Below are 144,179 nucleotides of genomic sequence, written 5' to 3' on the forward strand. Positions count from 1 at the left end.
ATAACTAGTGCCTTGGAGAACCCCTGGACAATTGAGAATTTAGGGCTTTGTAGAGCATACTATTATGGAAAACTGAAAAAAAAAGGGGGGTATATTATTCCATCATTTTCTTAAATCTTGAGGAATAGTATTCTAAAAACAAAAACATTATTAATAAAATCATAGGTCTATTCCAAGATTTCTTAATATCTTCTGTAACATTCCACTAGGAAGGTAGAAAACCACCAATAGTTTTCTCTAAGGAAGGATGCAAATGGAATGCAATATTGCATTACTGCACGTACTGAATACAAACTGGAAGGACAAGGAAACAAACCACAGCCGCCTCCCCATAACTTTTGCTGAAGAACTGCTCACTTGACATTGTAGCATTGTAGGAACTATCTTGCTGAGATCTGTCACTACGATCTAGAAGCAAGGGACCTTCTCTGGTTAGCATACTGAATGCGACATTGCCTACATCCATCCTGTGGGATAGCTAGAAGGACAAACCCTAGGCATCATGCATCTATTAGAAAAATCATACACATAATTTTCCTGCCAAGATCATCCAATTTAATAATTTTTAAATAGCTAAAATATAATCAAGGTCACATGGGCACCATACCTGTAACTATACACATACATACCCTGTTCACAAATGGTTAGCTTTATAGCAACAACACTCTGGGACAGTCAAGGGTACAATCACAGTTTTAAAAATTAAGAGTCAAAAGTAAACACAACAGGACATTTGCACAATAGCAGAGAATCCTGTTCTTGGCAGTGAACAGGAAATGACTGGCTAAAGAAATAAGAATAGGCATAATCTAGAATCTAAGTATTATAATCAGAGGAGTTATAGCTATACATATTCTAACAGCCTAATATTTTACCTTAGTAGCTTCTTATACAAAAGTTAAAAAAAAAAAAAACCTGCCAAAAACCAACCCAAATTATTCTTTTTCCTTAACCATTTTACTCCAAGTTGGTGAAGTCATGAGACTGTCTAGCTTAATGGCCTAGAAAAAGTTTTCTAGTTGCAAGATGTTCTTAGTCATTAATTAATAAGCTTAAACACTGAGTTGGATATAGAAATTGGAAACAGGATATATTTCCTAAAATTTGCAAAATAGGAGATGTAAGGCAGATGGTAACACCAAAAGCCACTTAAATTATATTAAAATGGCACCCTGAAATTATTCATAGCAAAACATAGTTTCCTATTAGTTTTCATCATACAGGTCAAGTTATTCAGTCAATAAAGAATTTATGGAAGAGTGGCATAGTTATGCTGTACCTCTGAGGTACCCACACAAGGAAAATGACTTTTGGTGCCATGTCACTTCTACTTATCACCAGCCAGGAAGTCTAGTCCCCTGGACCCATTGTGTACCTGGGAGAAGATTGTAAAAATACTTCTGTAAGAGGTAAAGACTAATAATAATCTATAAGTGCACTCTAGAAAGATGTGAAAATGTCATGGAGAAGGAGCACCATATGCTGATTTTAACAGCTTTTTTACTGGAGAAATTTATTTGTCATGTATACACCATAGGAAAATTATCCCCCCTCCCCTCAAAAAAGGTCATGCAGAAAAACTGGATTCATTCAAAGTATATACATTATACATTCAAAGTAGACAAAAATATGGTAGATGTTTTTAAAAAGAAAATATGCAAAATAATTTCACTATGGAATGCCTTGATTGGCATGTGACTTAGCACTTATTTCCTATTATCCAGATCCAATTGTTCTGATAAACCTCTATTATATATCTGTTTTAGAATATCTAGAATATCTATTTTAAAAATACATCTATTTTTAAGACAGAACATAAAACCTGTATTTGTGCATCCATGTATAAGCTATCTTGTCTGATATCTTCATGGATCCAAGATGCTAAAAGATTAATAAAATAATTTTTCAAAAACCTCAAGTCACAGATTAACAAATAATAGATTTCTTCAAGTTTTCTGAATTACACTACTAATAACTAGTAAGTCGTATTTATTAATGTGCTCTGGATTTTCAGATATAAATGCCAGTCAGTGGTTGGCTGGCTATTAAACTGTAAGTAAAATTATTCTTAGAACTGGGTCTTAATACATGGAATGCCTTAACTTTTCTTAGTTCAAAACCTGTATTTGACCCTAAAATACATAATCATGCCCTTTTCTATGCTTTAAGTTGACATACTGACAGTACAATCTATACTTTGTAAGACAGCAGGTAACTCTAGCACAGATGAAACTATATAATGTGGCATGGGGGAGGACTTCAGTGGCATTATTCCATTTTTATTTATCCAGACTGTTGCTTTCAGCCCTGCATTGAGGCCTCCTTGTATATCGGTTTCTAGTGTGTCACCAACCATCACACAGTCCCCAGGCTGTAGTCCAAGGAGATCACAGCAATGATAAAATATGGAAGGTGCTGGTTTCTCTTCTTTCTGCTCTCCACCTATAACGATAGCATCAAAATAGGACTGGCAGGCACAAGCCTCAATCTTCTCCCTCTGGGTCTGTCGGTCTCCATTTGTTAATAAAAGTAGGCGGACTTCTTTCCGAAGTTCAGTGAGCATGGCTTTGACATCTTCTGCTAGTATCATATGCTGTAAACGTGTAGATTTCCACAGGAAATAACATTCTTCAGCCAATTTCCTATTGGCTGTACCACCCTTCGTTTCAAGGATTGCTTCCTCCCAGTGTAAAGTCCTTAGGTCAGTAATGCATGTACTGGAAGGATGAAAACATTCCTTGCTGAGTTTAACTTGAACTTTGTCACAGATGGTTTTAGCCTCTTCTTTGTAGTGGTATTTTGATTGTAAAAGCTTTATCACCTAAATAAAGGAAAACAACTCCATTAACACACTTTGGGTGACTATAAGTATAGTCATGTCCTGAGAAGCTATTTTCCTATAATCCCAAAGTAGAGATTCCAACTCCATGTGTCTGCCCTAAAGCAGCTTTATTACCACACCATTTCTGGTGGGAATTGGTCTTGTGTTTAAATTTTAAAGAATACCAGAGGGAAGATCTCCCAATCATGTTATACAACTCATATATATATATATTTAATATTTTATTTTTATTTATTTATTCATGAGAGACACAGAGAGAGAGGCAGAGACACAGGCAGAGGGAGAAGCAGGCTCCATGCAGAAAGCCCAATGTGGGACTTGATCCCAGGACCTCATGATCAAGCCCTGGGCCCAAGGCAGAGCTAAACCACTGAGCAACCCAGGCTGCCCCATATTTTTTTTTTTTAAGATTTTATTTATTTATTCATGACAGACACACACAGAGAGGCAGAGACACAGGCAGAGGGAGAAGCAGGCTCCCTGCAGGGAGCCTGATGTGGGACTTGATCTTGGGACTCTGGGATCATGCCCTGAGCCAAAGGCAGATGCTCCATATTTGAGCCACCCAGACATCCCTCATTCATATTTTTGACCAGTTTCTATTCTAAGAAGTGTCTTCAGATATAGTTCATAAAACTTTCATTTGGCAGTCCACCACCTTTTATTCTGGTTATGAAGAAACAGAAACAAAACAGGTTTAAATTTAGTAAAACATTTTAAATTCCTCACAACCATCATTTAGGGTCTTCTCAGAAATAATGCTGGTTCATCCAACCTTTTCTTATCTTTTTGTATTATGAAGGCCTAAACTCATTACCATATAAAATGGGACTAATTCTGTACTTTTAAAAACATGTGGGCAGCCCTGGTGGCTCAGCAGTATAGCACTGACTTCAGCCCTGGGAGTGATCCTAGAGACCCCGGATTGAGTCCCACGTCGGGCTCCCTGCATGGAGCCTGCTTCTCCCTCTGCCTGTGTCTCTGCCTTTCTCTCTGACTTCTCTCTCTCTGTCTCTCATGAATAAATAAATAATCTTAAAAGGGGGGGAGGGGCAAGATGGCGGAAGAGTAGGGATCCCAAGTCACCTGTCCCCACCAAATTACCTAGATAACCTTCAAATCATCCTGAAAATCTACGAATTCGGCCTGAGATGTAAAGAGAGACCAGCTGGAATGCTGCAGGGAGAAGAGCCCGCGCTTCTATCAAGGTAGGAAGATGGGGAAAAAGAAATAAAGGAACAAAAGGCCTCCGAGGGGGAGGGGCCACGCGAGGAGCCGGGCTGAGGCCGGGGCGAGTGTCCCCAGGACAGGAGAGCCCCGTCCCGGAGGAGCAGGAGCTGCACCAACCTTCCCGGGCGGAAAGGGGCTCGCAGGGAGTTGGAGCAGGACCCAGGAGGGCGGGGATGCCCTCGGGCTCCCGGGGACACTCACAGGCACCTGCGCCCCGGGAGAGTGCGCCGAGCTCCCTAAGGGCTGCAGCGCGCACGGCAGGGCCGGAGCAGCTCGGAGGGGCTCGGGCGGCGGCTCCGCGGAGGGGGCTGCGGGGCGGGAGCGCGAATCCACCAGCGCAGGCCCCGGAGCACAGGGCGCCGGGACACAGCCCAGGATCCGGCCTCCCCCGGGACAGGCAGAGGCCGGGAGGGCCCAGGACAGCGAGGACGCTCCTGCCCCGAGCTGGGCAGATCAGCGGCCCCGCCCCGGAGCCTCCAGGCCCTGCAGACAGAGAGCTCTGGAGTTACTGCGGGAGCTGACTTCAGGGCTGCAGAGCTGGCCCCGCCACTCGGGTTGTTCCTCCTGGGGCCTCACGAGGTAAACAACCCCCACTGAGCCCTGCACCAGGCAGGCGCAGAGCAGCTCCCCCAAGTGCTCACACCTGAAAATCAGCACAACAGGCCCCTCCCCCAGAAGACCAGCTAGAAGGACGAGTTCCAGGGGAAGTCAAGGGACTTACAGTATACAGAATCAGAAGATACTCCCCTGTGTTTTCTTTTTTTGTTTTTGTTTTATTTTGTTTTTTTGCTTTTTGATTTCTGTTTGCTTCCCCCACCCTTTTTTCCTTTCTTTATTTTTCTTTCTCTTCTTCTTTTTTTTCTTTGTTTCTTCCTTTTTTCTTTTTCTTTTTCTCTTTTCTTTCCTTCTTTCTCTCCTCTCTTTTTCTCCTTTTCCCAATACAACTTGTTTTTGGCCACTCTGCACTGAGCAAAATGACTAGAAGGAAAACCTTACCTCAAAAGAAAGAATCAGAAACAGTCCTCTCTCCCACACAGTTACAAAATCTGGATTACAATTCAATGTCAGAAAGCCAATTCAGAAGCACTATTATACAGCTACTGGTGGCTCTAGAAAAAAGCATAAAGGACTCAAGAGACTTCATGACTGCAGAATTTAGATCTAATCAGGCAGAAATTAAAAATCAATTGAATGAGATGCAATCCAAACTAGAAGTCCTAATGACGAGGGTTAACGAGGTGGAAGAACGAGTGAGTGACATAGAAGACAAGTTGATGGCAAAGAGGGAAACTGAGGTTAAAAAGAGACAAACAATTAAAAGACCATGAAGATAGATTAAGGGAAATAAACGACAGCCTGAGGAAGAAAAACCTATGTTTAATTGGGGTTCCCGAGGGCGTCAAAAGGGCCAGAGGGCCAGAATATGTATTTGAACAAATCATAGCTGAAAACTTTCCTAATCTGGGAAGGGAAACAGGCATTCAGATCCAGGAAATAGAGATCACCCCGTAAAATCAATAAAAACCGTTTAACACCTCGACATTTAATAGTTAAGCTTGCAAATTCCAAAGATAAAGAGAAGATCCTTAAAGCAGCAAGAGACTAGAAATCCCTGACTTTTATGGGGAGGAGTATTAGGGTAACAGCAGACCTCTCCACTCTGGAGCCCAGAAAGGGCTGGCAGGATATATTCAGGGTCCTAAATAAGAACATGCAACCAAGAATACTTTATCCAGCAAGGCTCTCATTCAAAATGGAAGGAGAGATAAAGAGCTTCCAAGACAGGCAGGAACTGAAAGAATATGTGACCTCCAAACCAGCTCTGCAAGAAATTTTAAGGGGGACTCTTAAAATTCCCCTTTGAGAAGAAGTCCAGTGGAACAATCCACAAAAACAAGGATTGAATAGATATCATGGTGACACTAAACTCATACTTTTCAACACTAACTCTGAACATGAACGGGCTTAAAGACCCCATCAAAAGGCACAGGGTTTCAGACTGGATAAAAAAGGACTCATCTATTTGCTGTCTACAAGAGACTCATTTTAGACAGAAGGACACCTACAGCCTGAAAATAAAAGGTTGGAGAACCATTTACCATTCAAATGGTCCTCAAAAGAAAGCAGGGGTAACCATCCTTATATCAGATAAACTAAAATTTACCCCAAAGACTGTAGTGAGAGAGGAAGAGGGACACTATATCATACTTAAAGGATCTATCCAACAAGAGGACTTAACAATCCTCAATATATATGCCCCGAATGTGGGAGCTGCCAAATGTATCAATCAATTAATAAGCAAAGTGAAGAAATACTTAGATAATAATACACTTATACTTGGTGACTTCAATCTAGCGCTTTCTACCCTCGATAGGTCTTCTAAACACAACATCTCCAAAGAAACGAGAGCTTTAAATGATACACTGGACCAGATGGATTTCACAGATATCTACAGAACTTTACATCCAAACTCAACTGAATACACATTCTTCTCAAGTGCACATGGAACTTTCTCCAGAATAGACCACATACTGGGTCACAAATCGGGTCTGAACTGATACCAAAAGATTGGGATCGTCCCCTGCATATTCTCAGACCATAATGCCTTGAAATTAGAACTAAATCACAACAAGAAGTTTGGAAGGACTTCAAACACGTGGAGGTTAAGGACCATCCTGCTAAAAGATGAAAAGGTCAACCAGGAAATTAAGGAAGAATTAAATAGATTCATGGAAACTAATGAGAATGAAGATACAATCGTTCAAAATCTTTGGGATGCAGCAAAAGCAGTCCTAAGGGGGAAATACATCACAATACAAGCATCCATTCAAAAACTGGAAAGAACTCAAATACAAAAGCTAACCTTACACCTAAAGGAGTTAGAGAAAAAACAGCAAATAGATCCTACAGCCAGCAGAAGAAGAGAGTTAATAAAGATTCGAGCAGAACTCAATGAAATAGAGACCAGAAGAACTGTGGAACACATCAACAAAACCAAGAGTTGGTTCTTTGAAAGAATTAATAAGATAGATAAACCATTAGCCAGCCTTATTAAAAAGAAAAGAGAGAAGACTCAAATTAAAAAAATCATGAATGAGAAAGGAGAGATCACTACCAACACCAAGGAAATACAAACGATTTTATTTTATTTTATTTTTTTTACAAACGATTTTAAAAACATATTATGAACAGCTATACGCCAATAAATTAGGCAATCTAGAAGAAATGGATGCATTTCTGGAAAGCCACAACTACCAAAACTGGAACAGAAAGAAATAGAAAACCTGAACAGGCCAATAACCAGGGAGGAAATTGAAGCAGTCATCAAAAACCAACCAAGACACAAAAGTCCAGGGCCAGATGGCTTCCCAGGGGAATTCTATCAAACGTTTAAAGAAGAAACCATACCTATTCTACTAAAGCTGTTTGGAAAGATAGAAAGAGATGGAGGACTTCCAAATTCGTTATATGAGGCCAGCATCACCTTAATTCCAAAACCAGACAAAGACCCCACCAAAAAGGAGAATTACAGACCAATATCCCTGATGAACATGGATGCAAAAATTCTCAACAAGATACTAGCCAATAGGATCCAACAACACATTAAGAAAATTATTCACCATGACCAAGTAGGATTTATCCCTGGGACACAAGGCTGGTTCAACACTGGTAAAACAATCAATGTGATTCATCATATCAGCAAGAGAAAAACCAAGAACCATATGATCCTCTCATTAGATGCAGAGAAAGCATTTGACAAAATACAGCATCCATTCCTGATCAAAACTCTTCAGAGTGTAGGGATAGAGGGAACATTCCTCAACATCTTAAAAGCCATCTACGAAAAGCCCACAGCAAATATCATTCTCAATGGGGAAGCACTGGGAGCCTTTCCCCTAAGATCAGGAACAAGACAGGGATGTCCACTCTCACCACTGCTATTCAACATAGTATTGGAAGTCCTAGCCTCAGCAATCAGACAACAAAAAGACATTAAAGGCATTCAAATTGGCAAAGAAGAAGTCAAACTCTCCCTCTTTGCCGATGACATGATACTCTACATAGAAAACCCAAAAGCCTCCACCCCAAGATTGCTAGAAGTCATACAGCAATTTCGTAGCGTGGCAGGATACAAAATCAATGCCCGAAATCAATGGCATTTCTATACACTAACAATGAGACTGAAGAAAGAGAAATTAAGGAGTCAATCCCATTTACAATTGCACCCAAAAGCATAAGATACCTAGGAATAAACCTAACCAACGAGGTAAAGGATCTATACCCTAAAAACTATAGAACACTTCTGAAAGAAATTGAGGAAGACACAAAGAGATGGAAAAATATTCCATGCTCATGGATTGGAAGAATTAATATTGTGAAAATGTCAATGCTACCCAGGGCAATGTACACGTTTCATGCAATCCCTATCAAAATACCATGGACTTTCTTCAGAGAGTTAGAACAAATTATTTTAAGATTTGTGTGGAATCAGAAAAGACCCCGAATAGCCAGGGGAATTTTAAAAAGAAAACCATAGCTGGGGGCATCACAATGCCAGATTTCAGGTTGTACTACAAAGCTGTGGTCATCAAGACAGTGTGGTACTGGCACAAAAACAGACAATAGATCAATGGAACAGAATAGCGAACCCAGAAGTGAACCCTGAACTTTATGGTCAACTAATATTCGATAAAGGAGGAAAGACTATCCATTGGAAGAAAGACAGTCTCTTCAATAAATGGTGCTGGGAAAATTGGACATCCACATGCAGAAGAATGAAACTAGACCAGTCTCTTGCACCAGACACAAAGATAAACTCAAAATGGATGAAAGATCTAAATGTGAGACAAGATTCCATCAAAATCCTAGAGGAGAACACAGGCAACACCCTTTTTGAACTCAGCCACAGTAACTTCTTGCAAGATACATCCAAGAAGGCAAAAGAAACAAAAGCAAAAATGAACTATTGGGACTTCATCAAGATAAGAAGCTTTTGCACAGCAAAGGATACAGTCAACAGAACTAAAAGACAATCTACAGAATGGGAGAAGATATTTGCAAATGATGTATCAGATAAAGGGCTAGTTTCCAAGATCTATAAAGAACTTTTTAAACTCAACACCAAAGAAACAAACAATCCAATCATGAAATGGGCAAAAGACATGAACAGAAATCTCACAGAGGAAGACATAGGCACGGCCAACACTCACATGAGAAAATGCTCTGCATCACTTGCCATCAGGGAAATACAAATCAAAACCACAGTGAGATACCACCTCACACCAGTGAGAATGGGGAAAATTAACAAGGCACAAATGTTGGAGAGGATGCGGAGAAAGGGGAACCCTCTTACACTGTTGGTGGGAATGTGAACTGGTGCAGCCACTCTGGAAAACTGCGTGGAGATTCCTCAAAGAGTTAAAAATAGACCTGCCCTATGACCCAGCAATTGCACTGCTGGGGATTTATCCCAAAGATACAGATGCAATGAAACGCCGGGACACCTGTACCCCGATGTTTATAGCAGCAATGTCCATAATAGCTAAACTGTGGAAGGAGCCTCGGTGTCCATAGAAAGATGAATGGATAAAGAAGATGTGGTCTATGTATACAATGGAATATTACTCAGCCATTAGAAACGACAAATACCCACCATTTGCTTCAATGTGGATGAAACTGGAGGGTATTATGCTGAGTGAAGTAAGTCAATCGGAGAAGGACAAACATTATATGTTCTCATTCATTTGGGGAATATAAATAATAGTGAAAGAGAATAGAAGGGAAGGGAGAAGAAATGTGTGGGAAATATCAGAAAGGGAGACAGAACATAAAGACTCCTAACTCTGGGAAACGAACTAGGGATGGTGGAAGGGGAGGAGGGCGGGGGGTGGGGTGAATGGGTGACGGGCACTGAGGGGGGCACTTGATGGGATGAGCACTGGGTGTTATTCTGTATGTTGGTAAATTGAACACCAATAAAAAATAAATTTATTTAAAAAAAAAAAACACATGTATTCAGTTCTAATAGAATCCAATATGTTCCGTGATTTCAGCAGTTTAACAACCCAGTGCTTCTTCCAAACCTAATTTTCCAGATGAAAAACTTCAAGGAGTTCTGAGTCATCCTTTGTTACACTGGTTCTGAATCCCTCATCAGATTACATGCTCCCTCTCATATTCCCACAATTTTTTATCTTGGCTTTTATTACATTAGGTTCTTTTCCATTTGGCCTGTCTTCTAACATCTGCGACCCTAATGTGGTGATCATTGTGCCTAATGCTCACATATATTATATCTAACCTTTCCATGACTCTGCAAGGGACTTATCTGCCTTTTTGAGATGAGGAAATGGAAAAAAAGAACTGTTAAGTAACTTGCCTGAGCTGGAATTTAAATCCACACTTGCCTACTTCCAAAGCACACATGCTTGCCTTTACGCTATTGTATTAGGCAACGGAGGCTGGGTTTGTTGCCCTCATAAGATTTAGTGGGGAAAATAAGCAGGTGTGCAACCACCATAAATGCTGGTGGTTATGACAGTCATGTCAACAACAGCGGAAAGAAAATGTAAAAAGCAAGTCATTCCACAGGGTACCAGATTAAGACTTGGCAGAGAATGTAACACTTAAACCAAAGTGTTACCAAGCCTATAATGTGGGTATGGGAGGAGGATGTAATCATTCTAGATAGAAGGAATAGCATGAACAAAGATATAGAGCTTAGAATTTTGAGACCTGGGAAAGGTGACTTCCCAGTGAGAAGCTGAGTTCAAGCTGAAATGTAAGACATGTGAGGGAGGATCCTAAAAGAGGATCCTATTAGATGAGGCTGGAGAGCCTGTTTGCAACTGGTTAGTAAAGGGCCTTCAATCCCAGGCTGCTACAGATGCTACCCAAATCCCCTTGGCATACACTATTTCCACACATGCCAATGGCTTCATACTGTTAAGTAAGTCATTGCGCTTCTCAGTCTAAGGGCTTTATTTGACCATAGGAGCACCCATGCACACAAATGGGTGAAGTAGTGCCCTGGTAGCAGGCCTCAACCAACAAGGGGCAGAAATTGGTAGCTTAATATACCAGCTTTCTTTTCTTTTCTCTTTCTTTCTTTCTTTCAATTTATTTGTTTGAGAGGAAGAGAGAGAGAGACAGAGAGAGAACAATGCAGGTAGAGAGGCAGAGGGAGAGAGAGAAACAGACTCACTGCTGAGCAGGGAGCCCAACATGGGGCTCAATCCCAGAACCCTGGGATCATGACCTGAGCCCAAGGCAGACACTTAACTGACTGAGCCACCGAGGTGACCCAATATCCCAGCTTTCTTATCCCTTGGGAGGGAAAGCTGAAGCATGCTCTGCGTGCTATCTACCAGAGTTCCCCAATTGTTCACTCCAGCAACCTGCTCATTTATTAGATTCTCTACCTTCCTCATATGAGTCCACCACTATTCTATAGCACTTCCAAGGATCACCTCCCAAATGGACTACCTGCATTTGAAGTCCCTGTTTTAGGGACATCTGGGAAAGTTGACAATGCCAAGACAGATCTTGGATCTTTGGATGATGAGTGCAGTGCGCATAGCTGGGACTAAAAACTGCTGAGGTCCAACGAGTTAAAACGTGTTTTAAACTATATAGGGAACAATGCTACTCATACCAGACCCTCAATTTACCTACTGAAGAGAAGAAAGAGATTAAAAGACACATTTTTCTTCCTTTAAAATAGAAGAATCACATAAGAAGTAAAAGAAATATTGTTTAGGTTATTTGTGCTCATAAAAAAATGCAATAGTTAAGAAAAGTCTTATTAATTCAAGAAAAATATAATATCCCTAAGAATTTTAGAGAAAGGCAAAGTTAAATTTCAATTAACAAACCAGGTTTTTACAGCCTTCATGCTAATGTCACCATCTTTTCTAACAATGTCAGTTGAATTTCTTGAGCTATGATAGAAGGGTGACTGTAAAGTTTTAGCAAACGTATTGCTATGCAATAAAACAACACAGGCCTCTCTAGAAGTCCACAGTGCTTAAGCTTAAATAGGTGCTAGCTCATAGTTAGCAGAGAGCGCTCAATAAATGTTCAAATTCCTATTACTACAATTAGCAATTCATTTTACATGTCCTTAGGGCTCTGAAAAAACAAAATCAGTTCACCTTTCAGGGGCGTTTGTAAATCTATAGCATACCACTGTCAAGTTTTGAAATTTCTTCCCATTATGTCCTCTGAAATAACTTTCCCATTTTTTTCACATAGCAACTGATTATAAATTCATTTGGGGCCACACATAATATTTAACTTTAACATATTTTGGGAAAGGGACACCTGAGTGGCTCAGCAGTTGAGCATCTGCCTTCAGCTTAGGGCATGACCCCAGAGTCCTGAGATCGAGTCCCACATTGGGCTCCTTGCATAGAGTCTGCTTCTCCCTCTGCCTATGTCTCTGGTTCTCTCTCTCTCTATGTCTGGTCTCTCTCTCTCTCTCTCATGAATAAGTAAATAAAATATTAAAAAAATATTTTTGGAAAAAGCTTACCAGTCATTTACATATTATTAAAACAGAAATAACACCTATTCAATCACTATGTTGTACACCTGAAACTAGTGTAACATTATTGTGTGTCAACTATACTTCAATAGAAACAAAAAACACCTAAGTAGAATTAGTTTGTATTATTACTAGTATAAACACTGCATTGAGAAAATGGGAGTTTTGATTGAATTGGGGGTGGAGGAAAATGATCTCTAACTTGGAGGCGTGATGACATTTTGTGCAAGGGATAAGGCAGGCTTGAAAAGGATTCTGAATACAATTAAGCCCACCAAGGACCTAGAGGTCTGAAGAAAGGGGCCCTAAGAAAGTAAAGGCAGGGGGGTGGGGGTGGGCAGCCCGGGTGGCTTCGCGGTTTAGAGCCGCCTTCAGGCCGGAGTGTGATCTGGGATTGAGTCCCATGTCAGGCTCCTTGCATGGAAGCCTGCTTCTCCTTCTGTCTATGTCTCCGCCTCTCTGTCTCTTATGAATAAATAAAATCTATAACAAAAAAAAGTGAAAGGGACAGGGGGTATCAATTTGTAGACATAAGAGAAACTCAAGCTTCTGCTTCAAAACTCTAAGTCTCAAAAAAAAAAAAAAAAAACTCTAAGTCTCATCTTAACCCATACAAAAAAAGGAAACTGTAGCCTTCTAACCTGCTCTCTGGACCCTATCATCAGAACTTAAAACCCTTTTGAAGGCTAGTATGGGAACTATATAATACAATAACACTATGACATGATATCAAGTGGCTGAATTCCAAATAAACCTGAGTTAACAATACATGTTCACAGGGGCACATGGGTGGCTCAGTCGGTTGGGCACCTGACTTTTGATTTAGGCTCAGCTCGTGATCTTGGGGTCCTGGGATCAAGCCCCACATTGGGCTCTGCACTTGGTCTCAGGTCTGCCTGGGATTCCCTCTCTCTGCCAATCCCCCTGCTTGTGCTCACTCTAAATTAAAATAAAATCTTAAAAAAAATACATGCTCACAAAATATGATTGCCTCCATACATACAGCCTAACAATTCAAACAGCCCTCCTGTTAGTTTTAGTCCAAGTCTTTCTTCAAACATCATCTACTCTATGTGACCTACCTGACCAACCTATTTAAAATAAATTGCAATTCATTCTCCTCTCTTTTCCGAACATACTTACAAATAATAATACATTTGATGTATTATGTTCCCAGTCAACCAGCACTAGAAAGTAAACTCAGAAATGCAGAAATCTTTTCTGCTCTGTTCACTGAGAAACTCCAAATTTGTGTGGACAGCTTCCTCTTGGGTAGTGACAATGAAAGAAAGGCCTGAAGAGGGTAGAAAGAAATAAGTTTCCCAGAAGATTAAAAAAACTAAACAGATGTATACAGTCAGTATATGGCTCCTTCTTCCCAAGCCCAAGGCAATGTCTAGACCTTTCTTCCCTTTCTCCTTTCATAAATCAGAGTATATATGAAAGCTGGTATGTTACTTTTGAATATTCCAACATTTACGGATGGCGTTGTATTCTTATGTGACAAAGCACTCCTTGTAGAGTCAAAAGCACACAACTCAATTCTGCTCATTTAATAGGATGTTTATAAAGAGGTGGCAACAGAACCAAGTCTGAAGACCTGGATTTTTATCCATCTGTACATTCATTATTCATTCAATATTTACCATGGATCAGATGAATATGACTAACATAGTTTATTTCTTCTTAAGAAGCTATTAAGTTGCAGGCATCTGAGTTGCAGAAATTAATTGTAGTATCTTTTGATATTGTATCTTGAACAAAATACAGTGTTGGTGTAAATTAGGGAGAAATACAATCTGACCTTTTTCCAGGAATGTGGAAGATGAACTGGACAGAGTGGGCTTGGAGACACTATCAGAGCAATAGTCTAGGAGACAGACAAGTCCACCTTTAAGAGGGGGGCAGGGGAATATGCAGGAGAGGACACACTGGGTGACAGTGTGGATAGTACAATTCATCATGTATACATTTGGATGCTATATACTTCCTATGCATTAAACTAAGTCTGATAAGGACACTGAGGACTAATATCACCTTTCAAATTTTTAAATAAGGTTAAGATTTCCAGTGGTTAAGTAACTGTTCAGGCACTTTCAGCTGTGATTCAAACTCAAATGCCTGATTTTAAAGCATGAACTCTTAGCCTACAGTATGATTTGGCCTAAACCAAGAATTTAATTGCAATATTGTGCAAGAACACACAAGTAAATATATACTATTGGCAGCTAGAGACACTGGAGGAAATATAGCACAGGGTGGTGACCCTCATGTCAAGGGTATGAAAATGAAAGGGACAGTCCATAGTATGGAATGCCACAGCAAAGTCATTAGAACAGACTTAAAATGTCCATTGATTCTGGCAATTCGGGAAGTGCCTAATGACCTGGCAAGACAATTTCGTTAAGTAGCACGAAGAGATGTTATATGTCAAGGGATAAAAGAATAAATAAAAGTAGAGATGTGGAGATAATGTATATAGATTTCTTTTGAAAAACATGACTGTCAATACAAAGACAGATGTATAGATCAATAGAATAGAACAGAGAATCCAAAAATGGACCCTCAACTCTATGGTTAATTAATCTTCCACAGAGCAGGAAAGAATGTCCAATGGAAAAAAGACATCTCTTCAACAAACAGTGTTGGGAAAATTGGACAGCCACATGCAGAAGAATGAAACTGGACCATTCTCTTACACCATACACAAAAATATACTCAAAATGAACGAAAGACTTATGTTAGACAGGAATCCATCAAAGTCCTGGAGAAAGGGCAGCCCAGGTGGCTCAGTGGTTTGGCGCCACCTTCAGCCAGGGGTGTGATCCTGGAGACCCGGGATCAAGTCCCACGTTGGGCTCCCTGCGTGCAGCCTGCTTCTCCCTCTGCCTGTGTCTGTGCCTCTCTCTCTCTCTCTCTCTCTCTCTCTCTGTGTGTGTGTGTGTGTGTCTCTTGTGAATAAGTAAAATCTTAAAAAAAAAATCCTAGAGAAGAACACAGCCAGTAACCTCTTTGACCCTGGCCTCTTTGACTTCTTGCTAGACGTGTCTCCAGAGGCAAGGGAAACAAAAGCAAAAATGAACAACTGGGATTTCATCAAAATAAAAACCTTCTGCACAGCAAAAGAAACAGATAACAAAACTAAAATGTAACCTATGGAATGGGAGAAGACATGTGCAAATGACATATCAGATAAAGGGCTAGTATCCAAGATTTATAAAGAACTTATCAAACTCAACATCCAAGAAACAAACAATCCAGTCAAGAAACGGGCAGAAAACATAAACAGACTCCTCTCCAAAGAAAATGGTCAACAGACCCATGAAGAAATGCTCCACATCACTTGGCATCAGAGAAATACAAATCAAAACCACAATGAGATACCACTTTACACCAGTGAGAATGGCTAAAACTAACAACTCAGGGAACAAGAGATGTTGGTGAGGACGTGGAGAAAGGGGAATTCTCTGACAGTGTTGGTGGGGATGCAAACGGGTGCAGCCACTCTGGAAAACAGAGGTTCCTCAAGAAGTTAAAAACAGAGCTACCCTAAGACCCAGCAATTGCATTACTCGGTATTTATCCAAATAATTCAAACAGAGTGATTTGAAGGGGCACATACACCCCAATGTTCAGAGCAGCAATGTGCACAGTACCCAAAATATGGAAGGAGCCCAGCTGTCCATTGACAGATGAATGATACTTACCTGGCAGGGGAGATACCATGATCACGACAGATGAATGAATAAAGAAGATGTGGTATATATGTACAATGGAGTATTACTCAGTCATCAAAAAATGGTATCTTGACATTTGCAATGACGCAGATGGAGCTAGAAGGTATTCTGCTAAGCAAAATAAGTCAGAGAAAGACAAATACTACATGATTTCACTCATTTATGGAATTTAAGAAACAAAACAGATGAACATAGGGGAAGTGAAGGAAAATAAGATTAAAAAAAAAAGTGTGGGAGGCAAACCATAAGAGACGTAACTCTAGAGAGCAACCTGAGGGATCCTGGAGGGGAGGTGGGTTGGAAAATGGGGTAATGAGTAATGGGCATGAAGGAGGACATTTGATGTAATAAGCACTGGGTAGTGGGCAGCCTGGGTGGCTCAGCGGTTTAGTGCTGCCTTCAGTCCAGGGCATGATCCTGGAGAACTGGGATCAAGTCCTGTGTCAGGCTCCCTGCATGGAGCCTGCTTCTTCCTTTGCCTGTGTCTCTACCTCTCTGTCTGTTTCTCATGAATAAATAAATAAAATCTTTAAAAAAAAATAAGCACTGGGTATTATATGCAACTGATGAATCACTAAATTCTACCCCTGAAACTAATAAAACATTATATACTAAGTAACTTGAATTTAAATTAAAAACAAAAAAATAAGGCCGGCAGAGAAATAGATATCATCTAGTGAAGGAAGAAGGGCTCAAGGGCGGCATTCTTTTTTTTTTTTAAAGATTTATTTATTTATTCATTCATGATAGACAGAGAGAGAGAGAGAGAGAGAGGCAGAAGACACAGGCAGAGAGAAAAGCAGGCTCCATGCCAGGAGCCTGACATGGGACTCGATCCCAGGACTCCAGGATCGAGCCCTGGGCCAAAAGCAGGCGCTAAACCGCTGAGCCACCCAGGGATCCCCTGAGGCATTCTTTTTTATTTTTTAAATGTGGGACAGACCTGAATATGCAGGAGTGGAAGGTATCAAGACAGAGGATTGAAGGTGCAGGGAGTCAAAACCTGAGGCACCAGCATGGCTCAGTAAGGTAAGCATCAAGCCTCTTGACATGGGCTTAGGTCTTGATCTCACCATCCTGAGGTTGAGCCACAGTCCAGCCCCACCTTTAGGGCTTTTTTTTTTTTCCTTTAGGGCTTTAAAAAAAAAAAAGATCCAGGGAGTCAAAACCTAATTAATGAAGCAGGAAGTGGTTGGGACTCCCAGAGTTCAAGTATAAGCTTCTGAAACGGTGTTTTTCCCATTTGATAATCCTTGGTTTTCTCCCTAGAGCTGAAGGCAGAAGCAAGCCAGCAGGGGTGGATTTGGGGCTGGACGAGATCTGAGGCAGCATTTGTGGGTGTATAAAGAAGAGAATGCTGCTGAACAATGCTGCATGAAAGAGATGCTCTTGGCAAGTGCGGACTAAGAATGTCAGTCACTTAGGAAACCTAGGGTCACACTTAGAGCAGGGTGACTGAATTTCTGCAGAGAAAATTCTCTTAAGTCAACTAAGTGGGATCCCTGGGTGGCGCAGCGGTTTGGCGCCTGCCTTTGGCCCAGGGCGCGATCCTGGAGACCCGGGATCAAGTCCCACGTCGGGCTCCCGGTGCATGGAGCCTGCTTCTCCCTCCTCCTGTGTCTCTGCCTCTCTCTCTCTGACTATCATAAATAAAAATTAAAAAAAAAAAAAGTTAACTAAGTGCAGGCTTGCTGCAGACGGCTGTGTAACTTCTGGGGTTTCCTCCACGATGAACCCAAGACCACCGAGCGTGGGGACTACCATCCCCGGGGGTCAAGTGCAGAGAGCCTGGCGTTGTCTGTGGGCAGTATGAACAACAGCGTCCCCGGTCCCATAGCCTGGCCACAACTTCCAGACCCCGCTCTCAGAGCCCGGGGAGCCCCAGGGCCTTAGGGAAGGCGGCAGCCGCAGCGGGCACCACCGCCTGCACCCCGGCCCACCTGTCCTTCTGCCACCCCGATCGCCACCCCGGCCCACCTGTCCTTCCAGCACCCCGGGCACCACCCCCGGGCGCCACCCTGGCCCACCTGTCCTTCTGGCACCCCGGCGGCCACTCCGGCCCACCTGCCCTTCCGTCACCCTGGCGGCCACTCCGGCCCACCTGTCCTTCCGGTACCCCGGCGGCCACCCCGGCCCACCTGTCCTTCCGGTACCCCGGCGGCCACCCCGGCCCACCTGTCCTTCCGTCACCCCGGCGGCCACCCCGGCCCACCTGTCCTTCCGGTTCCCCGGCGGCCACCCCGGCCCACCTGTCCTTCCGGTACCCCGGCGGCCACCCCAGCCCACCTGTCCTTCTGTCACCCCAGCGGCCACCGCGGCCCACCTGTCCTTCCGGTACCCCGGCGGCCACCCCGGCCCACCTGTCCTTCCGGTACCCCGGCGGCCACCCCAGCCCACCTGTCCTTCTGTCACCCCAGCGGCCACCGCGGCCCACCTGTCCTTCCGGTACCCCGGCGGCCACCCCGGCCCACCTGTCCTTCCGTCACCCCAGCGGCCACCGCGGCCCACCTGTCCTTCCGGTACCCCGGCGGCCACCCTGGCCCACCTGTCCTTCCGTCACCCCAGCGGCCACCGCGGCCCACCTGTCCTTCCGTCACCCCGGTCGCCACCGCGGCCCACCTGTCCTTCCGTCACCCCGGCGGCCACCCCGGCCCACCTGTCCTTCCGTCACCCCAGCGGCCACCGCGGCCCACCTGTCCTTCCGTCACCCCGGCGGCCACCCCGGCCCACCTGTCCTTCCGTCACCCCAGCGGCCACCGCGGCCCACCTGTCCTTCCGTCACCCCGGCGGCCACCCCGGCCCACCTGTCCTCCCGGTACCCCGGCGGCCACCCCGGCCCACCTGTCCTTCCGTCACCCCGACCCACCTGTCCTCCCGGCACCGGATGCCTCTCCAAGGACAGAAGGCAGTGCCTCCGGGGCCACCTGGCAGTGGAAAGGTCGGGGTGGGAGGCCACGGAGGGTCAGGAAAGCGCGGATGCGGGGCGGGCGCGGACCCTGCCGGGAGGAGGACCGCGGGAGTCGGGAAGTTACCTCCAGCATGCCTCTTCTGCTTGCCCCGGCCGTGTCGATGAGCGTGTTATCCAGGTCGAAGAAAACGGCTCGCACCCGGTTCAGCACCATTCCGCCAGCCGAAGGCTCAGGGCGCCAACTTGCCGCAGCCCGCGCCGCCCCCGCCGCCCGCCGCCCGCGCCTGCGTGAGGAGGTCCCCGCGGCCTGGAAGACGTGGGCGGAGCCGCGAAGTCACCTGACCCTCCGGCGCTGCGGGGGGACTCCCGCGAGATGTCTTACTATTGGAGCGTCTGACAGTAGCGAGATGTCGCGAGACTCCGGGATCCAAGTCTATCCGGGGCGACCAAGTAGTCTCTGCGGCTGTGGGCGAGTGGTTGGTTATCTTGGCGGTTCGGAGGTGGACGGTGAGTAGTAGCGCTGCTTCCCTTGGTATGCTCTTTCTGCTTATCTCTCTTTTCCTGGCGCGAGGAGCGTGCTTGGGCGAGGTTTTCTGTGTGCTCTGGCGCCTGGGAAGGAGGCTGAGAACCAGTTGGCTGCCCGGGTCAGGCTGTGGGTTTTCGGGGGCGGGGGGGGGGGGTGCGCTGAGGGCCGCCCCCCCCCGGGCGTGAGTGTGCGTGTCCAGGGCCCTGCGTCCGCGCTGTGAAGTCCTGTCAGCCTCAGGGATGCCGGTGCAGTGCGGAGGGGCGATACTGACCTGATGCTTTGAGTTGCTGCGTTACAACTGGAGCTCTCGCCACTAGCCTGCATTCCTGAAGACCCGTGTTTCACGGCTGTGCCTGCAAAACCGAGGGCTTTGTAGGATCTGCTGATGTTTTGTCCACTTAGATTGCTCTTCCTGAAGGTTTGGGTTTCCAGGTTTTAGGAGACCTCACAAATGGGTGGTTTTCAAGTATAGCAAGGGGCTGGAGGACCTAATCTGTTAATCTCCAGAAATGGCAGTAACAACTGCTTTCTAATCTTAGCAGAACAAAAATGTTGACATTAACCTCTAAGCTTCTAAATTGTCTCTATTGGGTAACTTTACTGAAATGTAGATATGTGGTCATCTTCAGTGACCAGAAATTGTTTATCATATAGGATGGGGCTGCAGGCCAAATCTACCACAAGAATTTGGTTGGCTCTGTGATCAAAGAGTGGTTTACATTTTTACAAGTGATTGGAGGAAGTCATCAGGGAACTATAAATTGAAACACCAGTAAGAATGGCTAAAATTTAACAACTCAGGGAATAAGAGATGTTGGCGAGGTTGCAGAGAGAATGTAACCCTCTTCCGTTGTTGATGGGGGTGCAAACTGGTGTAGCCACTCTGGAAAACAGTCTGGAGGATCCTCAAGAAGTTAAAAACAGAGCTGCCCTAGGACCCAGCAATTGCACTACTGGGGATTTATTCAAAGAATACAAATAGAGTGATTTGAAGGGGCACATACACCCCAATGTTTAGACCAGCAATGCCCTCAGTAGCCAAAATATGGAAGGAGCCATGGAAGGAGTCCATTGAAAGACGAATGGATGAAGATGTGGTATATATGTACAATGGAGTATTACTCAGTCATCAAAAATGAAATCTTGCCATATGCAAGGACACAGATGGAGCTAGAGGGTATTATGCTAAGCGAAATAAGTCAATCAGAGAAAGACAAATACCATGTGATTTCACTCGTGGAATTTAAGAAACAAAACAGATGAACATAGGGGAAGTGAAGGAAAATAAGATATAAACAGAGAGGAAGGCAAACCGTAACTCTTAACTCTGGAGAACAAACTGAGGGATGCTGGAGGGGTGGTGGATGGGGCAAGGGGTAATGAGCAATAGACATGAAGGAGGGCACTGGATGTAATGAGCCCTGGGTATTATATGCAACTAGTGAATCACTAAATTCTACCTCTGAAACGAATAATACAGTATATGTTAACTAAATTGAATTAAAATAATTTTTTAAAGGAAAAAAAGTGAAAGAAATCAAAGGATGGGTTCATGACATGTGAGAATTACATGAATTGTAAATTTTAGTGTCCATAATTTTTTTTTTAAAGTAAACTCCACACCCAGCATGGAGCCCAAAGCAGGGGCTTGAATAAAAATAATTTTATTGGGACATTCATTTATATATTGTCTTGCTGCTTTTGCCCTACAAGCAAAGTTGAGTGGTTATACGTGAGACCATATGGTCTCCACAGCCTAAGATATTTACTATCTGGGACTTTATAGATAAAATTTAACCACCCCTGAGGTACATGAGTAAGAATAGGGCTTCTGGTGTTCAGTAGAATTAGATCAGTTGTCTTATCTTTATATTAATAGTTTTTTTCCTGCAGTGGCAAACTATAATTTCTGTATGTTTAGCAACAGAATTTTATATTTAACCTCTTTTTGCTGCTGTGGAAAAATAATTTTATTTATTCCTCAAAAACATGACTCTAGTTACTCTGTTGATGTGCAGGCCAGTCTGACGGTTTCGGTCATTTAAATTAGCATTCAGCTAAAATTATGAATGCATTAATTGGAGTTAACCTTTTTTAGTTGCCTGAGATGTCAGAATAAAATAAGCATAAAACTACTTATAAGTACATGAAGCTTAGAGGATTAAGCAGTACCCCCCCCCCCGCCATGTGCATATAGTTTATTGACAGTCACAGATCCAAATCCAAACTCAGAGGAGGTATAGTAGTCTGTATATTCCTTTTATTTTTTTTATTTTTTTATTTATTTATGATAGTCACACACACACACACACACACACACACAGAGAGAGAGAGAGAGAGAGAGAGAGAGAGAGAGAGAGAGGCAGAGACATAGGCAGAGGGAGAAGCAGGCTTCATGCACTGGGAGCCTGATGTGGGATTCGATCCCGGGTCTCCAGGATCACGCCCTGGGCCAAAGGCACGCGCCAAACCGCTGCGCCACCCAGGGATCCCCTGTATATTCCTTTTAATGGGTTGGGGTGTTTGACAGTTTCCTTTTCCTGACAAGTAGTCTAAAGGCCTTCCATGACCTGTCCAACTTTGCTACTTACAGGTGATAGCCAGAAACTGTATATCCTAACAACTGCAATTCCTTCTAATTACATGTCTCAGGCTTTAGGATGTTGCAGTTAAAATTCATGAACCATTCAGTTCTCTTATAGCACTTTGAGATAGATGTACAGGCTCCTCATCGGTGGGCCTCAGGTACAGTACTTATAGTTGGTCAGCTCGACAGATTTAGCACTAATAGCTGGAGGAGGTCTTCATATTTGCAGAATGCAAGGTCTAAGTAAAAGGTTGGTAATTGTGAGACTTGATGTGGTAACAAAGTGGAAACTAAGCTAACATTGCTTTTGCATTCTGCACTGTGCATAATGGCATCATTGTGCCACTGCTTCTGACCAACATTACTTCTGGCCTTTCTTTCTGTCAGGCTCTTACCCCCCACCTCTCATGTACAAGTTCATTACAACTCCATGACCTCAGAGAGGAGTTTGCCTTCTGGCTTAAATTTTTTTTCAGAACAGGGCATTTCTATGTTGATAGGAGTAAAATAGAAACAACCAGAAGAGAATCACAGACTCCCGCTACATCTACCCAGCTATCATCAGTTGTGTCCATCTATGCTGCCTGTTAACTAGATGGACTATCTCTGTTGCCTTCTGTGACTAGCCTGTTTGGTTGTTTTCTATATCCCCTTCCCTACCTAGGGAAATCTTTTTAGCAATTCTTTCCTCTTGTACATCATCAAATTTTTTCCATCTGTTGAATCCACTCCAGTTAGCCTCTCAATCACAGTACTGCACTGAAACTACTATCGCCAAGTCACCAGTGACCTTCACCTTATTAAATCTAATAGCCATTCTCTGCCCTCATTGTACCTGCCTTATTAGCAGAGGGCACATTCCAGTTGATAACTGTTCACCAACAGTGCTACCACAGTATTGTAATACCGATAGCTATCATCCAGGTGCGTGCACTTGCGTGCATGCTCTCTACACACACACATTCCAGGGTTTACATATATTTGGAATTCCACAATCCTGTACTTCTGTGCTAAGTCACTCAGGAGACAGTGACAGAAGTCTAAGACAGAATTGTTGTCTTAACACCTTGGAGTTTCAGTACTGAAACTGCTATTCATTTTATTCTTTAGGTTGATTTTATTGATAGATTCTTCTGTTAATTTCAATTCCGTATATTTTCTTAATCATTAAAATTGATTATTGAAGGATACATTATATCCTTAACGTGTGTTTTCATTTACTAGACTTTCCTCTTCTTTTGTTACTGTTGGTTGGTTGGATCTTTTTTTTTTTTTTTTTTGTAGATTTTATTTGTTTTATCATGAGAGACACACAGAGAGAGAAAGAGAGAGGTAGAGACACAGGCAGAGGGAGAAGCAGGCCCCAACGCAGGGAACCTGAGGTGGGACTCAATCCCGGGACTCCAGGATCACGCCCTAGGCCAAAGGCAGGCACTAAACCGCTGAGCCACCCAGGGATCCCCATGGTTGGTTGGATCTAAGTCAAACATTTATTTGTTTGATTGTGAAAAACAGAATTTGGATTCTCCTACCTCTGTGGTCAAAATCCTGTGCAGAGTAAAATGCTAATGTGTCCCAGAGACCAGCAAGGTTTGTTATTCTTCATTTGGAGGGATTGATAGCCTTGATAACAGAGGAGGTTCCACTGCCTGTGATAAGCTAGGTCCTGCATTTCTGCAGCCTCATTCCCTTCCCTCCCTCAGCCCACCAAGGCTGTCCTGGCCTGTCATTCAGAGGTCTCCATGTGCTGCACACAACTCCTTCTGGTGAGCAGTTTGTATTAGTTTCTCAAGTACAGTGCCTGTCCTAGGATCCCACATTCTATTCCCCTACTAGGAGGAAGTAGCACCTTTTTTGCAGTTAAAATAACAATAGTTTCTCCTTATCCATGTTCTAAGACCCCCCCAATACCCCATGCCTGAACTGTGGACAGTACTGAACCATATATATACTATGTTTTTTCCTACACATACATATCTATGATAAAGTTTAATTTATAAATCAGGCGCAGTATGAAGTTAACAACAATAATTAATAATAAAACATGGGATCCCTGGGTGGCGCAGCGGTTTTGCGCCTGCCTTTGGCCCAGGGCGCGATCCTGGAGACCCGGGATCGAATCCCACGTCGGGCTCCCAGTGCATGGAGCCTGCTTCTCCCTCTGCCTGTGTCTCTGCCTCTCTCTCTCTCTGTAACTATCATAAATAAATAAATTAAAAAAAATTATTAAAAAAATAATAAAACAATAATTATAACAATGTACTATAATAAAAGTTACATGAATGCATAGTCTCTCTCAAGATCTCTTATTGTTTTATACTCACCCTTGTTGTGATGATAGGAGATGATAAAAATAACCATGGGATAAATTGAAATGACGTGAGTGATGTAGGCATTGTGATGTACAGTTAGGCTACTATTGACCTGACAGTGCATCAGAAGGAGGATCATCTGCTTCCAGACTGTGGTTGACCTTAGGTAAACCAAAGAAAGTGAAAATGGGGATGTTCGCAACTATAGACACAGAGGGTGATCTATGATTCTGTTTCTCTCCCACTGTACTGTCAACCCTATAGGGTTCGAGACCTGGGTCAGTTTACTCACCATTGTATCCTCAGAGCACTCTACAAAGAACATGGTAGGTCCTCAATAAGTATATATATTTAACTGAGTGGCAGCTTCATCAGCTCCCCTCAATCCAGACCAGGATCTGACTGGATCCATTTCATCTCTTCACCTTAACTGCTGAGGACAGAGATGAGCAAAGTGGAGAGTACATAGGGGGAGGGGTTAAAAATGGAGTTGGGAAAAGCTAAACTTTCAGAAGCTACAGAGGGGAGAAGAGTCTCAGAGACATATATAAGAACAATGCCCTCCTGTGCCAGACCACTGTGATTTAGAACTTAGCTCTGAAGCTTTGTATTAAAATTCCAGTATGTGTGGGTGTGTTTATCCATCTTCTTCCCCATCTAGACTGCAAACATGCTGCTAAAAACTCAGTGATGATGTGACCTAAACCCGGACCCGACTTAAAATATTTTATGCTTCTACTCAGTTCATCATGTCTAGTGGGCATGTCTAGTGGGGGCAAGTCCCCCCACTTGCCAGCCCTTGAATCTGCAGCCACTCGGACTTTCTCTGCACCCCAGTACTTCATATTCCTGTCTCCTGCACACAGTTGATACCCACCGCTAGGTATACTCCCTCACTGTAGTCCCTCCTCCAGTTGACTACTTCCCTCTCCTTCAAATCTGAACCTAGACTCCAGCAGTTGTGGGATTTTTTTTTTTTCCCTGACTGCTCCTCATAAGCACAGAAACACACCCAGGCTGCAGGTTATGTGGCCCCCTCTTTCCCTGACAGCATTTAGCACCCTGTAATTTATCTACTTGTTTACTTGTTCCATGACTGAAGAGCTCCACCTTTACTGAATCCCCAGGGCTCAGTCTAGGAGCTCAAAAAACATTTATTGAGTAAGATGAAAATTTTGAATTAACATATATAACAAAACTTGCCATTTTATTTTTAAGAGTGTAGTTCTGTGGTATTAAGTATATTCACATTGTTCTACGACCATTCCCTCTAACCAACTCCAAAACTTTTTGATCTTTCCTAACTGAAACTCAATAAACAGTAACTTCCCATTCCTTCTTCCCACCAGCCCCAGGCAACCATTATTCTACTTTTTGTCTCATGAATTTGACTAGATACCTCATAGAAGTGGAATCATCCAGTATTTGACCTTTTGTGGCTGGTTTATTTAATATTCTCAAGGTTAATCCATGTTATATTGTAGAATGAATCAAAATTTCCTTTTTAAAGCTGAATGTGTATGTATACCATGTTTTATCAATTCATGTATCCATCAATGGACATTTGGGTTACTTACAACTTTTGTCTGTAGTGAATAATGCTGATATAGACATAGGTGTAAAAATAACTCATTTAGGCCCTGCTTTCAATTTTTTTATGTATATATCCAAAGGTGGCATTGCTGGATCATCTGGTAATTCTGTGTTCAGAATTACTTCACATCAACTGTCCTCTACATCAGCTGCATGAATTCTATTTTCCACCACCAAAACACAAGATTCCAATTTCTCCACATCCTCACCAACATTTATTTTTTGCACATTTCCCTATTATTTATTTTTAATTCCTTATTTATTTCTAAAATATTATTTATTCTTGAAAGACACACAGAGAGAGGCAGAGACATAGGCAGAGAGAGAAGCAGGCTCCATGTAGGGAGCATGATGTGGGGACTCGACCTGGGACTCCAGGATCATACCCTGGGCCGAAGGCAGACGCTCAACCGCTGAGCCACCCAGGCGTCCCTTAATTTCTTATTTAAATTCAATTTTTTTAATTTCAATTTTTTTGAGGTTTTGTTTATTTATTTATTTTTATAATAAATTTATTTTTTATTGGTGTTCAATTTGCCAACATACAGAATAACACCCAGTGCTCATCCCCTCAAGTGCCCCCCTCAGTGCCCGTTACCCATTCACCCCCACCCCCCGCCCTCCTCACCTTCCACCACCCCTAGTTCGTTTCCCAGAGTTAGGAGTCTCTATGTTCTGTCTCCCTTTCTGATATTTCCCACACATTTCTTCTCCCTTCCCTTATATTCCCTTTCACTATTATTTATATTCCCCAAATGAATGAGAACATACACTGTTTGTCCTCCGATTGACTTACTTCACTCAGCATAATACCCTCCAGTTTCATCCACGTTGAAGCAAATGGTGGGTATTTGTCGTTTCTAATGGCTGAGGAATATTCCATTGTATACATAGACCACATCTTCTTTATCCATTCATCTTTTGATGGACACCGAGGCTCCTTTCACAGTTTGGTTATTGTGGACATTGCTGCTAGAAACATCGGGGTGCAGGTGTCCCGGCGTTTCATTGCATCTGCATCTTTGGGGTAAATCTTTGATGTGGATGGAACTGCAGGGTATTATGCTGAGTGAAATAAGTCCAGGAGAGAAGCACAATGATCATATGGTTTCACGGGGAATATAAGAAATAGTGAAAGGGATTATAAGTGAAAGGAGGGACTGCAGTGCAACAGTGCAATTGCTGGGTCGTAGGGCAGGTCTATTTTTAACTCTTTGAGGAACCTCCACGCAGTTTTCCAGAGTGGCTGCACCAGTTCACATTCCCACCAACAGTGTAAGAGGGTTCCCTTTTCTCCGCATCCTCTCCAACATTTGTGGTTTCCTGCCTTGTTAATGTTCCCCATTCTCACTGGTGTGAAGTGGTATCTCATTGTGGTTTTGATTTGTATTTCCCTGATGGCAAGTGATGCAGAGCATTTTCTCATGTGCGTGTTGGCCATGTCTATCTATGCCTTCCTCTGTGAGATTTCTGTTCATGTCTTTTGCCCATTTCATGATTGGATTGTTTGTTTCTTTAGTGTTGAGTTTAATAAGTTCTTTATAGATCTTGGAAACTAGCCCTTTATCTGATACGTCATTTGCAAAAATCTTCTCCCATTCTGTAGGTTGTCTTTTAGTTTTGTTGACTGTATCCTTTACTGTGCAAAAGCTTCTTATCTTGATGAAGTCCCAATAGTTCATTTTTGCTTTTGTTTCTTTTTCCTTCTTGGATGTATCTTGCAAGAAGTTACTGTGGCTGAGCAAAAGAAACTCAGCCACAGTAATTTCAATTTTTTAAATTAAATTTGCCAACAAATAGTATAATACCCAATGCTCATCCCATCAAATGCCCTCCTCAGTGCCCGTCACCCAGCTACCCCATCCCCCTACCCACCTCCCCTTCTGCAACCCTTTGTTTCCCAGAGTTAGGAGTCACTCATGGCTGTCTCCCTCTCTAATTCCCCCCCCCTCAGTTTCCCTCCTTTTTCTTTCTCTTTTTCGGAGACTTCTGTGATACAAATAGTATTATGCTTTAAGGAGTTGCTCAGTTCCCTAGGTGTACATTTACAATCCAGTATTTTATTTTCCTCCTTTTTTTCAGCTTCATTGTTTTTTTTTTTTCAGCTTCATTGTTTTCTTTTTTTTTTTTAATTTTATTTATTTATGATAGTCACAGAGAGAGAGAGAGAGAGAGAGAGAGAGGCAGAGACATAGGCAGAGGGAGAGGGAGAAGCAGGCTCCATGCACCGGGAAGCAGGCTCCATGCACCGGGAGCCCGACGTGGGACTCCAGGATCGCGCCCTGGGCCAAAGGCAGGCGCCAAACCGCTGCGCCAACCGCTGATCCCAACTTCATTGTTTTCCATAATTTTAACTTCTATATCAGTGAGTCATTCCTCTGATTCATCCATCCTCATTGTCTTGGCATCCATTCAGGTTTGAGTTAGTTATAGCATTTACATTTTGGCCTGACTAGTTTTTTAGTTCTTTTATCTCTGCAATAAGGGATTCTCTAGTGTTTTCTTTGTTTTTCTCAAGCCCAGCTAGTATCCTTATAATTAATTGCTTTAAAATCTAGTTTAGGGGGATCCCTGGGTGGCGCAGCGGTTTGGCACCTGCCTTTGGCCCAGGGCGCGATCCTGGAGACCCGGGATCGAATCCCACATCGGGCTCCCGGTGCATGGAGCCTGCTTCTCCCTCTGCCTGTGTTTCTGCCTCTCTCTCTCTCTCTCCCTGTGTGACTATCATAAAAAAAAATTTTTTTTTAAATAAAATATAGTTTAGATATGTTACTTATAACTGTATTGATTAAATCCCTAGCCATTACTTCTTCCTGTTCTGTTTTTTGGGGTGAATTCCTCTAAATTACCATTTTGTCTGGGTTATTGTGTTTTGTTTTGTTTGTTTGTTTTTGATGGTAAAGCCTGTTTTATTCCTGCTCCTGAGAGTAATGACTGTATTGAGACTTGTCAAAGGGAAAAAAGGCAGCTAGAGCCTAGGCATATTTTGGTGTGCTTGTCAAAACAAGCTAGATCATAAAATTAAAAAAATAAATAAATAAAATAAAATAAAATAATAAAAAGTAAGCTTGATCCTACTTCCTCTAGAAATGAAACTTGGTGAGTGTGAGAAATTTGTACTGGTCTTCTGGGGGTGAGGCCTTCTTGCTGATTCTCAGGTGAACTATCCCTAGTGTAGAAGTATCTGCAGGGGCCCAGGGGGCAGGGCTTGGTGTATGCTGCTTAGGCCAGCACTGGGTGGTGCTATTTTTCATACTGAAGTCAGTGAGTGCTGATATATGGGGGGTGGACTTGGGGAAGAGGTGTAGAAATGGTGTGCCAGGCTCTCAGGTCCTCAGAGCAGGAAGTTCATGTCCACCACTCTTCAGGAAGCTCTCACAGGAGAGCAAACAATCACTCCTTTAGTGTTCCTGGCTTCACCCAATCCCTGCCTTCAGTCTGCCTGTGTCAGAGCTCTCTGCCTGTCACGTGGCAGGGTACTCCTGTGTTTTATCTCAGGGGCATGGCAGAGTTTCAAGACTCTAAATTTTAGAGATGCACCTGACATGGCTGTGTGCTGAACCTCTGGGGGACTGTGTTGACATGCTTTTGCCATTTGCCAATTTGTCTCAGAAATCAGTCATGCAACCATGCATCATTTCAGAGTTTATGGTTTGTAGGAACTTATCCATTTCTCCTAGGTTGCCCAATTTGTTGGTGTACAATTTTTCATAATATTCTCTTATAATCCTTTGTATTTCTGTGGTGTGAGTTATTTCTCCTCCTTCATTTCTGATTTATTTATACATCCTCTCTTTTTCTATTCATGATGAGTCCAGCCAAAGTTTTTATCAATGTTGTTTATTTAAAAAAAAAAAAAACCTCCTGGTTTCATTAATCTGTTGTATTGTTATTTGAGTCTCTATTTCATTTATTTCTGCTGTAATTTTATTATTTCCTTCTACTGGATTGGGCTTTGTTCTTCTTTTTCTTGCTTGTTTAAGTGGAAGGTTAGCTTCTGTATTTCCAATTTCTCTCACGTCTTGTGGCAGACTATCCTGCTATAAACTCTTCTTTTACAACAGCTTTGGCTGAATTCCCCAAATTTTGGATCATTGTGTTTTCATTTTCATTTTCCTCAATGTATTTTTAAAAATTTCCTCTTTGATTTTCTTGGTTGACCCATTCATTGTTTAATAAATAATGTGTTGTTTAGCCTCCCCATATTCTCTCCAGGTTTTTTCTTACGATTGATTTCTAGTTTCATATTTTTGTGGTCAGAAAAGATGCATGAAGTGATTTCTATTTTTAAAAAATTTACTGAGACTTGTTTTGGAGAATGTTCTATGTGCACATTAAAAGAATGCATATTGTGCTGTTTTAAGATGGAATGTTCTGTATATATGTGTCAGGTCCATCTGGTCTATTGTGTTATAGAAATCCACTGTTTCCTTGTTGATTTTCTGTCTGGATATTCTATCTATGGATATATGTGGGGTGTTAAATTTCTCCACTATGATTGTGTTACTATCATTGTCTTCCATTATGTCTGTTAATGGCTGCTTTATGTATTTAGGTGTTCCCAGGTTGGGTGCATAAACATGTACAATTGTTATAAACTTTAATTGGATAAACTTTATCATTATGTAATGTCCTTTTTGTCCCTTGTTGCACATCACCTTTGTGCTGTTTTATTCAATATAAGTATTTCTATCCTAGCTTTCTTTTCAACTCCACTTGTATGGTAAAGGTTTTTCCGTCCATTCATTTTCAATCTGCATGCGTCTTTAGGTCTGAAATGAGTCTCTTATAGAGAGCATAGAGCTGGGTCTTGATTTTTATCCATTCAGTAACCCCGTGTCTTTTGATTGGAGCATTTAATTCATTTACTTTTAAGGCAATTATTGACACATGTACTTATTGTCATTTTGTTACTTGTGTTACAGTTGTTTTTGTAGTTCTTCTCTGTTCCTTTAGTCTCTTGCTCTTTTCACTTATGGTTTGATGGAATTCTTTACTGCTATACTTTGATTCCTTTTCTTTATTTTCTGTGTCCATTATAGGTATTTGATTTGTGGTTACCTGTAAGTTCATATATAACATCTGTCTGTATATGTACAGCTGTCTATAGTGTTAACAGTCACTTAAGATTGAATTCATTCTAGAAGCACTACATTTTTATTCTCCCTCCCACATTTTCTGTATATTATGTCCTACTTTACAGCCTTTTATTTTGTGTATCCACTGACTGATTTTTGTAGATATAACTGATTGTTACTGCTTTTGTGCTTTAACTGGTCCATATTGGTTGTATAAGTGATTGATCTACTACTTTTATTATATATTTGCATTGACTTGTGAAATGTTTTTCCCTTTCATCAATTTCTTCCTCCTAATATGGTATTTTCTTTTAACTTCAACAATTTCCTTTGACATTTCTTATCAGGCTGGTTTAGTGGTGATGAATGCCTTTAACTTCTGTTCATCTGGGATATTCTTTATTTCTCCTTCTATTCTGAATAGTAGCCTTGCAGGATAGAGTATTCTTGGTTACAGTATCTTAAATGTATCCTACTACTTTCTTTTGGCCTGAAGAATTTTTTTTCTTTTTTTTTTTAAAAAGATTTTATTTATTTATTCATGAGAGACACACAGAGAGAGAGGAAGAGACACAGGCAGAGGGAGAAGCAGGCTCCATGCAGGGAGCCAGATGTGGGACTCTATCCCGGGTCTCCAGGATCAGGCCCCTGGCTGAAGGAGGCGCTAAACCGCTAAGCCACCCGGGCTGCCCCTGGCCTGAAGAATTTCTGCTGAAAACTCATCTGATAACCTTATGGCTTTGCCCTTGTGTATATCTGTTTCCTTTTTCCTTGGTGCTTTTAAAATACTCTCTTTATCTTGATGAAGTCCCAATAGTTCATTTTTGCTTTTGTTTCTTTTGCCTTCTTGGATGTATCTTGCAAGAAGTTACTGTGGCCGAGTTCAAAAAGGGTGTTGCCTGTGTTCTCCTCTAGGATTTTGATGGAATCTTGTCTCACATTTAGATCTTTCATCCATTTTGAGTTTATCTTTGTGTCTGGTGCAAGAGAGTGGTCTAGTTTCATTCTTCTGCATGTGGATGTCCAATTTTCCCAGCACCATTTATTGAAAAGACTGTCTTTCTTCCAGTGGATAGTCTTTCCTCCTTTATCGAATATTAATTGACCATAAAATTGAGGGTCCACTTCTGGATTCTCTATTCTGTTCCATTGATCTATGTGTCTGTTTTTGTGCCAGTACCATACTGTCTTGATGATCACAGCTTTGTAATATAGCTTGCCTTTCAGAATTGTGAGGCCACAAGCTTTGTTTTCTTTTTCAACTTTCCTTTGGCTATTTGGGGTCTTCTGGTTCCATACAAGTTTTAGGATGATTTGTTCCAGCTCTGGGAAAAATATTAATGTCTTTCAGCCTTCTTATTGGAGTACCTTCTCATTGCCTCCTAGGTTAACCCCAGGAGATATTACTACAATGAAAGCTTCAGCAAGTTGTCCTTCTGACCTCCTTCATCTCCATCTGGGACAGTGCTCCCAGACTACTAGGTGTCCCCAATTCAAGCTTACCTGGAGGACATTCACCTAAGCCTACTGTGTGCCAGGCCTGTTCGAGACACGAGGGCAAAACAGGGGTGAAGCAGCAGGGAGGTCCTCATTCTCATATGGCTGACAGAATAGTAAAAATTAAGTTAAACATACACAAAGTCAGGTATTGATATGTACTATGAGGAACAATAAAGTCAGGAAGGAAGTGTGAGCAAATTGCTGAATGCATTTAGGGAGCAGACAAGTACAGTGGAAAGATACTTCAGTCTGGAAGAACAAGTGCAAAGGCCCTGTTGATAGTCTTATTTTATGGTTTGGTTTCTTAGCTTTACCTGGAGTCATATTTTGCTTTTATGCGTAATGCTAGGTTTCACTTCTGAGGTAATTAAGCTGAACCTGGTCATCAATTTGTTAATTTCAGCAAATTCTACAAGAGTAATTCAAAGTAGAAACAGAAGTGATTTGGGACTAGTCAGCACATGTTTATTGAAGGGCCTCCCTGGTCTCAGCATTGTTAGGAATGAGAAGGCTGTGAATGAACATGATGGGTCTCTATCTTGATGATTCCTGTCAATGAACTTCTTCCACATCCTCAGTCCCCTTCCACTCTCAGGTGGGTTATGACCTCTGACCTTGATGGTCTTGGTTCCCTGTGTTCATCTCCTTCCAGCCTTCTCTGTCTCTGTTTATCCCAAACTTCTCAAAGTCTGGGTCCCACACTGACCTACTCCCTTGCATCATCTCTTGCTGAAGTCCCTCTCTTTGAGGGAAGCCCCTAATAGCCCCACCAACATGCCCTGAGAAAGCCTCTTCTACATATCCTCCAATGTATCCCCTGCCATGATTCCATTTCTGAAGGACCCCCTGTCATTCTCTCCTTCCCTGCCCCCGCCACCAAGCTGTGCCTCAACCTACCCCCGAAGGCTCCTTGAGGGTTGCACAGTTACACTTGGGGACACTGAGGGCACACAGGCATTGTTGCTGAAAATGACAAGCAGTACCCCAGAGCAGAAGACAAACAATCACTCCCTGAGCAGCTGGAACTCATGCTGTTGTGGCTATAAGATGCCAGTAAAGAAGGTGAGACCAACATTGGGCTGCAGTCCCTTCCCACCTGTCCCTCAGTGTGCCCCTGTCTTCATGCCTCAGCCTGGGTATACTGTTCCTCTTCCTAATATGTTAGAGATACAACCATTCATTCACTTACTTGCTCATTCATTTGTCTTGTATTTGGCTACTGTTGAGTGCCAGGCTTTGGGTAGATGGTCACTCATTCTGGAACTTCTAGGTTAGATGTCACCCCTTCCTTGAAGTACTTCTCGAACCCCACACTTTCTCCCTGCACCCTCACATCTGTGAGCTCCAAGTGTTGTGTTCACACTTCAATGACCTCTCCAGCCTGTGAACTCTGTGAAGACCCTTGGCCATTGCAGAAAGGGGCTCAGAACAATGCAAAGATGGTTTAATGATGAATAAGTGAAAGGATTAAACACAGACAGGTCAAGTTCACCAAAGATAGGATTCTTCTCCCACCCTCCCTCTCTTCCTCCAAGATCAGGTGCCCCAGGGTTCTGTTCTAATCCTCACCTCTCTGGAAACTTTAATCTTTGTTTACACTTTGAAGACAGCTTAGGCCTGTATCCTTCAGTAGTATGAAACCTAATTACCACTTGAAGGGCAGCCATTCCTCTGTTGTGTCTGAGGCAACACAAGACAACATGGAAGCTCAGTTTATTGGCAGGAAGATATCTCAGTGGCTGGGCCATGGGGCAGCAGGAAGTGGGGAAACAGGACCAGGACGCTGAGCTCACCACCTCCTCTCTCCTGACCACATCCTTTTATATTTAACCAAATAGACTGTAACTATCTGAGGATCAACCTGTCTCCTAGATAGGAGATCTATTCTTCAGGGACAGCTTTAGGAGCCCCACACCTAAGGTTTCGACTCTGTGTGTGAATTAGGACAAATCACTGGTGCCTTTGGAACTCCTGTTCCTAACCCTAAGTGAATCAGGCAGTGATGCTCTGCTAGAGCGGCTGCTGGAGGTGGAGCTTGAGCAGGTGCCTGGCACTGGTCACTGTAAGACATTGCAGTTCCTGTGATACCCTGTTACTGCTGTCCCTGAGATCCCGCCTACTCCATAGCCATGTGTGTTGAATGCCTGGGTGGAGAGATGCCAGAGTGAGTAAGAGAAGGGCAGGTGCTTCCAGGGTAACATTGAAATACAGGGGACTTGACTTTCCTCCCTCATGACATCCAGCTGTACCAGGATCTGATGCCACTGGCCACACACTCTGAGCTTGCACAGTCTCCTGGGAACTCTGATGACAGTTTATTGGCTTGGACCACAGAATGATGGAGGTTATGTCAATAGCAGCTTAGCAACAGAGGTCAGGAGACCCCAGGGCTTTTCGAAGCACGTTGGTGATTGGAGCCTGACATGGCAGAGCATTGACTGTTGGGGTGCCCAGCCTTGGATGCTCACATCCATGGTCATCCCATCCTGAAGGCACCCAATTGCTTCTGATCTCTCAAGCTAAGTAGGCTGGACATGGTTGGTCCTCGGTTCAGAGTAGACTAGGAATATCAGTTGCTGTGGGCTTTAGCAGTCTGTTTCTTCTCTCATCCCTTTCTCCACATGCCATTGCCACAACACTTCCCTTACTCCCCAGCCATCAGGGGGTCTGTCCATTGCTGGAGCCCTGGTAGGGGTGGGTGGCTTCAGGAGTTCTGAAAAAGTACACATGGCTGACTGGTGCCTTCTGGGTTTGCTGAGAGTTGAAGGTTGCTAGGGCAAGTTAGACTTGGCTGGAAGGCAGTGCTCAATGCCATGGAAATGTATCATGAAAAGGTTGTGAGGGAAAATTTTATAGATTTGTAGAAAATAAATTATGATGTGAAGTGTAAAAAAGCCAAACCTAAATGTCCACGAATCATAAAATTCTTTTTTCTTGAAATATACTAAATAGGCAACTCCATAGAGACACAAAGCACACTGGTCATCACCAAAGAATGGGGAGAGTGGAATGGAAAGTGACTACTAAAGGGGTTAGTGGGTTTCTTTCTGAGGTGAAGTGTTCTGGATTGGGGACAGATGATGCCTGCACAACTTTGTGAAGACATAAATCACTGAATTGTATCCTTTTCAAAGGGTGAATTTTATGGTATGTGAATTATATCTTAGCTGTAAACACTGTGGTTAATCAGTAAAAAATCTCTTTAGAGCTTTAACAGGAGCAATGCTTTTTATCCTGAGTAATTTTTGCTTCCCATTCTACTAACCTCTGTAGACTTCAACAAAGACCTCCAAATGAGAAAGAGCACTGTGTATTCAGAGACAACTGTATGCAGCAAGTGAGTCCGCTATCATATTTGCTTTGGCAGACTCAGAGACAGGAGGAGGAGCAGGAAAGCTTTGTGGTACAGGAAAAGGAAAGCATGCCTTCATCCCAGGTAGTGGTGTGCTATGAGGAAGCTGGAGATGGGTTGACTATAAGCATCCTAGCTGATTGCTTAGGGGAACATATTTGACTTTCCCCGTTTGGTTCTTAGTTGAAAGAAGGATTAAAAATGAGGAAGATAAAAAAAAAATGAGGAAGATATCAGACATTGACCAAGTCCTGAGAGGTTGGGATCTGGATTTCTGGGCTGGTTGCTTCAGATTTTGTGTGAGACCATATGTGTGGGCTGCAGGGAGAAGATCCTTGGCCTTCAGGGGATTCAAACTCTGCATACCCAAACCCCTACTTCATCATCTTTAATCAGTCAAATTCTGTGGAATGAAAAACTTGATTCATATTTCCGTCATTGACGGCGAACAATATTACCATTAAAATAATGAAGAGTAAGTATAACAATGGTAATTTGTATTGCCACAAACAAACCTCAGGAATTTCTACCTTCCTAATGTCTATCATATACTGGATTTCAGTGACAGGCAAACAATTGTTAAATCATTCTATTTTCTATTCAACCCCATGACCATCTGGTGGACCTTCTGGGAATAGGCAACAGGTGACAGCCAGCTGTTGAGAAGGTCACTAGTTAGGATCCCAGGACACCACCAGGATGACATCACTCATGCAGATGGCCTCCCTAAGTAGCCCTCTAGCAGCAAGTCCAGATATGCTCTCATGAACATTTCCCAGTGAGGTCCAGAGAAAACTATAAACAGCTGACAGGTAACCCATCACTTCTCATGAAAATGGCACTCAGATGGCTCTAGGACCCAAGGTGATGAGAGTGGAACACCAGGTGACTGGACCAAGGACTTCAAACCCTCATTGATGGTAATACAGGGAAGCTTCTCACATCAGCCATTTGGAGAGGGTCCCCAGCTACTTAGTGGGGACTTTTAATAATTGTGACATTCTAATGAGTATATATGGGAGGATCCACTGTATTTGGGAGGCCTCCTGGTGCCCTCCATGCACATCCATGAGAGATCCCCACTACCAAGCAATGTTTGGAAAAATTAGAAAAGGAAAAACCACCACTGGGGTGCACAAAGAAGTACATAGGACATGAACACTGTCTCCTCTTTGGTGCCCAGCACTCCCACTAGTCCCCATGGGCAAAGGGGCACTGGAGCACACCAGTTGATCTTTTCTTGTCACTTCAGTGACTCTGGAGCACAGTGCTGGCCCGTACCCTTCTCCAGAGCCACTCCTGGGGAAGTGGATGGTGTGCCAACACTCTGGCACCCCAGCAATGATCCTGGTAGTGCACAGGGCTCCTGGAGTACTGTTTCCCTTTCTGCACTGAAATCCTATCTATTGCCCATTTCCCTGGAGTTCTGGAGGAAGAAGATATATAAGTGTCCACCAGCTATCCCTGACACCTGAACAGTCATCAGCTGAAAAGACATGGATCATTTCTGCTTGAGCCTTGGATCTCCAACCTGGGCCCATGAGAGGTGTTTTGCATCCAGTGTGGCCATGGGTGCCTCTGCTATGAGCCTCTTGGCCTGCAGGGCAGATCCTGGCAGAAGGAAACAGACTTGGAACAGTTTATCAGCAGGGCCTAGGAACTATCATTTACTGGAGTGATGGCTATTGAGAAGGGTAGAACTTCCTCACAGAATTCTCATGGCTACGGGGTCTGCTTCCAAGCTCCGGAGGAATATGAAAATTTTCCTGGTGCTGTGGAGAGGACAGCCCTTCACAGTGTTCTCACAGTAAGAGTAGAGTTCCCAGGCTCCCAGTGGCCTTGTGAAATATGTAGGGGTGTGGGCAGGCATGGACTGTAAAATTGGAACCACGAATCATATTTAGTCCATAATTCCAGCCTGCACATCTCTCTTACATTCTTAAAAACCTCCTAGAAGGGCAGCCCCGGTGGCGCAGCGGTTTAGCTCCACCTGCAGCCTGGGGTGTGATCCTGGAGACTCGGGATCGAGTCCCACGTCAGGCTTCCTGTATGGAGCCTGCTTCTCCCTCTGCCTGTGTCTCTGCCCCTCTCTCTCTGTCTCTATGAATAAATAAAATCTTAAAGAAATAAAAATAAAAACTTCCTAGAAGCCACAAAGGAAAGATCAATAAACTTGACCACATAGAGTGTAAGCAAGTTGATCTTTACATGTCCAACAAGAAAAGTCAATACCAATAACGAATGTGGGATCATTTGCAAATACATATACAATAAAAACAGTAATATCAGCATCACATGTTATAATAATAGAACATGTGTTTTTTATTTAAATTCAATTAATTAACATATAATGCATTATTAGTTTCAGAGGTAAAGTTCAGTGACTCATCACTTGTGTATATAACACCCAGTTCTTGTTACATCACGTGTCCTTCTTCCTGCCTATCACCCAGTTACCCCATCCCTCCACATCTCCCCTCCAGCCGCCCTCAGTTTGTTTCCCATAGTTAAGAGACTCTCATGGTTCGTCTCCCTCTCTGATTGCATCTTGTTTTATTTTTCCCTCTCTTCCTCTATGTTCCTCTGGTTTGTTTCTTCATTTCCACATATGAGTGAAATCATATGGTAATTGTCTTTCTCTGACGGACTTATTTGGCTTAGCACAATATCCTCTAGTTCCATCCATATCATTGCTAATGGCAATATTTCATTTTTCATGGCTGAATAATATTTCATTGTAAATACATACCACATCTTCTTTATCCATTCATCTGTCAATGGACATCTGGGCTCTTTCCATAGTCTGGCTATTGTGGAAATTGCTGCTATAAACATTGGGGTACAGGGGCCCCCTCAGACCCCACAGTTGTATGTTTGGGATATATACCTAAGACTGCAATTTCTGGGTCCTAAGGTAGCTCTATTTTTAACTTTTTGAGGGACCTCCATACTATTTTCCAGAGTGTCTGTACCAGCTTGCATTCCCACCAGCAGTGTAGTAGGATTCCCCTTTCTCCTCATCCTAGTCAACATTGATTTTTTGCTGACTTGTTCATTTTAACCATTCTGATTGGTGTGAGATGGTATCTCATTGTGGTTTTGATTTGTATTTCCCTGAGCTGAGTGGTATGAAGCATTTTTTCTTGTGTTTTTTGGCCATTTGTATGTCTTCTTTGGAGGAATGTCTGTTCATGTCTTCTGCCCATTTCTTGACTGGATTATTTGTTCTTTGGGTGTTGAGTTTGAAATATTCTTTATAGATTTTGGATACTAACCCTTTATCAAAACAGAACATTTGTAAAAAAAAAAAAAATAGTCATGAAGAGGGACCAGGTAAGTAAATTCTAGCATATCAACACAATGCAGTGCTATCCATTTGTGTTGTGGTTTGTTTATATTATTATAGGATACATTTATAGCTTTTTTTTTTAAGATTTTAAAAATCTATTTATGACAGACACACAGAGAGAGGCAGGCTCCATGCTGGGAGCCTGATGTGGGACTCAATCCCGGGACTCCAGAATCATGCCTTGAGCCAAAGGCAGATACTCAACCCCTGAGCCACATTTATAGATTTATAGATTCTGACAGAGAAAGATGTTGATAATAAACTTTTAAAGGAAAACAGCAAGTGGCAGAAATCCAAGATGTAAAAAGAAAAGAAAAGTACATGGAAGTTTTTAAACTTATGCAGAAAGGCAAGGAATTGGAATAACTCAAACGATTGTGAAAAACAAGAATAAAGTCTTCCCCGTATCCTGGTGTCAGTAGCCACAAAGGAGATTATCTTCAGAGACATTTATGAGCCACACCTCCTGCTTTCTGCTGTCTCCTGCTATATTCTCCTGGCAGGTAGCTAGCATGCCAGCCCCTCTCTGCTCCTCTGAGACCCTAGCCAAACTGGGAGCCAGTAGGACCCTGACTTTATAGGCCAAGCTTCCTATGTCCTCAGCCTTTCCCCTCATAGCCTTTCCCCCTAGCAATTCACTTACCTGCCCCAATCCTTCCAGCCTGGGGCTGCTTTTCCAGACCTACCCCAGTGCAGTCCTTCACCCCAAGAACTTTGGGCTGTGTTCCCAAAGAAAGTTGAATCCTTTGTAGAAGAGGGAGGAAGCAAGAATCAATGACTCATTGCACCTGGACCCACTGCACACACTTTGTGGCCATTCAACAACTAAAAACACAAGACCGACAGGCATCTCTAGTTTGCATGGTCATAACCATTACTCTCTGGAAACATGGGGGCACAGTCACAACTCTAGGGGTGCCAGGAAGAGAGGGGAAAGATACACATACACACACCCATCCTGGGGGCTAATTGGTACTCTTGCCAGGACAGGCAGGGGTGAGAGAAGAAAAGAGACCCTTGATGCCACTTGTTGGGTCCCAGCTGGATCAGACAGATTGTGGCTGTCTTACTGGTGTGACTTTGGGGAGCTGGAGCCTGTAGCTTCCTCGTCTGTCATTTTCTGACCAACACCCTGCATCCTGTTCTGTCTGCCCTAGTCCTCCTCAGCACGGAGTTCCAAATTAAGAAAATAATACTCTGCATACATGGTGTTTGATTTTCAAAATTAAATAAAAGTTAACACAGTGGGAGATTGAGGTGTTGTGAATAAGTTTGGTAAGGGGATATTGTTTATCCTTTTTGAAGCTATCAAGATGTTCAAGTATAGAGTATATAAAAACATTTGAATGTTTAACATTAGGGAAAATAAATGACTCCTCATTGCTCTCTCTTGCTCAGTCCCACAGTCCTCCCAGCGCCATAACCTGGACTCACCTGATGAAACACCTACCTTTGCACTGGTCTAGATACTTCTCTCACTTATCTCTGCCTTTTCTTTTCACCACATGCCTAAGGCCCCTGCACTCCCTAAATGATACGAAGGACTTGTTTGTCCCCTGAACCCAAGGACTGGAGAAACAAAAGAAATAAAAGAGAAGAGAAAAGAGAAAAGAAGAGAACCTTTCCCATTTGTTCCGTGAAGTCACTCTACTCATGGAAGCTGGAACAGTGAGTGTAAATGTAGGCAGGAGATTCTTTCCACAGCAGACCTGACCTGCACCTAAAATGGTGAATATAACTAGCATCAGTATTTCCTGAGTGCACTTTTAACACCCAAGCCAAAAGGAGAAACCTGGCTATTTGGCCAAGATGGCTCAGTTCAGCAACAAAGTCAAGTCCCTACTTATCTGTTATTTCATTGTCAGGAACTCAGCCACCACCTCTCCTATGTATTCTCATCCAGGAACAGTTTGAAAACCGGGCTGATAAAACTGGGGAAAGAAAAAGAAGCCACGAGAATCCAGAATTTGGAAGCATCACTGGACACACCAGGCAGGAATCCCCCACCAATCACCTGGGGATGATGCTCTCTCGGCCCAACCCACAGGGGTGCACTGACAGGGTGAGCCCCCACATCTCCTGGGGTCCAAAGGAAGGGAGTTGCTCTGCACTTTAAGGAGATATTATCCTAATCTCATAGATGACAATATGAAAATCATGCGGTTTTATACTTGAAGTAGACTTTCTGCTCACAGTTATTATTTCATTAGTTTTAATTTTCAGGATGAAACATAAAGTCCGAGGAAACCCTCAGCATAATCACTTGGGGACTCATGTCTCCACAGCAAAGACACTAGTCCTGAACTTCTCCTTTCAGAATTCTTGGGTAACTGCACCAGCATTTGTTCTCCGGCATGCATGTCAGCACTTTAGAGCTCGAAACCTCCCTGTTGTGCCCTGTTCCCACTCTCTGGATGCACCTGCCATCTGTTAGCATGGCTCCTCTGTATGTGGGATTCAAGCAATACCAGAGCTTCTACCCTCGCTCTGCTTTCCATCACCCTGGACATGTGCCAGTCCTCTTTAGATCTGTTTAATGGCTGGTAGAAAAACCCAAGAACTCATGTCATGCTGGAGGGTCCGTGACTCTCATCACATGAGGCCGGCTATGACAACTCCTTGCACAGGACCGAAGCTGGAGTTCAGTCTTTATGAGTCCAATGTTGGTACCACAATCCCCATAGGGTAAATAGAGTCACCAAATACAGACTAAAGTTTAAATTGCAGGGAAACTGGGTGATGTTCACATAGCCTCCTAGTACAGTGGTAACTGGAGGTCTGTCCCTCATTACCAGAATCATTCTTCACTCCATGATTGATGTGTAGGAAAGTACTTGTATACTGTGAAAAACTACCCAAATCAATGGTCATGATTAACTGCACTGCACAAATACTGATAATGTATTAGGAAGATGATGAATCACATTTCTGTGATCTTGAGATCTGTAAAAGAGAAAACATTTCAGGCATGATAGAGAATCTGCGACTTGGATTTACACGTATGCATTTATTGAATCCTCACATAAGCCTGCTACTTATGGAGTACTTAGCATTTAACAAGAGACAAGAGCTAGGGCCAGTAAGCTTTATTTAAAGGATAGTATGAGGTGTCTAGAAAATGGCAGAGCTACAACTTAAGTAGCTCTGCCTGTCTCTGAACCTCCAACCCCTAGCCATGCTGATTTTTTTTTATAAGAGTGGTTCATTTTTTTAAATTTTATTTTTATTCATGAGAAAGAGAGAGAGAGAGAGAGAGGCAGAGACACAGGCAGAGCGAAAAGCAGGCTCCATGCAGGGAGCCCCAAGTGGGACTCTATCCCGGGTATCCAGGATCGCCCTGGGCTGAAGGCGGCGCTAAACCGCTGAGCCACCCGGGCTGCTCGCCATACGCTGATCTTGAGGGCTAGATGTCAGACCCAGATTTTTCCTGAATGTGTCACCTCTCAGGTCACACCCAGAGACTCCTGGCCTCTTATCACACCCTCCTCTCCAACCTCTTCACAGCTGACCCCCACATGCAGTTTCTCCCAACCCAGGGGACTCTCTGGGGGAACTGACCCAACCCTGTAAGTCAGCTGTACCTCTCCTCAGTTCCGAGATCAGTCTCCTCCATGAGGATAACCCTCAGCCTTTCTGACTTCTAAGCACCTCCATCCCAGACAAGAATATCTCCCCTGCCTATGGCTGCAGCTTCATATCCTTACTGTGTTTTATAAATATCTGGCAACCCCATAGGCCTTGATAGTTAATCATTCTTCCTGCTTTGTAACATTTTGGACATTCCTCTTGTCTTTTGAATCTAGGAAATTCTCACCTATCTCCTTACCTCAGAAGGGCTCCTGTCCTATCTCACACTTGAAGAAGTACATCTGAAGCAAGGCTGCAGCTCCCTGCCATGGTGCTACATATTCCTGCATCTCTCTTCACTAGTGACTACTTTCCTGTTTAAATTCAAAGTCAGTGGGGTGCCTAGGGGGCTCAGTGGTTGAGTGCCTGCCTTCAACTCAGGATATGATCCTGTGCTCCTAGGATCTAGTCCCGCATCGGGCTCCCTGCAAGGAGCCCGCTTCTCCCTCTATGTCTCTGCCTCTCTCTGTGTGTCTCATGAATAAATAAAATCTTAAAAAAAAATTCAAAGTAAGTCTATGCCTGGATTAAGTTCAGGTTCTCAAAGGTATCCCCTTCTTTCCTGCTCTCTAGAAAACTAATTATTGATTATTTAGTAACTGCCAAACTGCATCGTATTTTTTAAAATTTTAATCTTTATTGAACAATTTTCCAGAGGGAGGGGCAAGATGGCGGAAGAGTAGGGATCCCAAGTCACCTGTCCCCACCAAATTACCTAGATAACCTTCAAATCATCCTGAAAATCTACGAATTTGGCCTGAGATTTAAAGAGAGACCAGCTGGAATGCTGCAGGGAGAAGAGTTCGCGCTTCTATCAAGGTAGGAAGACGGGGAAAAAGAAATAAAGAAACAAAAGGCCTCCGAGGGGGAGGGGCCCCGCGAGGAGCCGGGCTGAGGCCGGGGCGAGTGTCCCCAGGACAGGAGAGCCCCGTCCCGGAGGAGCAGGAGCTGCACCAACCTTCCCGGGCGGAAAGGGGCCCGCAGGGAGTTGGAGCAGGACCCAGGAGGGCGGGGATGCCCTCGGGCTCCCGGGGACACTAACAGACACCTGCGCCCCGGGAGAGTGCGCCGAGCTCCCTAAGGGCTGCAGCGCGCACGGCGGGGCCGGAGAAGCTCGGAGGGGCTCGGGCGGCGGCTCGCGGAGGGGGCTGCGGGGCGGGAGCGCGAATCCAACAGCGCAGGCCCCGGAGCACAGGGCGCCGGGACAGGCAGAGGCCGGGAGGGCCCAGGACAGCGAGGACGCTCCTGCCCCGAGCTGAGCAGATCAGCGGCCCCGCCCCGGAGCCTCCAGGCCCTGCAGACGGAGAGCTCCGGAGCTACTGCGGGGGCTGACTCCAGGGCTGCAGAGCTGGCCCCGCCACTGGGGTTGTTCCTCCTGGGCCTCACGGGGTAAACAGCCCCCACTGAGCCTCACAGTGGCCTCACCCGATAAACAGCTTAAATGTCTTTCACCGAGCCCTGCACCAGGCAGGGGGCTGAGCAGCTCCCCCAAGTGCTCACACCTGAAAATCAGCACAGTAGGCCCCTCCCCCAGAAGACTAGATAGAGGGACAGGGGAAAAACAAATTATTGACCAAGCAGCACTGGAAAGTTCCAGGGGAAGTCAAGGGACTTACAGTATACAGAACCAGAGGATACTCCCCCTTGTTTTTTTTTTTTTTTTTTTTTTTTTTTTTGCTTTTTGATTTCCGTTTGCTTCCCCCCCTTTTTTTTCTCTTTTTCTTCTCTTCTTTTTTTTTCTCTTTTTTTCTTCCTTTTTTCTTTTTCTTTCCTTCTTTCTCTCCTCTCTTTTTATCCTTTTCCCAATACAACTTGTTTTTGGCCACTCTGCACTGAGCAAAATGACTAGAAGGAAAACCTCACCTCAAAAGAAAGAATCAGAAACAGCCCTCTCTCCCACAGAGTTACAAAATCTGGATTACAATTCAATGTCAGAAAGCCAATTCAGAAGCACTATTATACAGCTACTGGTGGCTCTAGAAAAAAGCATAAAGGACTCAAGAGACTTCATGACTGCAGAATTTAGATCTAATCAGGCAGAAATTAAAAATCAATTGAATGAACAATTTTCCAATTCTTTTGACAGAGGAAATTGAAAAAAAAATGAATCTTTGATGACAGAGGCTCAGTCAACTTATGTAGGGTTAGTGGCATGTCCAATAGCCTATCATATAGAACCTAGCAGGATTCTGAGATTGTATACATTACCTTAAGAGATACAATACCAGATTGAATCTAAATCCACCAAAATTGATTGTAGAATCAAACTGATCAAATGTTGTTTTATCGGAGGCCTACCATGAGCACTCCATTTAAAGTAGCAGCCCCCACTCCATTCCCCAAATCTCTTGTCACCTGCTTTAGTTTAATTCATAGCTCTTATCATCACTTGACATATTTTTATATATTCTACACATTGTTCTTCTCTCTCCACTAGAGTATAATGCCTATAAGAGCTGAGACTCAGTATTGAATCCTCAGCACCTACAATGTAGGAACTCAATACATATTTATTAATTGAATAAATAGAAATTAGCTTTCTTGTAACTTTATTCTTTCTTCTAAGAACTAAAAACAGAAGCCCTGTTCAATATAACTAAGATCTAAAAAAAAAAAAAAAATTAAGATCTAGCTACTCAACACCAACACTGCCCCAATAGGACAAAGAACACAGGGACGAAAGGGCCAAAGGGCATGGGGACCAGAACAGACCCCAAACATAACTGAGGCAATCCATTGTCTCTTCACAAATAGAAGAACAAATTCCAGTGATGGGCAACACCATGAAGCCAATACCTACTGTCACATCCTTAGCAGAGCTCAGTGAAAGAGCAAATAACAACTATAATGCAATGTGGGAAAATCTATACAATTCTAGAATATCTTCAAGTAACCTCCTTTATTTAGAAACTCCAGGCTTTCTCCCAATCCAGGCATATAATCCCCTTCAGTCTCCATTCTAGAAATACAACCCACTTACCTCCTCCTCAACTGGTAAATCACAAGAAATTTCAGTGTCTGGGTGACAAGGTCCAAATCCAGGTGTACTCTGTGAGCATTTTGAAACAGCCCTCCAGGGATCCCTGGGTGGCGCAGCGGTTTGGCGCCTGCCTTTGGCCCAGGGCGCGATCCTGGAGACCCGGGGTCGAATCCCGCGTCGGGCTCCCAGTGCATGGAGCCTGCTTCTCCCTCTGCCTATGTCTCTGCCTCTCTCTCTCTCTCATTCTGTGTGACTATCATAAATAAATAAAAATTAAAAAAAAAAAATGAAACAGCCCTCCAGCCCCACCACCACCAAATTCCAGACTTGTCCTTGGATGGTCTCCACCAGTATCAGCAGACTGTAGTCCAATGGCCAAGAAGAGCTATTTCATATATTTTTTCCAGTTTCCAGGTGTTTGTGGTGAGGATAAGCCCTACACCAGTTACTGCTTCATGGAGGGTTTTAGAATGATCTGTTTATGTATCTGATTCCCATTCTGGACTATGAGCTCCCAAAGACATATAGGCCATGTTGGGCCCTGTGCCCAGTGCCAGATTGATTGTAATATTCATCATGAAATCTTTATGTTGACTCAGCACCAAAGACCACCACCATGAATTCCTCGTCCTTATACACATGCAATATGCTACTCCTCTCAGAGGTGGGGACTGTGCCTCCATCCTCATGAATACAGGCTGCCTTGTGACTGCTTTGACAGTGACACAAATGACACTGGGCCAGTTCTGGGCTTGCTTTTAAGAAATCTGGCAGCTTCCACTTTCTCTTGTAACTACTGTTCTTGGGCTGCTGTCCATGGAAGCCCAGGCTGTGCTGAGAGAAGGCTGAGCCACATAAAGAAATGATGCTCACACTTTGTTTCACTGACCACCGGAGCTCCCAGGAAACCAGCAGCTTCACCTGCCAGCCTTGTGAGGTAACCTAGTGGAGTCTTCAGTTGATGCAGCCACAGATGTCTTCTGCCTGCAGGAGCATGAGAAACTCTAAGCGAGAACCACCCAACTGAGCCCAGACTACTCATAGAACCATGTGAGATGATAATGTTGTTTGTAATCATGAGTTTGAGGATTACTTCCTCATTATTACATAATAACCCCTTCTGACTATAATAATCTCTTGAAAGAAAAATCTAATTTTAAAAAGGACTGTAAATTCTGTTAACAAATTTCAACTGACTAAATTTTAAAGATGTTGGCTTTATGCAAGGATTCGTGAATTAGGCAGCATCCAGTCTAGCAGATACAAAGGAGCTCAAGTGTCCAGAACCTGGTGGGAGTAGTTAGAACTTGGTGGGACTAGGGTGGTACACAAAGTAAAAAGAGGGTTGATTACTGCAAGGTTATTTTCCATTAGAGGAAGCAGGGTCTATCATGCAAGTTACCTAACTAGTGCTGTTGAGGTAATTCCTGAGTAGCTGGTTAAGATTCCATGTCTAGAACAGCCAAAATGGTAAATAAGTCAATTCTCAGTTTGGTGATGTGGGGCTTAACATAAACAACTCCATTCTGAGCCTGTAGTCTTGTTTTCAACAGTCCCTTGATGTCAATATCTGTGTATGTCATTGTTAGTTCCTTGTGTTTACTGGCACATTTATTCCCCCAAGTGCTTATTGAGTAGGTAGCATGTGCCAGGCCCATGTTGAGGGTAGGGATTCAGCTTCTAAAGTCCCAATCTCTGATGTTCCAGAGGCACAGACAACTTCTATACGTGAAAACACAAACAGGGCCATTTCAAGTAGTGATAAGAGTTGTTCATTCCTTGTTCCTGAGCCCCTATTATGTGGCTGGCACTGACCCAGGCTGCAGGCACATCAATGAGTAAGACACACAAACAGCCCTGCTGCTCCTGTGGAGCTGACACCATGCAGAGGACACTAAAACAAGCATCACCCAGCATGGTGAAAGGGGTCAGTGTCTGGAGACAAAAGCAGGGCTCAGAAAAATCAAGAGGTATAGTGGGAGCTGCTATGGGAGAGAGAGGAGCAGCCATGGGAAAAGAGATATGCAGGGCCTCATAACCACCCAAAGACCTGTCCTCTGCATGAGGGGAGCCACAGCCAGGTTCAGAGAAGGAAGACCAGCCCTGAGTTCTATGAAGGAGGTAACTGCTAGGGAGACTTGGGGCAAACAGGCTGCCTCTGTAGATCACGCAGGCAGGGGAGACTTCTCTGAGGAGGTAGCATATGAGCTGAGCCCTTGTACTGACCATGTATCTAGCTTCCATTAACTTGAGGCCTTACTGTCTGCATACATGCACTTACTGTTCTGGACACACATGTTCTGGAGGATCCTATGTCATGCCCAAAGTTACTGTGGCCTACTGCTTGCCCATTTCTCTCCTGCCAGAAATGCTTCTCAAACACATTCAGTCATCCATATCCCACACTTCCAGGTGCCCACTCTATGGCTCTCACACTCTGGGCCATGTGCCCTCTGGCCTAATCACCCAGGGCCACATACCAGACAGCAGGGGAAACCTCTATGCACCAGAGACCACAGAACCAACTCCAACTAGCCGATCTTGAGACTGCTAACCACGCCTTGCCCAGTTCTAGAGGAAACCACAATAAAGGATCTTGTCCACAAATTATAAGTTTTATCATAATTAACCATTTATATTTCTATAAAGGTGTGTTTTAGGGAATTTAAAACAACCATAGAAAGAGAGCTGGTTTGGTCTCAGTTAAATGAGCATTTGGTAGGAGGAATGAAGCGTGGACAGCAATCACTCAAGTATACACTAGAGACTCCTGGTAAGGAAAATTGAGAACAGAAAGAAGGAATGGTAAAGAGAGATGTCGCAGGTGACATGTGAGTCATATCTTGGTAAGAGAATGACACTGATGTCAGCCTGGAAGGAGGTCTTTGTGAAAGCACAGAGTGTAGGGAGTTTGGGAGCATAGCTAAGGGCTGAGGAGCCCATTTTTTAAAAAGATTTATTTATTTATTTATTTATTTATTTATTTATTTATTTATTTATTTATTTATTTATGATAGACATAGGGGGAGAGAGAGGCAGAGACACAGGAGGAGGGAGAAGCAGGCTCCATGCCCGGAGCCCCACGTGGGACTCAATCCCGGGACTCCAGGATCACGCCCTGGGTCAAAGGCAGGTGCTAAACCACTGAGCCACCCAGGGATCCCTGTGGAGCCCATTTTAACTGGACATTGTGATGTCAGGGATAATGAGCATGAGGTCAATCCTTCACTTTATGTGGATTTCTTTTTTTTTTTTATGTGGATTTCTTGAGTATTGATGATGTACAATGGATTTTCCTAGGGGACCAGCTGTGAAAACCACATAAAAAATCCATCTTGTTTGGTTTTCATTCACATGAAGGGTGGCAGAGGATAAACAAAGGAATCTGCAAATGTTATTGCATTTTAGAAACAGAAAGAGAAGTCAGGAAGGCAAACTGAGAGTAGGGAAGGAGCTACATATTAAAATGGATTAATTTACTAAGAAGGTGACACTCCTCCAGAGACCTTAAGAAGGAATGGATATGACCCAGCCTAGCCCAGCAGAGGAAGATGCTGAAGGAAGAGGAGCAACATACGCGAAGCCTGAGGACAGGGACTTGCCTGGTCGTCCCAGCAGCAGTGGGACGTCCTGAGGCAGAGTGAGGTGAGTGAGAGGAGGGGAACAGGGGTAAAGGCAGATGAAGTGGGGCCCCTCTGTGTAGGGTCACGGAGGCCACTGAGTGAGACACCACCCAGTGGAGCATTCTAAGCAGAAGAGGGACATGATCCACAGTTTATATGAGTGACTCAGGCAGCTCTGTTGAAACCAGGCTTTGTGCATCAAGGCAAGAGGAGATGAAGGGGCCTTGTCACAAGAATGTGGCAATAATTCAGGCTAATCAAGAGGAGGTTTCAGACCAGACTGGTGCAATGGAGTGGTGATAAGAGTTACGACACTGGATATGTTTTGGTGATAGACCTGACAGGGTTTGGCCACAGTTTGGATGTGGGATGTGAAATCATTTGTCACCCCACACTGACTTCAAGGCTCCTGTCCTGTCAGGAAGGATGGACATGCTATTAGCAGAGAGGGTATAAACGAAGGTAGATAGACAGGGGGAGACTTCGCAGAAGAGTTGTTCAGCTTTAGGAATGTTGAGACTGCGCTATTAGACTGCCTTTGGGTACATGCTGAATAAGAATCAGGAGGTCTGCCATAGTGGTACAGGTGGAGATAGGAATTTCAGAGTGGAAATGGGGCCACGATAGACCAGAAGAATCGAAAAACATCACCATAGAGGTTGCCTAAGTGAAAGAGAGGGCAAAGAAGAGATCTGTGATCCCCTGAATCATGATACCTAAGGATCCTAAAATTACTTATTTGCACATTTAGGTTAAAGGTTTGCAGGATGCTGGGGTTGAGTGTGAAGATTTAGGTATTGCTTCTGAGTGCCCCTAACACAGTGCTTTATGCTGCAGAGAAGAGCAGGCAATGACCGCCTGGGAGAAGCAATGCCTGTGTTTTCTCAACCATGGTCCTCCTCCAGCACACCCATGAGGAACACAGCCTAACATGCCCTTATCTTGGAGCCCCTGATGCTCTAAAAACACCCCAGGGCTCCATCTCTTTCAATCAGCTCCTGTCTTTGAGATTCCCAGAGTGCTTGCAGATAGTCTCCTGGGTCTTTATTCATATTATCTACATAATTGTACATGGTGCTGAAGGAAGTGATTACCTCTTATGTAAATACAGATGGAGCTCAGCATAATACTTTATAGTAACATAAGTGCTAATATCACTTTTTTCCCCTCTTCCTAGTCCATCCACTTGACTTCAGGGCTCTTTTCTCAGTCCCTGCAAAAAGGAAAGAGACAGAAGCCTCCTGTTCTCATCCTTCCAGAACCTTCTTTTGTTTGACTTGCTAGCTCCCTTCACTCACTCCCCACACCTGCTCCTGCCTTCACTGTTCTTCTCACCACCCTGGTTCCCTTTCATGCAGATGCTGAACACAATGCTCCCACTGCCATCAGCCCACTCCCTCTCCACCCTCCCATCTCCATATGTGCTCACTGGGGTCACCAAGTCTCTCCTGCTCACACTCTCCAGGGCCACTCTGTACTCTGTGGAACATGCAAATTCTGGAACCTGAGAGGGAATGTTACCCCAGTGTGCTCCCTCCTCCTCTCTCACAAATGAGAAAGGAAATGGGTCCATGTACCCTAAACTACTCAGCATCCCAGCCAGGCCTGCAGCTGCATCCTCAAATCCAAAACATTGGGATTCTTGGGGCAAAGTATATGGAAATCCAAGTCCATTAGAATGTGGGAAGAGTCTAGAGATGCCTGGGTTGCTCAGCAGTTGAATGTTTGCCTTTGGCTCAGGTTGTGATCCCAGGGTTCTGGTATCGAGTCCCACATCAGGCTCCCTGAGAGGAACCTGCTTCTCTCTCTGCCTGTGTCTCTGCCTCTCTCTCTGTGTCTCTCATGAATAAATAAATAAAATCTTGAAAAAATATAGGAAGAGTTTAAATGGGTTCTCCTCAGTTGAATCATGTTTTTTAAAAATTTTATTTATTTATGAGAGAGAGAGAGAGGGAGAGAGAGAGAGAGAGAGAGGCAGAGACACAGGCAGAGGGAGAAGCAGCTTCCTCACAGGGAGCCTGATGTGGCTTGATCCCGAGAGTCCAAGATCACAACCTAAGCCAAAGGTAGACGCTCAACCGTTGAGCCACCCAACGGTTGAGCATTCTCCCTAGTTGAATCATGTTTGCAGCTATTTCCATCATGATGCCAAGTTTAAGAAAAAAGCATTTCTCTGTGAGAGATTTATAAATTCATAATTTATAATTGAAGGAAGGAAGATACATGGGCTTGTGTTTTGAGACAGTGTTGGGCTTCTTCAGCATGATCCATCACCCTTCAGGGGAGCAAAGAGCTGGAAGGAACCAAATAGCTTTGACCTCCTTCACTGCTAAACTTCAAGGCTAAGAGGAAAAGTGATCACCAGGTGCTTTGTACATAATCCATCAGTAGTTACAAGCATGTGCATTGCTTTATGGGAAAAGTGTAAAAGTCTCTAGGGGCATAGAAGTTATGCATCTTAATGTATGAATGGAGGATAAGATTCCTTGATGGAGCAACATTTAAGGTAGACCTTGTGTTTCATTGTTTTATCATCATTCTGTAAGGCCTGCTAAATGTGTTTACTTTCCAGGTAGCACATAGTGCTGGAGGCAGGAGTCCAGCCTATGTTGACCTTGCCCTTGGCCCTGTGTGGAAAGACAGCATGTCCTGTATCACAGACTTTGGAATAGTAATTCTACTAGTGGCAATGTTTTAAACTCATATATGCATGTGGAAATTTCAAAACCTTGCTGCAATTTATTTAGCATTCCTCTCTCATTGTGAAACATGCTTTAAATCAGCAACACTCTCTTCTTTATACTATCATGTTCACTTGTGCTTGGGTTGAAGGCTGGGCACATACCTTCCATGGCAAGTTCTCATGGCCACAGGATCAAAATGGGTGTGATTAGGTGTAGAATTAGGAGCCAGAGCACACATATAATCCGAGTGTTGCTTATCTAAAATATGTTTAGAAAAGCATTGGTTATGTTTTTACCCAGGCCACTGGTGAACATATTCTTTTTTCTTCATTACTTAGAATAATCCATTCTTTCACATGTAGAGAGACAAGGCAAAAATGTTCAGGGAATTCACACAAACCTGTCTGTTGAGGGTTTTAAATGCACACAAACTGGAAAAAAATTTATTTCTTTGCTCTGGAAGTGTCTGGGAGCTCAGTAATAGGAGAATGAGTGGAGATGGTGTTTCAAATCAAGAAGGAATCTTCTTGGGATGCCTGGGTGGCTCAGCAATTGAGTGCCTGCCTTCAGCCCAGGGCATGATCCTGGAGTCCCGGGATCAAGTCCCACATCAGGCTCCCTGCATGGAGCCTGCTTCTCCCTCTGCCTGTGTCTTTGCCTCTCTCTCTCTCTCTCTCTCTCTCTCTCTCTCTCTCTCTCTCTCTCTCTCTCTCTCTTTTATCCTATGCAGATAGAATCTGACAATGCACAATAGCGATGCTATATGCATTTTCCTTGTTTGGGGCCATGTTGAGTGAAAGTCTATAATCAACTGACATTTGAAACAAAAGGTAATAAAAATGACAGCACCAGTTGCAACATGTAGAGTAGCGAGCATTCTCATTCACAGAAACTTTTCTCCCCTGAAAAATAACTTTGTATTTGCTGAATGGACTTGAGAGAACTGCCATGCAATGTCAAGCCTTTTCCATAGGTGTCCTCTTTAATTTGGGGGAATCCAAAGATGAAAAGGAAAAATGACTATTTTAAAATGTTAGAATGTCCATATTTCAAATCTTCCGTATGTGATTTTCTTTAGGATGATTGATTAGTGAACAACTACAATGGGGTATTTGCCTACGATTGATTTCAGTCTCCCTGTACAGTACAAAATCTTACAGAAGATATGATCAGTATGGTAGCAGACCGTGAGCATCCTCGGGGAAGAACTGGTTTTCAATGAAGTGAGTCGAAATTTAGCTGAACCTCAAAGATACAGGAGGGGTCGGGACCCTGTCATTACAACGTAGCATACATTTTAGGGTTTACCCTTTTTTAGACTAATGCTTTCACACTGAATAGGCTTCCCTTGGCAAGAAAGCCAAGGTCCATTTTCTCATTTCTTTGCTCCTCCTCTACTCTGCCTCCCTTTGTCCACCAGGGAGGAAGGCCCAGCGGCAGTTCAGTGCATACTGACTCATCCCATGTGCACACTCCCACAGTGTCTACATCCAGCAAAGCTCCCTGACTAGTTGCTGAGCACCATCACTGGGGCCCTGGCAGTTCCATGTATCCTCCTAGCTCCCACTGAGGACCTGACAGAAGATCTTCTTTGGACAGCAGAGGTAGAAGCCCCAGCCCCCTTCAAGGTAAACTCATTTGTGTGAGACATTTTTTTTCTCCTTCAATAGAATTAAACTATGAAATTATGAGTCTGGACATCTCAGATGATATATAGAATTATCTCAGTGCAGAGAGTTTCAAGTAAGACTGTGTTAATACCTGATACCTGGTACAATAGGGTATTTGATGATGACAAGATCAGTTACAAACTGTACGGTAGTGAGCATTTTCCCCAATGTTTGTCCTTGAAAGTGAATTTTCCCTGATCAAAATGGACTTGCAACATCTTGCGTGAAATGCTTGAGCTTTTTTCATGTCCTCTATGTTTTGTTCTAGGGCCATTGACTCAACCATTGGTTCCCATTTGGCTTCCTAAAGAGAACCAAAGACCTGTGTAAACACTGTATATTGTGATACATTCCTCACATTTATTCTCTAATTGCAGGTGGATGCAGCAAGGAAGGACAATGTTCCTTTTTTTTTTATCATCACCCACTTTCTCAGGGATAATGTAAATAATGAAGAAGGTGAGAAATTGGGTATTGAGATGTAATGAGAGAAACTCTCCTGTAAGAAACTATGACACCTGCACACCAATGTTCACGGCAGCAATGTCCACAATAGCCTAAATGTGGAAGAAGCCACGACGTCCTTCAACAGATAAATGAATAAAGAAGATGTGAGATATATATATATATACACATACATACACACAATGAAATATCACTCAGCCACCATAAAGGTCGAATACCCACCATTTGTTTCAGCATGGCTGGAACTGGAGGGCATTATGCTGAGTGAAACAAGTCAGTCGGGGAAGGAGAATAATCATATGGTTTCACATATGGTTTCTTATATATGAGGAATATAAGAAATAGTGAAAGGGATTATAAGGGAAAGGAGGGGAACTGACTGGGGAAAAATTAGGGAGGGAGACAAACCATGAGAGACTCCTAACTGGGAAACAAACAAATGGTTGTAGAAGGGCAGGTAGGTGGGGAGATGGGGTAACTGGGTGATGGGCACTAAGGAGGGCATGTGGTGGGATGAACATTGGGTTTTATATGTTGGCAAATTGAATTTAAATATTTTTTAAAATGTGCCCATGTATGTGTGTTTATTTTGGGGTTCTTTATGCTGATCCATTGTTCTCCCTGCCAGTTTTTATGGCAGTATCATATTTGTTAGAGTATTGTAGCTTCAATTGCATTTGAAGTCAGGAAGAGTGGAGCTTCCACTTTTTTCTCATGCTTGAGTTTGTTTTGGCTGTGTGAGGTCCATAAGTATTTTAGCATTATCTGTTCTGTTTCTATAAAATGACATTGGGATTTTGGTAGGTGTTGGATTGACTTGTACATTTCTGCTTCTAAGACCTGGTGTCCCAGGACCTCACAGAGTACCTGATATATGTGCATGGGCCCAGGAAATACCTGCAAATGAATGATCCCATCAGGCCAGCATACTAGTCAGCAAGGAACGAGGGACGGATAATTATGTCTTCTTTATCTTTGGATTCTACAGCTCTACTATCGAGGGTGCTAGCCACTAGCCTATATCTCTCTGTGTATAACTAATTTCATTCAATCACTAATTAGCTGTATTAATTATAATGAAAGAAAACACCAAATTGTTCAGTCACACTAGACACATTTCACATGTATCCATAAGAGTTAGAATTGGGCTGCTAAGTTTGGTTGTGAAAGCTATAATAGGCTTGTAAACTGAGAATGTGAACAGTGATTCCCATGGCAGCTCTTATCACAATTCAGCTATGCAACTGTGATCAATGTCTTATTGAAGGATTCCAATTCCACCAAGCCCAACAAATTTCTGAAAACACACAGAAAAAATCAGGGAGTTGCTGTATGTCCCACCACAACCTCAACTAGAGTAGGAGGAATGGGCTTCTCGCTCCAATAACGGGATTGCTCATGTTTATGTGTCTATAGATTTTATTGTGGAGAGCCTCCAGGATCCCAGGAGTGAGGGAGACGACTTTCCAGGTAGGGAGCAGCACTCAGGTGGGAAACAATGGGAGAGGGTTCCAGGTAGCAGTTTGGTTGTATCTGATGATCTGGAGACTATGAAGATGCACATGAAGTCAGAACAGGGAAATATGTGTAGAAGTCGGATTTGCTCATTTCATATTCGAATGACATATCAAAAGGAATTGCGCCTGTAGGCTTTGAGTGTGCTGCCTTTGAAAAAGTGTATCCTTGCTTTGCTCTCTAAACTCTATCGTTCCCATGAAACCTGCGCGCACACACACACACACACACACCTTTACAATTGCCAAATGTCAAGTCTTGGTTTTCTTTGCTTGACGGTTCTTGGAAATTGTGTATGAGAGATTGGGGGACATTTCTCTTAATGATTTATCATGAATGGATTCTGGGAGGGACACAACAACTCTCACAGGCACCTGACCCAGAGACTAAGTTCTAATGTGGTACATGAGAGTTAACTCCCTCCCATTCAACTTCTAGGACATGTGACATCATGGTTCTGTCCTGCTTGCTCCTCCTTAAAGACCACTCCCACACCTAGATATGTAAAGAATATTCCCTCTGGCATTCTGCATATGCTCCAGTGTCCTTTCCCAGACTCCACACCTGACCCATGAGATGGGCAAATATGCTTCCATTAGAGGGAAGACTGTGTAGCTGCACTGCAGATGCTCCATGGCTGGCAGGAATTCTAGAGGACTATGTGAGGGACTGGTGGTCCTGTTGCAGACACTTGTACTCACAGCCTCACTGAGCTGTCACCTGGCATTAACCAGACTCAGGGCAGAGACTCTGGCCAGTGGGTCTAAGGGTCACTGCTTCTCTTAGAACCAAGTGCTTCAGCCATATGGTGTTGGTCTTGCCCTCATCACATCCTTGTCACGACCACCCTGTGATCCTTAGGCAAGCCCAGTCCTTTCATTCCCATGGTCAGGGCAAACCCTGGCAGGTACTGTATGTGGTCACATGGCCGTACATTTCCCAGGGTCTCACTGAGACACTAAGAGAAATTGGACCAATTCCATCCTCTAGTTTTCCCTCACCCTCTGTAACGGTTCTAGGAATTTGAAGGGGTTGCTTAAGGTGAAAATGTCTCCTGAGTATGGTCATCTCAGGCTCAGAACAGACACTGGCTATGTGGAGGTGGTTGGCACTTTCTCCCTCAAGGTCCTCAGCAATCCCTGACCCAGGACAGCTGCTCCCTACACAAGAGGAACCCGTGGATTTAGTGGGTGGGTGCCAGCACACATACTGTCTTTCCTCTGATGCTTCCATATTCCACAACAATGTGATTGGTGGAGGTTGACAGTAGAAAGGAAATGAAGCATATTTAGAAGAGGAAGTGGAACCAGGAAAGGAGCCAGGAGGCAGGAAGGTAATATCAGTCACAGACTGTCATGGAGACAGTGATCTCCTGCAGGAGGGACAGAAGGACACAGGCATCCATTCCTGTCATTGAGAGAATGTGACTCTGGAAAAGCAGGTCAGAAAGCAAAGACCCACTCTCTCCCCTGTAGACATGAGGAAGTGGAGCCTGGGGGAGGACTCAGAGCTGAGGACGAATCATTCAGAATTCAGGGTACCTCATCCCTGGAGCAGCAGGGGCTGGGTTCTCACCTCCACTAACTGCAGTTTCCCTTCCCATGGCCACCCCCACATCATCACTGCCATATCCCCTCGAGTACTTTGCAGATTCTGAGGATTCAGAAGAACCCAGCATCATGGTGCCTGTAATGTATTTTCCTCCTTCATCTCTTTCCACTTTCTCTCTGCAATCCATATAGCTCCGCTTTGTAGCCCTCACCCATTGTCCCTTCCTAGGATTCTCCCCCTGAAGAAAGTGGTATCATCCAGGCACTAGAGGCCTTGCCTCTTCAGGATCTAGGAAATCTCTCTGCAGCTCCCCTCACCCCCTTTAGCACTGCCCTGGCCCCTGACCCTGGGTCTGGACCACTGATTCATGGTGAGCAGTCCTGAATGGCCCAGCAGGGAGCCAGCCTGGGAGTCTGAAGGGCTGAGCTGGAGGGGCCCCAGAGAAGTCTGTGTCCTGGGCACCCCCAACATGGGTCTATTCCTACCATGAGTGGCTCTGGTCATGCTTGATTCCTCCCTTTCTTTCAGCGGCCAAAAACTTCTCTATTACAGGAGCCTAGAGAAAGAGCAGAAGATGCTGTTTCATAGGAGGAACACAAAGACATGTAAATGTGTGGTGCCTCGCATGAAGAGGGTAAGGCAAACAAGGGCATATGTTGCTCATCACTTCACCTTGTTGGGTCTACTGGGTAAGCAGCCAAAATGCCGGGATAGCTGCTATTGCCCGTGACTACAGAGACAAGATGATGGTCAAAATCTATGCAGGCCACTGGAGGGTGCCTGGAGTACCTCTCCCAGGGACCCAGGACCTAATCCATGTACACACCTGAGAATGAAGGGCTACGTCCTCCAGCAGCTGCTTAACTTGGAGGCAGGGGCTCTGGGTGCCTTAGAGCCACCATGGGCAGGCCTGGAGGAGGCGTATGCACTGTTTTATTTCTGAAGAACGCCCTTAGAGTTGTTCTTCATCTCATCTGCAGGACACAGCCCTGCCCTCCCATACAGCTAAAGTCAGCAAGAGAGCTTCCTCTGCTACTATCTAGGTGTGATGAGACATTCGGGGTTAGTTCTGACCACATCTGATTCAGGCATCTGGCAAATGAGTGAAGACACCGGCCCCCCAGTGCTCATGCAAGTGGGAGAGCTTACTTCCCCCTGCTTCGCATCCCTCTGGGCACACAGTAGGCCCGGATTCGAGGAGGGGACACTATAGGATCCCAATTTGATTGGCAGCTGCCCATGTGTTTGGGTCCCCTGAGCCTCCATGAACCCTTGCAGGAGACGGGGGCTAACTTCACGGCACCACTTTTCCAATGTGAGTTTTGGGGCTCTATCGATTCTGCCTCAATTGGCAAGCAAGGCAATCGGAAAGGCAGTGATATCTGCTCCCAATGCAAGTATGTCCAGCAGCTCAGCTTGTACACTGTGCATTCTCACTCCCTGTGTAGTACAGGAGCACGTAGTACCCGCTATGCCACCCACAGCACCCAAATGTGCCCAAGGTCAGTCCACAGAGAAGTCATGTTGAGGGCTCTGAGAAAGACTGGGAAAGTGATTGCCAAGCAGCAGAAGGACCCCACAGCCTGAGACAGACGGGGCTGTTAGGGAAGGGGCCCTCTTGGCATGGCAGACACAGCCTTCATTCAGTTTCTGGGGTTCTCAAAAGGCTTGGGGCCTGCAGAGTTACCTCCACCCAGGAAAAGCTAGAATTATGTCCAACGAAAAAACCTCGACCTCTTTTGGGAGCTGTCTCAAACACAATTGCCCTACGGTCTCAAACAGCTCCATCTCATTATTCTCACAGCTACAGAGAAAGACTCTCTGGCCATAGCCCAGGCCTTGGTGCTCCAAAATGTCCTCACTGAAAGTAGGCCAGAGAGGCCTTTGGTGTCCAACTGCAGCTTTGATGGTTTCCCAGAGAAAGAGCCAGCATAGGGGGACGCCTGGCTGGCTCAGTGGTTGAGCGCCTGCCTTTGGCTCCCGCATGATCCTGGAGTCCCGGGATCAAGTCCCACATCGGGCTCCCTGCAGGGAGCCTGCCTCTCTGTGTCTCTCATGAATAAATGAATATAATCTTTAAAAAAAAAAAGTGCCAGCATAAAAGGATGCACACATAACCATGGGGCAGAAACATACCTAAAGGAACAGCTCAGGTGCACTTGACAGTTGTAGGCCTCAGTAAGATTTTTGTGCTTCCAACCAGCAGACAAGACTAAGGAGCCCTGGGGACAAGACAAAGGGACCCTCTGAGGCTACCACCACACCCTGAGCTGGATTGAGAATCTCTGTTGAAGGGACATCTGGGTGGCTCAGCAGTTTAGCGCCTGCCTTCAGCCCAGGTGTGATCCCGGGGTCCTGGGATGGAGTCCCACATTGGGCTCCTTGCGTGAAGCCTGCTTCTCCCTCTGCCTGTGTTGCTGCCTCTCTGGGTCTCTCATGAATAAGTAAAATCTTAAAAAAAAAGAATCACTGTTGAAGACCTAGCCTTTGAGGAAAAAGCAGCACTCCAGGGCACGCCCAGTGCATTTCTGAGTGACATGAAGACCATCTCTAACCACAGTATTATACAGCCTTCCCATTCTTTCCCTTGCCTACTGCCAGGTCTGCTCCTCCCCCAGGTGTCCCTCCAGCCCCCAGTAGGAATGCATAGTGGGAGAGATGCAGGACTACCAGGGCCCATTGGCCACCCTGGATTCCAATTGAGGGGGCAGCATCTGTACATCCTCTGTCTCAGAGGACAAATAGCTCACCTGGCCTCCTCTCCTGTCAGAGCCCCTTTCCATCACCTCTTCACACTGTCCCCAGCCCTGTCTACCAGCTCACTCCCAAGTGTCAGGTAGGCAGAGCTACCTGCAGGGTCCCCAAACCATTGCCCCTGACCCCTCCATCTCACCAGGCAGGGAGTCTGCACAAGACGCCCAACTCCTGGCTGGCCAGCTCCAGAAGCAGCTGCAGTCCCTGCCTCCGTTCATATAGGATTAAGGCCCATCCTGGATTACCCGCTAATCGGGCAGGGAAGAGACACTCTGCAACACAAGGCCTGTTACAGCTGAGGCAGATGCCAGTTGTGCCTTCCCTACTGCTCCCAGCACTTCTGAGATGGAGCCCCCACCTGAAGTGTGCAGATTCTCCTGTCTTCCTCTGGTAGAGTTCCCGTCACTGGGATCCTAGTGCCCCTCCCCACACCGGCCTGCCCATCATTGCTGCTGGCACTTCTAGCACCTCCACACCAGCACACCTGTATTGTATTCTTACATTAATGTTTTTGTTTTTTGTTTTTTTTTTTTGGTATTTCTCGGCTATACTCTTTTTCTGTGAGTTTTTTCAAGTGGTCATAAATTTCTAAAAGTTTTTCAGTAAAACTTAATGAAAGAAAAAAGAAAACCACATAAAAGTGGACCCATTCAAACCAGTGCTATTCAAGGGTCAACTGTATTTTGAAGGCATGGGCAACATGATTTGCTAATAAATTGGTTGTTGGTTAAAGATGACTCTATATTCACTGATCTGAGCAACCAAAGTTTGCCTTTTAGAAAGAGAGTAGACTGAAAGAGGAATGGTTCTGAGAAGGATCAAGTTTTGTTTTGAATGTATTAAGTGAAAGATGCCAACTAGACAAGAGGAAATGTCAGAGACAGATGAAATAAGAGCATACCAGGAGCTTTCTATCTCTTAGCTCACATAGGTAGCACCACAACACTGCCACATTTTTTTTTTTTAACACTGTACATTTTAAGGAGGAGACTGAGAAACAGAGATTCAGAGAAATAACAAGACTTACACAAGTTTGTACCCACTGGTGCTGGATGTAGAATTGAAGTCCATGACGCTTTGGCCACTACATCAGGAAACTCTTAAGAAAAATATTTGTGTACATTAAGACAGTTATGATCAACTTATTCTTGATTTTACTGTATTATTTTGGGGAGAGGTCATTAATTCTGATTCAAGCTGTTAACTCCACATTTGCTCCCAGGAAATAATGATTATTCATTAGTATTCTAGCACAGTTGTTCTCAAATTTTAGAAAACATAAGATGCACTTGGACCCATTTTAAAAATAAAATTCCAGTGTCCCTTACCCAACTTGTTGCCTTTATCTACAAGCATATTTTTTTTTCTGACAAAAATCTATTCATCCAATCCAAAATGAAACAATCAGGATTATTTTGAGGGTCACAATTACCTAAATATTCAACAATTTCCATCTTTATCATATCTGAAAACCAAAGAAATTCCAACTCATATTTGGGTAAATGAAGTCAATATCCAATTATTCAGGTCTTACCTTGTTGGTCAAAATGGCGGTAATGCAATGCTTTCCTCTGGGAATTCACAATGTATTTTGAGGACATGTCTCTCAGGTTATTAGAAAGGATCAAAAGATACTTCAGGTGATATATGTACCCCTATGTTTATTGTAGCATTATTTACAATAACCAAGATATAGAAGCAACCTGTGTTCATTGATAGATGAATGGATAAAGATATGCTATATATATCTTCTTGTTTGGGACAGGGCTGGTAAAGTACACCTTTACCTCTCCCCCATTCTTTATAATGTGTGGTTTCATATAAAGCATTTGGATGCCTTAAAAGCAGGTCTATACCTCATCCTACTTGGTGCTGTGCATACATTAGTGGGAAGATTGCTGTGGTTCCATAAGGAATACCTACATTTTCCTATCCTAAGTCAAATACTTGCACCATTAGTTACTTGGAGCCAGTTTGACATGGCATTTCCCCTTTGCACAGCTAGGACAAGTGCTTCCACAAGGCCCTACCAGGCTAGAACATGTCCTGATATTAGGGTCAGGTTATTTTTTTTCCCCATGAAGCAAAAGCTACTTGTGGTTACTCACAATTTGTCCCTAACATCTAGAGGTTTTCCTGAATGTATCCTTTGTGGTACTCCAGGAGGTCAATGCCTTGACAGAAATGTCTCCCAACATAGAATAATACTCAGTAACTTTTTAGTACCCATAATCTCTTGACCTTTCTTACTAGATTTAAAAGCTGAATAATTAGGATTGGGGATATAGAGTATAGCTGTGGAATATTTTTTTTCTGTCCATAAGAGCTAAGAGAGTAAACGTCCAGCTCCTACTACCTTTACCATCATATTTGACCACTTGAACTATCTCCAGGGTATAAATTCAGTCTGATGTTTAAAAAATAAAGTTGAGTCCTTCATGCCAATGTTTAACAATCCAATAAAAATGATTTCTGGATATATATTACCAAAATTTACACAGAAGGAGAAACCTAAAGAGTATAACCATTGAATAAATCAGTGTTGCTAAAGCTACATCTTACCCAATTCCCTCCCACGCGAAAAAGGATCTGGCCACTATTTTTAGCCTTTAATGAGTAATTCCCAAGTTATACAAACTCTTTCAGAAAATAAAAGAGAAATACACTCTCTAAATACATTTTGGAAAGCCAGCAAAACCTTAGTAAATTCAATCTAGTTCTCCACTTAAAAAAAAAAAAAATCACCACACACAAATGGATTTTATTCCAGGACTTCTAGGAAATTTCAATTACTTGGAAATTTCTCAAAAAATTATGAATTAAAAAAATAAAGGACGTGACCCATAAAATTATATCAAGATTTTTTTAAAAACTTAATAGAACTTATCAACTGTAAGTATAATGATAATTGCTATAGTGGGTACTATGGGCCAAGTACTGTTCTAAATACCTAACACTTAGGTACTAATTTTATCCTAACAGGCATAGCTTTACTTTACAGATGGAAGAACTGACACGCAAAGAAGCTAAATAACTTGCCCAGGGCCATACAACTAGAAAAGTGGTTGGAGCCAAGATTTGAATTAGGGTACTAGGCACAAAGTCAGTGTTCTTAACTACTGTATTATCTTGCTTTTTCTAAAAACAGGAATAGAGGGGTGTCTGGTGGGCTCACTCAGTAAAGCATGTCATTCTCATTCCTGAGGTCATGAGTTCAAGCCCCATATATGCATGGAGCCTACTTAAAAAATAATAAATAAATAAACAAACAAATAAATAAAAACAGGAATAGAAGGAAACTTCCTAAACACAATAGAGTATTTATCAAAAACCAACAATGAAGTACCAGTTGTGAGATGTCTAAGAATACATGTAGAAGATATCAACGAGGATCCTCTCTGTGATATCCTATGATGAGACACCACTTCTGTCTTTAGAAGCTTCTAGTCTAGTCTGACTAGGGTAGGGAAGGGGATATCAAACCCATTTTAAGGATGGTCCAACTGGAGACCAGAGTTTTAAAAATTTATTTATTAAACAACTACTATATGAAAATTATTATCTATGTACTAAGAGAACAGATACCATAACTAACCTGAAAAAGCCTACGACAGGTTGATATGAAAATACACACATACACATTAAGTTCAGAATAACTGACAAGGTAATTTGATAATAGTTGCACACTGTAGCAACAACTAATTGGAGGGACTGAGATCAAATGAACAGAAGTTTTAACAGGGATAAAGAAGCATGTCAAGACGGTCTTTCAGAGATGAGAGGGATCTGGACGAATCTAAGAAACATTAGCAAAAAGAAAGACAAGTTTTTTTTTTAAGGTAGGGAACACAAATGAGGATGATCTGGATTAGAATGGAAGTGTAAAAACTATATAGCCTCAGCCAAGAAAAAGGAAAGAATCCATCTTGCAATATGACTTGTGTAAGTGATAAAACAGAGGGGGCAGAGGAGAATAAGAAACATAATTTCTGTCCTTGAAAGCACACAATCTGATGATGGGATGCACAACCAGCAATAGGTTAGATTTTTCACAAATTAAAAGAATGGGGAGGGGGGAGAAAGAGTGGGGCAAAATAATTTTTAAAAACTAGCAGTACATGAAATGTGTAATGTTTACTTCCCGAAAAGTGGAAACAATTACACATGAGGATTCCCACCCTCCCACCTTCATGGCTCACTAGAAAGCATGTAAAGATTGGTACATTCTGATGTGCAGTCTTAAGAGATCACAGTAAACATCCTTCTTATAAAAAAAGCTGAACTCGAAGTCCCTTGGACAATTACATCTTAAGAAACTGAGCGAGCCAGACCTGAGTGCTTCTCTCCAGTGTGAGTTCGCTGGTGGTGATTAAAAGTGGAACGCTGACTGAAAGCTTTCCCACACTCAATACATTCATAGGGCTTCTCTCCAGTGTGAACTCTCTGATGCACAATGAGTTGTGAGCTGTCACTGAAGGCTTTCCCACAATCACTACATTTATACGGTTTCTCCCCAGTATGGGTTCTCTGATGTACCATGAGGCTAGAGCTATAACTGAAGACCTTCCCACACGCATTACATTCATACGGCTTCTCACCAGTGTGGATTCTCTGGTGGATAATGAGGTGTGAGTTTTGGTTGAAGGATTTTCCACACTCCTTGCATTTATATGGCTTTTCACCTGTGTGAAGTCTCTGATGTCGAATAAGACATTTACTCAGACTGAATGCCTTACCACACTCATTACATTCAAAAGGTTTTTCTCCAGTATGAATTCGCTCATGGTCAACAAGTTGAGAATTCTGATTAAAAGCTTTCCCACACTCACTACATTTGTATGGTTTTTCTCCAGTGTGGAGGCTCTGATGTCGAATAAGACATTTACTCCGACTGAAGGCCTTGCCACATTCATTACACTCATAAGGTTTCTCCCCAGTGTGGATCCTCTGATGGTCAATAAGATTTCTATTAGAACAGAAAGCTTTCCCACACTCACTACACCTGTAAGGTTTTTTACCAGTGTGAAGTACCTGATGACGGACAAGATTTTTACTCCGAATGAAGGCCTCACCACACTCACTGCATTCATAAGGTTTCTCCCCAGTATGGGTTCTCTGATGGTCAATCAGTTGGGAACTCTGAGTGAAAGCTTTTGCACATTCATTACATTTATATGGTTTCTCACCATTATGGAGTCTCTGGTGTTGAATAAGATGGGAGCTATGTCGGTAAGTATTTCCACACTCTCTGCACTCATAGGGCTTTTCCCCCGTGTGGGTTCTGAGATGAACGATGAGCTGAGAGGTCTGCCTGAAGGTCTTACCACATTCACTACATGAATAGGGTTTCTCTCCTGTGTGGATTCTCTGATGCCCAATGAGGTGTGAACTCCGATTGAAAGCTTTACCACATTCATCACATTGATATAATTTCTGTCCCTTCAGTACTCTTTGATGTGCTGCAGCACTAGGGGACAGGTGTGGATGCTTCCCAAGTTCTTTATATTCATCACATCCACCTTTTGTGAATTTATCTTTGTCCTCATGTGTTATTTTGAAGAAAGCATTTTCCAGTCTGCTCCCTTCTTCATCTGAGGGTTGCCCTTCCAGCTTCTCTGAAGTATCTTCACAGGCAGCTCCTGCCTCTGGTTCCCCAGAAACTACTGCAGAGAGCCCTCTTGATGTCCCATCAGATGACTCTGGTCCCTTAGAAACTGCCAGCTTCACAGGCAACTCTGAACACCGCATCCTAGTGTCACCTGTGGCCAAAAGAGAAGAAGAAAACAACTTTTACACATTTCTTGTCCTACTGAGGAAACAGAGTCATCAGGAGTCAGTACCTGAAAAAAACCTTCACATCAGGAGATGACACATTTTGAACAGGAGAAAAATGGGAAATAGCTCAAGCTTCTCTTCATGGACAGAAAGATGAAGAGGGGAAAGACGGTCAGTAGGGGAGGGTGGAAGAAGGGCTGTCAGGACACAGCCCATTAATTGTTCTAGTTAATTATCCAGTTAAAAAGACAACCAGAAGGCAAGAGAGCAGACTGTAAAGGTGGTGTGACCTCACAGGAGTCACTTAGTAAAATGATGAACTATATAACGTCCTTTCCAACAAGATGCTGTAAGTTTCCATGGTTCCCAGTAAAAATATTGAGGAGAGAGGAGTGGCAAATACCTCAAATCAAAGATGACGAACAGTATGGGCAAACACATTTAGGGAAAAAAAACATATCCAAAGAAGTGATTCTCACATGTGAGAAGATTCAGGTGACAAGATTCAGAGAAGCCACAGGCTCAGAAATGCTGGGGGAAAGTACTGGAAGGGACAGCAGAGCTCTAAAAGGGGGATCCTCTAGTCTCTGGAGCAATGGACTGGTAGAAGTCATACTGCAAGGACTGCATTCCTATAAAAATTAAGAAAGGGATCGATAATTTGAAATATGAATCCAAACATGTCTTTGGTATCTTGATAATGTGGAATCATAGAAAACTGAACAGCTAAATATTTCCTTTAGAATTTGGAAATGGTGGAAGAAGCAAGCGATCAGTCACGTCTAAACACAAAACTGTTGGTTCCTTTTAATCGTATCTTAACCAGGGCAAGCCATCGTGGCATTTCAGCACACAGAAAGTCACAGGTTATCACTGCCTCTCTGACTCCTGAGCCCACCACCCTCTGCCATGTTGGCTACTGTCCTAGACCTGCCAACCAGAGAACCTGTCCTGAAAACACTCCCTTCCAGGAAGCTGTCCTTGCTTTGTGCCAAGTAACTGGTCTCAATACCAGTCAGTCAATATCACGACTGACTAGACCAGGGCACGAGGCCCAAGTGTAGCTTCTCTAATATGTTACACCTCAGCCTCTGCTGCGGCCAGGAGCAAAGTTCTGCCCAAACAGAGATGACACTTAGTGGCTGAACCACCCTTAGAGTCCCTCTCTAAGTAAATTCTGAGCTGGAAATAGGGCAAAAGAAAGAAAACTAAAACAAGTAGGAGATCTAAGCTGAAATGAGGCATGGAGAGAAGCCCAGCCATCAGGAGCCATTGCATGCAGAAACTGTGGCAGCGGAAAGTCTAATAATGCAGCAGCTATGAGGGGACAAAAGATTCAGAGTGAAGAAAATGAGTAGCAGTGGGAGGACAAAAGAGATATGCAGGGAGCAACTGCCTGACATTCTCTGGCATAAAAATTATTTGCTGTTGCTGCTGAGGGCCCTGTTTCCCAAAGGATGCTCCAGCTGGTGGGTTTTGTTTGATCAGGGTTTCCATTCCTTCAGCCTTACTGGAAGTAACACAGCTCAGTACTTACAATAATGTGAGCGGCTCCCTATTCCTTACAACTACAACTTCTAAATAAACCACCTTAGGCCAATTAATAATGAAGTAAAGACAATGCTGATAACTTAAGGCTGAGCGATGGGCACAGAGAGGTTCATTACACTATCCTCTCCACTCTGTCTCATGTTGGCAACTTTTCACAATAAAAATTTAACAAGCAAACAAACAAAAAAGAATGTAGCAAAGAAAATGTAAAGAAAGGAATGCAGACTACACTACTGGGGAACAGAAATCATTACCCAATGAGGCCACGCTGCAATAATTTCCCGGCATGATGCTCCGGTACATGGCTCTCTGACCGACTGCCGGACCTTTCCACTTCCTCTCAGTATAGTCCACAGACAGGAACTCGTACGCTGCAGACACCTGGAACGACAAGCTTCTATCGCTCAGGGATATTATATTCCCAGCCTGAAGACAGACACATCAAGGTATCAAGAGCCCAGGGTGGGGGCCTGGTGGGTAAAGGGTTGATAGGGGGACAGAAGCTGGGATGACATATCTAAAAGGACAAGTCCAGGCCCAGACAGAGTCCATGAACTCAGCAGGCAGGACCTAATTCCAGAGGAAGTCATTAGGCAGGGAAACCGCAGCAGTAGTCTCAGAATTGGCCAGAGCCCTGAAGATGAGCGCTAGTTATGCCCAGGCCACAGACTTGGGAACTCATTGAAGACAGAGTCCAGCTCACCTGGGGCCTGACCATCTGAAGCACAGCTGCTGCCTGGTCTCCTGACTTCCCAGCCTGGGAAAGGGCAGGCACCTGCGAAGCACACAGACCTGAAGGAGGAAAGAGAGCTGTGAGAACAAGCCCTGCCTCGGCTCCAATAGGGTCTGTGTCCCAGTGAGTGGGTTCAAGAGAACCCAGGCAGCTCCACACACTGCCTCTCATCCCTCTTCCATACAGGCGTTACTCTGAGTGTGCTGTGAATTTTCCATGCAGGTGTTATTCTCAGGGTGCAGAGGGTCCCTGGTCAAACAGAAATGGCCATTCCTCCCAGCCCTCCCTCACTTCAAACTCTCTGAAGGAAGCTACACTTCTGCCCACTTTCTCTCCCCGTGGCTTCCCTGGTCTCAGGCCAGCCTGACGTGCCCCTCACGTTTCTGGCCCCTCATTACTGATTTCTTTCCCTTCCTTCTCATTATGGACATTGCAGGCACTCAGGCCCCACAGCATCCCTTTTTGCTCTGTCACAGATCTCATTGACTCGCAATGCCCTAAGGCTGCCTGCCTTCCCAGTTCCTAGCTCTCTTCTAGACCCCTATATTACAGGCTTCCAGCTACCTACTGGACATCTTATTTGGGTGTCCCTCATCACCTAAAATTCAGAGTCATATGGATATTCTTGCCACTTTCCCTTCCTGAATCCAAATATTGGCCAAACTCTAATTTTCAATCCTCTTCATTGTTCCATGGATTCTTTCTCCACAACATGTTTCACGTCTGTCCATTTCTATTCCATTCAGCATTGCTCAGGCAATGATGACCTCACATCTGTTTTGGCACACTACCTTCTTACTGAGGCTCCCAGCCTCTTATCTCACCATTCAATCCACAGTGGTCCCATGAGTCACATCAATTCTCCCAAAATATTGTTTCTAACACATGAGCCCCTCTCCAGCAACATTTTCCTAGCTTTAACCACAAAGGCCTGTAGAAGCAGACCCTGCACTTCCCAAAACACTTCCTCCTCATCCACCTTAGCGGGTTCCAAGGAACCCTGAGAGTCTTTGTATCGTCTGCCCTGGTGCCTACCAGTTCTCCCCACCCCGCTTCAATTTGCTTCCCAATTTTTCACTGTCATGCTACCTCATCCATGAAGTCTCTGCTACCCAACCAGTCCATAATAATGTTTACAATGTCCATATTGGACATCATTTTCTTGGCATCTGATACCTGGGGACAGATATCGCTCACTGTATTTTACAATGACGCCTCTTGCAGGTATGAGTGACTCTCTGTGAACCAGATAATAAGCTCTTTGAAAGCAGTGACTGTGTACAATATATCTCTGGTCCCCAAAGTGCCCATCCATGACATGTGTTTGACAAAAACTTGCTAAATACATGAATTATTAGAGAATAAGCAAAAGGAACAAAGTCACCAGGAACGGAAGACAGAGGGCAGGGCAATGAGGGATTGTAAAAGGGTAGGTCATAGGGAGGAGATAAAGGAAAGGTGACTTGAGGAGAATAAGACTTGAGGCCAGAGCTGGGGAGTTGAGTACCAGAGTGCCCACTGGGGAAGAGATGTGACCCTGGGTCATGAGGAGGCTCCAGGCGGGCTCTAGAGGCTGAACCCTCACTGAAGGGTGAGGTAGGAAGAGATTCTTCTGTTGTACCCAGGGCTGTTGTCTCCTCCAAATGCATTTCCTGTTCCTGTGCAGGAGCTGAATCCTAAAGATAGGAATCACAATTGGATTCAAAAGAGTATCCTTCAAGGTTTGGAACCAAAACCTCTAAAAAAAAACACCCCCAAAAAGAAGCCAGGGGAAAGAACAGCCAATGTCCTAGCCCCACCAGTATAGCCTACTAGGGAAAAAACAGTCAAAGCAGAATCTATAGCTTGCAATCTTGCTTGCTATCCCTCTGTTGAACCTCTTGGTAGGAACCTGAAGACCAGATTATATAACCATTTCCATTTTGTCAATTCTTTAGACACAAATTTACTTATGGACAACAATCTAGAAAAAGGAGCCAAGAGAGCATTCTATGTACTCCCTGTGACCTTAGCCTATAGAACAGACCAATCAGAAGTACGTAGGAAATAAATGAAAGGTATACGTACCTATACATGCACATATGATACTACTGAGGCTGAAAGCAGAAGAACCCAGAATAGTGGCTGACAAACCTCAAGAGAGCTTTTCTAATTTTTCTCAGTGAATGTGTTTCCTCTTCAGAGAAGCCATTCCTAACTAACCACGCTGACAAAGCAAGGGTAGTCTCGCTCTCAAATTACCTGATTACATATTCTATATGTTTTAACCCTTAAATTATCTATTTATACCTTTATTGTCTATTTCTCTCCCCAGTGAAAATATAAACTTCTCTAAGGGTAAGACCTTTGTCTTGATCACTCACTCCTAGAACAATGCTTGGCCCAATGCTGGTGTTAATATTCGCTGACTGATTTTCTCTTGATAATTTTTTACCCTCTTGATACTTACTACTAGGTTTTAGAGTTATCTGCAAATCCAGTTTTCAGTATGTACTACCCCTCCAAAATAACATATATAAAAAAGTCAATTAAAATCAGGTAACACCAATCTTCAGAGACCTTGAGAATACCTCAGAGCACAGGCATTTCTAGTCCTTGCTTGTTGTCATCAAACCAGCTCCTCACAATCTCATAGTTACTTTTTCACCAGCATTCGGAGCTGCAAACCTAAAATACCATCTAAATGAATCACGTTTATCGGTTTATTTGCTTGCACTGGCACATACATAATACAGCATAAAATGAAAGGAAGTTCTTCCCAAACCCTAATGGATTTGCCCCATTGGGTTACATCTGCTGAGATATGAGATTCTCTTCTTTACTGTATATCTCTCCAGCATAGTCCTAGAACCAGAAGTCTCCCTGGAGTCTCCACTGGACAGTTTCTATAAATGGGAATTACAGCTCTTAAATACAGCTGCTGTGGGTACTGGAAGATAGACCTTAACTACATCATGATAATACAAACTTGAAATTCACCAACAATTAAATGCTGGTTCAGTTCTGTTCATTACCTAGGACTCAGACTCCTAGGCTGCTTTTTTTTTTTTTTAAGATTTTATTTATTTATTCATGAGACACACACACAGAGGGGGGGGGCAGAGACACAAGCAGGAGAAGCAGGCTCCATGCAGGGAGCCTGACATGGGACTCAATCTGGGGTCTCCAGGATCACACCCCGGGTTGAAGGTGGTGCTAAACCGCTGAGCCACCAGGGCTGCCTTTGTTTTCTTTGTAGGCAAGAAAACCCCATTCCAATTTTCTTTCCTATATGGCATTCCACAGCAAGATAGTAGGGGAAAACTAGTGGCTTAGAACCTAGGGAGCTGGAAAATTCTGATTCCTACACTTGGTAGGAATCAACAAAAACCGTAATTCAGTTAGAGCTCAGGGACAGAGAGAACATTCACTAATTCTGCCATCTTAGATGAATCAACCTCTCTGCGCTTGTATCACTTGTCAAATGGAGGTATGATTACTCTGCATATTCTGTAAGCCATATTTCAGCCCTGCTAGAAGCTGAAATAAGATACAGAATATAGGGATCCCTGGGTGGCGCAGCGGTTTGGCGCCTGCCTTTGGCCCGGGGCGTGATCCTGGAGACCCGGGATCGAATCCCACGTCAGGCTCCTGGTGCATGGAGCCTGCTTCTCCCTCTGCCTGTGTCTCTGCCTCTCTCTCTCTCTCTGTGACTATCATAAATAATAAATAAAAATTAAAAAAAAAAAAGATACAGAATATAAAAGCATTTTTTTTTTTTATAAAAGCATTTTATACACATTGCATGATTCTGCAGCCCAGCAGGGATTACTCTACAGTCCTTTCCAGCCTCACTCCTGCTGAGCGGAATGACTCTGATCTGCAGTGATACTCCCTATCTCCTCCGGCAAACTGCCATGTAAAAGATTGTTTATTCATTTAGCCATAAATATATTTTCCGTGCCTGTGCTCAGTCCCATCTCATGTCTTCCACATCAGAAAACTTAAGCTCGCAATAATGGCAGAATAAGAAATGGAAGTCCCAAGACCCTACTCCTAAGCAGGAGCCAAGAGTATTCAGCTGCCCTGTCAACTATTAGTCACTTTCTTAAGTCTGTGACTTAGTCACCTGTTTCTGAGGCTCCCTGGACAAAAGATCAAGTTTTAATGGAGGGGGCATTCTCTTCAGCTAAAGCAAACAAAGGTGAGAAACACAGAAATTTTTCTTCCACCCTCCTCAGTAAACGGCACTCAAAACAATTTCTTCAGCTACTTGTTAAACCTAATCGCTCTCTAGACCCTGGTGATGGCTGATCTATTCCTGTTTTTACTTTTGTATATGAAGAAATAATGGTTGACAATGGATTTAATGCCAAATAGGCTGGTACTCTTGGAAAAAGGAGTAGCCCTCAGACTCCAATCAACTGGAACTGATTCCCTAGGCATAAATATCTTAACTATGTTTCTTAAGCTATGGATAAAATGATATGCTGGGTACTTGGGAAATGTAATATACTAGTTTTCCCTGGTAAAGCTCAAAGGAGTAAAAGAAGAGGAGACCCTAATCCACTCTGCTTGGTTAATTACAAGAAAGCAATTTTAGACTCATCAGATAGAAATAACTTATCCACGTGTGATGGTCAATTTAGCACTAATCTGGGTGTTATGAACGTATTTTGTACAAGTGATCAAAATACATATTTAGTTTACTCTAAATAAAGATTATCCTAGATCATCTGGATAAGCCTGACTCAATCAGTTATAAAACGTTGAAATCAGAGCTGAAAGTTTCACGAAAAAGTAATTCTGCACGTTGACAGCACCTTCAGCCTGTGCCTGCATTCTGGTTGACCTTTCCTGATGGCCTGCTCTACAGAGCTGCGCCACCAGCTCTCATAACCACATAAGCCACTCTGTAGTAACAATATAAATATATACACAAATATAAATATATAACATATAATTTCCTACAGGTTTTGCTTCTTTGGCTAATCCCTGACTGATACATCTGGCCATAGAACTAGTTAGCCCTGTGGTCCTAGAAGCCAGATTTCCCCGTTATCATACTGCTGACTTTCCAACTTTTCCTCTAATTTGAATTACCTTGGCTTTAAATTTGAGAAAACTCTATGAAATAGGGTAAACTAAAATTAAGATTAAAGAAAAGAGAGAGAGAGAAAGAGAGAAAGAGAGAGAGAGAGAGAGAGAGAGAGAGAGAGAGAGAGAGACCCCAGTTGAGTTAGAAAAGAAACAAATGATTATGAGGCCCTGAAATGTCCCCTCTTAAAAAGAAGCTAAAATGCAGGAAGAGAAATAACAGACTCTGCGAAGTCCGAGGAAGCAATGAGAACTTTTCAAATGAAGGCCCATGTTATCAACATACCCAGAAATCTACTTCTCCCTACCATACTCCCCCATTCTAACCAGTATGTAGATCTTCTATCTGCTGGGAGTACTGTGTAGATCTCCAGGTTGAAGGGAGGCTCATGACACAGTATTTCACAACATGATGCACAGAGCTCGTTTGGGATCTGTATTTTTGTTTATGGCCTGAAGCACAAAACTATTTCCTCTCTACCCATGGAACTGGCTCAGGAGTCCTAAGGGCAAACCAGCCTAGAGCCTAGGGAATGGAGAATGACTATTCTCAGGCTAATCCAAGCACTAGAGAATGGTTCCAGATGGCATTCTAGACTCATCTGCTCACCTCTCTTGGTCCACTGAGGTGTCTCTGAAAATCCTCCACCACAGCCACAGCCTCTTCACCACTTTCAGGGTGATGTAGCTGCACCCAGGTCCGTAACTCTCCAGGTAGGATGCTCAGGAACTGCTCCAGCACGAGCAGCTCCAGGATCTGCTCCTTGGTGTGTACCTCTGGCATCAGCCACCAGCGGCAGAGCTCCCGGAGCCGGCTCAGTGCCTCCTGTGGCCCAGACATCTCATGGTAACATAACTGTCTAAAGTGCAGCCGGAAAATTTCACAGACAGGTGGGTGGTTCTTTTGGAGACTACAGCCCTGACCCCAGGTCTGGCTCCCTGGCTCTTGCTTCATGGTCTGGCGCCCCTCCTGTTTCTGGAAAACAGCACCCTTAGGGATGAGGCCTAAAGTTCCCTTGCCTTGGGTGGCCATTGGGACCTCAAAGGGAAACTTGTTTCAGCTGCAGTTTGTCCAATTAAAATGATGCTTTGTACTTCAGGTCTCAGGAACTGTTTTCAGAGTTGGGGGCACAGGGCGATGGGGGTGTCACCTACAGAAATATCAAGACAGAAATTAGAATCCCAGAGTGTGGAGTCCTAGGCTAATGACAGACCATCTACAGTTAAAAACCAAAGCTCCAGTAATGGCTGGGTGGCTCAGTCAGTTAAGCATCTGACTCTTGGTTTCCACTCAGGTCATGATGTCAGGGTCATGAGTTGAGCCCCACGTGGGGCTTGGCAATTAGCATAGTCTGCTTAGGATCCTTTATCTCTCCCACTGCCCCTCCCCCTACTCACATGTGTGCACACGCTTGCTCTTTCTCAAAGAAATAAATCTTTTAAAAAACCCAAAATCAAAAAAAAAAAAAAAACAAAGCTCCAGGGGGAAAAAAATGAGGCACAATCAGGGCAGTCTCTAAGCATCTCTCTAAGGGATGTCCCTCCTTAAACCTTCAGTGTCTTCCATAACCCAAAATGATAAAACCTAAATGTCTATACCTAGCATTCATAGCCCACTTGGCCTTGGGCTCTGTTCTAGACATATACCTTACCACTCTCCCCAGGTACCCAGGCCAGAGAGGCTGCAATGATCTCCAAATGAGCAAAATGCAAGATGATCCATAGGGTATATAAGAACACATGAAATTGTTACTTAACTCATATTTAGTTTATGTTTCATAAAGGGTATTGAAATTTATAAAACAGTACCTATATTTAATTTACAAGTACACCTATGATGGAAGTTAATGCTGAAAGCTCTTCTACTCTTCTCCATTGTGACAGTGATGCACAACAGAGTTTGGGACTAAAGCTCTGGAGACACAGCTAGAAGCCACTCATACTCTAGCCCTGTTTGGGTATTTCTTTTTCAATTTTTGACAAGCTTCTACTCACCTGTCAAGACCCAAAACAAATACCATTTTCCTCCTGAATGTTTGCTTTCCTGATTGCCCCGTGTACGAAGAAAGCTAGTAACCTCCCTCTCTGTACTTCTCACTAAAACATCGTTGTTTTGACTAGTTTATGCAGAACGTACCACTCACACCCTCATGGTAGACAGCCACTGAAGGAAAGGAACCCAATGGAGGAAATAAATGCCAGACCTTTTTCTACTCAACCACCCCCCACAGAAAACCTTCCTGATCTCTCCCCGCTCCCTGCAGTTATTGCCTCAGTGAGCCCACAGTACCTTTTTCATCCAAACCTCTACTAGAACACTTCTCACACTGTTTTTGTGGTTCACACTGCATCTCCATTTCGTAGAAGGACTCAAAGTGCAGGCCTGATTCCCCATCTTTTTTTGTAAGTGCGCGTACAGGGCACACAGAGGTACACATCTGGTAAACGAATGAATGTGGCTCATTTGGCTGACACCGAAGTGGGAGAAGACTTTCTTCCAGTTTACATACTGAACTCTGAGAAGCCGCACCTTAACGGTAGCTGGGGCATCTCTGCTAGTCACCATGCATTTCAGTAACCTTGGTAAGCTACTTCTCTCTAGGTTTCGATTTCTGTAAAACAAAACAAAACAAAACAAAACTTTAAAATAACTGTTAATTGTGCTCTGAGATCCCACACCCGTAGAGAGTTTGATCATCTTCCTACTTCCGTAACAGTTCTGAGTGCTCAGCGGCTAATCTCATCACCTGCACTTTCGGGTCTCCAAGGGACGCTTCACACGTTTGAAATTTCAAGACTGTCTGACCCCCTTCTGATGCTTCGTACTGTCTCTCAGGGCAAGGTGGGGAAAACACCCATCTATACTTTGCGTTAAACCAGGGCTTCTGCGGCGCCGCTCACCTGGCCACGTGTGCCTTTTCCCCGCTGTACCGGCAGGTGCAGGCTCCCGGCCGGGCACCGGGTCCGGGGCACGGGACGGAGAGGCGGCTGTGGAGCGTCCCCGGCCCGGGCGGCAGCTCCCTCCCACCCCCGGTCCGCTCACCGGGGTACCGTCGCCTCGGGCCCTGGGCGCGGAACGCAGTCGGAGCCCGCAGACGCCAACACAATGGCCGGGCCGGAAGCGTGAGCAGGGCCCACTTCCGGCCCCCCCAGGATCCCGGAAGTCTCTGCGGCGAAGGGCGGGGCCGCGGGCGCCGGGACCGCCCCCTCCCGGCGGGCGCCGCGCAGCAGGAGGGGGCGGAGTCTCCGGTGAGCTCGCCCGCTGCGCACGTGCCTCTCGCGGACGGCTTCCCCCCTGCGCCGTCCCGGCGCCCCCAGCCCTGCCGCTGCCGCTGCCGCTGCGGCTGCCGCGTCTGGTGACCTTGAGTCACACACCCAGCTTCAGAGACTGTTTCTGTCACCTGAAAAGTGCCTCCCAGGCTATGAACGCTGGCGGGGGTAGCCTACAGACGAGACCCTACAGAGCTTGGGATTTTGGAAGCCAAATCCTGAGGCTTCCCTTGTTGCTCTACTGTATGTGATGCCCAGGGCATTTTCACCCAACCTGAGTAAGCACGGGGCATCTCCATCTTACTAATGAAGACACAGGCCCGGTGACTGATACTTTGGCCAATGGATGTGGTTACTGTTCCCTAGAGTTAAGCACTGGACATCTGGCCAAGGAAAGGCCCCGATGGAGTGCCGAGGTGCAGATAAAAACTGCAAAAGTAAACGCACTTGTCTAGTATCTGGGTGGCGGGAGTCACCCAGGTGCTCTTCACCTGGAAGAATGGTTTGCACGCAGAGGCAGTTCTTGGAGTTAGACGTGGGGGGCCTCAGGGACCCTCACAGTCCTGCTGCCTGGAAGCCCATGTCAGGCGTGGAGACCAACGAGACGAGCAGGCCTCCGAGCTTCCTGAACAGAACTGGAAGTTGCTCCAAGGCCCGAAGACCACGAGGGAATTGCTCCCGGCGCATCTCTAGTTCACGAATCTTCCCAAGCCCCTGCTGGTGGCCTGGCAGCTGGGCAGGGGTGGGCTGTGTTGCTGTGTGTGCCTCGTTCCCCCTGCAGGGGGGAGCTGCTGTCTGGGGCTGCCTCCACCCGTTGTTGGTGCTTGTATTGACCTTCACTAGTGCCTTAGATGAGACCAGCCCAGAGAGCGGTGGGGACCTTCCGCTGATCTCAGTGCATCAGCGACCCTGCTTGGTTGGAACGCTGGCGTCCGCCTCCACACCTAGTACCCCCCGACTTGCCATGCTTCCTTTCCGGGGCTTCTACCCTAGGAGTTTTAGGAGAGCAGGTACCGTACCGTACCCTGTACTCCGTTTGGCTAAATCCCCGCTCTGGGCCTGTCGTTGGGACCCCAACCCTCTCCCCCCGATCTCCAGCTCTGCCTCTGGCCCTTCCTGCTGCAAATTTGCAAACTGGAAAGAGCATTTCCAGGCCGTCCGACGCACAAGTCCCAGCCACCATAGTTGTTAGCGAGGACTCACGGACTGCACGAAGGATCCTTAGACTCGTTAGTCTAGCCACCATCTTCTTATTTTACAGGTGGGGGAATGGGGCCACAGGACGATAGAAGCCAAGATCTGCCTTTCATTCCAGAGACCTCCTTCTGAGCCAATTTCCATGACTTTGATCCTCTGGAAGCACCATTTTGGTCTTGGAAAGAATAAACTTGACACTGTTGGTTGTGATCTTTCAGTTTCTGGGTTTGTTGGATCTCAGATTTGAAATCCAAGTTCTTCTAAAAGCGCCTCAAACATAGACTAGATTTCTCTCCAGCCTTGTAAGTATGACAGACCTGAGCTCTGTACTTAACTGCACAGAATTTGTTATCTTGGACAAGTTATGTATCCAGTGAGTCTTAAGTCTCTTCATTTGTGAAATGGAAGAAAAAAAAAAAAAACCATGCCTGTTGACACCTCCCAGTTGGGAGGATTAAGTGAGGTAAGTTGCGAGCTTTGACATGTCCTAATAAGCACTATATAAACATAAGGAAGACAACTAAGTAGAAACTTTGGATTTTAGAAGGGAGATAAGAGAGTAAGAGTAGACCTTGAAAATGTCAAGGCAGATGTGGGTGACTGGCAAAATGCAGTATTTTATACCCAACATGAAATTCAGAGAGCCAAGGGAGGGATTGATTTTGAAAGAGATCATAGCCTCAAAGGGAATAGCATTGAATTGAGCCTTGAAGTAGGACTTGGACAGGTTTTGGGGAAGAGAGGACAATATGGTCAAATATCAAGATATATGTATTTTTGGGAAGGGGTAATCATTTCAGTTCAAGTTATTTCCTTTTGTAAACTGTAGGAAATAAAAAAACAGTGATGTGATTTCTAGTTTTGATGTATAAAATCTCTGTGCCCCCAAACCACCATACCTCCTGATGATCCCGTTGTGACACCACTTTAGAGAACAGGTGATACTTAACATTCCTTATTGCTACTTAAAAAATGGAAAGAGAGCCAGGAAGAAGCTGAACCCTGATATTTTAGGGAATTTGTAAATTCCCTCCACATCTGAGGCCTCTAGGATGCCTCCATCTGACTTTGTAGCTCTTTCATAGCTAAGCATACATCTTTTCTAAGAGTAGCTAGTGCATTACTCTATACCCCAGTAACACCAATGTTCTACACACTAGTGTTTCTACAGATTAAGCATGCAGAATTCCCTAAGTGAGTAGATGTTTCCTCCTCAGAGGAGACATTATGGAAGGGCCAAGCTGTTTCTCCCCCATTTAGAGGTGGACAGGAGTATATTTTCCTCCTCTCTTTCGTAGTAGGGCCTGAAACAATACTGTCCTTAGGGGTTTCTCACCTATAATGAGTTAAGCCTGCACCAATTCTCTGTCATTTCTAGTTCCTTCCACTCTCCAGAAATGGATAGAGCCTGAGAGGAAGGTTCTCAGTGAAGAAATCTGATACCTCTCTAAGAACTTTTTAGGGTTAGAAGGGGCTTGTTTTCCAGTCATTTCCAGTCATAGGGATGCACAATAAAGTTTGGAGAGTAAAGCTCTAGTAGAAATTTCTCAATTTCAAAGTGTCAGTTATATTTTGGAATTTGGCTTATGTTTGCTCTTTGCTTCTAGGACTAAAATAAATGTTAAAAAAAATAAAATAAAATAAATGTTGTAGATATTCTCTCTCTAGAAGAGAAACAAGTTTGGATTTTTCTAGACCGCTTTTCAGAATTTTGTTTCATCTCATTAATCCTGATCACATACTTGAGTTCCAAGCAATTTCACACTGCTGTGATGTTTTCTAATTTCAAAACTCATAGCAGATGCTAACCACTAAACATCTCTGGAAACACTGTCTGAAAAATGAACTTATAGCTGGCTTCCCCACCTATGTCTTTGGATTTTTTTCCTCTAGTCTACATTACTTCAAGCAATTTCTGAAATGTCAGCTTCATTGAAGTCAAGCTATTATTACATATACATATCTATTATATCCCAATAGATTGATGCAGAAGCAGATATAAGATTCTTGCCATCTTCTATTAAACAGTCTTTAGTCAACTAATCCAGCAGTTATCACTTTAGTTTACTTAAGTCCAAAATCTCTGATAAGTGCACCTAGAGCAGTAAATTCAGTCCAATCTAAAATTACCCTGTATATTTTTTGGATCCAATTTATAGGGTTCTCGTATAACCCCAGGCAGATAATACCCACTTAGGAAAGATGTATATTCTTAAATCTCTAATCGTTCTCTCATAGGACTCTGCTGAAGGCAATAAGAAGAGCAAATACCAAAATTCTGAGTCTTTCCTGTAATTTCCTCTAATGTTATAGCTTTAGTCAGCATGTGGTCTGCAGTGCAGTGGACTACACGTGACTGAATGAATGCTTTTCCACTGTATAACCAGGGTCACCAGCAGTGTTCTACTATAATGGGGTTTCTCAGTCCTAATCTTTTTGAATCAGATAACTCTTTGTTGTAGGGAGCTGTCTTAGCCATGTAGGATTTTAGTAGAATTCCTGGCCTCTACCCATTTAGATGTCAGTAGCATCCCATCCAGTTGTGACAATAAAAAATGTCTACAGATGTCCTCTGGGGAATACTACAAGTTCCAAATTCTGTATCAATGAATAATGCTTTGAGCAGTAATGGAAACCTCAAAAACAGCAGCTTTAGCAAATTAGTATATTTTTCTCAATACCAAGAGCATTGCATCTACATTGCAAGTAGGACTGAAGGGAAAGGTCAAATTATCTCCCCAGAAGGCTTTTAAAAAGTTTTGTGATAAAAGTCAACTTCAGGGACCCCTGGATAGCTCAGCAGTTGAGCGTCACCTTCGGCTCAGGGCATGATCCCAGTTCCAGGGATCGAGACCCACATCAGGCTCCCTGCAGGGAGCCTGCTTCTCCCTCTGCCTAGGTCTCTGCCTCTATCTGTGTCTCTCATGAATAAATAAATAAAATATTTTTTTACAAAAGAGACAATTTCACCCAAAACTTTCTCTTACATATTAGAACTAAATATATGGCCACCCTTAGTTCTCTTAGAAGGCTGAATATTTTCAATTTCTTGCCTCTACATCAGCAGCTCTGTCCAATAAAATGTACTATGATGATGGAAATTTTCTATATTTGTTCTAAGAATATGATAGCCACCAACCATTTGTGGTACCTGAACATTTGAAATGTAGCTAGGTAGTATGACTGAGGAAATTAATTTCAAATTTTCTTTGATTTAAATTACTTTAAATAGGTGTATATGGCTAGTGGCTACCCTATTGGACAGCTACAACTCAAAGTAGTCAAGAAGAAAAGGATGAGCAAGTAAAGGATGAATAGGTAAGAAAAGTAAGCCAACCTAGAATATCTGCCCCAGGGCTACTCTTACTTTCTTGAGCATCCCCTCAACCTAGACGTCAGTGATAACATACTCTCAGTTCACCTTCTTTGACACACCCTGCCTAATATATAGCATCAAACAATTACTGGGCTCTCAATATGGACCAAACTCTTCCTTCATCCACTCCATAAATGTCAGTGTCCCCTGGAGTTTTCCTGACCCTCTTTTCATGTCACTTTTCACGCTTTCCTTCTTTGAATTAGCTCATTGTTTCACCCACCTCCCACAAACTGATGACTTCCAAATCTAAATATCTACTACAGTGAACTCCAACTTCATACATCTGTCTCCCTACTTGTTTCTACCTAGATGTCTCATGGCATCTCAAACTCAGCCTATCTTGAGTGATTACTGATAGCACAAATATTTCTTTTGCACCATGCCGGTCAGTGGGTTAGATGTGAGGAATAAAGATACAAATAGTCTAGACTTGAGTCCTTTTGATGCTTATAGGTTAGCAGGCATAATAGGTAGGTTTTCTCTACTGAACTGGCTTCTACTCTTCATTTGGTTCTATGCATTCTCACCCAAGTGCAGAGTTTTTTCCCATTTCACAATGTCATTCTTCTAGATTAGTGGTTTTCAAACTCATTAGTCTTAGAAATCTTTGACACTCTGAAAATGTTCAGGACCCTATAGAGCTGTGTTTGTGTGGTTTTATCTCTTGAGGTTTACTTATTAGAAGTAAAAGTGAGACACTTAAAAATATTTATTCATTTATTTAGTGATTATATAAACCTATCACATGTTAATATTTAAATTACTTAGAACATATTTTTTAATGAAAAATAACTACTTTCTAAAACAAACTAGAAGAATGGCATTGTTATACATTTTTCTAACTCTTTAAAGACTGATTTAATAGAAGATATCTGGGTTTTCATATATGTTCCTACATTCAGTCTGTTGGACTATGACAGATATGTATATATCTTCTGCACACTCCACTGTATACTCAAAATGAGAGTAAAGGAGGTATATGTTGGCAAATCGAACTCCAATAAAAAATATACAAAAAAAGAGAGTAAAGGAGGAGAGTGACATTATTATTGTTGTTGTTGTTATTACTGTTATAAAGATAATTTGGACTTTGTGGACCTCTTGAAGGTGTCTCAGGAATCCCAGGCCATACTCTGAGAAGTGCTTGTTCTTTAGACCACCAGGACCATTGTCTTGTCTTAGGATGCTTACAAATGACCTATGTGAAAAGGTGGTTTGGATAGGCTGTGCATGCCTCAGGTCATAGATCATGTCTCTCCTACTGTTTGAACAAGGTTAATCTGTAGGCAGCTGTCGAAAATGACCCTTGACAGATGGCTCCTGGCCACAGCAGTGGGGACTTGAATTTCGAGGGAGTGGTCTTGAGTCACTGGTAACAATGATATATGCACAATTAGAAGCTGGTACACTCCACATATGTGCTTCCCTCCTCTCCTTATGGTCTCTCCAGTTCCAGAAGGCCACATCAAACTCCTTCTGCTTTATGCTTCTTCATTTCACTTGTGACCTTATGTTTCTTCCCTGTCCCAGCCCTAAAATCATTTTATATTACCCCCCCCTTTTTTTTAATATGACATATATGGAAAACCATTAACCTTTGCTCTTTGGGTTTTGTTAATCAATATCTTGATTTTCAAGACTACCATCTCTGATGTGCAGTTTCAAGTATCTTATTCAGATGTCAAAACTAAATTTCATTTCATTCTCTTTGCATCCCTGTTGTAACAATTCTAAATTCTCCCCGAATTGCCTCTGACTACAAAGGGGAGAGATATATGCGTGGTAAAATGGGGGGTGTGGTATAAAAATCATGTCAACTGACATCAAGTGAGGGGATCCCTGAGTGGCTCAGTGTTTAGCACCTGCCTTCAGCCCAGGGTGTGATCCTGGAGTCCTGGGACCGAGTACCGCATCAGGCTCCATGCATGGAGCCTGCTTCTCCCTCTGCCTGTGTCTCTGCCTTTCTCTCTGTGTGTCTCTTATGAATAAATAAATAAAATCTTTTAAAAAATTGACATCAAGTGATTATCTTACCAGACAGGGAGTTGCAAACTGCACCTCCCTGTCCTCATAAACAGGCTTCTCTTGGATTCCCCAGTCTAATAAACAGCCTTACTGTTAAACAGTGGCAATGATGAGAATGGAAGTTAAATCCTCAATCATTCATTCATATTCTCATTTAGCATGAGAGCACTTACTATATGTTGGAGAGAGTGGTGGTGAGAAAAATGCAGGCTTTGTTCTTTTATAACTTACCTTTTAGTGAAAGGCACAAACACTTATCTAAGTTATTAAAAACGCTTTGAAAAGAATGAACAGATTATGAGATTGAGGATGTGATGGCTTTGTTGGAGTGTTCTCTAGTATACCCTACAGCTTCCTGTAGTCCCTGGAATGTTGCTTGGTACCCGTGGTCATGTGTGGAATGAAAGAACAAAAAAGACAGATTACTTCATCTAAGCAAGGCTTAGTGCATGGATCTCTTAGGCTAAAGTTTTTTTTCCCTTCTTCACTTCTTCACCTCTGCAAAAGCTTTTTCTTTTCTGACTTCCCATCCATAGAAACCTCCAGGTGTCTTGAATGGGCTTCCAAACTTAAAGGTATACATGATTTTCAAAACTATAGAAAGGAAAGGGTTTATGACTCTGGAGTCTGGAACAATACTCCCGAGTCCAGGAGTGGTGAAAAGGTAAGACCTTGTTGACTTTTGGGAACTAATCTACCACTGTCCATGTGGGATTTTTGAAAATATGTGGCCAAAGGTCACTCACTGAAGGTTCCTGATGGTTTCCATGTAGGTGGAATAAGAGGGGAATCTAGATGCTCTGGATAGGTAGAAGAAGAGGAGGTTTGGTGTTAAACCCTCTTTCTGGGAAAATTTCTCTAGTTCCAAGGTCATGAGAAAAATTACCACCTCAATCTGATGCTGGCACTTAAGGAATAAGTTAGATCTTTCCATCATGCTCTCTGAACCATAGCACCTTTGTGCACAAATGGCAGTGTTCAGACTATATGACAATGTCACCAACTCTGAAATGATTCTAGTAAACAAGGACAGTCAACAAGGCTGTCCAGCCTACAGTGACAGGGCACAAGCTGGACTTGGAGGTTGCCAGGAATGTAGCACTGATGTTATATCCCCAGAGTCCTTTCTTCCTGAGGGGGAACCGTGATGCATCTTTGGGGGACCATTTCTCAGCTCTGTAGCTCCTAACTGTAACAGTTCCTAATTGTGCGGTCTGGAACATGTGGCTTTATCTATCTGAGCCTCAGTTACTTCTATCTATAAAACGGTGGTAGCTATCTCTAGGTGACTCTGAGGGGAAAAAAATGGGATAACAGCCCTAAGAAACTCAACACAATGCAAGGTGCATAATTAGATTATATGGCAGATCTCTTCACTTTCCCTTGTATCTTCAGGGAGATGAATTCCATGCTAACTTTCCCCAGGTATTAGGATGAATGTAGAAACCATGACACCTTAGCTCAGGAACAAGCTGATAAAATCTTGGAGCTCGAAGACCAGAGAGCCCCGAAGATCTCCCAGCTTCCTAGAGAAGGAGAGCAATGTTATTAATAGGCTGTCATGATGATATGTATGAGTGGTGGTTGGGCTGCCACTAAATCTGGAGAAGTTGGCCTGGTGGTGGTTTGGGGGTCTGGGGCATTGTTGTGGTGGCTTGGGGGTGAATGGTTCAAGCCCAACTGAGAAAGCTGCAGAGGGAGGGTCAGGTAAGAGCTCAGAGTGAGGGGGAGAGGGAGGAAGATCTGCTCCTTCTGGAACACATTTGCAGCTGATCATTTGGGGTGGGGGAATGGCCAGGTTGGTCAATTAGACATTAATTGGTATCTACCAGGCCTATTGGAAGAGAATGTCTATTAAGACCAAATCCTGGAAGATGGCATCCTCCTCCATCATCGGGCTAGCCAGGGCCAATGGGAGAAGTGAATTTCGTCCCAAGCAGCCAAAGCCAGAGAACCGAGATGAATCAGAACTCCTCACTGTTCCTGATGGTTGGAAGGAACCGGCTTTTTCTAAAAAGGACAATCCCAGAGGACTCTTGGAAGAGAGCAGTTTTGCAACTTTGTTCCCAAAATATAGAGGCTTACTTGGAAGAGTGCTGGCCTTTGGTACAGAAAGCCTTGAATGAACATCACATTAATGCAACCCTGGACCTGATCGAGGGCAGTATGACTGTCTGTACAACAAAGAAGACTTTCGATCCATATATCATCATTAGGGCCAGAGACCTAATAAAACTTTTGGCAAAAAGTGTTTCATTTGAACAGGCAGTATGAATTCTTCAAGATGATGTTGCATGTGACATCATGAAAATAGGTTCTTTAGTAAGAAATAAAGAAAGATTTGTAAAAAGAAGACAATGTCTCATTGGTCCCAAAGGATCTAGATTAAAGGCTTTGGAACTCTTAACAAACTGTTATATTATGGTTCAGGGAAACACGGTTTCAGTCATTGGACCTTTTAGTGGCTTAAAAGAGGTTTGAAAAGTAGTCCTAGATACTATGAAGAATATTCATCCAATTTATACCATTAAAACCTTAATGACTAAATGAGAGTTGGCAAAAGATTCTGAATTAAGATCACAAAGTTGGGAAAGATTCTTGCCACAGTTCAAGCACAAAAATGTGAATAAACGCAAGGAACTAAAGAAGAAAACTGTCAAGAAAGAGTACACACCATTCCCACCACCACAGCCAGAGAGTCAAATTGATAAAGAATTGGCTAGTGGTGAATATTTTCTGAAGGCAAGTCAAAAGTAGCGTCAGAAAATGGAAGTCATAAAGGCTAAACAAGCAGAAGCTCTCAGTAAGAAAAAAGAGGAAAGAAACAAAACTTTTATTCCACCTAAGGAAAAACCAGTTGTGAAACCAAAGGAAGCTTCTACTGAAAATAAAATTGATGTGGCTGCCATCAAGGAAAAGATTAAGGAAGCAAAGAATAAGAAACTGGGAGCTCTTTCAGCTGAAGAAGTTAAGCTTAAAATGGAAACAGATGAAAAGAAGAAGAAAAAGTAACATTAAAAAAAATTCCCTGAAGGAGAACTCATTAAGCTATCTCCTTTTGTAAAGGATTTTGAAATACTAGGGCTATAATAGCCTATGTGAGAAGGAATACTCTGATTACATTTTCTGAGTTTTGTCATTCTTCAAAATTGTGTTTATATAAATAGCTGTTCTTTATAAAAAAAAAAAAAAGACCAAATCCCTGGTCTTTTTTTTTAAAGATTTATTTATTTATTTATTTATTTATTTATTTATTTATTTATTTATTTATGACAGACATAGAGAGAGAGAGAGGCAGAGACACAGGAGGAGGGAGAAGCAGGCTCCATGCTAGGAGCCTGACGTGGGACTCGATCCCGGGACTCCAGAATCGCACCCTGGGCCAAAGGCAGGCGCTAAACCGCTGAGCCACCCAGGGCAAATCCCTGGTCTTAATCACAAAAATATAGCCTACCCTCGGAGGGAAAGCAGTGAACATTTTGGATTATCCCTAGGGAAGATGGTCTCCAATTGCAATGATACCATAAGGAAAATAACTCAAAGTGTTGGGTCCATTGATGACTTTTTTTTAGCTGCTTTGTAAGTTCGCAGACAGAGGTACCCCTTGTTGGAGTCAAGAGAGAAAACAAAGGAAAATGAAGTTTGGAGTTTGTAGAAGTGCTTAAAGCCAACCTGCTCCAATCTGGAGGGCATGCAGAACTGCTGCTGCTGCTGCTGCTGCTGCTGCTGCTGAATTTAGTGCAAGTGACAAGGATAGGATGCTGACTTATGTTGCCTGTCTATTGCAGTGATCAGCATAGCTGCCTTAGAGATACTGTGGAAAGGGGACCAGCCACCACCTACTCTCTGATAGGAACATCATGTACATTGGCCGAGGACAAGAGTTCTGTCTAATAGCCCACTGTCCAGCCCCAGGGTTGCCATTTCTCAGGAAGAATGGGAGGTGAACCGGGGTCAGCAGCACCCTCACTGCCATGGCCTACCCTTTGGGTGGGCATTGGTTCCTCCAGAGAATTTGATTTGGCAGTTACTGCATTTCTTTTACATCATTTTCTTTGCTACCCAAATAGTACTTATTCATTGTAGAAATATAAGAAAATGTAAATAAAATAAGAAATTAAAAAGATAATCTGCCAATCTTTTCGTCTACTTCTTATAGTTTTTTTTTTTCTTAAACTGTATTCTCAATGTGGGGCTTGAACTCATGACCCCTGAGATTAAGAGTCACATGCTCTACCAACTGAGCGGTCTTTCTTATGTTTTTGTTGTTGTTGTTGTTAATGCATAGACAGAAACACACATTTTTTTTTTCCTTACAAAACCAATGGTAGAGAAAATAGAGCTGTGCAAGTGAATTTAGGTCAGATTTTCCAACCCCTTGATTGTATAGTAGCCCCTGTTACAGGGAGAGAATTCAGCCTGGTGTGTTATCCCATGCCATCTAGGGAACCCCGCCCTGCACAGATCACAGATCTTATCATTCTGTGTGACAGAAAAAGGCTGGCAGGCAGTTTTAGCTGTAGAAGGTGATTGGCTATGTATAGCAGTTTATTTCTTTTAAGATGTTATGTATTTATTCATGAGAGACACAGAGAGAGAGGCAGAGACACAGGCAGAGGGAGAAGCAGGCTCCTGGCAGGGAGCCAAATATGGGACCTGATCACAGGACCCTGGACCCCGGGATCACAACCTGAGCCAAAGGCAGACGCTCAACCATTGAGCCACCCAGGCGCCCCAGGACTTTATTTTTTTAGGGCCAAGCAGCTATGTTTCTTGGAATAACGCTATATCTAATCCTGATGCTATGAAATTTCCAGTCATCCTTCTATCTTGTACATATTTAATCCCTTTGAATAGATTGTCTAAATCCTCAGAAATATACTAAAAGGGGCACCCGGGTAGCTCAGTGGCTGAGTGTCTGCCTTTGGCTCAGGTCGTGATCCCAGGATCCTGGGATGGAATCCCGTATCGGGTTCCCCACGGAGAAACTGCTTCTCCCTCTGCCTGTATCTCTGCCTCTCTCTGTGTGTCTCTCATGAATAAATAAATAAAATCTTTTTAAAAAAAAATACTAAAAGATTTTTTGGTTTTGGGGGGAAATGAAGAAATATTTAATCCCTTTTGTAAAAGTAATATGTGTTAATTTTTTTAAAATTCAGAAACAGATTGTAAAGCTCCCATTAACCTAAATTTGGGTTAAAACGCTTTTTTGTACAACAATAAAAAATAAAAAAATAAAAAGTTTTTTTGTTGTTTTGATGTTTGCTTGATATCTTTCTAAGGGAGCTACGTTGGTGTCCTCTGATTATTTATTTGTTTGTAGATCTATCAGTATTTTCCTTATATATACATATTTTTATTAGTTTCAGAGATAGAATTTAGTGATTTATCAGTTGCATATAACACCCAGTGCTCATTATATCATGTGCCCTCCTTAATGCCCATCACCCAATTATCCCTTCCATCTACCCACTTCTCCTCCAGCAACCCTCAGTTTGTTTTCTTGAGTTCAGCATCTCTTATGGTTTGCCTCTCTCTCAATTTTCATCTGTTTTATGCCTTATATGTTTTTTTCTTTTTTCTTTATTTTTTAAAAAAGATTTTATTTATTCATGAGAGACACAGAGATAGAGAGAGAGAGGCAGAGAGACAGGAAAAGGGAGAAGCAGGCTCCATATAAGGAGTCCGACGTGGGACTTGATCCGGGACTCCCGGATCATGCCCTGGGCCGAAGGCAGTGTTTAATGCCCTATATGTTTTAAAGCTGTGCTGGTAGGTGCAGAGGTGCTTGTAAATTTATGACAATCATTCATATATTTATTGAGTATTTACTCTATGCCAGACACTGTCTAGGATACTGAGAACATGATCACGGGCAATATAAGCCTCTTGGACAGAAAAAGACATAATTATATAAGAAAATCTCAGAAAATATTTTCTAAGTGCTATGCAGAGAAATAAATAGGATGGTTGAAGGAAAATCCACAGCTCTCTGTTTGCATCATATTTCAATATTTCACTGACTAAACTTAGTAGTATAGAATCTTCAGCAGTTTATTTCTGTAGGTAACATATAGGTTGGAAGGCAATTACAGTAATTCTTATACTCTTATATATCAACAGACATTAAAAAATTCATCCTCCTTTCTGAGAAGGTACCGTGTAAACTGAAAATTAGATGAAAAAAGGCTATTATATACTTCAAGATGTGGAAGGGGAGCATTCCAGCCAGAGGGAAGAGTTGCTACAAAGGCTCCAAGGTGAAGTATAACTGATTTGGTTGATCGGGTAATAAACATAAGGGAGGCCATTATAACTGGCTAAGAGTGACAGTATCAGGGACATTGTCAGAAGTGGACAGGGGTCAGGTTAAGGCATTTGTGTGCTGGGGGAATATTGATTATGGGGTCAGGTGGAAAAGCGGGGAGGTCAAATAGGGCACGATTGCAGGAGTGCATTTCAGAGAAGACAGACCGGGACCAGGGGCAAGGTGCTTTGGAGTCAGAAGGAAGTGGGTGGGTTTGAGATATATTTTGGAAATGGTTTAGACAGATTTGACAGATTTGAGGGGAGTAGAGAAAAAAGGAGGAATTGAGGATAACTTCTAGGTTTCCTGACTTGGTTGTTCCTTTTTGTCAATGTGAAATGTTTTATTTTGTACCTTTTATATGCTTAACCTTGGAGTCTATTTTGTCATATCCATATTTTCACAACCAGCTTTTTTGGTTAGAATTTGCTTGGTGTATCTTTTTCTATTATTCTTTTTAACCTTTTCTATTGATTTGGTTTTATGTGGGTCTCTTGTCTCTCTCCTTCTCCCTCTCTTCCCCTTTCTGCCTTTTAATAAAGGGAACATAAAGCAGCATGTGAGTGGCTCAGTCAATTGAGTGTCCTACTCTTGATTTTGGCTCAGGTCATAATTTCAGGGTCATGGGGCTCAATCCCCATGATCATCAGGCTCATTGATCAGCAGGGAGTCTGCTGGAGATTCTCTGTCTCCCTCTGTCCTGTCCCCTTCTCTCTGTCTCTCCTCTCAAATTATTAAATAAAAATTTTTTAAGAAATGGGAACATAATGTGCTTACATATATTAAGATCAGCTGATCTGTTTGGACTTGCGATACCACATTCGTGTCTTTTATACCCTATACTTTCTCCTACATTCCTCCTTTCCTACTTTTTGATGTAGTAAAGATTGAGTGGGAAAACTAAAAATAGGTAAGTTTAGTAGGAAATTAATGTAGTAGATTAAATACAATTACTGCCTAGACTGGAGTGGTGTGAAGCAAAGGAAGGGAGGATGTAAGAGACATTCTCAAGGAGTAATCTGTGGGAAGGAGAGGGGGAATCAAAGTTGTGAGAGGTAGCTGTGAGAATGCTAACATTGGAACTGTGGTGTGAGGAAAGAAAGTTGGTTTTATGGGAAAAGAAGATGAATATTAGACATTGACCTTAGGGTGCTGAGGGATATGCAAGTGAAATGTTCAGAAAGTAAGGAAAAGTATGGGGGAGGCTTGAAAATGGGCTTCCATTTTTCAGGGGCCTATGGGAGTATATGTAGAAGCCAATGTCTTACTTTCCCATGTACCAAATCCACCAAAAATGATATTGGCCAGCAAAAGTATTTTTATGTAGCCAAGTTAAAAATCAAAAATATTTGAGGAAAATAGATGCAGGAGCAGCTAAGGCCCTGTACCAAGTGAAAACAAAGAACATGTGATAAATTGCCACTATGGGCCCCAATCATAGGATGAGCAAGGGATGGCATCCATGCTGTGAATTTGCCATTTTTTATTATTGATTGTTTATTATTATTTTTTAGAGGGGGAGAAAGAAAGAGAGAGGTGGGAAAGGGCAGGAGAGGGAGAGAAAATCTTAACCAGATCCCATGCCCAGGACAGAGCCTAACTCAGGGCTCAGTTTTGACCCTAAGATCATGACCTGAGCTGAAATCAAGAGTGTCGGGAGCGGTCCCGCGGTGCGAGGCAAGGTTCCAAGTTGAGCCAAAGCTCCCTGTTGTCCCTAGCCAACCTGCAGTCCTGCGGTGCGAGGCAGGGTTCTGGGTTGAGCAAAGGCTCCTTGTCATACCTGGCCAACCTGCTGGGGCTGCACCTAGCTCTTCCCCCTTATGAAAGTAAATGTACATATTTGCTTCTCCTTTAAAATGTTATCGAAAAAAAAAAATGTTATCGAGACAAGTTCCCATAAAGTAAGCAAGAAGGTGGCCTGACACATGACCACCTTGGCAGACATTACTTAATAAACAAACCTCACTGTTTAGTCTATATGTGGCCTTCATGCTCTATTGCTTAAACAAATAACAGGTGTTAGTTTTGAAAACAATGTATGTTTGTGCGCGAGATGTACTTCTCCTTAAAGAAATAAGCCGCCTGCTTACGGACGCTATATAAACTCTACATGCAAAAATAAAGCTTGTCCATTGCAGCCATCAGCTGCATGCAACCTCCTATCCCATGAACTTTTAGTCTCTTGTTTCTTTCTCATCCCCTTGCCCTCGGTTCCTGAATCCGGACCTTCTCGCGCCGGCCGCGACAAGTGGCGCCCGAACAGGGACACGAGACAAAGTGAAAGAAGTGTTTACGGTACAGGTAAGGGGATCACGGCGGCTCTGTGAACGATAGGAGTAAAATAATCATGGGACAAAGGCAATCTGTAGAACATGGGTATTTTTTAAAAGTTCTACAGGCTCTTTTAAGGGAAAAGGGGTTTAAGGTTTCTCATAACTCTTTGGATAAGTTCTTTGATACAGTTGGAATAATATGCCCTTGGTTTCCTGATCAGGGCTCGGTGGATCTTTCGGATTGGCAGAGAGTTGGACAGACTCTAAAAAATGAATTAAAAATAAGAGGGAAAAAAAAGGGGGGGGGGAACAACTGCCTCCTGATATATGGACTACATGGAATTGTATAAAGGAGGTTCTGGATCCTACAGACTCTATTGAGATCATCTCCTTGAACTCTAAAAGTGAAAAAGAGTCTCCACCCTCGATGGGGGGGGGGGGAGCTTAAAAAATCAAAAAATTCATACTCCCCCTTTACACAAACTGTCCCTTAGATGATGAAAAAGAGGATCCGTTTGATGGTCCCTACCTTAAAGATAGAAGGGAGGAGATTTTTGTTTTAAGTCATGCTAAACCTCTTCCCCCACCTTTATCTCTGAAAATGCCGAAAAACAGGCCAGCTACTATAGGGGAACTAACATTCCTGTTGATTACAACATGTTAACTGGTTCTGGTCCGTATTATGACGTAGGCTTGCAATAGAATTTTCCTGAAGTAGCTTATACCCAAATTAATAGTTGTTCTCTGTCAGCATGGAAAAAGCTACCTGCCACAAATACAAGGTCACAGGAACTGTCAAAAATCAGGCAAGGTCCCGAGGAAAATTATTCTGATTTTGTGGCCAGATTGTTAACCGCAGTCAGTAGAATAGTCACCGATGCGGAAGCTGTCACTTTAATAGTTAAACAACTGGCCTATGAGAATGCTAATGCCACCTGTCAAGCAGCCATAAGACCCTGGAAGAACCAGGGAACTCTTGAAGATTATGTGCGCCTTTGCGCAGATATAGGGCCCTCGTATTTGCAGCGAGTCACCTTGGCTGCTGCTTTTAAAGGCATCTCTCCTGCAAAATTGCATGCTCAGATACTAAAACAAAATAAGAACCCAAACATGAAAATGAGTCAAAAATGCTTCTTATGTGGCCAATTGGGGCATTTTAAAAATCAATGCCCTCAGAAAAAAACTTCTCAAACTACAAAAAAAACCTCAAAACCTTTGCCCTAGATGCCACAGGGGATATCATTGGGCTAATGAATGTAGTTCAAAAACTGATTCTAACGGGAATCCCCTTTCAGGAAACAATTCCCTGAGGTATATTGTATTCATTATATGGATGACCTATTACTGGCAGCAGAGACCAGTGAACACCTGGCTAACGCCTTTCGGGTTCTTTCCCAATGTCTTAGCTCTGCTGGACTTCAAATAGCTCCTGAGAAAGTACAGAGAGAAGCTCCCTTTGAGTATTTAGGATATCTTATTAGTAAACAGAGTATTAGGCCACAGAAAATCGCAGTTAGAACCTCGCAATTAAAAACTTTAAATGACTTCCAAAAATTATTAGGTGATATAAATTGGCTCCGCCCTTCGCTGTCTCTCACCACTTCTCAGTTACAGCCCCTTTTTTCTATTTTAAAAGGGGACTCCTCCCCTTCATCTTTGAGACAGCTTACTCCAGAAGCAGAGGATGCGTTGGCTTTAGTAGCAAATAAAATTTCCTCTGCGCAGCTCCAACAAAGAGATTTGACAAAGGATGTTAACTTAATAATCTTAAAACCTGATGCTCTCCCTATGGCAGTGTTGTGGCAAACCCATGGGCCTTTGGAATGGCTACATTTAGCTATGCATGTTTTGCATGTCATCAACCCGACGATTTCCCTTATATCTTTATTAATTGCTAGGGGACGGAAGAGATGCATCCAATTATTTGGACATGAGCCTCATAGTAATATATGTCCTCTTTTAACCGCCTCAATGGTAGAGGATGCATATCAAACCTCCCTGGAATGGCAAACATCTATGGCAAATTTTCCTGGTCAATTTCTTTTTCATCTTCCCAATGACAAACTCCTTCAGGGACTCTCCATCATTCCTACTATATTTGTTTCTCCAATTTCGAGTCAACCGATTAAAGACGCTCCCATCATATTTTCGGACTCCAGCAAAGACGGGCACATTGCCATTGTCTATCTGCATAAACAACATAAAAATATCATTCAGTTGTCCTATAAAACAAAATCTGTCCAGAGGGCTGAACTTTATGCTGTCATGAAAACTCTTGAAATTTTTCAAGAACCCTTTAATCTCTATTCAGATAGTCAATATGTTGCCAGGATATTACCCATTCTTGCTGATTCTTTCATAAACTCTAATGATGAGGAACTTTCGTGCCTTTTTCATAAAATACAGCAGCTGCTCTTAAAAAGAGTTTCACCTATATTTGTTTCTCATATTAGAGCACGTTCTGGTTTACCTGGGCCTTTAGCCTCGGGAAATGACTTGGCTGACAGATATACTCATTTATATTCTGTCATTGCTAATAAGGATTCTGTCTGTCGGTATGGCAATGAAAAGTCACTCTCTTTTCCACCAAAACGCTCGATCCCTACGAAAGCAATTCCATATAACTAGAGAACAAGCTAGGCAAATTGTTAACAATTGCTCCCTATGTCCCCAATATGTTAACACCCCTTCTTTTGCCATTAATCCGCGGGGCCTTTTGCCCAATAATCTCTGGCAAATGGATGTAACACATTATTCATCTTTTAATAAATTACAATTTGTGCATGTTTCTATTGATACTTATTCTGGCATGATCGTAGCTTCTGCTCATTCTGGTGAAAGTTTTACTGATGTTCAAAATCATCTTTTTCACGCTTTTGCTTACATGGGAATGCCTAAACGATTAAAAACTGATAATGGGAGTGTTTATATGTCCCAAGCTTTTAAAACCTTTTGTGAGACATTTCACATCCAGCATACCACAGGCATCCCTTACAACTCTACAGGTCAAGCTATTATTGAAAGAGCTCATCTTACACTTAAAAATACCTTACAAAAACTAAAAAAGGGGGAGATTATGGCAGGAAAAATGAAATATTCCCCCCACATGCACCTAGACTTAGCAATATTCATTTTAAATTTTTTGATTGTGCATGATGATGGATATACACCATCAGAAAAACTTTGGGGAAAAAATACTGATCCACCCCTTATGGCAGAGTGGAAGGATCCTATGACAGGACAGTGGAAAGGCCCTGACCCCTTGCTTAGACAGGGTCGAGGATATGCTTGTATCTTCCCACAGGATGAGGAAGCGCCGCGCTGGGTTCCAGCCAAATTTGTTAGAGATATCAAAACTGAGAAGGAAGATGAGTCGGCTGAACTTATGCCCTCCTCGGAGGAAGAAGACTCGTAAGACGAATCTGCCATCATGGGGACAAATAAAGAAGTTAACCTCACAAGCCACAAGTTTGGTAAGAAGATTGATTTCAACACAAAGTTATTCCTGGTGCAACAACCTCCATATTGAATGATCCCTGTTGATGTGAGAGGACCTTGGTATGCAAACTTTGGTATGCAGTTAGCTCAAGAATTGGTGAAAAAGCTAAAAAGAACTCGAAAATTTCTTGGACTTTTAAATGCAGGGATAGTGGCTACTATTGCTCTTATTGCTTCTGCTACTGTATCTGTTGTATCTTTGCATGAAAATGCTCAGACCGCTGAACATGTAAATGAACTTGCTAGAAATGTAACTATTGCTCTTGATGCTCAAAAGAGAATTGATGAAAAAATTGAAACGCAGATTGAAGCTTTAAAAGAAGCCGTTTTATATCTTGGTGATCAATTTGTTGTACTAAAAACTATAACCCAATTGACTTGCCATGACGCTTATAAGCATATTTGTGTTACCCCACTGCCTTTTAATGGGTCATGGGAAAATGTACGTATGCATTTACAAGGAGTTTGGAATCATGCTAATATTAGTCTGGATCTCTTAAAATTGCAACAAGAAATAGACGTCATTAGTCAAAGTATGTTGCATTATGAAGACCCCGGCGATTTAGCAGGTGAGATCTTAAATCAGTTAAACGGCTTTAATCCCTTCAATTCACTGAAATATTCCTTTTGGATATTTTTGGTATTAATAATTGGATTAATTCTGATGTATGTAATGTTTGCCTGCTCTTGCAAAAAATTCAATAATCAATTAAATTCCTCTAAGGCACAACTTCACTTTTTGCATTTGAAAAATATAGGGGGAGATGTTGGGAGCGGTCCCACGGTGCAAGGCAAGGTTCCAAGTTGAGCCAAAGCTCCTTGTTGTCCCTGGCCAACCCGCAGTCCTGCAGTGCGAGGCAGGGTTCCGGGTTGAGCAAAGGCTCCTTGTCGTACCTGGCCATCCCGCTGGGACTGCACCTAGCTCTTCCCCCTTATGGAAGTAAATGTACATATTTGCTTCTCCTTTAAAATGTTATCGAGACAAGTTCCCATAAAGTAAGCAAGGAGGTGGCCTGACACATGACCGCCTTGGCAGACATTACTTAATAAACAAACTTCACTGTTTAGTCTATATGTGGCCTTCATGCTCTATTGCTTAAACAAATAACAGGTGTTAGTTTTAAAAACAATGTATGTTTGTGCGCGAGATGTACTTAAAGAAATAAGCCGCCTGCTTACGGACGCTATATAAACTCTACATGCAAAAATAAAGCTTGTCCATTGCAGCCATCAGCTGCATGGAACCTCCTATCCCATGAACTTTTAGTCTCTTGTTTCTTTCTCATCCCCTTGCCCTCGGTTCCTGAATCCGGACCTTCTCGTGCCAGCCGCGACACAAGAGTCAGACACTTAATCTACTGAGCTACCCAGGTACCCCTGAATTTGCCATTTTTTTACATTATTGTATTTTGTATACAAATAGTCATTTTACAACCAAACACTTCCAGAACAGGGTGTCTGTTTATCTCTGACCATTTATAATGGGCATGTGAAATAAATCCTTATGGAATAAAATTGAAATGGTTAAAAGAACTATTTCTGTTTATTTTTCACACATAATGTTTCCAATCTTCAGTTCTCCATTCTCATCAGATCTCAATATTTCACTGGCTGGGTATTATTAGTACCAGAATCTTCAGAAGTTTATAAAGGTAACATAAAGAAGGAGGAGTTACTATGGCAGAGGAATAGGGAACCCTAAATTCATCTGGTCCCTGGAATTCAGCTATACAGTTATAAAATCATTCTGAACACCTGAGAAATCTATCAGAGAGCTGAGAAAAGAAATGTTGCAATTATACTAATAGAAAAGTGACCACTTTTTGGAAGGTAGGAGGTATGGAGACTTGAATCCAGGGTAATATATTGGAGGATATGGCTGAGGGGAGGGAGCCAGCTTAAGGAGGCTATGGCAAAGTATCATAAGCAGCAGAGTGCAAAAATCAGAACTTTTAGAAGCCTGCTGCAGTGGGGGAAGTCCTTGGCTTAAAGGTGCTCAGGTAGTGAAGCAGAGCAGAATCCTATGTGGGATGATGTGGTCTCAGGATCTCCAGGGTCACAAGAAGTGCGGCATAGGAACAGGGAAGCCAGCTGAAAACAATGAGTCTAGGTGCCTGCTTTCTGCTCTGTTTGCAATAAACTGTGAACCACTTCATGGTCACACAACTGCTCTCCTGGCAGGGGCCCAGCAAAAGGCAAAAGCATGGTGAGACACCCCCCTCCTTCTCTGGGAAGGGTGCTACAAGACTGCACCACAGGAGTTTGTAAAATTTGAGACTTGAAACTCAGTCATATTCCTGAGATAAAAATGCTCAGCCACAGGCTGGGTGAACAGAGTTTGGACTGATGCCAAGGAAACAAGAGTAATTGACTACTTTTCTGTGAGGGCTCATTGAAGAGTGTGTGGTGTGAACTTTCAGCTCCAAGGCTAGAGAGTGGAGCATGGTCATTTTCATTCTGCTCATCAGTGTCAAAAGCCTTCAGGGAGTAAAACAGTGCCACATAGTGGAATCCAAAGCCACTTACACTGATCTGGGCCCCCTGGCAAAGGAGGTGCATTTATTTCCACAAGGGGAGGGGCATCAGAGAATCAGCACAACAAGCCTCTGGCCCAGAAGACCAGAAGGAACAACTGGCTAGCACCAAGTTTACTGATCAGAAATGACTGCAAACTTCAGCTCTCAGGAAAAACAAATAGTAGCATTTGTGGTTTTTATTGTCCTTAGGTCTTTCAGTTTTATTTTTCAGCTATTTTTTTTACTTTTTCAATTCTTTTTTAATTTTTATATATATGTTATCTATATATATGTGTATATATATATATATACACACATACACATTTATTTATTTTTGGTTTCCTTTCCTTTCCTTTTATTTTTGTATATAAGTTTTTCTTTCTTTCATATTTAGGGATCTAGTTTCTTTTACCACCCAGACGAAAATACACCCAGGGATCTAGTTTTTTATTTTGTTTCTTGTTTCACTTCTTTCTTATTTTGTTTTGTTTCTGTTTTCTTCTGGTTTGTTTTTTTTTCTGTTTTTATTGTTGTTATTGTTGTCTATTCTCTCTCTTTCTTCTTTCCTTTCTGTACAAAATGAAGAAATGGAGAAATTCACTCCAAAAGAAAGAACAGGAGGTAGTACTCACTGCCAGGGATTTAATCAATACAGATATAAGTAAGATGTCTGTAGATTTTAAAGACATCTTTAAAATCTAAGAGTAGATTTTAAAATAATGATTATAAAGATACTAGCAGGATGGGGATCCCTGGGTGGCTCAGTGGTTTAGCACCTGCCTTGGACCCAGGGCATGATCCTGGAGTCCCAGGATCGAGTCTCACATGTCTCTGCCCCCCCCCCATGTCTATCATGAATAAATAAATAAATAAAATCTTTAAAAAAAAAAAGATACTATCGGGGTCCCTGGGTGGCGCAGCGATTTGGCACCTGCCTTTGGCCCAGGGCTCGATCCTGGGGACCCAGGATCAAATCCCATGTCGGGCTCCTGGTGCATGGAGCCTGCTTCTCCCTCTGCCTCTGTCTCTGCCTCTCTCTCTCACTGTGTGCCTATCATAAAAAAAAAAAAAATTAAAAAAAAAAGATACTATCAGGAGTTGAAAAAAGTACAGAAGACACTAGAGAATCCCTTATTTAGAAGTGAAAGAACTAAAATCTAATCAGGCCAAAAGAAAAAAATGCTATTACTGAGATGCAGTTCCAAATGGAGGCTCTAACAGCAAGAATAAATGAAGCAGAAGAGAGAGTCAGTGATATAGAAGATAAAATGATGAAAAATAAGGGAGCTGAAAAGAAAAGAGAAAGACAAATACTGGATCATGAAAGGAGACTTAGAGAATTCAGCAAATCCATAAAGTGAAATAATATCCGGACAATAGGGTCCCATAAGTTGAGGAAAGAGAGAGAGAGGCAGAAGGTTTATTTGAACAAACTGTAGCTGAGAACTTCCCAAATTTGGGGAAAGTAACAGGCATTCAAGTCCAGGAGACACAGAGAAACCCCCTTGAAATCAATAAAAGTAGGTTAACATATTGACAATAATACTGAAGCTTGCAAATTTCAAAGATAAAGAGAAAATGCTGAAAGCACCTGCGGGGGGTGGGGGGAGGGCTTAACCTACAAAGGTATAAACATAAGGCTGGCAGTAGACCTGTCCACAGAGACCTGGCTGCCAAAAAGGACAGGTATGATATATTCAACATACTAAATAGAAAAAATATGCAGCCAAGAATACATTATCGAGCAAGGTGGTTGGTCATTCAGAATAGAAGAAGAGAGTAAGAGTTTCCAATACAAAAAAAAAAAAAAAAAAGCTAAAAGAGTTTGGGAACACAGCCCTATGAGAAATATTAAAGGGGATCACTTGAGCAAAGAGACAGCCCAAAAGTAAGAAAGACCAGAAAGGAACAGAGACAATCTACAGAAATAGCGTCTTTACAAATAATACAATGGCACTAAATCTTTCAGTAATTACTCTAAATGTAAATGGACTAACTGATCAATCAAAAGACATAGAGTATCAGAGTGGATAAAAAAAATAAGACCAATTCACATGCTATCAGAATGGATAAAAAACAAGACCAATTGATATGCTATCTATAAGAGACTCATTTTAGACCAAAAGATTGAAAGTGAGGGGATGGAGAACAATTTATCATGATAATGGATATCAAAAGAAAGCTGGAGTATCCATCTGTATATCAGAAAAATTAGATTTTAAGCCAAGGAGTATAATAAGAGATGAAGAAGGACACTATATCATAATAAAAGGGTCTATCCAATAAGAAGATCTAATAATTATAAATATTCATGCCCCTAACTTGGGAGCAATCAATTCTATAAACCAATTAATGACAAAATTAAAGAAACTCACTGGTAATAAAATAAAAGTAGGGGGCTTTAGCACCTCACTCACAGTAATGGACAGATCATCTAACAGAAGATCAACAAAGAATCAAGAGCCTTGAGTGACACCTTGGATCAGACGGACTTTACGAATTTTCAGAGTATTTCATCCTAAGGCAGCAGAATACACATTCTTTTCAAGTGCACATGGAACATTCTCCAGAATAGAACACATATTGGGTCACAAATCAGATCTCAACTGATACAAAAAGATTGAGATTAAGCATGCATATTTTAGACCACAATGCCATAAACCTTGAAGCCAACCACAAGAAAAAGTTTGGAAGGAAGACAAACACATGGAGGTTAAAATGGCATAATACTAAAGAATGAATGGGTCAGGGATACCTGGGTGGCTCAGTGGTTTAGTGTCTGCCTTTGGCTCAGGGCCTGATCCCAGGGTCCTGGGACTGAGTCCTGCATCAAGCTCTGACAGGGTGCCTGCTTCTCTCTTTGCCTATGTCTCTGCCTCTCTCTCTCTCTGTGTCTCTCATGAATAAATAAATAAAATCTAAAAAAAAGAAAAAAGAATGAAAGGGTCAACCAGGAAATTAAGAAGAATTTAAAAAATACATGGAAGCAAATGAAAATGAAAACAGAACAGTTTAGAACCTTTGGGATGCAGCAAAGATGGTCCTAAGAGGGAATTATATGGAAAACAGGCCTTTCTCCAGAAACAAGAAAATTCTCAAATACCAGCCTAATTTTAGACCTAATGGAGATGGAAAAACAGCAGCAAATAAGGCCTAAACCAAGCAGGACAAGAGAAATAATAATGATTAGAACAGAAATCAGTGAAATAGAAACCAAAAGAACAGTAGAATAGATCAACAAATCTAGGAGCTTAGCTTGTTTTTTGAAAAAATTAATAAAATCGATAAGCCCCTAGCCAGACTTATCAAAAAGAAGAGAGAAAGAGATTTTATTTATCAAATAAATAAAATCACAAGTGAAAAAGGAGATGTCACAAACAACACTGAACTAATACAAACAATTAGAATATTAATAGCAATTATATGCCAACAAATTAGACACTCTGCAAAAGTGGATACATTCTTAGAAACATATAAACTACCAAAACTGAAGCAGGAGGAAAGAGAAAACCTGGACAGATCCGTAACCAGCAAAGAATTGGAGCAATATCCTTAATTCATGTGATGTAATGAGCAATGGATGTTATATACAACTGATGAATGAGTGAACTCGACATCTGAAATGAATGATAAACTATATTTAACTAATTGAATTTAAATAAAATAAGTAAAAAAAAAGACATTGAAGAACAAATCAAAAATCTCCCAAAAAACAAGAGTCCAGGGCCATTTGTCCTCCCTGCAGAATTCTAGCAAACATTTAAAGAAAAATTAATACCTATTCTGAAGCTGTTTCAGAAAAAATTGAAAAGAAAGGCAAACTTCCAAACTCATCTATGAGGCCAGCATTACCTTGATCCCAAAAACAAAGACCCCACCAAAAAGGAAAATTACAAACCAATATCCCTAATGAACATGGATGCAAAATTCTCACCAAGATACCAGTTAATAGAATCCAACAACATTTTTTTTATTTTTTTTTATTTATGATAGTCACACAGAGAGAGAGGCAGAGACATAGGCAGAGGGAGAAGCAGGCTCCATGCACCGGGAGCCTGACATGAGACTCAATCCCGGGTCTCCAGGATTGCACCCTGGGCCAAAGGCAGGCGCCAAACCGCTGCGCCACCCAGGGATCCCAAATCCAACAACATTTTAAAAGGACTTTATACCATGACCAAGTGGGATTTATTCCTGGGTAAAAGGGTGGCTCAACATCCACAAATCAATCAATGTAATATACTACATTAATAAAAGAAAGGACAAGAACCATATGATCCTCTCAATTAACACAGAAAAAAGTTTTTATAAAAATACAGCTTCCTTTCTTGATTAAAACTCTCCTCTGGGTAGGGATTGAGAGAACATACCTCAATCATAAAAGCTATCTACAAAAAACCCACAATGAATATCATCCTCAATGGGGAAAAAACTGAGAGCCTTTCCCCTAAGGTCAGGAAAATGACAGGGATGCCCACTTTCACCACTGTTGTTCAATATAACATAGTTGTTCAATATAGCCTCAGCAATCAGACAACAAAAAGAAATAAAAGGCCTCCAGATCAGCAAGGAAGTATTCACTTTCACTCTTTGCAGGCGACATGAAATCACCAGGAAAAAAACCCAAAACACTCCCCCCCCCCCCCCCCGCCGAAAACTGCTAGAACTGGTTCAGGAATTCAGCAATGTGGCATGATATAAAGTCAATGCACAAAAGTCAGTTGCATTTATATATATTAGCAGTGAGGCAGAAGAAAGAGAAACCAAGGAATTGATCCCATTTATGATTTATGATTGCAACAAAAACAGTAAGATACCTAGGACTAAGTGTGATGAAAGATGTAAAGGATCTGTACTCTGAAAACTATAGGAGACGTATGAGAGCAATTAAGGAAGACAAAACGAAATGGAAAAACATTCTATGATCATGGCTTGGCAGAACAAATATTGTGAAAATGTCTATGCTACTCAAAGCAATCTACACATACAATGCAATCCTTATTCAGATACCATTGACATTTTTCAGAGAGCTGGAACAAATAATCTTTTTTTTATCTTTTTTTTTAATTTTTATTTATTTATGATAGTCACACAGAGAGACAGAGAGAGAGAGAGGCAAAGACATAGGCAGAGGGAGAAGCAGGCTCCATGCACCGGGAGCCTGACGTGGGATTCGATCCCGGGTCTCCAGGATCGCGCCCTGGGCCAAAGGCAGGCGCCAAACCGCTGCGCCACCCAGGGATCCCCCTGGAACAAATAATCTTAAAATTTTTATAGAACCAGAAAAGACCCATAATGGCCAGAAGAGTGTTGAAAAAGAAAAATCAAATTGGTGACTTCACAATGCTGGATGTCAAGCTATAATTCAAAGCTGTAATCATCAAGACAGTATGATACTGGCACAAAAACAGATACATAGGGACACTTGGGTGGCTCAGCAGTTAAGCATCTGCTTTCGGCTCAGGGTGTGATCCTGGAGTCCCAGGATCAAGTCCTACATTGCACTCCCAGCATGGAGCCTGCTTCTCCCTCTGCCTGTGTCTCTGCCTCTCTCTCTGTCTCTCATGAATAAATAAAGAAAATCTTAAAAAACAAACACACACACACAAAAAAAACAGACATATAGCTCAATGTAATGAATAGAGAACCCAGAAATGGGCCCTCTCCCCTGTGGTCAACTAATCCTCAAAGAAGCAGGGAAGAATATCCAATGGAAAAAAAGACAGTCTCTTCAACAAATGGTGTTGGGAAAATTGGACAGCCACATATAGAGGAATGAAAGTAGACCACTTTTTTACACCATACACAAAGATGAACTAAAAAATGGATGAAAGATTAAGTGTGAGACAAGAATCCTAAATCAAAATCCTAGAGAGGAACACAGGCAGCAACTTCTTTGACTTAGGCCACAGCAACTTCATGCTAGAGACATCTCCAAAGGCAAGAGAAACAAAGGCAAAAATGAACTATTGGGACTTCATCAAGATCATAAGCTTCTGCACAGCAAAGGAAACAGTCAACAAAACTAAAAGACAAACAACAAAACTACAAAATGGGAGAAGATATTTGCAAATGACATATCAGATAAAGGGCTAGTATCCAAGATCTATAAAGAACTTTATCAAACTCAACACCTGAAAAACAAATAATCCAATCAAGAAATGGGCAGAGGACATGAACAGACATCTCTCCAAAGAAGACACACAAAGGGCCAAAAGACACATGAAAAAAAAATGCCCAACATTACTCAGCATCAGGAAAATATTAATCAAAACCACAATGAGATACCATGTCACACCAATCAGAATGGCTAAAATTAACAAGTCAGGAAAAAACAAATATTGATGAGGTTGCAGAGAAAGAGGAACCCTCTCCCACTCTTGGTGGGGATGCAAGCTGCTGCATCCTTTCTGGAAAAAAGTGTGGAGGTTCCTCAAGAAGTTAAAAATAGAGCTACCCTATGACCCAGCGATTGTGCTATTGGATATTTATCCCAAGGATACAAAGGTAGTGATCTGAAGGGGCACCTGAACCCCAATGTATATATGTTCAATGTCCATAATAGCCAAAATGTGGAAAGAGCCCGGTTGTCCATCAAGAGATGAATGAATAAAAGAGGCAGGGTTTATATATACAGTAGAATATTTTCAGCCATCAGAAAAATTAAAATCTTACCATTTACACCAAGATGGATGGAACTGGAAGGTATTATGCTGAGCGAAATAAGTTCAATCAGGGGAAGACAATTACATGATTTTATTCATGTGTGGAATATAAGAAAAAGTGCAGAGGATCATAGGGGAAGGGGGAGAAAAAGAATGGGAAGTAATCAGAGAGGGAGACAAACAATGAGAGACTCTTAGCTATAGGAAACAAACTGAGGGTTGCTGGAGGGGAGGTGGGGGGTGGGGTAACTGCATAATGGGCATTAAGGAGGGTACCTGATATGATGAGCTCTGAGTGTTATACATAGAATTACGAAACACTACATCTGAAACTAATGGTCTACTTTATGGTGGCTAATTGAATTTAAATAATAATTTAAAAAAAAGATAAGGGGAACTCCTGGGTGGCTCTGCCATTGAGTGTCTGTCTTTGGCTCAGGGCATCATCCCAGAGTCCTGGGATTGAGTCCCAGGATGGAGTCCCACATCAGGCTCCCCACAAGGAGCCTGCTTCTCCCTCTGCCTATTGCCTCTGCCTCTATGTCTCTCATGAATAAATAAATAAAATCTTTAAAAACAAAGATAATGGACTGGTATCCAAAATCTATGAAGAGCTTCTCAAACTCACCCCCTAACAACAAAAAATCCAGTCAAGAAATGGGCAGAAGACGTGAACAGATATCTCTCCATGAAGATATATAAATGGCCAACAGACATAGGAAAAGCTGTTCCACATCACTTGACATCAGGGAAATACAAATCAAAACCACAAAGAGATAGCACCTCACACCAGTCAGAATGGCCTAAATTAACAAGTTATGAAACAATAAATGTGGCAACAATGGGGAGAGAGGAGAACCTTCTTACACTGTTGGTGGGAATGCAAGCTGGTGCAGCCACTCTGGAAAAACAGTAGAGAGATTCGTCAAAAAGTTAAAAATAAAGTTACCTTATGACACAGAAATTGCACTACTGGGTATTTATCCAAAGGATACAAACATAGTGATTCAAAGCAGCAGGTGCACCCCAATGTTTATAGTAGCAAAGTCCACAATACAGCTCAAATGTTCATGGACAGAAGAATGGATAAAGAAAATATATATGTAATATATACAAAGTCATACTACTCAGCCATCAAAAAGAATGAAATCTTACCATTTGCAAGAACATGGATGGACATAGAGGATATTATACTAAGTGAAATGTGTCAGTCAGAGAAAGGCTGACTTCACTCATATGTGAAATTTAAGACATTAACCAAATGAACATAGGGAAGAAAGAGAGAAAAAAAAAATAAGATGAAACCAGAGAGAAAGACCAACCATAAGAGATTCCTAACTCTAGGAAACAAACTGAGGGTTGCTGGAGGGAAGGTGGGTGGAGGATGGGTTAATTGGTGATGGGTATTGGGGAGGGTATTCAATGTAATGAACACTGGGAGTTATATGGAACTGATGAATCACTCAACTCTAACTCTGAAACTAGGGATCCCTGGGTGGTGCAGCGGTTTGGCACCTGCCTTTGGCCCAGGGCGCGATCCTGGAGACCCGAGATCGAATCCCACGTCAGACTTCCAGTGCACGGAGCCTGCTTCTCCCTCTGCCTGTGTCTCTGCCTCTCTCTCTCTCTGTGTGACTATCATAAATAAATAAATAAAAATTAAAAAAAATAAAGTGTTTTTAAAAAAATAATAACTCTGAAACTAATAATACAATGTATGTTAATTAAATGAATTTAAAATTTTAAAAATGATAAAAGAAAAAAATCACTATATACCATGATGTTCTTCAGATTTTTCTTTTTTAAAAATAGATTTGATTTATTTATTCATGAGAGACACAAAGAGAGAGGCAGAAACACAGGCAGAGGGAGAAGCAGGCTCCATGCAGGGAGCCTGATGTTGGACTCAATCCCAGGACACCAGGATCATGCCCTGAGCCAAAGGCAGAGCCCAACCACCAAACCAATCAGGTGCCCCCTGATTTTTCTTTTTAAAAAATATTTTATTTATTCATTCATGAGAGACAGAGAGGGAAGGGCAGAGGCAGAGGAAGAAGCAGGCACTCATCATCAGGGAGACCAATATGAACCCCACCCAAGACATCGGGATGACTACCTGGGCCAAAGGCAGCCAGCCCATTAAATGACGGAGCCACCCAGGCACCCTTATGATTCTCTGAGGACAAACTGCCCCTTTTAGAACTAAAAATTTCTCCGCATGCATCAATCTCTGCAAAGAGTTTAGAACCACCTTTTATTTTAGAAGAGGAAATTACCTTCCAAAGTACAATGAAAGCCTAGCTGATGATCCTAGGGTTTAGCTGGGCAAATGAAAAAAATCCCAGTGAATAAATTCAGTAGTAACAATACTTTCACAGGAGTAGTGTGTGCCCTAGAGGATTTTTATCTGTGGAGGTTTGAGGAAAAACATATTTTTGGGCTCCTGAATGCCTAGATGGCTGACACTCAATCAGACAGTGCCTTATGAGTTATCTAAATGTATCCCTAACTGCCCACAGTCAAACTGAGACATCTCACTGGCCAATTCCCCTCAATCTGCATTACTGAAACAAATGGGAACTGCCAGAGGCATTCATGATTCAGATTTTGTTTCTTTTGGCAGATCTCACTCCCATGGTTAGGAGCAAGTACAAGTGAGGCTGTGATCATGAACCTCTATTTAACTCTCAAAGATATTGCGGAATTGACTGTTAAAGCAGTAACCGCCCAACAAAAATCCCTAAACTCTCTGGTCAAATTTGTTCCTGATACTAGGGTTAGCCCTTCACTATCTTGTGGCTGAGCAAGGAGGTGTTTGTGCTGTGGCCAACACCACCTGTTGCACTTGGATGAATGCATTTAGGGAAAGTTGACTCTCAGCTGTAATAAGATCACTGACCCAGCCAATTGGATCTTTTAGAGAGTGACTCCTTCAGTGGAGTCTTCCTCTGATTTATTTGACCCTGATCGGTTTGGGTCTTGAGGACCATGACAACTCCACGGTGCACTCCAGACATTGGGAATCGTTCTACCTATTGTAATCATGGTAGTCCCCCTGGCACACTCTGTTCACTCAAAAGCTTTATTTTTTTTTTAATTTTTATTTATGATAGTCACAGAGAGAGAGAGAGAGAAAGAGAGAGAGAGAGAGAGGGGCAGAGACACAGGCAGAGGGAGAAGCAGGCTCCATGCACCGGGAGCCCGACGTGGGATTCGATCCTGGGTCTCCAGGATCGCGCCCTGGGCCAAAGGCAGGCGCTAAACCGCTGTGCCACCCAGGGATCCCACACTCAAAAGCTTTAAATGCATACTTGCACCCACTAATCACCAAGGGGATAATCTCCCTATTATTATAATGTCAGAAAAGTTACAAAGAGAATAACCAACTTAAAGAATGTGAACCTGACATTGTGCCTGTGATTACCACTCAGAGATTCAGCAAAAACCATGAGAATTCTAGGGTAGTAGCTGGGAGTTGTGCTAATGTCTTAAGCTTTTGTTCACATCTCTCAATTAGGCTGAGATTCTGATGTAAATCGGTTAGCTGTTAAGACAAGAAGACCAAAATGGAGTTGCTAATGCTAAGTCCCATTTCACCAAAATGGACTTAATTTACTTATAGTTTCGGTGACTTACCTATATTTTGGTATCCCAGACATGGAATTTGAAACCAGTTAAAAAAAAAACAAAATTCAAATTTGAAAGGTCTTACTGGCTTTATTCAGTGATTCATAAATCAGGCAGCATCCAGTCGAGCAGATAGAAAGAAGCTTCCGAGAGTTATACCAGGCAATACATTTTATAGACAGAAGGCAACGAAAACACGGATGTTACGCTAGACAAAAAGGTGAATTGTTTATTACAAGGCTACTTTCTTTACAGGGGACGACAGGGGCTTTTATCAGCAGATTACCTAACTAATGCTGCTCAGGAAATTCCTGATTGATTGGTTTAAGATTCCATTTCTGGGGATCCCTGGGTGGCGCAGCGGTTTGGCGCCTGCCTTTGGCCCAGGGCGCGATCCTGGAGACCCGGGATCGAATCCCACATCGGGCTCCCGATGCATGGAGCCTGCTTCTCCCTCTGCCTGTGTCTCTGCCTCTCTCTCTCTCTGTGACTATCATAAAAAAAAAAAAAAAAAAAAAAAGATTCCATTTCTGGGGCAGCCCTGGTGGCTCAGCGGTTTAGCTCCGCCTTCACCCCCGGGGCCTGATCCTGGAGACCCGGGATCCAGTCCCACCTCAGACTCCCTGCATGGAGCCTGCTTCTCCCTCTGCCTGTGTCTCTGCCTCTCTCTCTCTCTCTCTCTCTCTCTCTCTCTCTCTCTCTCATGAATAAATAAATAAAATCTTAAAAAATATCCCATTTCTGGGATAGCCAAATCTGTAGCTAAGTTTCAGTTTGGTGATGGGGGTGGAAGAAGAAGGGGAGCCAGGGAAGGGTTGACAAAGTCTGACTGGATCTTGCAATAGCCAGTGTTTTGTGGAGTCCTTAGAAGAGCAGACATTCCTTGGAGTCATGATAAGCATCTTGAGCTTTAGACACCTAAAAAAAGTTCCCCTGTCCCACAGTGCTGAGCAAAAAAGGTCAACCAATCACCGAGTAATCCATGGCAACTGAAATTTCCCTCCAGGGTGGTTTTCAGCTTTAAAAATACCACCTACCCCGGTCCTCTTCAGATGGGCACACGACTGAGTTGGGTTGCCCTTCCTGATTTGCAAACCCAAAGAAAGATTTGTGTCTTTTGTTCTTCCTCAGAAGGCTCACTCCTCCAGTTTTTTTTTTTTTTCTCTTAGCATAAGCGACTCCATTTTGGGTCTGTTGTCTTTAGGAAGTCAATCAAGACTTTCCTGAAGATCATTAGTCAGGTAATCTATCTGATAAAACCTTGGCAGCCCCTGTAAGGAAAGTCACACTGCAATAACCAGTCTACCCTTTCACCCAATATATTTTTTCCCCTATTCCCTTCTTTCTGCCTGTGAAATCCCTAGCCTTGTATAGCTCTTGCAGCTCCGTTCTTTCTGTCTGCTAGACTACAGGCTGCCCGATTGGTGAATTGCTGAGTCAGTTTGTTGGGCCCAAGATTGCGAATCCGAGAAACCACCGAGGAGCCGACACCGATGCAAGCACGCGAGGGTTCATTTGCAAGCTCGAGCTTGGGTCCAAGTGCACCCGACACAGCGGAGCAGGGACTTGGACCCCGAGGTGGGTTTCAGCTGGATTTCTATGGGCTGGTCTAGGGGATTTCCAGTTAAGGTGGAGGAGTTTCTCAAGCTCTTAGTTCCTCATTCCAATATGGGACTTTCCATTAAGGGCGTGCTCTGCAGATTTTTCTTGGAACTGACTTGGGCTAGAGGCCGCAGTTGTTACTACTCATCTAGGGGCCAGAGGTGGGGGACACTTTCTGAATTTCCTGGGTCCCACGGTTGACTTTTGCTCCAAAGTAAACGACTGGAGGTCACGGGAGGTACAGTTGTGTGAGCGTGGCTGGAAGTCAGCAAGTGCCCCCGGCAGTGGTGGGGACGGGGGAGGGAGAGGTCCTCCGGGAGTGACGCGCGGCCCCCTTAACAGCTCTCCCTTTGGCCAGAACCGGTCAGCCACAAGCTCGGGCTCCGTGCTTTGCCCCCTGGTTTGGGATCCTGTTCTCCCCCGGGGCGGGGACGGGGGCGCGGTCGGGCGCACCCGCTGGAAGCGGTGTGGGCTCCTGGGCTCTGGGGCTGGCCCTGGCGCCCGAGGGCCGGCGGAGGGCGGAGGGCGGAGGGCGGAGCGCGGAGCGCGGAGCGCGGAGGGCGGGCCCGGGGCACCCGGAGGGCGGGGCGCGGCGGCGCGGAGGGGCAGGGCCCCGGGGCGGGGGGCGCCGGGGGCCGAGCCTCGCGCTCACAGGCCCGCCTGCCTCCCGCGGGCGCCGGGAGAAGCCGAGACGTTGGCCCTCCCAGCTTCCTAGAGAGGCCCCGGGCGGCGGCGCGCGTGCGCGAGCGGAGCCGACGGAGGGGCGGGAGCCGGGCGCGGGGTGCGGGGCGCAGGGCGCGGGGCGCGGGGCGCGGGGCGCGGGGCCCTGGGCCGGCGGCGTGGCCGGAGGACCGAGCGTCGGGGGCCCGCGGAGTCGGTGAGCGGCCGGGCGGGGCGCGGGGGCGGCGGGGGCCGCCGGGCGGGCGCTCCGGGGCCGGGTTCGCGCGGGCTGCGGGAGGGGCTGGAGGGGCGGGAGGGGCGGGAGGGGGCGGCCGGGGCCGGGCCTGGAGGCTGCGCCGGGGGCGGGCGGTGTGGCGGGGGCTCCGGCGCGGACCTGGAAGCGCCCTGGCTTCCGCGCTGTGTCCTTTCTCCCAATTACGCAAACAAAGCGGGTCATTATGGACTATTAGACGACGCGGGGGAGTGCCCGGAAAGGAAGAGTAACCGCAGTCCGCGGAGTTCGCTGCGGGTGCTCCGGGAGCTGTGAAATGTGCGGATTGTGCGGACTCCTAGACACGCACGCACGGACGCAGCACTCCTCTGTTTGTCCAAGTGCGGCGTCACTCAGTGGCGTTAAGTGCATCCACGCTCTTGCTCCTGGAGAGCCCCACCCCCTTGAGCCGGCGGAATGCACGTGTGCACGTGGTGGTCACACTCGGTGCCAGCGCTGTGGCACCGCTAAGACACGTTTCCGCGAGTATAATGAGAACGTGTTGTTTGCAGTTTAGTTTATTTTCCGTAGTGCACATTGCATGAAGCTCTCAAGGCTCAACAAGTGACGTTTGTGCAGAAAAATGGCAAAGTCTTGTCTCCTTTCAAAATGAAAGCGAAATATATAAAAGAGTCTTTATTTTCGGGGATATATTCTTAAGAGATTTTATTTTAATAAAAGGGAGTTTTTAAACAGACGGTGCAGCTCTAACCCGAAACCACTGTACTGTATCCGACTGGCACAGGCCTCAGAAGTCAGGGAATGGTCTCCTTCTGGGTAAAAGTGGTGGCCAGGAGAGAACACCATCCTGTTTGAAACTAGTTCAAGAATGAAAACTCGGTACGTCATTTGCAGGGAAATGACAGCGAGTGGCTTTAGTGGTAATTTGCTGAAGGAACTCGCATCTGCTTACACGGGTGTGCGTGTATGTGTGTGTTTTGAGGGCCTGATGAAGGAGGGGGGGGTTCTTACATGTCAATGTTAACGCTGGAGAAAGGCAGACAGACGTTGGTTAAAAACCGTAATCCTTCCTGTAGGTCGAAATGATGGGAATGTTTTGAAGGCAAACCTCAATTTGTACCTAGAAAGGAAACCGACAACAGCATCAAAAATAGTAGCTATGCCACTTTAAGTTTTCTGAGGTCCTCGTGTCCAAGAGGTCTTGGTGTTGAGGCCTTCCGTGATATTGGAGAGTTGCTTGGGGTAAATATGCATACTGTATAGTAACCATAACTTACTTTGTTTGGCAGTCTTCAGTATTCTTGTATCAGAAAAAAATCTGAAAGAGCTCCGTCAGGTGAATCATGATGTGCTCTACAAGGTTGAATTTTTGAGCTTAAACATTTCCCTCCCTGATCTCAAACCTCGTAGCCTCCTTCCTTGTTTTATTATACTGCGTCGTGCCGGGCACTAACATACTGTATATTTTCTTCACTTCGTTGTCTGTCTTCCTATAAGCTCTGCAAGGCAGGTTTTTGTTTGTTTGTTTGTCTCTATTCCCTACAGAGACCTTAGTGCTTGGGGCATAGTAGGTGCTCAGTAGATATTGTTAAGAGAGAAGAGTGACAGTGTTTAATAGCTTTGACTGCCAAGTTAATTTGTAACCTAAGATAAAAATAAATCAGAGAAAAAAGATAACACGCTTCCTCAATTCAAAAAGCTTTTTCTTCTTTTTTTTTTTTTAAGATTTTATTTATTTATTAATGAGAGAGAGAGAGAAAGAGAGAGAGTGTGTGAGAGAGCACAGCAGAGACACAGGCAGAGGGAGAGGCCGGCTCCATGCAAGGGAGCCTGACGTGGGACTCAATCCTGTGTCTCCAGGATCGGGCCCTGGGCTGAAAGCGGCGCTAAACCGCTGGGCCACCCGGGCTGCCTGCCGTCTTTTTGAATGATTGTAGACTTACAGGAGGTTGCAGAAACTGTACAGAGTTCCCTGATATTCTTTATTTACTTTGCCTAACGTTAACATCTTGCATAACCATAGTACCGTCGGCAAACTGAAGACATTTACAGCTGCTGACTTTACTTAGAGTTCATCAGTTTCTCACTAGTGACCTTTTTCTGTTCTGGGATCCAATCTAGAATCCCTCATTCCATTTAGTTGTCATGTCTCCTCGATCCCTTCAGTATGTGACAGTCTCTCCATCTTTTCGTGTGTTTTGTGACCTCGACACTTTGAAGTATGTCGTGCTGGTATTTTTAGAGTGACTCTTACTTTGGTTTTGTCAGATGTTTTCTTCTGCTTCCATTGAGGATGGTGTCCATATGTCTTGTTACTGTCGCTATTGTTTTTTTTTTTTTTTCTTTTTTTTGGTAGCTATTGGTTTTGACCTGCTGTTGTCTGCCATGTGTCACTACTATAAACCTACTGTCTCTCCCTTTGTAACTGGTGATTATTTCGGGGAAGATACTTTGAGACCTTGCATAGCAATATCCTGTTTTTCCTTAACTTTCACCCACTAATTAGCCCTCCTGGTGGATCTTATTAGTGTAATGGTCTAATGGTCTAATGGTGACTTTCTGTTATTCCCTCCTTTCTGTTAATTGGAATACTGTCAGAGGAAGAGTTGTGCCTTGTTTCCCTTTGTTTTATTTATTCGGTTAGTTATATCAGTGTGTGATGTTGGGTATGTGTTCTTTGGGCTATGATGCAGTGCTGATATTACTTACTTTATTGCTTAAAGTATTCCAGCTTTGGCCATGGGGAGCGCCTTGAGGTTGGCTTCTGTTTCCCCTTGCAGAGCCCACATCCTTTTTGGTGTCTTTCCCCGCCTTCCTGGCACCACAGAATACTCATGCTGTTTCTTCCCTTCCCCAGCCTGGAGACCACCACCACTTCTCCAAGGATCCCTAGTTCTATTTATTGGAGAATGGTACGGAGAAACCAAGTTTTGGGTGCTAGGTTTGAGCTCATTTCTTAAGCGATGTATTTAAGCGTAATGTAACATTTTAATTATGTACTGGAAGCAGTCTTTTTGTTTCCTTATCAGCGTATAAAATAAAGCGTATGTATCCTCACACTGATAGGAAAAACACAAGAATAAGAAAGTGCTTAATGAGGATTTTAAAAGAAAACAAATTCACATTGTGTATGAATTGAAGCAAAATGACAAGAAAGAAAGAAAAGAAAAGAAAAGAAAAGAAAAGAAAAGAAAAGAAAAGAAAAGAAAGAAGAAAAGAAAAGAAAAGAAATATTTCTGAAAAATGCCCTGGATAACTGCTTAGGTTTTTCCCTGTGCTTCACAAAGCCATTTTCAATTGTGGGGTTGAGACTGGGGTCAAAGTATGAAGCTGTGGGAGAAGAGGCCTGATCAGCTCAGGTTTCCTCCTGGGCCTGGGGTGAGTGAAGTTTTTCTTCTTTCTCAAAAACTAGTTGGGACATGGAGAAACCTTGAGGCATTGGGATACCTGAACTGGGCAGGTTCAGCTCACTGGTCCCCATGTCTTCCCTGTGCCCTGGCTCTTTCATCCGGATTCGGAAAGGCCCTGGGGGCAGGCATGTCTCTCCGTATTTGTGGTGCTTCCTTTGGTTGGAAACCTGAAATCCTTTGCCAGATTCCTGGCTTTTGCCCTCATTTTCCTGTCTGTCAGTCTTCTCATCACCTCTGTCCAGATGCTTCACTGACCTCTTCAGACATTTCCGTAACAGCTGCTTCAGAACAGGTCTGCTTGGAGGCTTGTTTCTGGTGCTAATTGCACTGTGGGTCTCCATTTCCTGAGATAGGTCTTGTCATTTATATTTCCTGCTTGGTGCATTTCTTCAGAATATTTGTCTCTGGCCTCAAGTGCATTCTCTTTAGCCTCACTGCCTGATTTCTGGTTACCCTGAGCAGCTTTCTTGTTCTTCCACACTTCAGTTTCTTGCTCTTCTCCAGTCTGTTCTACAGGCTCTGTCCCTCCTTCTGACTTCTAGCTTCCTTCTGAGCTGTTGTTTCTGCTGTCCATTTGTGCTGCTGGGGCTTACACGGTTGGAACCTGCCCCTTTTTTTTTTTTTTAAGATTTTATTTATTTATTCATTCATTCATTCGAGACACACAGAGAGAGAGAGAGAGAGGCAGAGACACAGGCAGAGGGAGAAGCAGCCTCCATGCAGGAAGCCCGACATGGGACTCGATCCGGGGTCTCCACGATCATGCCCTAGACTGACTGAAGGCAGCGCTAAACCGCTGAGCCACCTGGGCTGCCCCTGAGCCTCTTCCGCTTGATCCTGAGGCACCCTTTCCTTTCAGCCATCTTTTATTGTTGCTGATCTTCAAGTCTGTCTGTGGGCCTTGGGCCACCTACTTTATCAGTCCATCCTTTTCCTTTGTTTTGTTTTCTCAAATACTACTTCTTCTTTTTCTCCCCTAGTTTTTTACAGCAAGGCTTCATTTCTCTGCCAGAACTTTAGCAGACTCCTCAGCCTGTGTGATCGTTAATGTAGTCCTTTGCTTGACTCTTCATGCCCTGAGAACAAGAGTGTAGTTTCTTTCTGTTACCTGGATGGCAGCCTGCTTTCTCCTGGGAGCCTCTTTCCATCTGTGTTTAGTCATTCTTTTTTTGTGTGTGTCCTGATGCCATCGGCTGAATCTGGAGGATGGTGAGTATGTATTGGCTTCTGATGAAGTAGGGGATGGCTTCTGAGTGAAGGTAGTGATTTTTTTAAATGTACTAAATGGTGGTGGGAGATGCGGGGTGGTCTCTGGGGAAGATAAGCATCATGTGTGACATGGTGCACTGAGTTATGAGGTCATGTACAACAGGTGCCTATGTGTGCAATCCTTATAATTTTAATATGTATTCTGCAGAAGAGGTCTAACACTTTTTTTTAATGAACATCTGGTGTACCAGCATCATTTTTTGAAAAGTCCATTCTCTTTTCAGTATGTTTGGGACTTTTGTCAAAAATAAGTCACTATGGTTGTATGGTATATCTCTCAACCCTTATCCTGTTATAAAATTGTCTCATGTCAATACTACTCTACTTTGATGACTGCTGCTTAGTTATGTAAGTCTGATGTTGGAATTATGAGTCCTTAACATATTTTTTCCCAAATTCTCTTGGGTAGAAGACTTTGATTTTCCAAATGAATTTTATTATGATGTGGTCAGTTGTCTAAAAGAAGCCAGATGGAAATCTGATGCAAATCATGATGAAACTAAAGCTAATTAGAGGACTATCTATGGATGCAAGTTTAAGGGAAGAAAAGGAATGAGAATCATTAAAAGAAAGTGGGAGGTCAGGAAGAGAACGTGGAAAGAACATCCATATTTGACTCTGAATTTCAGGTGATGAGGGACACCCAAATAAGATGTCCAGTAGGTAGCTGGAAGCCTGTAATAGGGGTCTAGAAGAGAGCTAGGAACTGGGAAGGCAGGCAGCATTAGGGCATTGCAAGTCAATGAGATCTGTGACAGAGCAAAAAGGGATGCTGTGGGGCCTGAGTGCCTGCAATGTCCATAATGAGAAGGAAGGGAAAGAAATCAGTAATGAGGGGCCAGAAACGTGAGGGGCACGTCAGGCTGGCCTGAGACCAGGGAAGCCACGGGGAGAGAAAGTGGGCAGAAGTGTAGCTTCCTTCAGAGAGTTTGAAGTGAGGGAGGGCTGGGAGGAATGGCCATTTCTGTTTGACCAGGGACCCTCTGCACCCTGAGAATAACACCTGCATGGAAAATTCACAGCACACTCAGAGTAACGCCTGTATGGAAGAGGGATGAGAGACAGTGTGTGGAGCTGCCTGGGTTCTCTTGAACCCACTCACTGGGACACAGACCCTATTGGAGCCGAGGCAGGGCTTGTTCTCACAGCTCTCTTTCCTCCTTCAGGTCTGTGTGCTTCGCAGGTGCCTGCCCTTTCCCAGGCTGGGAAGTCAGGAGACCAGGCAGCAGCTGTGCTTCAGATGGTCAGGCCCCAGGTGAGCTGGACTCTGTCTTCAATGAGTTCCCAAGTCTGTGGCCTGGGCATAACTAGCGCTCATCTTCAGGGCTCTGGCCAATTCTGAGACTACTGCTGCGGTTTCCCTGCCTAATGACTTCCTCTGGAATTAGGTCCTGCCTGCTGAGTTCATGGACTCTGTCTGGGCCTGGACTTGTCCTTTTAGATATGTCATCCCAGCTTCTGTCCACCTATCAACCCTTTACCCACCAGGCCCCCACCCTGGGCTCTTGATACCTTGATGTGTCTGTCTTCAGGCTGGGAATATAATATCCCTGAGCGATAGAAGCTTGTCGTTCCAGGTGTCTGCAGCGTACGAGTTCCTGTCTGTGGACTATACTGAGAGGAAGTGGAAAGGTCCGGCAGTCGGTCAGAGAGCCATGTACCGGAGCATCATGCCGGGAAATTATTGCAGCGTGGCCTCATTGGGTAATGATTTCTGTTCCCCAGTAGTGTAGTCTGCATTCCTTTCTTTACATTTTCTTTGCTACATTCTTTTTTGTTTGTTTGCTTGTTAAATTTTTATTGTGAAAAGTTGCCAACATGAGACAGAGTGGAGAGGATAGTGTAATGAACCTCTCTGTGCCCATCGCTTAGCCTTAAGTTATCAGCATTGTCTTTACTTCATTATTAATTGGCCTAAGGTGGTTTATTTAGAAGTTGTAGTTGTAAGGAATATGGAGCCGCTCACATTATTGTAAGTACTGAGCTGTGTTACTTCCAGTAAGGCTGAAGGAATGGAAACCCTGATCAAACAAAACCCACCAGCTGGAGCATCCTTTGGGAAACAGGGCCCTCAGCAGCAACAGCAAATAATTTTTATGCCAGAGAATGTCAGGCAGTTGCTCCCTGCGAGACGGGGGAAACATCTACAAGACGGGGGACGTGTGCATCTCCATCCTCCACCCCCCAGTCGATGACCCCCAGAGCAGGGAGCTGCCCTCAGAGTGGTGGAACCCCACCCAGAACGTCACGACCATCCTCCTGAGCATCATCTCGCTCCTCAACGAACCGAACACCTTCTCCCTGGCCAACGTGGATGCCTTTGTGATGTACAGGAAATGGAAAGAGAGCAAAGGCAAGGACCGGGAGTACACAGACATCATCAGGAACCAGGTCCTGGGGACCAAGGTGGACGCGGAGTGGAACGGCGTGAAGGTGCCCACCCTGCTGGCCGAGTACTGTGTGAAGACCAAGGCCCCTGCGCCCAACGAGGGCTCAGACCTCTTCGACGACGACTACTACGAGGACGGCAAGGCCGTGGCCGAGGCCGAGAGCTGCTTCGGGATGACGAGGACGACCCCGGCAAGGAGGAGTCCTGACACTGCGACCCCGAGAATAAACTTACAGATTTTACCTCAGCAGGCCTGGACTGTGTGGCACCGAGACTGCCGTGCGGGAGGGACGCTGCCCGGCCCTTGGGGGGGGGGGTCTCCTTTCGGGTGTCGCCCTCCCTTCCCGCCTGTGTCCTGGGTCCTCTGCTTCCCAGGGGCTGCCTGCCTTGCCCCGTCCCTCGGAGCCCACCAGCTCCAGCTTTTTTTTTTCTCTCTCTCTTTTTTTAAGATTTTATTTATTTATTTGACACACACAGAGAGAGAACACAAGTGGGAGAGCAGCAGGCAGAAGGAAAGGGAGAAGCAGGCTCCTCGCTGGGCAGGGAGCCCAAAGAGGGGCTATATCCCAGGACCCTGGGATCATGACCTGCCAAAGGTTAAGTCAGTGAGCCACCCAGGCACCCCAGAAATACTCTTTATTATGGAGAACGTGTGCTGAATTGGAATTTCATAATTTCATAATTTTTTTTCAAAATAGGTATTTATTATTAAAAAATTATACAAACTGACTTTTTATTACTCAAATCATGAAAAATTTTAAACAATTTGTCTCAAGCCTCCAAAAAAGTAAGCTCTGTCTTTACATTCTTCAGTAGCAGTCCATTTTGATGGTATAGAAAATAACAAACATTTCATGTAACTTTGTTAGAATATACAAAGATTTGGCAGAGGCCAGAATCCCTACAAGTATTAAAAATTTTTTTTTCAAGTTTAAGTATTACTAAAGTCCTATAAACAGGATTACAGAACAGTAAACACCTGTATGTGATTTTCCAAAGCAATAATGATTTAGTCTTGTGTGTCTGCACTTTGTTTCAGCCTTTCCAAAACACTTTTAAATGCAAAAGCTGAAAATTTTTCAGTTACCTGAAACTTCAAAAATTTGTACTTTGAAAAAAAACCTTTTAAAAGCAGCATCATTTATGAAAATTATGAAATTATTATTATTTTTTTCAAGATAGCAGTTCCCAATTTTTCAAATATGAAACATTTTTTAACCAATCCATTTTTTAATTTTTAAATCCTTGACATTACAGAACTAAACTGAAATTTATTAACATTCCACTCTTAACATTTCTTATCGACAAACAGAAGTAAAATCCATGAGCCAAAAACCCAAAACAAAACTAAAAACAGGGAAACGCTTATAAAACTAAATATGGATGCCAGCATTAACAGCTGAACACAGAAATGTGATTTTTTTTTAATTCTTAGCAGGTGATACACTCGTGTAGAAACTGAAACACTTACAAATTATTTAAAACCTGGAATCACTGACCAGAAATTACACTCTTTTGTCCTCCCACTGCTACTCATTTTCTTCACTCTGAATCTTTTGTCCCCTCATAGCTGCTGCATTATTAGACTTTCCGCTGCCACAGTTTCTGCATGCAATGGCTCCTGATGGCTGGGCTTCTCTCCATGCCTCATTTCAGCTTAGATCTCCTACTTGTTTTAGTTTTCTTTCTTTTGCCCTATTTCCAGCTCAGAATTTACTTAGAGAGGGACTCTAAGGGTGGTTCAGCCACTAAGTGTCATCTCTGTTTGGGCAGAACTTTGCTCCTGGCCGCAGCAGAGGCTGAGGTGTAACATATTAGAGAAGCTACACTTGGGCCTCGTGCCCTGGTCTAGTCAGTCGTGATATTGACTGACTGGTATTGAGACCAGTTACTTGGCACAAAGCAAGGACAGCTTCCTGGAAGGGAGTGTTTTCAGGACAGGTTCTCTGGTTGGCAGGTCTAGGACAGTAGCCAACATGGCAGAGGGTGGTGGGCTCAGGAGTCAGAGAGGCAGTGATAACCTGTGACTTTCTGTGTGCTGAAATGCCACGATGGCTTGCCCTGGTTAAGATACGATTAAAAGGAACCAACAGTTTTGTGTTTAGACGTGACTGATCGCTTGCTTCTTCCACCATTTCCAAATTCTAAAGGAAATATTTAGCTGTTCAGTTTTCTATGATTCCACATTATCAAGATACCAAAGACATGTTTGGATTCATATTTCAAATTATCGATCCCTTTCTTAATTTTTATAGGAATGCAGTCCTTGCAGTATGACTTCTACCAGTCCATTGCTCCAGAGACTAGAGGATCCCCCTTTTAGAGCTCTGCTGTCCCTTCCAGTACTTTCCCCCAGCATTTCTGAGCCTGTGGCTTCTCTGAATCTTGTCACCTGAATCTTCTCACATGTGAGAATCACTTCTTTGGATATGTTTTTTTTCCCTAAATGTGTTTGCCCATACTGTTTGTCATCTTTGATTTGAGGTATTTGCCACTCCTCTCTCCTCAATATTTTTACTGGGAACCATGGAAACTTACAGCATCTTGTTGGAAAGGACGTTATATAGTTCATCATTTTACTAAGTGACTCCTGTGAGGTCACACCACCTTTACAGTCTGCTCTCTTGCCTTCTGGTTGTCTTTTTAACTGGATAATTAACTAGAACAATTAATGGGCTGTGTCCTGACAGCCCTTCTTCCACCCTCCCCTACTGACCGTCTTTCCCCTCTTCATCTTTCTGTCCATGAAGAGAAGCTTGAGCTATTTCCCATTTTTCTCCTGTTCAAAATGTGTCATCTCCTGATGTGAAGGTTTTTTTTCAGGTACTTAGACTCCTGATGACTCTGTTTCCTCAGTAGGACAAGAAATGTGTAAAAGTTGTTTTCTTCTTCTCTTTTGGCCGCAGGTGACACTAGGATGCGGTGTTCAGAGTTGCCTGTGAAGCTGGCAGTTTCTAAGGGACCAGAGTCATCTGATGGGACATCAAGAGGGCTCTCTGCAGTAGTTTCTGGGGAACCAGAGGCAGGAGCTGCCTGTGAAGATACTTCAGAGAAGCTGGAAGGGCAACCCTCAGATGAAGAAGGGAGCAGACTGGAAAATGCTTTCTTCAAAATAACACATGAGGACAAAGATAAATTCACAAAAGGTGGATGTGATGAATATAAAGAACTTGGGAAGCATCCACACCTGTCCCCTAGTGCTGCAGCACATCAAAGAGTACTGAAGGGACAGAAATTATATCAATGTGATGAATGTGGTAAAGCTTTCAATTGGAGTTCACACCTCATTGGGCATCAGAGAATCCACACAGGAGAGAAACCCTATGCATGTAATGAATGTGGTAAGACCTTCAGGCAGACCTCTCAGCTCATCGTTCATCTCAGAACCCACACGGGGGAAAAGCCCTATGAGTGCAGAGTGTGTGGAAAGACTTACCGACATAGCTCCCATCTTATTCAACACCAGAGACTTCATAATGGTGAGAAACCATATAAATGTAATGAATGTGGAAAAGCTTTCAATGAGAGTTCCAAACTTTTTGACCATCAGAGAACCCATACTGGGGAGAAACCTTATGAATGCAGTGAATGTGGGGCTGCCTTCAGTCGGAGTAAAAATCTTGTCCGTCATCAGGTACTTCACACTGGTAAAAAACCTTACAGGTGTAGTGAGTGTGGGAAAGCTTTCTGTTCTAATAGAAATCTTATTGACCATCAGAGGATCCACACAGGGGAGAAACCTTATGAGTGTAATGAATGTGGCAAGGCCTTCAGTCGGAGTAAATGTCTTATTCGACATCAGAGCCTCCACACTGGAGAAAAACCATACAAATGTAGTGAGTGTGGGAAAGCCTTCAGTCAGATCTCTCAACTTGCTGATCATGAGCGAATTCATACTGGAGAAAAACCTTTTGAATGTAATGAGTGTGGTAAGGCATTCAGTTTGAGTAAATGTCTTATTCGACATCAGAGACTTCACACAGGTGAAAAGCCATATAAATGCAAGGAGTGTGGAAAATCCTTCAACCAAAACTCATACCTCATTATACACCAAAGAATTCACACTGGTGAGAAGCCGTATGAATGTAATGCATGTGGGAAGGTCTTCAGTCATAATTCTAGCCTTATGGTTCATCAAAGAACCCATACTGGGGAGAAACCGTATAAATGCAACAATTGTGTGAAGGCCTTTAGTGACAGCTCTCAGCTCACTGTGCACCAAAGGGTTCACACTGGAGAGAAGCCCTATGAATGTATTGAGTGTGGGAAAGCCTTCAGTCAGCGTTCCACTTTTAATCACCATCAGCGAACTCATGATGGCGAGAGGCACTCAGCTCTGGCCCACACAGTTTGTTAAGACATGATTTTCTAAGATAGAGCAAGAAACTTGAGTTAAACTTTCATTGTAAGAAAGATACTCTGATCTCCTCTTGGAATCATTAATCAAGGAGGTTTATTCCTTGTATTCTTTCTGCTGGGTTATGAAGGTAGGAGAGTCATAGTACCATTTTTCCCTACTATGAATGAAGTAAGGACTACACATTTCATGTGCTTATAGGTCATTCCCTCCCTACATTCTTTTCTCCCTCCTACTCTCCCTCTCTCCTCTCTTTTTTGTTTAAAATGTGTCTCTGGTTTTAGTTATGAATCCCATAATCAAATTTTATGCTTCTCAAGGACAGTGGTTATATGCTTCTTTTTTTTTTTTCCAGGTAATTCTTTTCACAGTTGCATAAAGTCATTCTCCAATGCTCTGGTTCCTATCTTGTGAATGGCCTTTTAAAAAGTTTCATTATAATCTAGATCCTCATCACTTGTATTTCCTGTCTAGAGAACCTTTTCTTCTTGTTTGCTAATTTTTGTCCCTCAGACTGTTTAAGATCCAGCTCATCTCAGAAAGACTTTTTTCTTAAAATGCTTTTTTCCTTCCTCTTAAACTTCCATTGACTTGACCTCAATGCTTAAAATTAGTCTGTTACAATTAGTAGTTGTTATTAAATTGCACTGAGAACAGTTGTCAAGGCATATGTGTATACTTCATCCCAACTTAATGCAAGTTCTTTGAGTTTTGGTATGGTATCTATGTCTTTTAGCATATAGTTAATAATTTTCATAGACTAGTTTAAGTTTTTCAAACTCACTCTCCAACCATTCTTAATCTGGGCATGTACTCCCTTCTGCCACTAGACCTAAAACTTGTAAAGATGGACACCATAGGATACCACATACAAAGGCCTTGTTCATGTCTTCTACATATGCCTCTGGGAATGTTAATTCTGGTACCTCAGCCTCAACTAATATTTGTGCTTGAGCATGCATCTGTGTGTGAACCTGTATATCCAGGATTTAGAGTCAGCAGTTGTTCCACTGATAAGTGCTTTTAACCTGCTTTCTGTGGTTTGATTCATAGAGACTCTGATTTCCATATCAAGTAGTTCAATCTACCTGTAACTGCCATCTAATACCAAGTTGAGAGGAGTACAGTTTATTATTATAATTATCTTCCAGGCCATCTTTCATTCCCCATAAAGTTAAGAAACAGGAAGTCTTTTCAGAATCCTATAGTCATGTATGAGACATTAGCTTAAACACCTCTCTTCCAATCCTTGCAGGAGTGCCCCATTGTTGGGAGCCTTTGCCTCTGGTGTCTGCCCCTTTTCTCTTAGCAGGACAGTAGGATTGACAGTGTAGCAGGGGAGAAGGTTAGAAGCGCAATGTCAGATATGTAAACTTCAGGGGAGAGATGATTGTGAGCTCCAATTTATGTCTGAAATAGTGGAGAAGAAAGAGAAGAGAATTGAGGCTCAAGAAAATAAGAATTGGATGTGATTTGGGGGGAGGCACCTCAGAAAAGATTAGGAAGAATGTGTATTGGGGAGGTCTATAAAAACTGAAACAAGGACACAACTAGAAATTTGCCATTTGTAAATAAATGTTTTAAATTTCTGTTTTCAGATATATTTATAAGATCTACATATAGGACTTACCTAAAAATGTTTTATCTTGGGAGCACCTGTATTCTGAGAAGGAGCCCAACCCCATATTAGCACATGGACCCATGCCTCCACTGTGATTTGCACCTTACTGGTCAGAACCCCTTGCCTATTGGATGCTATAATTTTACCTTCTGTTTGTTCTTTGCTCATTGTCCTACCATTCTGTGTCTGGAGGGGGAAAGCCAGCTCTATTCATAAGTATGTTACCCTTTACCACCAGTGTGGTGTAGGTTTTCATTAAGAATGAATGTCCTAAAAAAAAAAAAAAAAAGTGAATGTCCTTACTTCCTGGAAAAGTATTCAGGATCATGTATGGAGGAAAATGGTCTATATATGAAAGCCACAGCTCAATTTCTATTGGTTATTGCTAGTATTAAAAAAATTACTGAGTTCTAAAAATTTTATCTGGATCCAATTGCCTTGCTAAATTATTTTTACTTTTAATAGTTTTTTTTTTTAGTTTCATTTCCTAACTTGTCCTAGTATACAACAAATAATAGTACTTTCTTCATTTCCATTCTGTATGTCATTTAAGTTGTGTGATAACAAAACTTTTTTATTTTATTTTTTTAAGATTTTATTTATTTATTCATGAGAGACACAGAGAGAGAGAAAGAGAGAGAGGGGCAGAGACATAGGCAGAGGGAGAATCAGGCTCCACGCAGGGAGCCAGACGTGGGACTCGATCCCGGGTCTCCAGGATCAGGCCCTGGGCTGAAGGCGGCACTAAACCGCTGAGCCACCCAACAAACAAAACTGTTTTAAAGAAACATTTTGAATAGTGAACAGCAGATATTCCATGTCTTCTTCCTAACTTTCAAGGGAAATGTTTTGGCATTTTGCAATTGCATATAGTGTTCACTCTCATTGTTGGTTGCTGTTAAATGCTCTTGTGTTTAGGAAATAGTCTTGTATTATTGTTTTATAAAGAAATATAGTAGTTAAGAGCCCAGATTTTTTTGCTTGTACCCTAGCTCAGTTCCTGGCTCCACCACTTTCTTAGGTGTGTGGCCCTGGGCAAGTCACTTAGCTTCCCTGTGTCTCAGTTCTTCCATCTGTAAAGTGGAGCTACCTCATAAGTTTGTGACGATAAAAGTAGTTCATAACTATAAGGCACTTAAAATAGTGCTTGTTAGTACCCACTAAAATTACTACACTTAGAGTTTTTATTAGGTTGGTGGTTAAGTTCTATCAAGGTCAGTTGTTTGTTGGTTTGTTTTTTTTTTTTCATTCTAAAAATCAAATTTATTTAGTCATAAAGTATGTGTAACAAACTGCATTTATTTAAAGTATACAATTGAATGAGTTTTGATAGGTGACTCCATGTTGAAAACCATCTCCACAATCAAAATACAGAACATTTGCATCATTCCCAGAAGAGCCCCTTTGATAGTGCATTCCTGCCCTGGCCCCAGCCCCAGGTAACTACTGATCTGCTTTTTTGTCACTGTAGATTTGTTTTCATTTTCTAGAATTTTATAAAAATGGGTATATCTCTATTAATGAAAACTGGGGAATGTGCTCTGGCATGTGCTGGGCTTCTCCACCTGGGCTCCTTTGTGAAGGCTTGAGGGAGCAGGTATGACTGGGGCCACCAGGACATTGTAGGCTGTTGGAATTCTTGAGAGGAGTTTAGGTCTGGATGGTACTGGCACCATAAGAAGGGTCTGGATGGTAATGGCACCATAAGATAGGAAGAACTAGGAAATCAAAGTAAATCTGGGAAGACAGGAGGATATCTAGTAATGATAACTGACTCATATCTGTCTACATAGTTTCTGAAACAGGCAAAGATGTAATTAGGCAATCAATCATATGATAATATAATAATCAGGGAGCTTGGGAAGGTGGTGGAGTAGGAGGACCCTGGACTGCCATGTTTTCAACTAGATATTATCCACATCCAAGTCAATAAACGTAGAGTGATCTGAAGGGTGGTGGAACAAACTCCATAACTAAACATAGAGAATAAGTTGCATCTGAAAGGTTAGGATGGTCAGAAAGGTGGAGGAAGGCTGCCTGGCAGGAGTGACGGAGCTGCACGCACAAAGAGGGCAGAGAAGTGGGCACTTGTACCTGGAAGCTCACAAGAAGACTGATCCCCATAGCACTTGGCTTTAAAAACCAGGGGAGCTGAATTGTGTGTTTGTAAAACCAGCGGGACTTGTAATGAGCTTTTGAAGCAAGCTGATTAAACATTGGACAAGCTGGGAGGCCAAGTGATAGCTGAGTGCTATCCTTAGAAAGACAGCAGCCTGTGCAGAGAGGAATGTAAAAGCAGTTTACACAACCCCAGGGGCAAACAGGAGACATCAGTTCATATTGACTTCGGAGTGTTTGGGAGACTGAAAACAAAGGACCTAGCAGGGGCCATTTTCCTCCACTACCCCCAGTATAAGCATGGGGACACCTAGGGGAGGTAGGATGGCATAGACACTTAGACTACCTAACCTAGCAGTATGCTATGCCCAAGTTCTCCTGAGGATTTGCCCCCTCCAAGCCTGCTAGTCTTGGTCACAGAATCAGGGCAAATTTTGTTAAACTGTATGGGTACCCAGCCACCAGGTGCACGGCTGCCACCTTGTGCCATGCATATCTGCCATGCCTGACCAGCTGTCTGCCTCCAGCCATCCTCATGTGTCTCACCTAGCGACACACCCCCAGCCACAATTGCATGCTGTGCCGGCATGACTGGCTGTGCACTCCCTGGCCTAGTGCCACTAGGCACCATCGTATACCACACCTACTTGCATCTCTGCAATTATGTTCCCTAGTTGCAATTATGGCTGCAATTATGCAATTATGTTGCATATTATGTTCCCTAGTTGCAGTCACACACCTTGTGCAGTCACACACCTTACAAAGCCACCAGGAACACAGCTTCTGCCTAGCCCAACTACTGCATCAAGGCCAACCACCACACCACACCCAGCTGTACATTCCTATCCACAGCAGTGCCTCAGGGGATCCTGCAAAGGACTAGTAGCTCATTGCAAGTTTTGCTAACATTATCATCCTTCTCCCAAGTTCCCTGGTGGGAGCAGAGCTGGCCTGCTTGGGTTCCACTAACCCTGCAGAGCAAGCACAGCCCACAACAGGGTCAGTTCAGATGAATGAAAAGGAAAAGTGACTTAGACACAACAGCAGGGTGTAAGCAATGCACAAGGATACTCTCCTGAGGTGCCAGGTTCTGGTAAACGGGACACTGCCTTCCAGGATACTCCAGGAACTCTTTTTCATAAAGTCACTACTTTGAAGAACAGAAGACACAGTTGACCTTCTTAACACAGAAAAAGAGATACAGAGAGGCAGGCAAAATGAGAGAAAAATTTGTCCCAAATGAAAGGACAAGGTCACAACCAGAAATCTAGGCAAAAGTAACATGCCTAATAATAAAGAATTTAAAGCAATAATCATAAGTAAATTCCCTGGACTTGAGAAAAGAGTTTAAGACATGAGTGAGGCTATTAATACAGGAATAACAACATAGTCGAGATGAAGAACACAATAAGTCAAATGAGAAACACTTGATGGAATGAACAGCAGGATGGAGAAGAAGAGGAACAAATTAGTGACCTGGAAGACAGAGTAATGGAAAATTAGCTGAACAAGAGAGAGAGAAAAGAATTATGCAAAACATGAATAGACTCAGGGAACTCAGTGATTCCATCAAAATAACATTTGTACTATAGGAGTCCTAAGGAAGAAAGAAAAGGGGGCAGAAAATTGACTTGAAGAAATAATAGCTAAAAAATACCCTAATCTGGGAAGGAAACATATCCAGATCCAGGAGGCATGGAGAACCCCCAACAGAATCAACAAAAGCAGACCAACACCAAGACATATTGTAATTAACTTTGCAAAAAATAGTGATAAAAAATGTTAAAAGCAGCAAGACAAAATAAATCAGTAACTGACAAGGGAAAGCCCATAAGGCTAGCAAGAGATTTTTCAACAGGAATTCTGCAAGCCAAAAGGGAATACCATGATATATTCAAAGCGCTGCATGAGAAAAAACCTGCAGCCAAGATACTCTATCCAGCAAGGTCATTCGGAACAGAAGGAAAGATAAAGAGTTTCCCAGACAAACAAAAACTAAAGGAGTTCCTGACCACTAAACCAGCTCTACAAGAATTCGTAAAAGGGACTTTAAGTGGAAAGGAGAGACCAGGGAGAGGGTTAAGATGGTGGAGAAGTAGGGCAACCCTAACTTGCCTCCTCCCTTGAACACAGCTAGAAAAATATCAAATCATTTTGGACACCCAGGAAATTGAAATGTAGACTGAGGGAACAAAGCTGCATGTCGATAAGCAGAAAAAAAGGGGCCACCTTGTGGGAAGTAGGAACTGCAGAGAGTTGGTTTGGAGTAGAAAAGAGCCACAGACATTGCGGAGGGGAGGGAGGCCTGACTGCAGAGAGAGGAGAAAGAGTGAAAACATGGGCAGGAGATTACACAAGAAAAAATTCTTCCCAAAACCATTGACTGGGAAAAAGAGGATTTAAATACAAGTTTAAAAATAAAATAAGAAATAGGGGTGCCTGGGTGGCCCAGTTGGTTGTCTGCCTTTGGATCAGGTCATGATCCCAGGGTCCTGCGCCTGCTTTGGACTTCCAGCTCAGCAGGAAATCTGTTTCTCCCTCTCCCTCTGCCTGGCACTCCTGCTTGTGTGCACGGTTTCTCTGTGTGTCAAATAAATAAACTTTTAAAAAATAAAATAATAAAGTAATTAACTGATGTTTTTATAAACAGAGCACAGTCTGAAATTCCAGAAGTCAACGTCATCACCAGAGTCATGCCTTGTGAGTTGAGCAGGGCTCTGGTGGGGAAGAAGAGTGGAGACCTGGAGAGGGCAGCATGGTCTAAGGATCCCCTGAGTTGTCTGAGGAGAAATGGTTCCCCTGCTTGGAATGCATGTGGTAGAGGTGATATCGCTTCTCTGGGGTAAAAGACCCAAGAGATGCCATGAGCTACCCATTCAGTAGCATAGGAACAAAGATTCAGGCTGAGGGCAGCAAACCTTGGCATCAGCTTTGTGCTTTGATTTACCATAAACTGAAGCACTGCACAGTTGTGCGACCATCCTCTTGGACAAGCCAGCACCAGACACAGTGCAGCAAAACCCACCCCTAAAGGATCAGCATGGGTCTGTGCTATCCAGATCTCTGACGTTTGGAGTTTTAAAACCCAGTCACACCTGAGATAAAACACAGGAGTGCTGTGCCACCTGGCAGGCAGACAACTCAGACACAGGGTGAAGGCAGGATCTGACAGAAGCTAGGGACATAGGAAGGGTGATTGCTCCTCTCTAAGGGCTTATTGAGGAATGATGGACACAAGCTCCTCTCATGGATAAGAGGGGTGAAGCCATTTTCACCCACCAGCACAGACCAACCTCAGCACCACGAAGTGGAGGCCAGAGATGCTTACACCAAGCCCTGCCCCCTTGCTGGTGCATCTCCATTAGAATAAGTCCACCTGAGACTCAACAGCAGGCCCCTCCCCCAGAAGACCAACACAAAACTTGAACAACCAAATCTGATCGTGGTATGCTGCAAAGCTTTAGCTATAGGGAAAACAGGATCTAGCCTCTCTTTTTTTTTAATATAGAAAAAGCAATTTCTTTGTTATTTTATTATGTTTTTAATTTTTTAAACTTTAAAATCTTATTTAAACATTTTTTGGATCAAGCTTCTCTTAGTAAACAGACTAAAACACACCTAGGATCAAGCTTCTCTTAGTAAACAGACTAAAACACACCTAGGATCTTAAATTTTTTTTTAAATTTTCTTTGACCTAGAAAATAAGACCGGAATCCACCCAAAAAGAAAAAACAAGTACTGACAGCCAGATATTTAATTGATACAGATATAAATAAGATGTCTGAACTAAAACTAGTAACAGCAATTATTAGAATACTGGCTGGACTTGAAAACACCATAGAAGACACTAGAGAATCCCTTACTGCAAAGATAAAGACTAATAACTATTCAAGCCAAAATTAAAAGTGCTACAACTGAGATACACACCCAAATGGATGCCATGACAATGACAATGGTTGAAGCACAGTAATGAATCAGTGATATAGAACATAAAATTATGGAAAAAATGAAGGTGAAAAGAAGAGGGAAAGAAAGGCATTGAATCATGAATGTAGACTTAGGGAACTTCAACTCCTTAAAGTGTAATAACATTCGAATCATAGGAGTCCCACAAGATGAAAAGAGAGAAAAAGGAACAGAAGTTTTATTTGACCAAATTACAGCTGAAAACATCCCAAACTTAAGGAAGGAAACACATGTGAAAATCCAAGAAGCACAGAAAACACCCATTCAACAAAAGCCAGACATCACCAAGACATACTAAAGTCAAATTCACAAATTACACAGGCAAGGAAAGAATCCTGAAAGTCACAAGGGAAAAAGTCCTTAACCTACAAGGGAAGACAGATCAGGTGTACAGCAGATCTATTCACAGAAACAGGGAAGGCCAAAAAGAAGTCACAATATATTCAATGTGCTGAAGGAGGGAAATATGCAGCCAGGAATACTTTTATCCAGCAAGATAATTCAGAATAGAAGGAGAGATAGTTTCCAAGATGCCTTGGTGGCTTAGTTGGTTGAGCATACAGCTCTTGATTTTGGCTGATGTCTGACCTGTGATAAAGCCCCTCATCAGGCTCCTCAAAAGTCTGCTGGAGATTGTCTCTCTCTCTCTCTCTCCCTTTACCCCTCTACTCCTTTCTAAAGTAAATAAATCTCTTAAAAAAAAAAAAGTTTCCCATACAAACAAAATCTAAAGTAGTTCATAGCTGCTAAACGAGTCTCATAAATATTAAAGGAGACACTTTGAGTGGGGGGTGGAGGGGAAGCAACAAAGACTAGAAGGGAACAGAGAACATCACCAGAAACATCAATTCTATAGGTAACACAACATCACTAAATTCATATCAATAATCACTCTTAATGTAAGGAACTAAATACCCCAAACAAAAGACAGGGCATTAGAATGGATAAAAGACCCATCTATATGCTGCCTATAAGAGACTCATTTTAGACCTAAAGACACCTGCAGAGTGATGTGAGTACACAGATGACCAGGTGACAGCTCTAACTGTGGGGGCTCTATAAAGGAGAAGAACAGGGCAAACCTGCCTTCCCCAAGGAGGATCAGTGTGGACACACACTACAGGAGTCTACGGAGTATGGCACACTCAAAAGACCAGCTTATCCCTAAGGGTTTACTGAAGACGGGGGACCAAAATCTTTCAGCTCCAGGGCTGGAGATTGGTGGGGTGGTGGTGACCATTTTTATTTTCATCTTCTGGAGAGGCATAGAGTCTTCAGGGAACAAAAGCCACACAGAGCAACCAGAAACAGCTTACACTGAGCCCAGCCCCCTGGCAAGAAGTAGTGTGACTTCACCCTGGCAAAGACACCTGAGAATCAGCACAGCAGGCTCCTCCATCAGAAGACAAACTGGAAGAGCAGGGAACACCAAGATTATGGAGCACACAGGATTGCAAAACTCCAGCACTAGAGGAGAATTGTATATAGAACTTTAGTTGATTTCTCATGATTTTTTCAAATTTCAGTTTATAATTTTCCCTTTCCTTTTTTCCCCTTTTGAACTAGCTTCTTATTTTATCAATTCTTTATTTTTAAGTCTTTGTTTAACTTTCATTTTTATATGTACTTTTTAAATTTTTTAAAGTTTTTAAAAAAGATTTTATTATTCATGAGAGACACACAGAGGCAGAGATGTAGGTAGAGGGAGAAGCAGGCTCCATGCAGGGAGCCTGATGTGGGATTCGATCCCGGGATGGTGGGATCACGCCCTGAGCCAAAGGCAGATGCTCAACTGCTGAGCCATCCAGGTGTCCCAACACGAACTTTTTAAAAGATACATTCTTCATTTTTGGCTTCCTTTAACTGAAATCAATTTTATTTTTGTATATATATACACACATATGCATATATACATCTATATATTTTGTATATATATGTATAGATATACAAAAAAGCAAAACATATATATATAAATAAGTTATATATATAAGTTCATACATAAGTTTATAACATATAAAACTTCTTTTACAATTTTTAGATTCAGTGTCTTCTAACACAGAGACCAAAATACACTCCAGAACAAATAAATCACCTTGTTTTGTTCACCCTGTGAAATTATATCCTTTCTTCCACAATCCCCTCCCTCCGTTTTTTCTTTTTTTGCTTTCTGACCTCTTTGGCTTTGTCTAGTGTGTATTTCCCTTGGATCATGGTTGATATTTTTGATTTGTTCACTCATTCATCCATTCTTCTTGGGCAAAATGACTAGGAGGAAATCACAACAAAAGAAAGAACCAGAGATACTACTCTCTACCACAGATCTAATTGATATGGATATAAGTAAGATGGCAGAGCTGGAATTCAGGATTACAATGATGAAGTTACTAGCTGGGCTTGAAAAAAGCATAAAAGACACTAGAGACGTTTTTTAGTGCAGAAGTAAGATCTAATCAGGCCAAAATTAAAAATACTCTGAGATACAGTCTAAACTGGGTGCTCCAACAGCCAGGGTAAATGAGGCAGAAGAGAGAAAGTAACATTGAAGAAGAGTTGATAGAAATTAAGTAAGGTGAAGAAAAGAGAGAAAAACAAGACCCATGGAGAGAGGCTTTGAGAAATCTTTTTATGATGTCATAAAAAGAACTAACACCAGAATTATTGAGGTGTGTGAAGATGAGGGGGAGGCAGAAGGTATATTTGAGCAAATCATAGCTGATAAATTCCCTAATCTGAGGAAAGAAACAGGCATTCAAGTCAAAGAGGTAGGGAGGAATGTTCCAAAAATCAATAAAAATAGATCAGTGCTGCTACATATAGTAGTGAAGCTTGCAAATTTCGGAGAAAAGAAAACTTCTTAAAGCAGTTTGAGACAAGTTCTTAATCTACAGTGGTATGAGACCTAGACGACAACAGACTGATCCACAGACCTGGCAGGCCAGAGAGGGCTGGCATGATATATTCAGGGTACTAAATAAGAATAGCATGCAGCTGAGAATATTTTATCCAGCAAGGCTGTCATTCAGAATGGACAGAGAGATAAAGAAGTTCTAGGACAGACAGAAACTGAAAGAATATGTGACCACCGAGCCAGTCCTGCAAGAAATATTAAGGGGGATCTTGTAAGCGAAGAGAGAGCCCAAGAATAAGACAGACCAGAAATAGAGACAATGTACAGAAACAGGGGCTTTACAGGTAATACAATGGCACTAAATTCATGTCTTTCAATAGTTACTCTGAATGTAAATCAGCTAAATGCTCCAAACAAAAGACAAAGAATACCAGAGTGGGGGGGGGGGGACCAAGACTCATCCATATGCTGTCTACAAGAGACTCATTTTAGACTCCAGACTGAGAGTGAGGGGGTGGAGAACCACTTATCATGCAAATGGACCTCAAAAGAAAGCTGGGGTACAAATCTTTTTATCAGGCAAGTTACATTTAAATCACAGACTGTAATAAGACATGTAGGATGCCATATCATACATAAAAGGTCTATCCAACATGACTTAACAATTGTAAAAATTTCTGCTCCTAACTTGGGAGCAGCCAATTATATCAACCAATTGATAACCAAAGTAAAGAAACACACCGATAATACTTTAATAGTAGGAGACCTCCCCACCCCACTCACAGTAATGGACAGATCATCTAAAGTAGAAGATGAATAAGGATCAAGGGCTTTGAATGACACACTGGACCACATGGACTTCACAGATATATACAGAGCACAGAATACCTAACGCCCTAACACAACAGAATACACAGTCTTCTCAACTGCACATGGCACATTCTCCAGAACAGATCACATACTGGGTCACAAATCAGGTCTCAACTGATACCAAGAGAATGAGATTACTCCCTGCCTATTTTCAGACCGCAATGCATTGAAATTTAAATTCAAACAACAGAGTAAATTTGGAAGGAACTCAAACACTTGAAGGTTAAAGAGCATCCTAGTGTAGAGTGAACACGTCAAACAGGAAATTAAAGAAGAACTTTTAAAAAATTCATGGAGACAAATGAAAACACAACTGTTCAATACCTTTGGGATACAGCAGAGGTGGTCCTAGAGGGAAGTACACTGTAATACAAGTCTCTCTCAAGAATTAGAAAAATCTCATACACAAGCTAACCTTACACCTAAAAGAGCTAGAGAATGAACATCAAATAAAGCCTAAACCAAGCAGGAGAAGAAAAACAATAAAGATTAGAGCAGAACTCAATGAAATAGAGACCAGAAGAACTGTAGAACAGATCAACAAAACTAGGAGCTGGTTCTCTGAAAGAACTAATAAGATCAACAAGCCCCTAGCCAGGCTTATCAAAAAGAAAAGAAAAGAAAAGAAAAGAAAAAAGAAAAGGGACCCGAATTAATAAGATCATGAATGAAAGAGGAGAGACATGACCAACACCAAGGAAATACAAGGAATTTTAAGAACATAGTATGAGTAACTATACGCCAACAAATTAGGCAATCTGGAAGAATGGATGCATTCCTGGAAACTTAAAAACTACCAAAAGTGAAAACAGGAAGAACTAGAAAATCTAACAGACCTATAACCACAGGAAATTGAGGCTTTAATCAAAACTTCCCAACAAACAAGAGTCCAGGACCAGATGGCTTCCCAGGGGAGTTCTGCCAACTATTTAAAGAAAAAATACTACCTATTTTTCTGAAGCTGTTTCAGAAAATTGAAATGGAAGGAAAACTTCCAAATTCTTTCTATGAGGCCAGCATTACCATGATCCCCAATCCAGATAAAAAACCCACCAAAAAGAAGAATTACAGACCAATATCCCTGATGAACATGGATGCCAAAATTCTAACCAGGATACTAGCCAATGGGATCCAACAGTACGTTAAAAGGATTATTCATGGATTATTCATGGATTACTCACCACAACAAAGTTGAAGTATTCCTGGGCTACAAGGGTAATTCAACATTCACAAATCAATCAATATGATAGATCATATTAATTAAAGGACAAGAACTATAGGATCTTCTCAATTGATGCAGAAAAAGCACTTCAGAAAATATAGCATCCTTTCTTGATTAAAACTCTCCACAAGGGTATCTAGTGGCTCAGTGGTTGAGCGTCTGCCTTTGGCTTGTGTCACGATCCCAAGGTCCTGTGTTCGAGTTCTGCATCAGGCTCCCTGCGGGGATCCTGTTTCTCCCTCTGTCTATGTCTCTGCTTCTCTCTCTGTGTCTCATGATTAAATAAAGACTCTCCACAGTGTAGGGATAGAGGGAACATACCGCAATTCATAAAAGCCATCTACAAAAAGTCCACAGCGAATATCATTCTCAATGGGGAAAAACTGAGATCCTTTCCCTTAAGGTCAGGAAAATGACAGGAATGCTCACTCTCACCACTGTTATTCAACATAGTACTAGAATTCTTAGCCTCAGCAGTCAGACAACAAAGAGAAATTAAAAGGCATTCAACTTGGCAAATTCTCACTCTTTGCAGATGACATGATACTTTATGGGGAAAACCCAAAAGCCTCCACCCCAAAATTGCTAAAACCCATACAGGAATTCAGCAACATTGCAGGATACAAAATCAATGCACAGACATCAGTTGCATTTCTAGACACTAACAATGAGACAGAAGAAAGAGAAATTAAGGAATCGATCCCATTAACAATTGCACCAAACACTGTAAGATACCTAGGAATAAATGTATCCAAAGAGGTTAAGGATCTGTACTCTAAAAACTACAGAACACTTTTGAAAGAAATTGAGGAAGGCACAAAGAAATGGAAAATCAGGGATCCCTGGGTGGCGCAGTGGTTTGGCGCCTGCCTTTGGCCCAGGGCGCGATCCTGGAGACCCAGGATCGAATCCCACGTCGGGCTCCCAGTGCATGGAGCCTGCTTCTCCCTCTGCCTGTGTCTCTGCCTCTCTCTCTCATTCTGTGTGACTATCATAAATAAATAAAAATTAAAAAAAATTAAAAAAAAATGGAAAATCATTCCAAACTCATCAATTGGAAGAATAAATATTGTGAAAATGTCTATGCTATCCAGAGCAATCTACACATTCAATGTAATCTCTATCAAAATACTATGGTCTTTCTTTCACAGAGTTGGAACAAATAATCTTAAGATTTGTGTGGAATCAGAAAAGACACTGAGTAGCCAGAGGAATGTTGAAAAAGAAAACCAAAGCTGGGGGCATCACAATGCCTGACCTCAAGTTATATTACAAAGCTGTGATGATCAAGACGGTATGGTACTGGCACAAAAACAGACACATAGATCAATGGAACAGAATAGAGAACCCAGAAATGGGACCTCAACTCTATGGTCAACTTGTATTTGACAAAGCAGGAAAGAGTATCCACTTGAAAAAGCACAGCCTCTTCAATAATTGATGCTGGGAAAATTGGACAGCCACATGCAGAAGAATGAAACTGGACCATTCTCTTACACCAGACACAAAGATAAACTCAAAATGGTTGAAGGATCTAAATGTGAGACACAATCCATCAAAATCCTAGAGGAGAGCACAGGCAACACCCTTTTTGAACTTGGCTACGGCAACTTCTTGCAAGATACATCTATGAAGTCAAGGGAAACAAAAGCAAAAATGGACTATTGGGACTTAATCGAGATAAAAAGTTTCTGCGCAGTGAAGGAAACAGTCAACAAAACTAAAAGACAACCTACAGAATGGGAGAAGATATTTGCAAATGACATATAAGATAAAGGGCTAGTATCCATGATCTATAAAGCACTTATCAAACTCAACATCCAAAAACAAAGAATCCAGTCAAGGAATGGGCAGAAGACATGAACAGACATTTCCTAAAAGAAGACATACACATGGCCAACAGGCATATGAAAAAATGCTCCATATCACTTGTCATCCAGGAAAAACAATCAAAACTACAATAGGATACCTCTTTACACCAGTTAGAATGGCTAAAGTTAATAAGATAGCAAAAAACAGATGTTGGAGAGGATGGGGATAAGGGGAAACCCTGTCCCACTGTTGGTGGGAATGCAAGCTGGGCAGCCATTCTTGAAAACAGTATGGAGGTTCCTCAAGTAGTTAAAAACAGAGCTACCCATACAGCCCAACAATTGTACTACTGGATATTTATCCCAAAGATACAAATGCAGTGAATTGACTGGATAGATGCACCCCAATGTTCATAGAAGCAATGTCCACAATAGCCAAACTGTGGAAGGAGCTAGATGTCCTTCACAGATAAATGGATAAAGAAGATGTGATCAATGGAATATTACTCAGCCATTAGAAAGGACGGATACCTACCATTTACATTGACAGGATGGAACTAGAGGGTATTATGATGAGTGAAATAAGTAATTGGATAAAGACAATTTATGGTCTCACTCATATGTGGAATATAAGAAATAATGAAAGGGACCATAAGGGAGGGAGGCAAACTGAATGGGGGAAAAATTAAAGAGGAAGACAAACCATAAGAGATTCTTGACTCTGGGAAAGAAACTGAGGGTTGTTGAAGGGGAGGGGGGTGGGGGAATGAGGTAACTGGGTGACAGGCACTAAGGAGGGCACATGATGTCATACTATATATTGGCAAATTAAAATTTAAAAATTAGCTATGTTTGATAGCTGCATTTAAAATATAAATACAGTTACTGATTTATTCTGATGCTTTTGTAAATGTGCTTCATCTTCAGAGAGATTCATGAAAAGGACTCTGACGCTCCGACAAGTACTCTAAAATACAGGTTTCTGATATCTTTAAGATTATATCACTAAACTAGGTAAGAATTTCCAGGACATTAACAGAAAAATTGGATTTAAGCAGAACAAGAATTAGATCATTATGTGAACTGATAAAGATGATTATAATTTTTATGATTTTTGTTAGAAATGTTGCTAAGTGCTTTAATGTTTTATTTTCCAGATTTAAGGAAATCTTTTTCTTTTTCCTCTTAAGCTACATATAACTTACAGCAATTTGGCAAATTATAGCTTTGTAAACAGAATTAAAACTTTATCTTTTCTGTCTACCTAATCCCTCCAGAATTATGAACCTTTATGAAGTATTTTTATTTTTGTGGAATATAATGACTTGCATAAATTCAATTAAAAATCCATTTTCCTTATAACAGGATACAATTGGACATATTATATAACTACACCATTGATTGGAATGTCATAGTTTTAAATGATGTACATAAAATTCAGTATATACAGATGTTTTTAAGAAACTAAGGTTGGATTTATGGAGCCAATAAAGGCCCTTGGGAAGACTCTCCATGTACCTTGCTTACAGGGTTCTCAGTCTTATCAGGTGAGTAAGAAAGGTCATTTCCTGGCAGTCCCAGGAGCATCAAGATATTTCAGAACTTCAGGAATTGAAAAATTCACCCAAATCTATAGGTGTTTCAGGTTACATCTAGCAAATACTTGGCTTGGCTTCCTAGCCTCAAGGGGGTTTTAAAAGTCCATAACTATGGTATAACCTGAATATAAAGTGTCACAAGAGAAAAAACCCAACAACTTGACTTAGATTTAGAGAATATTCATTTACTTATTCAATAATATTAGCTAAGCACCTGCTATATATTATGTCCTGTTCTGAATATTTGGGATACAACAATAAACAGTTTCCTTAATCTCTTTTCCTTATGACTATGGCCTGACTCAAGGATAGACAGGTCCTCCACTCGTTACCAATAAAATTTAAACTCCCATGAGACCCTTCTTGGCTTATTTATCCTTTCTTTCCACTCCTGCTAGGCAAAGAATACTCTTTTTTTTTTTTTTTTTTTTTTTTTTTTACAAAACTATGGGAGAGGGCTTAGACAGGTTGGAGGTGGGGTGTGTCCAATGGAAGGAGAAGCTGAATTCCATTTTAAATCCTTTTCTTACTGCTTAAAGTATCAGTATTTTTTAAGTATAAATTTAAAACTAATTTAAAGAATATTTATTTACCTGAGAGAGAAAGAGGGTGCAAGAGAGCACCAGCAGTGGAGAGGGAGAAGCCAGCTGCCCATCGAGCAGGGAGCCCAATATGGGGCTCGAACCCAGAACCCTGAAATTATGACCTGAGCTGAAGATAGACACTTAACCAACTGAACCACCCAGGTGCCAGTATAAATTAAAAACTAACTTAAAAATTCATTTAAAAAGATAACATTCTAAGACAGGAAATTTTTACTTCCTATTTTCCCCCAAAAAAGAAGGAGCTCAGAGTTTGTGGACAGAAAAGGAATGAAAATCTCACCAGGACAATTTACTTTCTGTCACTTGACCACAGCTGATTCTCAGTTTTAGTATATGTGCTGCCAAAGTGAGCACTGATTCTCAGTTTTATATTCTTTCCTTTTTTCTCTGGTCACATTGCAGACCCCCATCCACACCCCACCCCCATCTCCAAATCTTTCTTCCACATTCCAAAATAGGAGAAAAAAATTGAGGGGTGAAATTCCCCTCTTCTTTTTAGATGCAAAAAATGAATACATTTAACTTGAAAATAAGCAAACCAATAAACACCATCATGTAGCTTTTGTATGCAGCAGGGAATTAGGGTAAAATGAAGAGTCCTAAACTCCTAGGTTCTCAACCATGGCTATATATTGCAGCCACTAGGAATCCCTGGGCCCCACCCACATGTTGTGGGTTTAATTGACATGGGATGCAGTTTCTTTAAAAGCTCTGCAGGGGTATATGATGTGCAGCAAGTTAGGTGCCAGTAATGGACATTCACAGTACTTTGCTACTCAAAGCCTCATACAGGAACACAACATAGGCACACCTGCAACTGACTTTGTCAGAAATACCCTTTGGCCCCTCAGATCTCCTGTGTTAGAATCTACAGTTTAACCATTTAAACTCCAAGTGATTTGTATTCATATGCACATTAAAATTGAAGAATTCTGTCTAGAGCTCATACCAATCACACTGGCCCAATATGTAAGGAGGCAAAGCACTCAGGAGAAATAGAGCTCACAATAATAAGCCTATGCTCAGAGGAGGGCAGAAACCTCATTGCTATAGGCTCTGTGCCATGGCTCTCAGAGAAATTGGGTATTGGCAGAGGTGGGCCGAGCTTCAAAAGCTGTGCAGGACCTCAAAACAGAGCTACTTTGCTACTGGCTGCTGTCAGCTTTGCAGTGCTGGTAGGGCTGGTTTGATGGATTTGTTCTCTCACATCAGTCTGGGTGCTACCATGCTGACTGCCTAGTCATGTTGAAAAACATCCAGTAAGCATACCCCAAACACAGAGAACCTGCTCAAGCTCCTTTATAATGGGAACATTTCATTCTTAAAGAGACAGAACTCAAAACTCTCTCCCATGGATGGTTATAAATGTGTACTCTGCCTCCACCTCATACCACCCATGTCATGGAGTCAAGTTATCTAAGATCATTATTTTAAAAGGAAAGTAATGAAGTGATTAGACATTGACAAGTGGTGAGTGGTTCCCATTTTCCTTTTTGGTTGTGTTGGATATGGCTGAAAGAAAGTCAACCTCAATGTTGGTTAGGAAGTAAAGGCTTCATTCATTGTTTTACTGAGAACTATAACCTGGGAAAGGGTCTTTCAGACTGCTTCGGAGAACTGCTCCAAAGCTTGCTAGCTATGGGGGACATACAAAAAAGAGAAAGGGATTAAGAAAGAGAAAGAGAAAGGGATATACATGTTTGCACAGTCCTCCAAATACTTGTGCTTCATGAGTTGTGACTTACTGCAGTTTTAAGTATTGGGATTTACTGATTTCCACATAGACTTGAGAAAGACCCTTAGGTCATCTTAATACATTAGGTTTCTATCATATCTGATTGTTTCAAAATATTGCTTGTATGCCTCTGCTTAACTGGTTTTCTGCTTAGCTTCTGGTTCTTAATTTTTCCTTGAGGTCACTTGACATGGTCACAGGAGGCTGACATCAGTCACCTACTGCAGTTTTAGTGCACAGATATTTTCCAGTTGTCCCTCCATATTCATGCTCAGTCCTTCTCAACTCTGTCCCAAGACATGGGAGGCTGACCTTGGAATGCCCTCTAGTTTCCAGTTGAAATAAACCAGTGGCAGGCTCTGGCAGGAGGTCAGAAGGAGAGTAGGGTCCAGGATACTTATTCTCCCACTTCCCTCTGTGGGGAACCATGTACTCTACTCAACCATGGCTTGGCAGTGCCCCTCAACTGAAGGCCACAGCTTCTGTCAGTTAGCCTGCTCCTAGAAGAGGTAATGGCTTTCAAATATTGCTAGCCCTGGAGTTCTGTACCACCCATGTCAACTTTGCTTAACTCATCCACCTTTTGTACATTACCTTTGAACTCTCCTCATTTACCATTTGAATATGCCATCTGTTTCTCTTCTGCTTCAACACCCTTTCTCTGGTACCAGAATCCATTCTCTGTTGCCATCCTTGGTGACTAAGACATTGAAAAGAAACCAGGGGTGGTTCAGATGGGTGGAGTAGAACCTTGGCATGCAGTATATCCCTCCTACCGAAAGATCAAGTGACAATATGCTGAGGCCACTAGAAAGCATATACCAGCAGCTGCTGGGCCTCTTGGCATAGGAGCTTCTAGTATGCCCTCCAATTGCAGCAGGTGGTCTTTATGACATTGACTCCATACCCTTCAGGTTCTCTCATGCTGTTGATAGAAGGCATTTGCTCCAGCAGAGGTTGGGCAGTAGACTGATGTTGCTTCAGTTCTTCCTCAAGTGGCCACTCCACCCCCGTACCTATTCTCCCAGGATTCTATATATTGTCGAATGATGGCATTGTTCATCCATTAGGTGAGCCTTGCTACAAGTCACCTATGGAAGTGTTAAAAACAAGACAACAGGCCCCAAATGGAGTTGCTTATGCTAAGCCCCACTCACAAAAACAACTTAATTACAGCTTTAGCTGTCCCAGAAATAGAATTTTAAATCAGTCAATGAGGAATTTCCTGATTAGCATTAGTTAGGTAATCTGATTGTTAAATCCCCAAAATCCCCTAAAAGTAAAGTAATCTTGGGATAACCAAATTTCCCTTAATGCCTAGGGTAACTTACTTTTTCCTGCTCCTTTCTGTCTACAAAATCTTTTGCCTTATATAACTTTTCAGAGATCTTTTCTATCTGCTAGATTGGATGCTGTCCAATTCATGAACTGCTGAACAAATGCCAATAAGATTTTTAAAATTCACTCAGTTGAATTTTGTTCTTCTAAAGCTTACTAAACTATTATGCTATTTTAGTTCTCTACACCGAATGTGGGTCTCAAACTCATGACACCAAGATCAAGAATCACATGCTTTTCTAACTGAGCCAGCCAGGCATTCCGAAATTTGTTTTTAAAACTTTAAATTCAATTTTCCAACATATAGCATAACACCCAGTGCTCATCCTATCAAGTGGCCTCCTTAGTGCCCTTCACCCAGTTACCCCATCCCACCACCCATCTCCCCTTCCCCAACCCTTTGTTTGTTTCCCAGAATTAGGAGTCTCTCATGGTTTGTCTCCCTCTCTAATTTTTCCTATTCAGTTCCCCTCCATTCCCTTATAATCCCTTTCACCATTTCTTATATTCCACATGTGAGTGAAATCATATGATGATTGTCCTTCTCCAACTGACTTACTTCACTCAGCATAATACCCTCCAGTTCCATCCATGTCGAAGCAAATGGTGGGTATTTGTCCTTTCTAATGGCTGAGTAATATTCCATTGTATACATAGACCACATCTTCTTTATCCATCATCTGTCGAAGGACACTGAGGCTCCTTCCACAGTTTGGCTACTGTGGACATTGCTGCTATAAACATTGGGGTATGGGTGTTCCAGCATTTCACTACATCTGTATCTTTGGGGTAAATCCCCAATAATGCAATTTCTGGGTCGTAGGGTAGCTCTATTTTTAATGTTTTGAGGAACCTCCACACAGTTTTCCAGAGTGGCTGTAACCAGTTCACATTCCCGCCAATAGTGCAAGAGGGTTCCCCCTTCTCCACATCCTCTCCAACATTTGTTGTTTCCTGTCTTGTTCATTTTCACCATTCTCACTGGTATGAGGTGGTGATTGTATTGTATTGTATTATATTGCATCATATTGTATTGTGGTTTTGATTTGTATTTCCCTGATGGCAAGTGATGTGGAGCATTTTCTCATGTGTTTGTTGGCCATGTGTAGATCTTCTATGGAGAAATATCTGTTCACGTCTTTTGCCCATTTCACGATTGGATTATTTGTTTCTTTGCTGTTGAGCTTAATAAGTTCTTTATAGATCTTGGATTCTAGCCCTTTATCTGATAGGTCATTTGCAAATATCTTCTCCCATTCTGTAGGTTGTCTTTTAGTTTTGTTGACTGTTTCCTTCACTGCGCAGAAACTTTTTATCTCGATTAAGTCTCAATAGTCAATTTTTGCTTTGTTTCCCTTGATTTCATAGATGTATCTTGCAAGAAGTTGCTGTGGCCAAGTTAAAACAGAGTGTTGCCTGTGCTCTCCTCTAGGATTTTGATGAATTCTGTCTCACATTTAGATCTTTCAACCATTTTGAGTTTATCTTTGTATCTGGTGTAAGAGAATGGTCCAGTTTCATTCTTCTGCATGTGGCTGTCCAATTTTCCCAGCATCAATTATTGAAGAGGCTGTCCTTTTTCCAGTGAATACTCTTTCCTGCTTTGTCAAATACAAGTTGACCATAGAGTTGAGGTCCCATTTCTGGGTTCTCTATTCTGTTCCATTGATCTATGTGTCTGTTCTTGTGCCAGGACCACACCATCTTGTTGATCACAGCTTTGTAATACAGCTTGAAATCCGGCACAGTGATGCCCCTGGCATTGGTTTTCTTTTTCTTTTTTTTTTTTAATTTTTTAAAATTTTTTATTTATTTATGATAGTCACAGAGAGAGAGAGAGAGAGAGAGAGAGGGGCAGAGACACAGGCAGAGGGAGAAGCAGGCTCCATGCACCGGGAGCCCGACGTGGGTGGGATTCGATCCTGGGCCTCCAGGATCGCGCCCTGGGCCAAAGGCAGGCGCTAAACCGCTGCGCCACCCAGGGATCCCCTGGTTTTCTTTTTCAATATTCCCCTGGCTATTCTGGGTCTTTTCTGATTGCATACAAATCTTAAGATTATTTGTTCCAACTCTGTGAAGAAAGTCCATAGTATTTTGGTAGGGATTGAGTTGAAAATGTAAATTGCCCTGGGTAGCATAGCCATTTTCACAATATTTATTCTTCCAATTCATGAGCATGGAATGTCTTTCCACTTCTTTGTGTCTTCC

At 42.8% G+C, this 144,179-nt stretch overlaps 3 protein-coding genes, 1 long non-coding RNA gene and 2 pseudogenes across 17 annotated transcripts; 4 read left to right on the forward strand and 2 right to left on the reverse strand.

The window, feature by feature from the left end:
- Nucleotides 1-532: 532 nt before the first annotated feature.
- On the reverse strand, nucleotides 533-19,549 carry NANP (N-acetylneuraminic acid phosphatase). The gene is made up of 2 exons (XM_055321779.1): nucleotides 19,387-19,549; nucleotides 533-2,821 (listed from the first exon to the last, which is right to left on the reverse strand). The coding sequence occupies exons 1-2, from the start codon at nucleotides 19,474-19,476 to the stop codon at nucleotides 2,165-2,167; spliced, it is 747 nt and encodes a 248-aa protein (XP_055177754.1). The 5' UTR covers nucleotides 19,477-19,549; the 3' UTR covers nucleotides 533-2,164.
- Nucleotides 19,550-19,697: 148 nt separating this feature from the next.
- Nucleotides 19,698-63,842, forward strand: LOC129507223 (uncharacterized). Of its 11 annotated transcripts, XR_008663949.1 has the most exons (4): nucleotides 32,349-44,005; nucleotides 49,669-54,602; nucleotides 56,025-56,078; nucleotides 58,227-63,842. It is a non-coding gene; the product is annotated as an uncharacterized LOC129507223 (long non-coding RNA). The 11 variants fall into 11 exon arrangements; XR_008663944.1 differs by adding an exon at nucleotides 19,698-19,769 and having other exon boundaries at nucleotides 41,463-44,005; nucleotides 49,669-63,842; XR_008663950.1 differs by adding an exon at nucleotides 19,706-19,769 and having other exon boundaries at nucleotides 43,842-44,005; nucleotides 49,669-63,842.
- Nucleotides 63,843-64,543: 701 nt separating this feature from the next.
- On the reverse strand, nucleotides 64,544-76,683 carry LOC129507222 (zinc finger protein with KRAB and SCAN domains 7-like). Of its 2 annotated transcripts, none has more exons than XM_055321542.1 (7): nucleotides 76,465-76,683; nucleotides 76,094-76,175; nucleotides 74,174-74,714; nucleotides 69,995-70,163; nucleotides 68,458-68,546; nucleotides 68,009-68,135; nucleotides 64,544-66,187 (listed from the first exon to the last, which is right to left on the reverse strand). In XM_055321542.1, the coding sequence occupies exons 3-7, from the start codon at nucleotides 74,594-74,596 to the stop codon at nucleotides 64,737-64,739; spliced, it is 2,259 nt and encodes a 752-aa protein (XP_055177517.1). In that variant the 5' UTR covers nucleotides 74,597-74,714; nucleotides 76,094-76,175; nucleotides 76,465-76,683; the 3' UTR covers nucleotides 64,544-64,736. The 2 variants fall into 2 exon arrangements, with proteins under 2 accessions (XP_055177517.1, XP_055177516.1); XM_055321541.1 differs by having other exon boundaries at nucleotides 75,854-76,175.
- Nucleotides 76,684-85,308: 8,625 nt separating this feature from the next.
- LOC129507286 (KRR1 small subunit processome component homolog) lies at nucleotides 85,309-86,446 on the forward strand (annotated as a pseudogene).
- Nucleotides 86,447-109,811: 23,365 nt separating this feature from the next.
- LOC129507142 (zinc finger protein with KRAB and SCAN domains 7-like) lies at nucleotides 109,812-128,630 on the forward strand. Of its 3 annotated transcripts, none has more exons than XM_055321391.1 (4): nucleotides 109,812-109,898; nucleotides 116,660-116,748; nucleotides 117,071-117,197; nucleotides 120,789-128,630. In XM_055321391.1, the coding sequence occupies exons 1-4, from the start codon at nucleotides 109,814-109,816 to the stop codon at nucleotides 122,237-122,239; spliced, it is 1,752 nt and encodes a 583-aa protein (XP_055177366.1). In that variant the 5' UTR covers nucleotides 109,812-109,813; the 3' UTR covers nucleotides 122,240-128,630. The 3 variants fall into 3 exon arrangements, with proteins under 3 accessions (XP_055177366.1, XP_055177367.1, XP_055177365.1); XM_055321392.1 differs by lacking the exon at nucleotides 109,812-109,898 and adding an exon at nucleotides 110,753-110,799 and having other exon boundaries at nucleotides 120,789-128,629; XM_055321390.1 differs by lacking the exon at nucleotides 109,812-109,898 and having other exon boundaries at nucleotides 115,831-116,748; nucleotides 120,789-128,629.
- Nucleotides 117,247-118,090, forward strand: LOC129507143 (ubiquitin-conjugating enzyme E2 R1-like; annotated as a pseudogene).
- Nucleotides 128,631-144,179: the final 15,549 nt, after the last annotated feature.

The sequence above is a fragment of the Nyctereutes procyonoides genome, unplaced genomic scaffold (assembly GCF_905146905.1).
Source record: "Nyctereutes procyonoides isolate TBG_1078 unplaced genomic scaffold, NYPRO_anot_genome, whole genome shotgun sequence".
NCBI classification, from domain to species: Eukaryota; Metazoa; Chordata; class Mammalia; order Carnivora; family Canidae; genus Nyctereutes; species Nyctereutes procyonoides.

Coding starts and splice junctions, on each gene's coding strand:
- LOC129507142 (XM_055321390.1), top strand. CDS start 116,548: ATGAGAGACAGTGTGTGGAGCTGCCTGGGTTCTCTTGAACCCACTCAC. Junction 116,749..117,070: donor TTCAGATGGTCAGGCCCCAG/GTGAGCTGGACT, acceptor TTGTCGTTCCAG/GTGTCTGCAGCGTACGAGTT. Junction 117,198..120,788: donor TTGCAGCGTGGCCTCATTGG/GTAATGATTTCT, acceptor TTTTGGCCGCAG/GTGACACTAGGATGCGGTGT.
- LOC129507222 (XM_055321542.1), bottom strand. CDS start 74,596: ATGGCCACCCAAGGCAAGGGAACTTTAGGCCTCATCCCTAAGGGTGCT. Junction 68,136..68,457: donor TTCAGATGGTCAGGCCCCAG/GTGAGCTGGACT, acceptor TTGTCGTTCCAG/GTGTCTGCAGCGTACGAGTT. Junction 66,188..68,008: donor TTGCAGCGTGGCCTCATTGG/GTAATGATTTCT, acceptor TTTTGGCCACAG/GTGACACTAGGATGCGGTGT.
- NANP (XM_055321779.1), bottom strand. CDS start 19,476: ATGGTGCTGAACCGGGTGCGAGCCGTTTTCTTCGACCTGGATAACACG. Junction 2,822..19,386: donor GCAGAAGAGGCATGCTGGAG/GTAACTTCCCGA, acceptor TCCTTTATTTAG/GTGATAAAGCTTTTACAATC.